The sequence below is a fragment of the Brugia malayi genome (assembly GCF_000002995.4).
Source record: "Brugia malayi strain FR3 genome assembly, contig: Bm_v4_Chr1_scaffold_001, whole genome shotgun sequence".
Classification (NCBI taxonomy): domain Eukaryota; kingdom Metazoa; phylum Nematoda; class Chromadorea; order Rhabditida; family Onchocercidae; genus Brugia; species Brugia malayi.
In genome coordinates this window covers 13,255,605-13,399,783 of record NW_025062475.1, presented here as the reverse complement: position 1 = coordinate 13,399,783, position 144,179 = coordinate 13,255,605, and the positions used below count along the sequence as shown (strand labels likewise).

The following is a 144,179-nucleotide window of genomic DNA, read 5'->3' as shown; positions in this document are numbered from 1 at the left end:
TCAAATCATTGCTTTTTATAAATTATAATTTTATTCAAATAAGTCATAAAATGCAGTTTGGTCATTTACTCAAAACCACAAATATTTTAATAGGCTTAATTGAATTTATTGATGAAGATATTAAGCATTTTTTTTTAAATTAATTATTCCGTCTAGTTAAAATATCTAATTTAAATCTAAAAAAAAATTTAGGAAAAAAAGTTAATCGAAAAAAGTTAAAATTTCATGCAAATTCTCAAATATTTTTTTTTAAATAATATTTTTGTAAACAAGATCCAAAATTTATTAAATAAAATTTCAAACCAATTAAGTTTCTCAATTTGAATGCTTAACCTTAATATCTAGGAATTGTCAAATATTATTTTTTTTTTTTCAACCCATCCTAATTATTATCACTTTTTTGAAAACTTTTAATTTTACAATCATTAATTTTAGGATCAGTTAAAAACGATGGAAAAAAAAAAAAAGTTGCAAATTTTGTTAGTAAAGAAAAGAGTGAAATATCAAATAGAAATATTTAATACTTAAAATTAAATTTCATTTTGCTAACAAATAAAGTGCAAAATTGTTTGGCGCAAAAATATTTTGCTATCCTTCAATAAAATGGTTCAAATTTTTTGAATGATTTATAACAAACAGTTTGTAAAACTAAAATACTTCCGTTAATATCGTCTAAAAATATATACATTAATCTATCATATATACCAGTATTAATTTAAATTTGATAAATTTGCAAAATCCATTTGCGCCAAAATTATAGCAATAAATTCAAGCAAATCAATAAAACTAATAAAAGCTAATACTTTAGAGAGAGAGAGAGAGAGAGAGGAAAAAAAAAAGTGCAACTGGTACTAAGTAGTGAGATTTTATATTTTCTTTTTTTTTTTTTTTTTTTTTTGTTGTACGAAACATTTTGCGCCATTTGGAAAATTTAAAGAGAAAAGAAAGTTATAAATCACAAAATGCTTTGCTTTACTTTTAAACGATCTCTTTCAATTGTCATTCATTTAGTTAACTAATCATTTTAGTTTGAAATTATTCCATTATAATTGATAATAGCATCCATTACAAATATAAAAGTTAGACAATAAAAAAAAAAAAAAATTTTTTTTTTCATTGAAAAAAAAAAAAGTGAAAAATGTTTCTTTCTTGTCTTTCTGTTTTTTTTTTTGAAACTTTGTTATCTTTGTTTTAAAAAAAAAAAAAAATGATTATATAAATACTTTTGTTACTAATTTTCCTATTCCATTCATTTCTTCCTTTTTCTCTCTGACCCTCCCTCCCTCTCTCTCTCTCATCACATTTACACATTTTTATTTTTTCGTTTTTTGTTGACTATATAAATAGTTATATTATTAGACTATGTTAAATTTTATTTTTCATTTGAAAATTAAAAAATTTGATTGTTTTATTTTATTTATTAATTTAAATTATTATTTGAATTTTTTCCTTAATTAATAATATTGCCATCTGTGCTTAATTTCTTGATTAAATGTGTATTATTATTTATTGTTTTTTTCTTGTTTTTATTTATTATTTTAATTAAAATTTCAAGTATCTGAAAAAAAAAAAACAAAAACAAAAACGAGATGGGAAATTTTTGATAAGTGGTAATTCAGAATTTAAGTACCATTGAATATTTCAAAATGAATATCAAAATTAAAAAATTACTGATGAGAAAAAAAAAAGAAAGAAATTTTGTTGACAAATTAAAGTAATATTATTGGCAAAAAAAACAAAAGAAATTGAAATAAATGAAATAATTGAAAGAAAATTAATGAAAAATGTCATAATAACAAGAAATATAAATAATCGAATTTCTTTATTTAAATTAAAATTTATTTATCAAAACTGAAATGCAATTTTGATTTAATTTTGACTTTTGCAACATATTTTAATTTGAATTTAATTTATTAAATTTAGTAAAATTGATATAAAAATATCCTAAAAATTAAAATTAATTGCATTTTTACAGCAAAAATTTTAATTTACATTCGATGGAATCACTATGTTATGTATGCATTTTAAACTTTAAACTAAAAATTATCCGTAAAAATGGTGGATGGTTTTTTTTTTTTTTTTATTTTTTTTTTTGAGCGCTTTTGTCATAAAATGCTAATATATTATTGGCACTATGTTATAAAGCCATTGAAATGTACACATTATCATTTGGTTTAGAATATAATTTTAAAAAATGCATCGGTGAGCAATTTAAATAAAAATAGTGAAGTATTAAAAAAAAAAAAAAAAACGAGACAAATGCGCTTTTGTGCCATATTTAAGCAAATGAACGATATGTTAAATTAATTAATAATATCTCGGATAACTGACTTCACTCTCTCTCTCTCTTTTTAAATTATTAAATGCGCATTTATTTAAAATCCTATTTAGAACCTAAAAAAAAAACAATATTTCAAATTTTAACTTTTTTTTACTTAATAATCATTTTTGTTATCATACAGAATTATTAAAATAATTTCTTCTATGCTTCAGTTCTCATTTTATTCATTCTTATTTTCCAAAATCTAATTTTTGCATACTTTACTTCAAAATAATTAAATTTGTTACAACGATTTTTAAACATTATTTGAAACTTCTTAAAACTTCAAAGTTATGCTATTTATTAAGTTAAAATTTCTTTCAACAAATAAATGAAATATGCCAAATAGTATGCAAATATCTTTTTGAAATAATTTTCCGCTAAATTAATTTAATTAATTTATATGATTGATCGTTTCTATCACTTGTAACTAATGCAAATTTTTTATTTACTGATTTAATTTGAAAATAATTTAATAGTAAATAAAATTGATGCAAAAAAACAATAATAATTGTTTGATTGAAAATTAAAAAAAACACTGATTGAAATTAGAAAATATTTTTAAAATATTTTTATTAATTTTCTTTTTTATTTGATCAAATACCGCCTACTTATACAATCAGTCATCAAATGAAGCAATGCGATAAAATGAATGACCAATGGTGCCTATTTGACGAGAAACTCTCATTTATTTCCATTTTTTTCTTTTTTTTTTTTTTTTTTAAAAACAAATTGCTTATTTGTGCTTTTCAGTTTTTGATATATTTTACTGTTGCACTATTTATCATTTATCAGTTTTGTTTATCAGTGTATAACTTTGATAACTGTTATTGAATAATTTCGTTTTACAAATTTGTTTCATTTCATTTCATTATTTGATAATTTATTTAATTTTATTCCATAATTAAATATTCTTTATATTTATTTACAATATATTTATTAATTATTATTAAATTAATATTATTTCTAATTATCATAAATAATTTAAACCTAAATTCACACTTTCAAATTATTAAATTGAACTTACTTTCAACATTTCATTTTTTTATTTCATAATGCATTTAATTTTATTTCACAATTAAATACTCCAATTAATAATATTATTTCTAATTATTATAAATAATTTTATAATTAAATCTAAACTCACACTTTTTGAAATTATTAAATTGAACTTAATTATTAAAAATTATAATAAATTATTAAAAATTTCAATTTTTCAATTATTAAAAATTATAATGAATGTTTTAATTTAAAATATAATTTATAATTTAATTAAAAATTATAAAATCATTAATTCTGACAAAAATAAAATGTAAAATAAAATTTTTGTTGTAATAAACTAAATAGAAAAAATTTCTTTATTTTATCTCTCTGAATAACACTTTAATAATAATCGGATGTTTTTTTTTTTTTCTTTCATTTTTCTTTTTTTTGTTTTTTTATTTTTATTTTTTTTGATCTTATTGGTGGAACATTGTACCGTTTTCTAATAAACTAACCAAAATGCACAATTTATAATTTAAAATTATTTGTACATATTTGTCTTTTATGTTTATTTTTGTTAAAAGCTAATTTCAAGTTAAAATTAATTTTCGAAAATGTGATATTTTTTGAAAAAAAAAGAGAGAAATTGGTGGAATAATATTTGTAATGAGAGTTTTTTTTTTTTTTTCTTTCTTTTTTCTTCGTTTTCATTTTATCGGAAAATTTCTTAATGCTATTATTGTCCTTTCTCTTATTTTTATTTTCTTTTTTTTTTAAAGAAAAGACAGGTGCGGCAGCATAAAAAGCATAAAAGAAATGGAAAAGTTATTTAATATATTTTACCGCAATGGAAAAACTAATTTTGTCGCACATTTAAAAATAAAAAAAAAAAAAAAACTGTCATTATTTATAGCAGCTGGTTACTGTTTACAAATAAACAGTGGCAACAACAACAACAACACAACAGCGGCGACGACAAAACAACGATAACAAAAGCAGCGACAACGACAACAACAACAACAACAACAACGATAACAACAGCAGCGACAACGAAAACAACAACCGCAATAATAACAACAATAATAATATTAACAACAACAATAACTACTACTAATACTACTACTATTACTGCTACTGCTACTATATTATTGTTACCACAATTATTGTATAATAATAATAAGCACAAATGTAGCTTACGATATTTACTAATTAATATAAAGTAAATTATTTTAACTAACTGTAAAGAAATATTTACTAATTTTATCTCAATTAAAAGAAGAGTGTATGCTTTTTCTAAAAGAAATATTCTGTTTTTGAAATTTGTAAAAAAAAAAAAAAATGAATGAAGAAGAGAAATTGAATGATAGTTTATTGTTGGAGGAAATTCAACGCTGTCCTGGAAAATATTTCACACAATATCTTTATGGTATTTTTACTTTCATTTTCATTTCATTTTATAAAAAAAAAAAAAAAAAACTAACTTAACTAAAGTTTTTTTTTTTTTTCTTTGTTGAAATAAAGAGTTATTTCAAAATATTGGAAATATATTTTAAAATTTTTAATAAAATATATGAAATCAAGCAAAAAAATAATTTCAAAAAAAAATTTTTTTTACTTTTTTCATTTACTTATTTCAATGAAAAAGAAAAACTTTGGTTAAAATAATAATCTTTAATTAAAATAATAGTAATAATAATTTGGATTTGAATATTTATTCTAAATTAATTTTTTTAAAGAGAAATTATACATTTATTAAAATTAAATAAAAAAAAATTGAGCATTCATTAATTTATGGTATACTTTTAATCTTATAATATTTATGGTTTTTAGTGTTTTAATTTTTTTAAATTAGTGAGGAAAAAATTTTTTATTACGAATTTTATAATCATTTTATTATCATTGATAATTGATCAGTTTATCAAAGGTACTTTTTTAAGAATTTGTTCTATGAATGATCCCTAGATTTGAATACTGTTAAACAGTTCCAACTGATTATTTTAAAATAAAAAATTTATAAACCCCAAAACACTATTTGGTTCATTAAAAAATTCGTAAAATAAAAAAATAATGAATAAAAAAACAGAATATTTAATTAATTAATAAAAAAACAGAATATTTAATTAATTAATAAAAAATATTAAAAAATTTATTGCTAATTCATAAAAAAATAGAATTTTTCCTGATCATTTAATTAAAAAACAAAATTTTTAATTATTTAGTAAAAAAAAAAATTACTAAAAAAGATATTAATAATCAATTAAAAAGAAAACAAAATGCTTATTGATTATTTATTTATTTATTTATTGTTTATGTGTTTATTTCTTTCTTATTAATTTTTTTTTTTTTTTCATTTTTTTAGGTATATAATTAGTAAATTCTGTTATTTTGATATTTTTGTTAATAGGAAGAAATGTTTTTCCTTTTTCTTTTTTTTATATCTAATAATTTACATTTACAAAATAATTATACCAAACTATTAAGTTTACAAAAAAAAAAAAAAAAAAAAAAAGAAAGTAAAGAAAAGTAAGAAAGGAAATAAAATGTAAAATTGTACATAACAAATTATCTCTTCAACAAATGTAAAACATAAAAAAAAAAAAGAAAAATGAATTTTTTTTTAAATATAATTTGTTGGCAGTTTGTTAAACAATCATTTGTAAACTTTTTTTTTCTTTTTTTCACATTTAATATTTATCAAATAAATTAAGGATGTAAAGTACAATAGTTTAAAATGTGTTATTCATTCATTTTATATAATTTAAAAAAATATATATATATATTTGCATACTGAAATATTCGTATTTTTGTGATAAAAGATTAATTAATTATGATCAAATAGCGAGTTATTGATAAACTTTATCAAATTTCAACAAATTTGATTTATTAATTTAAATATTTAGAAGTAAATACACATTTTTAAAAAATAAAAATTCATTGTTTATTTTCAAAGGTACACTGATTAACCTACAATTGAATTTTTAACATAATTTCTTGTAATTTCATTGTCCATTGCCTTTTTTTTTTTTTTTTTTTTTTGTATCATAGCATTTTAAAAATTAATCAAATGCGTTAAAATAAAAAAGAATAAAATTTTGTCACAAAAATTTCTCATTGTTACAGTATAATATTAAATTATTATATTAGTTATTTAAATTATTATATTAGTTATCAGTGATAAAATTTCTCGTAAAAATTGATAAAAAATCAATTTCAGATAGAAATGAATCATTAAGTAATAATTAGCGTTTTTAAAAATGAAAATTAATTAAACATTTAGCTGATTGCTTCAATTGCATTATCTAATTCATTTGATAAATTTATTTTTTTTTTTGAATTAGTAAATGAAAATTTAAAATAAACTAAAATTATTGATATATATATATATATATATTTTGCAGAATTTTCTTATTTTTCTATGATTTGTTTCAAAAATTTTTTATTTATAAATTATTAAATATTTTTATTTATTTACTTTTTTCCTTTTGTATAATGAAAATATTTTGATTTTAGGAACTGATACAGTTGGAATAGTTGATTTATTAAATCGATTAATTCAAAGTAAAAATGGTTTTGAACTTGCAATCGAATGCCTTTCATGTTGGCAGGTTTGATTTCATTTCAGTTTGATTTCATTTCAGTTTGATTTTATTTCAGTTTGATTTCATTTCAGTTTGATTTTATTTCAGTTTGATTTTATTTCAGTTTGATTTCATTTCAGTTTGATTTCATTTCAGTTTGATTTTATTTCAGTTTGATTTCATTTCAGTTTGATTTCATTTCAGTTTGATTTCATTTCAGTTTGATTTCATTTCAGTTTGATTTTATTTCAGTTTGATTTCATTTCAGTTTGATTTCATTTCAGTTTGATTTTATTTCAGTTTGTTTTCATTTCAGTTTGATTTTATTTCAGTTTGATTTCATTTCAGTTTGATTTCATTTCAGTTTGATTTCATTTCAGTTTGATTTTATTTCAGTTTGTTTTCATTTCAGTTTGATTTTATTTCAGTTTGATTTCATTTCAGTTTGATTTCATTTCAGTTTGATTTTATTTCAGTTTGATTTTATTTCAGTTTGATTTTATTTCAGTTTGATTTCATTTCAGTTTGATTTTATTTCAGTTTGATTTCATTTCAGTTTGATTTTATTTCAGTTTGATTTCATTTCAGTTTGATTTTATTTCAGTTTGATTTCATTTCAGTTTGATTTCATTTCAGTTTGATTTTCATTTCAGTTTGATTTTATTTCAGTTTGATTTCATTTCATTTCAGTTTGTTTTCATTTCAGTTTGATTTTATTTCAGTTTGATTTTATTTCAGTTTGATTTTATTTCAGTTTGTTTTCATTTCAGTTTGATTTTATTTCAGTTTGATTTCATTTCAGTTTGATTTCATTTCAGTTTGATTTCATTTCAGTTTGATTTCATTTCAGTTTGATTTTATTTCAGTTTGATTTTATTTCAGTTTGTTTTCATTTCAGTTTGATTTTATTTCAGTTTGATTTCATTTCAGTTTGATTTTATTTCAGTTTGATTTCATTTCAGTTTGATTTTATTTCAGTTTGATTTCATTTCAGTTTGATTTCATTTCAGTTTGATTTCATTTCAGTTTGATTTTATTTCAGTTTGTTTTCATTTCAGTTTGATTTCATTTCAGTTTGATTTTATTTCAGTTTGATTTCATTTCAGTTTGTTTTCATTTCAGTTTGATTTTATTTCAGTTTGATTTTATTTCAGTTTGTTTTCATTTCAGTTTGATTTTATTTCAGTTTGATTTCATTTCAGTTTGATTTTATTTCAGTTTGATTTCATTTCAGTTTGATTTTATTTCAGTTTGTTTTCATTTCAGTTTGATTTTATTTCAGTTTGATTTCATTTCAGTTTGATTTTATTTCAGTTTGATTTCATTTCAGTTTGATTTTATTTCAGTTTGATTTCATTTCAGTTTGATTTTATTTCAGTTTGATTTCATTTCAGTTTGATTTTATTTCAGTTTGATTTCATTTCAGTTTGATTTTATTTCAGTTTGATTTCATCTCAGTTTGATTTTATTTCAGTTTGGTTATCTAAATTCTAGCAAATATTTAGCATTCTAGTGGTAAAGCATTTTACTTTAATTATTAAAAACAATCATTTAATTTAAAAAACAAAAAGATGAAAAATCATTCAAAATTCTCATTGATGATAAATTCAAATAAATAAATCAAAATGCGATAATAAACATTATTGATAGCTTATCAAACATAATTAAAGTATAAGATTATCAATTTATCATTTTTAACATATTTTCTCAAAAATTTCAAAAAAAAAAAAAAAAAAAAAATTGAAAGCAATTGAATTTTAGCTTTGTTAGCTTTTCTAAAACGCACAATTTCTTCTACATTTTTATATTTAGTTAAAAAAAAAAAAACAGCAAAATGTTACAAAAATTTTAATTTCACAAAACAAAACTAAATTTACATATATTTTTTTTTGTTTCTTTCAGCAAATTTGAACTTAAATATTATCACAAAATTCGATTAAAATCATTGATCATAAATTCTAGGAAATATTTAGGATTTAATTGGTGCAAATTATTGTTTGGAACCAATTTCAAGTGAACTTCAACAAACTGAAAGAGCACAGATCATATGCATATGCTTAAAATTTCTCAATCGTTTGTTGGATTATTCACCAAATGCTATAACTCGAATAAGAATTGATCATGAATTAAAAGGTAATTATTAAATTTTTTTAATAAATAATTAATTTTTAATTTTTAAGTTAATCTTGTTTATTTTGATTAAATTAATAAAATTAAATTAAATTAAATAATTCATATGCGATGAATTCTTTTCAATCTTTTTTTTTTTTTTTTTTTCGTCTTCTTCACTTTTTTCAAAATTTTGAATGAAATTTTAATGATTAATAATTGATGATAATTTGTTTGATAATTATTGATCATAAAGTCGTTTAAATCATACATTTCTTCAAATTAGAATTGAAAACAATATTATAGTAATAATTATTACTCAATTTTTTTTATATAATTCTTTTTTATAACTCTTAATGAAGTACTAAGTTAAAGTTAAACATTGGTAGATGCAAAGTGCAAATTAATTAATAAAATGTTTTTCTTTTCTTTTTTTTTTTTTTGAAATAAATGATAATAAAGTATATGGTAGGCATAAATGAACGGAATTAATTTTTATGTTAAAATATATTTAATTTTATTCAGTTAATTAGCTACAGTATTTAATTAATTAGTTAATTAAATTCGATTTCATCATTTAATTAGTTAATTAATTAATTAATTAGTTAATTAAATTCGATTTCATCATTTAATTAGTTAATTAATTAATTAAATTCAACCTGCTAACCTTATAATTTTTATAAACTACTTAAATTGAACAGTTAATTAATATAATTAATCGAATAAAGAATAGTTTCATTTTAATTATGAAATTATCATCGAAGAAAATTCATCAAAGGAATTTTTTTATCAAATCAATTATCACATAAATAATGATAAGCAATCACTAAAAATGCTGCTTTCAATTATCATAACTTATCCTTCTAATATCCTTTTAAATTCAAAAAAAAAAAAAAAACACTAATTATTACTTAATTCGTAATTTTTAATTGTAACTTGCAGACTTGCTAAAGTAGTAATTCACGTAGGATTCACGTAAAATTTATCGCCTCTATTTGTATTTGCTTATTTTTTATAGTAATAAAATTTGAAAAATGATCCGTTAAACTGCTGGCGTTATTATTTTAATCCAAAAGATTATACTTGAGAAATGAAATATGAAAATTATTCGAAATATAAAACCAATAAATTAATAAATGCGGTCAAGAGTGCATTTCAATCATTCATCAATTGTTGAAAATTTAACAAATCGTTTTCAATTCTTGTTGAATTCTTCCATCTAATTGCTACTATTTCAATAAAAGTTATAAATTCATTCTTCAAATTTATATTAATTCAATGTCAATTTCAATTGATCTTAAGAAAATTTCTATTATACAACAATAATAATAATATATGCTTAATTTGAATAAAACTAATTTGAAAAATAAAAATTTTTTAAATTATAAACGTTGATAAAATGAATATTTGCATGATTGTTATCATTTCCGGAATGATACATTTTAAAATTCGAAACTTTAAACTAACTTTACAACATTCACTTTAACAAGAAAAAAAGAACAAAAATTCAAGTAAATATTTTAGGTATAAAATTAAAAAAAAAAAAATGGAATAATTAATTTTAAAATTTCAACTTTTTAATGAACTAATTTTTATCGTACAACAGAATGTAGAAAAATATTAACAAAATTAAAAAATTTGTTAATGAATTGAAGCAAATTCATATTAACATCAAATATTTCATTTTGTTTTGCTTAAAAATTAAAATTTTAAAAATCAAATTTTTAAAACAAAAAAAAAAAAAAAAATTAAAAGATTTAGTGATTTGTTAGAATGTACTAATAACTAATCATTTTAATTAAAATTTTAATGTTTGTTTACAAAAAAAAAAAAAAAACTTTTGAATGCTTGAAAATTTCTAAATATTTGTCAATTTTATTTAATTTTAATGTCATAAAATGCAATATATTTTAATGTTAGTTTCCCACATTTTTTTTTTCTTTCTTTTTTTCAATTGATCTTTCCGCCATATGAAAAGCTTTCATTCAAATTTTACACCTAAATTCTTTTTCACTTAGTCATCAATCCTCATTAATACTTGCTAAGAACGCCAAAAAAAAAATATTATTTCCTTTTTTTTTTTCTTTTGTTGAATCAATATTGATAATTATTATTTATCATATCATTGATTTCAATTTTGAAAACTTTTTTTTTCTCTCTCTCTCTCTCTCTCTGAAAATTTCATTTTTCTATTGTGAATAGGTAAAAATTGCGCTTATAATCATTCACTTTTAATGTTTGAAAGAAATTTTAAAACATTTTGAAAAGCTTTTTACACAAATTAACTTTTAAATAAGGTTTAGAAATGCTAATCTTCTTTATCACTGATGAAAAATTAAGCTATTCTTATCAGTATTGTTAACAGAACATTTCATTGAGTTAATGATTTGTTAATTAAATTGAACTGAAGCGGAAATGACTCAGTACAAATGGAATTTTGCCTTATGCATTTTTGATTCATTTTTTTTTTTTTTTTTTCATAATTGATAAATTTGCTTTTGATTTTATTGTTCAACTTCATATCTCAATATTTTTTATTATAAATTTCAATTTTTTAAAAATACTCTCAAATGAAATATTATCGTTTCGGTGATTTTTTCAAATGAATTTAACAAAATTCTTTTAAATTCGTTCACTTTTAATACTCATTGTAGATATCTTTAATAAATACCTAATTAAAACCTAATTAAATGAATTATTATATTTTTTAAAATTGACCAATTTTAAATTTTATTCTATGATTGCACTAATATTTTTTATTTCAATTAGACGCACATTTGAAATTTGTTAAATTAAAAAAAAAAAAAAACAAAAAGCAAAAAGAAAGAAAAAGACGAAGAAATGCTATATTGAAATGAAAGAAAGTTACTAATTTCAATAAAAGAAATTTAATTTTGGCAATCAAATGCTGTACACATACTTTTTTTTTTGATAATTTAATATTTAAATTTTATGAAATATATTTTAGAGCCGTGAAATAGGTACGTTACGTCAACATGAACGTGTAGAAAAAATGATTAAGTTTGCATTCACTTCTAATATTATTTGCTTTTCTTTTTTTTTTGGAATTCTTAATTTTTACATTGGAAATTCTTCATAATTTTGCACTTATCATTTCACGTATTATACGTGTTAATTTATTTCATAAACTAGTTTAATATCCTAAAATGATTCAAATTTTTTGTAAAATTTAAAAAAAATTAAATTTATCATTTGAATTTAATTATTATAAAATTATTGGAAAAAAGAAGCAAATTAATTCAGAAATAAATTATTTTTTGGTTAAGTGAAATTAAAAATATTCATTTTCAAATTAGATTTTTTTAGACGAAGGAATTTATTTATCAACAAAAATGCTATTAAGCAAATTTTTGAATTTATTTTCATTTTTAACAATGAAAAAAGCTTATAATCTCTTAATGTATAAACAAGCGCAAAATGTCAGCGCTTTGTTTATTGGAAAGAATAAGCGATAGTAATTAGTAGGAACTTTTTTTTTTTTTTTTTTTTTTTGATTAAAAAATTTAGAAAATTTGCATTTTCTTTTTTTTTTTGAGAAGAAATTGTCAAAGAATTTAAATCATTTCAAACAAAAAAAAAAAAAAAAAAATAGAATTTCTATAATTTATGATTTATAATATTTATCACAAAAATTATCAAAACAACTAATCATTTCATATTATTATTCCATTTTATTTCCTCGTTTAATTTTTTTTTTTTCATTTCGTTTATTGAAAATTCGAATTTAATATTTCAAAAAAAAACTTAATTCTGATGTATTTTACTTCAGACAATTCCGCCATTCCATTTTAAAAGCGCTATTGGTATAATACATCACTTTGATACTTTACTTTCAGTGCTTTATTTTTCCTCTACTTATAAAAAATTTAATTAACTTTTACTCATTGATTTTCTACTTCTGTTATACTTAAATTAATTTTACTTTCATGTTACCACGTTTTTTTACACGTTTTTTTCACACGTGGCAGCGTATATATTCCATTCTTTATGTTTTGTCTGTTTCTAGTGATAAGTTAATTCCAATTCAAAATTTTAATTTTTTCTTCCTTTCTATTTTTACTCAAATTATTTAAATCTAAATCAATGGTACTTCATTTAATTTCATTTTTTTTTTGAAATGAAATAAAATATTTGACGGAAATTTTTTTTTTGTTAAAAAAACTTTTTTGTACGTATTGCATTAAATGTTGCATTTTGTTAGTGACATTTTCTTTTTTCTTTTTGCTTTTCTCTTTTTGAAAACATTAAAATGAATATTTGATGTACTTTACGTACACGTACGCTGCAAAATATTTATGTTATCGAGAATTGATTATCATTAATAATTTTAACGAAATAATTTTTATTTGAAATGTACAATAAAATTTTAGCTTTTATTATCAGTGATTATTATAACTGATAACTCTTGTGATAATCTTTTTGTTTTTGTTTTTTCCTTTGTATGTTTATTTTAAAATGCATAAAGTAATTTGGTGAATCTCAGATGAAATTCGTAATAAATTCTTTCAATCAAAATTTATTATACAATTATACTAATTAAAAATAATTAAAATTATAAATAAGCCATAGCTAACTAAATTATATTGTATTATTTTATAACTTTGATAAAATTACAAGAAATAAATCTCAACAAAAAAAAAATTACACATTTTTTTATTGGAAATTATTCAGAAAAGATAAAATTAATAATTATTATTTTTAAAATAAAAATTACAAAAATTAATTATTATTTTTTGCAGAAACAATTTTTCCATCTAAAATTTTCTGACCGATAAAATTTTGCGCTACTTGCAAAAAGCAAATTTTATTAATTAGAATTTTTATTTTTATTTGTTTTGTAATTTAAAATAATCTGAGCATTTTATTTACTTTATAATATAGATAGGTATGACCTTGGAATTGTAAATGATAATCTTCTTATATGAAAGTATCATGATATATGGATATAATTATTTATGCATTCTAATTTGAATAATTTCAGAATTGAATGTCAGCGAACGTGTCAACCAAATAAGGTATAATATTCTTTTACCTGTCCTTTCTCTCCCTTTTTTTTTTTTTTTCATAATTATCATTTATTCTTCTACTTTTTTTTCCCTTTAATTTCTATCTTTGATATAACCTTTCCTTTTTTTCTTTTTCTGATTTCATTTTAATTTCAGGTGAGAAAAGTTTGAAATGCTTCTAACTATTAATTTTGCTATATTTGCTATATTTAGATTTTTTTTTTTTAACGAATTAATGAATGAAATAAATTGTTTGTTTTTCTGTAAAAGTAAGTAACTTCAAATTGACTTGGTAATTTTATTTTTTTTTTTTTTTTTTAAAAAAAAAACATCTTTAATAATAATTTTGAAATTATCTTATTGCATTTTTCTCAAATTAATTAAAATATCTGGAAAGAAAATAGATGAGAAAAAATTTAATTATTATAAATGCTAGTTGAAATTAAATGAAATTAACTTAATTGCTATTTTTCAAACATATAAGATAGTCTCTTTTTTTTCTTTCTTAATTAAAAGTAATAACTTTTTTTTTCTCCCACAAATTTTACATTTTGAAAATTTTTAAAAGATATTTTATTCCATTTATAATCACTTTGTCGCCATTTTCAACAATGTAAATTCGAAGCGCTAATGTCGCATTCAATTCTAATCATTACTCTCTTTATATGTATTTTTATTTCATTTTTTTTCCTTCCATCTCAGTGCCAAATTCATTCGTCGTTTTTAATCTCTCAAACTATGATACTATTTTTTCTCAAAAATAAATCAATCATAAATTTTATGTTTTCCTAAGAGCACTCAATCTGTTGCTGTAAACAATAAATAACTTGATGGTACTACTATAGTTAGTAATTAAAATTAATAATATGCATTTCCGGTTTTAGCATTTCCTGAATTACCCTTTTCCTTTTCCATTATTGTCAACCAATCTATTTGATAAACAATAAACTTTTATGCTATTTTTCTATCAATTTAAATTAATTTAAATTTTATCAATTTAAATTAATTAATTTACAAACACGAAAGAAGAAAAAAATAATAATTTTCTTAAATAATTTTGATTTGTTTAACAGAAAATATTTTCATTTCTTAAAATATACTATTTATTACTTTGCTTCTTTCCAGCGAATGATGCATGCATGTCTTGATTAAATTCAAACTTATTTAAATTTCACTTTTTGCAGATAGTGATTAACAAAATTTTAATTTCACTTCGCGCTGCTTTATTAATCATTCACCTTAATTAATTTTAGTAATTTTAATTATCAGAAGTTGTCGGTTATTTAAACGAAATGTTTCGATGAATGCTATTTAAGCCTTCTGCAAATGTTACTTTTCAATTTAATCATTTTTAATTTTTCAATAAAAAGAAATATTTGCACATTTGATTCATAAATAATTAGTTATATTGACATCAATTTTATTAATTTTTTTTTTCTAAAACTATTTGATTAGTAAAATTTAATTTTTATGAATAATTTTACTCATTTTTTCAAAGTATTACAAAGTACAAAGTAATACTTTGAAAGATAATCGTAGTTTTTCAGCTAATCGATTGATCTATCTTTCAATATGTACACATTTCATATTATTCATACTTTTCACAAAACCCAATCAAAGCATTCATAAAATATTTGTTTGTCACTTATTTAAAAGTGATAAGCGTGAAAGCTAATCGACAAATATTTGTGCATACATTTCGCTTTATGATTTGTTGACTTTACTGATATCATTTTGATCACTTTGACAGACCAACTCTTACATTAAATTTATTTTTATAATATCATAATTAGTGAAAATTGAAAGGAAATTTTAAAAAAATGCTAGAAAATTTTGCTAAAATTGAAGAAAAATTTTTTTATTGAAAAAATGCCCGAAAATTTTACTAAATTTATCAAAATTATCAAAAAAAAAAAATTCATCCAATTTGTTAATATTCTTATTTTTCCTTAAAACATTGATTATTTTAATTAATTACTTTAAAATATAATTGTTATTTCTTCATTTTTTTTCCAGATTAGCTCATTTTCATTTTATTGCTAAAAAAATTTTACTAAATTTATCAAAATTACCTTTGGAAAACGATAACATTCATTGCTAAAAATATTTGATTGGTTGAAAGATAGCTAAAGAACTTAGTGTTAAATCGATACTGATAACAATGTTAATGCAAAATGATTAGATTTATTCTATGACTAATCATTTGTGTCACCCTTTTGTCAACTATGCTAACAAAACAACAATTACTTTAACATTTCATCTTTTTTTTAAAAAAAAAAAATCAGTACGGCTTATAAGAGATAACTCATTTTGCCCTTTACTACAAAAATATATATTAAAAATAATTTTATTTTATGTTATAAAGATTTTTGTTAAAAATTTATTAAATTTTCCAAAAACAAATGAAAAATTATTATAAATTTACATAAAATCTTTTTATTTTTAATTTGCAAAAAAAAAAAAAAAAAAAAAAAAAACAAAAAAAATTCATTTAATTAATTTGCATTGAGAAATTAATTAGCTAATATTCGTTTGTTTATTCGTTCTTTTTTTTTTCTTTAAGATTTATTTTTTTTTTAAAAAAAAAGAAAGTGGAAATGTGACATTTATAATAATTATAAATATGCATAAAATTACAGGTAACTATAATTAGTCTAATTATATTAGCTAAAATATAATTAAAATCTTTGGCTATAAAATGAGAAAATAGTAAATTTATAAAATTTTGATAAATAAATATATTAGTGTGATAAATTATAAAATTTGATAAATAAATATATTAGTGTGATAAATTATAAAATTTGATAAATAAATATATTAGTGTGATAAATTATAATTTTGATAAATAAATATATTAGTGTGATAAATTTATAAAATTTTGATAAATAAATATATTAGTGTGATAAATTTATAATTTTGATAAATAATATATTAGTGTGATAAATTTATAAATTTGATAAATAAATATATTAGTGTGATAAATTTATAAAATTTTGATAAATAAATATATTAGTGTGATTTGATAGATAGATTTTTCTTACTATACAATTTGGATGATTTCATATAAAAATGAACAGTTGACATTGTCTGACAAAATTGATGACATCTATTATTCATGTCAAAAATGCTCTGTCTAATTCTCATCTGTCATAGCATTTAATCCCTCATCTGTCAAAGTATTAATGATTTAAACTTGTCACTTCATCACTATTCAGACACAAAGAAACGTTTTATTAATAAATACAAATGACACTTTTCTTTTTTTTTTTTTTAAATTTATATTTTATCTCAGTTGTATTTTTTATGAGCAATTTTTATAATTTGAAATGAAAATTTAAAAAAAAAAAAAAAAAAAAAGACCTATTTAATATTTTTATGAACGATTTATAATTTGAAATAAATGTAGTATCATATATCAAATGCAATATTAATATAATTGAAATGATTTGAATATTAAACAAAATTAGCAACTAATTATTGAATTTCAAAAATTTAAACTATTTAAAAAATTTGTTTATTAGGAATACAGTTGTTAATACAGCGTTTACAACATCTAATTCAATGCAAAAAAAAGAAAGAAAAGAAAGAAATAGAAAAGCATGAAATCATTTTGTATAAAATAGCAACAAAATTTTGCTCAAAAATTTCAATCAAGGCCAAAATTTGAAGAGAAGGAAGTGAAATTTCAATTTGTTTGTGCAATAAATTGAAATCTGAAAGCAAGCGTGAAGGATATTTATTTCATATGACACAATTTAGTGAACAGCAGGAGGTGAGGAAAAATGTTAGAATATTAAATTTAAAACTGGCATAATAAATTTTTGATCTGTTCATTTTTTTTTTTTTTCCCCCCCCCCCTCCCTCTGCAAACAATCAATTAATAAAATAAACTATATAAATTAAGATATGATTTGTTATCATAATTTATTTGATTAAAAAAAGTGATTAAAAAAAAAAAAAAAATTACAAAATTAAATTTTGATCAGAAAAAAAAAAAAACGAAGAAAACAATAAAATTAATTAAAATCAAACATTTTATTAGTATAAATTAATTATTTTATTTATAATGTTAGTTGCATTTATGCTATAATTGAATAAATTATGAATGACATTAATTACACGTAAAATTATTAGCTAAACGTCAAATGCTAACGTAAAAAATTTATTAACGTCATATGTTATAAAGCTATAATCCAATATGCTTACAAATTTGAAATATTAAAATAAAGAGAAGAAATAAATCATTTCATACATTTTTTTTTCTTTTTTTCTTTTTCCCTCTCTCTCTCTCTCTTTCTTTCTTTCTTTTCTCTCACAATTTTTTCATTTTATATTTATGCAAACAAATGATGAAAAAGGAATATAAATGCATTTGAGAGTTATTAGTCATCCTTATAACCTATGCCATTATGCGCTTTTATGTTCGTACAATGACAATGTCAAACTTTTACTATCTTCGAGAATTTCACAAATGCAAATTGTTTGATAATATATTTCTCGAGATCTATATCATATAATTTTATTTAAATGGATGAAAATTTTGTGTTTTAATAATTTTATTAGAAATATTTTAATTATTTAAATTTTTTTTTTTTTTTGTTATAATGCAGCTATTTTATATTATTTAGTTAATTCAAAATATATATTTTATTTCTAAAATTAGCCTAGTTTAGTTCAATTTTTTTTTTTTTTTTCACATATTAATAAGTAACTTTTTTGATTTGAACATTTTTTATGAATTCGATCAAATTATTCAGCTCTTCCCTCTCTCTCTCTCTCTCTCTCTCTCTCTTTCTCACTTTTTAAGCATTGTTAAGCTTTAGTTATGCTTATAGATTGTTGATGATAAACAAAATATTATTTTAAAAATGAAATTATCATATCGAAATTATCTCATAGTTTTTCGATTTTTTTTTTTCTTTTTTATTAGCAATTAGCATTGCATTTTATGATTATTTGCATTTTTTGGTGAGATAATTTTTTCTTTTTTTTAACTGTTTTTTCTTTCAATTTTTTCTTCATTTTTAATTTTTCAATTTTCTTTGTTTTTTTTTCTCGAATTTTGCAATTTATCTTCCTTTTATTTCATCTTATTTCCATCATTTCATTGAAATATTTCATTCATTGTTTTAAATTCTTCCTATTTTCATTTTACACTTTTAAATTCATTCGTTAATTTCATCCCAGTTATTCAATAACAATGTTTTCGTTTAATAAGTAATACAATGGATTAAAAAATGGAATTTATTCAAATTATTTAAAATTATTAAAATTTTGAAAATCAATCATTAAACGAATAAATAATCAACTAATCATTCTTCTGATAAATCGATCATTCATTAAAGATATTGCCAAGTAATTTATCAAAAATTAGAATTAGTAATTTTTAATTTGATTATATTTGAAGTGCTTTCTTTATAATTATACTAACTAATTTTATTGGAAGAGATAAATGCTAGCCAATAAATAATTCGATTCATTGATCCATCATTTGATGAAAGATAATAAAAGGCGCTATTGTCTGATGAATGAATAATTTCTTTTTTTTTTTTTTCATTCTTCTCGTTTTCTTGAATTAATTTTATTTTAATTTACAAATTCTAATATATTCCATTAATCTAATCTAAACATTCACTAAGTTAATCCAACGAGTATAATTTCATTTTCTCATTATTAAAATTAACAAAAATGTCTTAATTAACGATTGATAATTCTCTTTGCCATTACTATTATTATGCTAGGTTAATTTCCATTTGCGCTTTGCGCTATAGTCAAGCAATAAACTGAGTTATATGCTTACTTTAACTTTTAGTTTACACTTTTAATGCTTATGGAAGATGAAATAGAATGAAATGTTTATTAAAATAGTATTATTTCATTTATTATTCTTTCTATTTTGATAGCTTTCATTTCATTTCTTATAATAATAATAATTTAAATTTTCTCAATTCACTTATTTCAATTCATTTATTCGTTTCTTAGCTTTTAAAATGCTATTTTGCATATTGCTTTTCAAATTTATATCACATTCCTATTTTCAGAAGCTAAAAATACCAATCATTCTTTTTTCCTTTTTATATATAATAGCAAAAGTCAAATAACAAAAAAAAAAAAATGCTAATGTGGAATGCTTAGAACATAGGTTTAAGCTTAAAACTGAGAGCTATACAAACTTTTTTCAATCTTCTATTTTTTTTTTTTTTTTATCATTACTTACGTGATTCAGACATGTGTCATACAAAATGTAATATAGTTTTTATCTTATCAATGCTATCAAATAATTTCTTATCAATAAAGAAAAAGTTTACAATTATGTTCCAAAATTGTAACATTTTGATTAAATTTGTTTATAATACTAAAAGAATTGACTGTTTGTAATTCTGTTACAAAATTAATTTTCTAGAAAAAGAAATTAGTGATAAATAAAAATAATTAATTAGAGGGCAGATTTTCAGATTGAAAAAATTTGAAACTTTTGTAAACGAATATTTGAATTACAACGAATGAATTAGGCAGTTAAATGATCAATTTAAATTATGTCATAGGTCATTTCTACAATGGTCAATGTTCTGCCCCTATCCGATGGGCAAACAGTTGTGTCATTAGATCAGAAACTTTTTCTTTTGAATATAAAAAAAAAAAAAAAAAATTTAGCATTCATTTCAGATTTTAATTTAATCAGCGAATTTAAAAAATTAAAAAAAAAAAAAAAAAATTGCATTAGTAACTTGTATTTCATTGCAATTATTCTATATATTAATATATTTTTTTCTCATCAAAGCGATGAAAATTTTGGTATAAAAAATTTTGCTAATTAAAATTTAAAAAAAAGAAAAAAAAAAAACTGAAACTAAAATAGCAAATAATAAGAGTGTGAGATAACGGTAAATTTTATCAGCAATTTTACAAATTTATCATATCAGTAAAACTTCCTACACATTATTAACTACTCATACTTCTCATCTATAAACTTTGCATATATTAGAGTTAATTTAATAATAAAATAAACTTTCTAATCGATTAATCTATTTATTCAAATTCTAAGATTATCAAATCTGAAATAATTAATTGAAATGAGATCAATATGATAATTATTGATTATATTTGATTTTAATTTAGTTAAAATGTATAGAATGACTAGTTCTGAGCTTTGTAAATGATAACTGAAAGATTTTTTTTTTTTTTTTTTTTAAACGAAAAATTAGGTCATACGGTTAAGATGAACGGTGAATTGCGCACAATTTCTAGCAATTCACGGGAAATCAAAAATCATTTCATCCCGAAATGAGCGTTCTGTTCATTTATTTATTTATTTATTTACTTATTTATTTGTTTACTTATTCTCATAAACAAATTTTCATAAAAAAGCAACTCATAACATTTTTATTTACTCATGATAAAGCATGAAATTCATCATTCAAGAGAAATCATAGAAATTATTTGCATTACAATTTTGCTTTAATTTGATTGTTTTTCTCTTACAATGTTACAAAGTATATTTATGCTTTTATATTTAATCATATTAATCATACTATCATTTATTAATTTTATCACTTAAAAACTGCCCAACTATATCAGTGCTACAACAATATGGGAAAAATAAACTTTAGATATGAAAAAAATAAAACAGATAAAATCAATTCGTGGGATAATTTTCGTTAAATTAAAGTGTGAATTAATTAATCTTAAAAAAAAAAACACATATTTATTATTATTACTATTATTATTATTGTTATTATTGCTCTTGTTATTATTATTATCAACTGCTGTTACTGTTATCAATCGCTATTATTTCTATTAATTTTATCATTATTGTTATTATTATTATTATTAATACATATTATTATTAAATTATTATTATCAGTGATTTTATGCTAAATCTGAATAAAATTTAGGAAAGAAAAAGAAGAAGAAAATAATAATAATAATAATAATTTGAAACATTTTTCAGGGCATTGTTGAGCAGTGGAACATTTGGTGAATTTGATCGTGAAATAAGCGAACAAATTGAACACTGGCAATCAGGCCATCATCAAAATGATGATATATGCATAAGAGGTGATTTTTTTTTAAAAAATAAAAACAAAATTTTCACTTTTTTTTTTCTTCATTTAATTTAAAAAATTAATTTTAATTAACAAAAAAATTTTTTTTTCCACTTCAAATGATTGAAATTTAAAAGATTAAAAATAGAAAATTTCATTTTTTTTTTTTTTTCTTTTTGCAGCTCGGTCATCATCATTTGCAGAAGCTGAAGATTCAAATTCATTCACTGAAGAAAGTGAAGAAGACGACGACAACGACAACGACAGCTATCGGATGGCTTCTGTAGAAACGGTTCAATCATCACAAACTTGGAATAATAATGTACTGATATTTTTTTTAATTTAAATTTTTCAATCTTTTCATAAATTATTCAAAAAGAAAAAACAAAAAATAAATTTAATGTATTAAAAAAAAAAAAAAAAAAAAAAAAAAACAATAGCTAATATTAAGCTTTATTAATACATTTGCAATTAAAAAAAAATTTGATAAATTGTTTAAAAATTTTTGAGAAAAATTAAAAAAAAAAAAAAAAATAAAGAAACCAGTTATGAAATTTTGAACTCTATATATACATATTTTGATAGAAGATGAAGAGTAGCTTAGAATTAAATTAACAAATTTAATCCAAATGTGAAATTGTTTGTGTAAAAGAAAATAAATTTCATTAACTAGTAAATAATGGAAAATTCCATTTAAAAAGTTTGTGAATTAAAATATTACTAAAAATATTCCACTGATACATATAAAATTTCAATTTAAAATGATTCAATTTAAAGAGTTATATAATATTAAAGGATGTTGTGAAAATAAAAATTATTTGATGCTATCTCATGCATTAATTTGTTCTTTAAATTTAAACATTTTTAGTTACTGCATTTAACCGTTTATCATTTTATCATTAAATTTCCATTAAAATTTTATCAATTTCTGATGATAAATTGATATTCATATTTTTTTTTTCATTTACTAGAATTAACTAATTTAATTTTTTCAAATCAAATCCTCCCTTTTTTTTTTTTCATTTCTCATTCATTTAAATGTTTTGTCAGATAGAATTTTCAATTTTATTTCACAAATTTAAAATAAAATAATCCTCAGATAAAATTACAATATTCCAGTATTCCTGATCCAGTATTTATAATAATACTAAACTATCATTTTTTTTTTTTGTCTCAACAATATTATTAAATTTTTTTTTTTTGCATTTATTAAAATTAAATTTTAGACATTGGATGATTCATGCTACAAGGATAATGCACTTGTACAATTGATAAATTTATTAAAGAATAAAACCGATTCAGTAAATGCTAATAATGTTGAGCAATTAGTTGAAGCATTGTTACTTAAATGTAATCCGGTAAATTATTTTATTCTTATTTAAAAAAAAATTTTTTTTTTTTGAATTTTTTTTAAAATGAATTATTAATTTAACATTGAAATATTTTTAATTAAATATTGTTTTAATAATTAATCATTGAAATATTTTTTTTAATTTAATTATTTATTGCTATTATGTCATTTTTTTTTTTTTTTTTTTTGAAATACTTTTAATTTAACATTGTTTCATTGTTATTTTTAAATAAAACAATTATAATTTTGATTTTTTTGTTTTAAAATTTTATTACACTTTTTATTTATTTTTTTTTTTTTAAAAGAATGATGCTGAAATGATAATGGAAATGACAATTGGAGGAAAGATTAATGACAAAAAGGATGAAATTATTGAAGGTAAATGGTAAAGTATTATTTGTAGATTCAATATTGTTGCAATTTTTTTTTTTCTTTTGTCTTGTTTTAATTTTTTAAGAAATTGAAATCACAATTTTTTTTTTTTTTAATTAAAAAATAAATTGATAAAATAGTTTAATAGACGAGATTGTAAGATTTTACTGGTGAGCAAATGTATTCAATTTAAATATGAATGTATCAAATGATCGATTAATAATTAATCATTGAAATTTAAATAATCATTGAAAATTTTTTGAGATTTGGATATGATTAAACCATTATTTTTTCTTGTCGAATAGTTGAGAGAAATACGGAAGAATATTCCGGTTTAAAAAAAAAAAAAAAGCTTGAAAATTTTATGTCACATTGAATCGTTGCGTTTTTTCACTTTTTTTAATTTGTTTATTTTGAAAAAAAAAAAAAGAGAGAAGTAGTATTTTTAAGAATTATTATCCTAAAATTGAATAATTTTATTCATTTGTTGGAAATTTTACAGTAATTTTTGGAAATTATAAATAAATGAAATAATTTAATCTTTTCAATTCAGTTCCATAAGAATTTTATTTAGTTTAACTTCTCATTTACAAATTTAAATTTTATAAAATTTCACTTTTTTTTTCTTTTTTTTTTTTTGCAGCAACATCTATACTTGGTACAACGCTACCAAACGTACTTTCATCAACTTCACCAGCACTACCACCAGCACCACCACCACCGCCACCGCCACCACCACCACCGCCACCACCGCCACCACCACCGCCACCACTGCCACTATCATCAGAAAACACTGGTGGACTGTCACCTCCTTTACCATTTCAACTAAATGCTAAAGGTAGCAAATTGTTACCAAAGAAAAAATTGGATATACCGAAAGCATTAAAACCGAAAGCTATGCCTAAAGCTGGTTCACAAATGAAACAAATTCAATGGACTAAAATACCCGTTGAAAAGGCTAATTTTACAATTTCAAAATGAAAACTAAAATTTTACAACATTGGAAGAATTAATAAAAGGATCTCTTTTTTTTTTTTTTTTTTCAAGACTTTTTCTTTTTAATGAGTGCAAAATTTTTTTAGTTTCGAATTTTTTCTTAATTATTCTAATTTACAGATGTTTTAAACTAAAAAAATTCTATCCACCAATTTTTAATTTTTATTTAAATAGAAGTTTAATTTAAAAAAAGGTTTGCCTAGAGAAATAATAGAAGGAAGATGAAAAAGAGTTTCGTCAAATTATGTAATTTGATAATTTAAAGTATCCAATATCTCTCTATTTTTTTTTTTCAATTAGTAAAATTTGAAAATATTTTAGGTAATTGGCGATGGTATGCAAAAAATTCATAACGTTTGGATGTCTTCTGCACGACTCTCTGAAAATGGTATCATTTCGATGTAAATTCGATGTAAACTTTTATTAAATTAAATTTCTGAAAAATTCAGCCTAAGTTTATAATTTTATTTCACTATAATTAAGATGAAACAATTAAAAAAATTAAAAAAAATTTACTTTATATGAAGAAAAAGAAGAAAAGAATTTTCTACGACAAAAAGTGAAAATGTGAAATTTGCTAATTTGGTTGGATAACTTTCTGTTCATAATTATCTTTCTATAATATTCCTACAATTTCAAAATTTCAATTGTTTAGTTTTTTTTTTTTCCGATAAAATTAAAAAAAAAAAAAAAGAAAAAAAGGTTTTCTATTATCAATTTGATTGGTTATTTTTTATTTTATTCTAATTTTTACATAAAATCTTTTTTCTTTTTTTAAAAAAAAAAATTAGAGTTATTTCATTTAAAAAAAAAAATGATTTCAAAGTTTTTTCATTCTAACTTTTTTTTTTTTTTCAATTTTCAGAATTACATCTTAATTTCGATGAATTAGAATCAATGTTTAGTTGTACTGCTGTTAGAACATGCACTGATACATTAAACGTAGAACGACGTAATACACGGAAGAATGCCGTAATTACTTTATTATCACATAAACGAAGTTTTAATGTGAGCATTTTCCTAAAACAATTTAAAGAAGGTAATTTAGCTTTTTAATTTCTCCTTTTTTTTTTTTTTTTTTTTCCTTTTCTTAAATTAATTATTTTTTTTTTTATTTTTGAAATATTTTTTATGATAATTTAAAATTAAAATAAGATAGGATGTTAAAAGAAGGTAATTTAGCTTTTTAATTTCTCCTTTTTTTTTTTTTTTTTCCTTTTTTTAAACTAATTATTTTTTTTTTTATTTTTGAAATATTTTTTATGATAATTTAAAATTAAAATAAGATAGGATGTTAATTTTAAGGTATATTTCAAATTATCGAAAATGTTCGAAATGGAAATGGTGAATTTTTTGGTCTTGAACGATTAAATAATCTTCATGCTATTTTACCTGATAATGAAGAGGTAAATATTTTCAAGTTTTTTATTTTTTTATAAAATTGCATTTTTTTTTTCAAAAATTGTTTAATAATAAGTGATATCAGCTAAGGCATACAATTTTTGTAAAATTTTAAAAAAAAAAAAAAAAAAGTAACTTATGTTTTTGCCTTAATGTAAAGTTAAACAAAGAATTATAGTTGAATTTGAAATAGAATTGATAATTTTATTCGTTGCTACGACATATTTTTTTTTTTTTCCTAAAATAAAATTTAAATGTAAATTTAAATGAAATTATTACAGATTGAAATTTTACGAGGATTTAGTGGTGATGAATCACAGCTTGGTATTGCCGAACAATTCTTTTTAAATCTATTAACTGTATCAGACTATAGGCTTATCTTAGATTGTATGATTTTAAAAGAGGAATTGAATATTGCTTTCGAAACTTTGCTACCTCATATTGATACTGTAATTAACAGTTGCATAGGTTTGTTTTTGTTTAGTTTAATTAATGCAAATATAAATTAATAATTAAGTAATGCATTAGGATTTGAAAGATAAATTAATTTTAGATAATTAAATAAATAAAGAGAAATTGTGAAAAATTTTCTAATTATATTTGAAGTGTTTAGTAGAAGAAATATTTTTAAATTTTTTTTATTTTTAATTAATTTCTTCGATTATTAAATGTATTAGTTAGTTAGTTGTTTGAGTAAGTGTTAAAGATATAAAATGCATGCAAAAATGCATGCTACCTTCATTAAAATGCAAATTATGATAAATAATTTTTAAATATAATTTTTTTTTTTTTTTTTTTTTTTTGTAATTTCAGAAATTAAAGAAAGCAAAGCATTGCCAAAAATTTTTTGTATGCTTGTACAAATTGGTAATTTTTTAAATGCAAATGCAACATTTGGAAATGCTGCCGGATTTAAATTGAATTCGCTTTGGAGAATTTTGGATGTAAAAGGAACGCAAAAAAGTATTACACTTCTACATTTCATTGCAATGGTTAGATTTTACTTTCAACCGGAACCGGAAATTATAAAATGAAATAATAATATATGCAATTCATGACAGATATATTTATCATTTAAAAATTAAATTAAATAATATAACTCCTTTTTTCTTCTTGTAGAAATTCAGTTATTTTAAAATATCATATAAAATTGGATAAAAATTTAAAATTGTTGAATAATTTAAATAATTCGAAGAGATAATTTTTTTTTTTTTGCATCGGCGTTATAAAAAATATTTTTTCCTATTTCGAATATAATTTAACAGTTACTTCTGTTACTTTTGAATTACTTTAAATTTAACTTATCAGTTAGTTATTTTTTTTTTTTTTTCTAGCAAGATCGTGAATGCACAGAAAAATTACTGAATGAGCTGTTAACAGTACCAATAGCTGCAAGGTAATATTATTAATTTTTAATAATAAAATTATTATTTAAAAAAAAAAAACGATTTAAAATAATTTTATATATTTGTAAAAAGCAAAAAAATTGTTCAAATTACATTTTTAAATTTTGTTATTAATTATATGTTTGCTTATTGAACTGTGTTTGTATTAAATTAAATTTTACATTTTAATTATTTGTAATTTCATTAAATTGCACTGAACAATAAAACATTTTGTTCATTGACATTAGAATCAGATATAAATAAATTTTAAAAACACTTTTTAGATTATCATTGGAATCAATTCGAAATGATGTTCGAACAATTCGTGATAAACTGATTAATATAAGCATTGAAGTAAGAAAACGAACTGATAACCATTTTTTTGAAAATATCAACCAGCATTTTATGGTATGTTTCAATTTCTGTCTCTTTTTTATTAGCAATTAAAAAAAAAATTTTTTTTTTTTAAATTTTATTATTCATTGCATTATTTGTTCATTTATTACATTTGATAATTGAAGTAAAAATTTTGTTAAAAATTTCGAATTTTGAATCGAATAAATTTTTATTACCCTAATTGTTTGCATTGCATTAAGCATTTGAGGAAATATTTTTTCAAAATTTATCTACAAATCATATATTTGAATTATTTTATTAAATCATTTCATTTATTACATTTTTCTATCCATGCAAATGTAAAAACATTATATTATTAGACATAACTCTAATATAGTTTAAAGGAAAAAAAAAAAGATTAAATTAGTTAAACTTAAGTCAAAAAAAAAAGAAAATTGTGAAGAGTTAAATAAATTTAAAATTTCAAGAATTCACAACAACATATGGAAAATATGCAAGAGCAATTAGAGCAAATGGATCAATTAATTTCCTATTTGGCAGTATATTTTTGTGAAGATGAAAAACATTTCAAAATTGAGGAATGCTTTAAAATATTATCAACATTCATCTGTAGACTACGTGATGCGCTAAATGTATGATATTATCATTTTTATTTTAATAATAATAATAACAATTATATTTACTTTTAATAATTAGTAATTTTCTATATTTCATTTAACTTATTCTTATGTAAAAAAAAAAAAAGAAAAATCTAGCAAAATATTGTATAGGGAATGTTTTTAATTCTATTTGCAAATATTTTACTCAAATTTGAATTTGATTGAAAAACAAAACTTGCTTAATTAATTTGTCAATTTTATTTTTCTTTTCGTTTTTTTTTTTAATTTCACAAAAAGTTTCGCTAACAAAAATAATAATTATCTTCGGAATTCCTGTATATTTAGAAATGAATAAATTAATGAATGTTTTTGATTATGTATCAAATTAGATTTCTTATATTTTCATTTATTAAAATAGAAAATAAATTAATAAATTCAACTTTTAAATTGCTATATTTTTGCATATTTTTCATTCAGGATAATGAAAAACGCACAAAACGATTGAAGCGTTTGGATGAAAAAACAAATATGGAAAAAATGATGCCGAATAATTCCTCAGAGTTTAATTTACTAAAGAAGATAAACAATAACAATAATGATACTGATAATGATAACAACAATAATAGAACATTGGAAGAACTTCTGGAAAGCAAGTAAGCTTGAAATTTTATTATGATAAAAATTTTTAGGCAAGTTAAGTAATACTAAGGTATTCGTAATGTATTTGATTTGATATATTTACTTTTAAATATTTGCGCTAATACATTTTAAATTTTACAAAACTGATACAATTCTATCATTTTTTTTTTTAATCGAGTAGTGGCGCAAATGTTTAAGTAAATGTATAACGATGGGAAATGATTGTGTTAATTCATTTTTTCTTTTTTTTTTCTTTGTTACCTATGAAATACTATCATCAATTTTTGAGCAATAATGTTTAAAGAAGTAAAAAATAAAAAAATAGAAAATTTGACAGTTTAAAAAAAAAAAAAAAAAAACATACATTACTAATTTTTCATATATTTGATTTAGTACTCATTCGAATATTCGTCACTCTCGACCTCGTTTAAATATTAATCCAACAAATATGCTAGTGAAATTATCAAATGATGATGAGAAGAAAGATCGTAAAATTATTCATCGAACAGTTCGTAAGCTAAAGGATGATATACCTGATGAGGTAAGAGCATTTATATTTTAGTATGAATTTTTATCAATGATAATTTTATTTATTAATGAAACAAAATTGATACAATTTTATCATTTTTTTAATTCAATTTTTAATTACTCACTTACTGCTATTATATATTCTTTCGTTTTTTTTTTCTTCTGCTAATAATTTTGTGATAAATTAGAGCGATATGTCACCAATTTTGAAATTACGAAAACAATCACGAAATAAAAGTGATGCATATTTGATAAGACATAGTCAAAATTTGGATGAATTTTTGGAAGTAGCTGAAAGAGTGGAAAAAGAAGCTGTAAAACAACATGTTGAGGTGAGAATTATTATCATTATCATTATCATTATCATTTTCTTCATTCAGAAATCACTTTTTTTCTTTTTTTTTTTTCGTTAATTCTTTTTCGAATTTAAACTTTTATTTAAATTTGAGAATTAATAATTTATTTTTTTAGTACAACAAAGAAATGCCTGATGAATTAATTGAAATGACACCTACATTTTCAACTTCTACAGGTTATAAAATATTTTATTCGTTTAATGTCAAATCGGTTCTAAAAAAAAAAAATTTTTTTAATGAAATTATTTAACTACAATAATTATTACAATAATAATAAGCACAGGTTTTCTTTTTTTTTTTTTTTTTCTAAGCTTTTTCTAATGACTTTTTGTTCTTTGTAACTTACTGATTATCATAAAATTTATCTGTTACATTAAGTAAAATATTTGTCTAAGTTATTAATAGCAAAATATCAATAATTTATCGCATAAAATTGTTACTTTAACCGTACTACTACTAAAATTTTAATAATATTAAAACATTGAAGTATTTTTAAACTTTAATCATTAAAATATTTTACTCATTGCAATATTATAAATTCTTCTTTCTTTCAGAAGATTCATCATCAACAATGATAAAAGTTGAAAGAATGCCATCAAATAATATTAATTTAGAAGAAATAACATCAATCAATAATAATTCAATAAATAATATAAAAAATAATGATAAAATTACAACAATACTTTATTCAATGGATAAAATGAAACAACGAGTTGCAATGGAAAAAACTACCGAAATTCCATTATCAAAGACAATTCGTAATGTACGAACAATGAAATCAATTCAAACTTCCAATGAACAATCACGAAATTCGTTATCATATCGAAATAAATTATCAACAATTCCATCATCACATAAATCGATGTCACAACAACAACAACAACAACAACAACAACAACAACAGCAGGAACAACAACAATCATCTAATAACAACAAATCAACATCCATTTTTGCTACACAATTTAATTCAACAAATCAAAAAATTGAAATGCTGGATGAGATATGTTGTAATGAATCAAAAAATCTTATCAATTCGAAATCATCAATACAATCTGGCAAATTATTCAACACTACTACCACTACTACTGCTAATACTACAAATACTAATACTAATACTACTACTGCTAGTACCAACAAAGAAACTATGATAAAACGACGTAATGAAAAAATGTTAACAAATAAAAGTGAAATAATCTCAACAAAAACTAACAAAGGTATATCAACTCGAAAGTTAAATTCTGGTAATACAACTACGAATAATTTATCAAATGTTATGGCTACAAAAAATTCAACAACAATACGTATGCCAAAGAAATCAATGATTACTTCTACAACTACAGATACTGAGATACCGTGTACGTCAAATTTATCAACAACGGAAAATTCACGTACTACTAATACATTTCATCCATTAAGTAATCAAAATGAGCAAAATATTGATTCACAAACATTTTGGCGGAAAAATCATCGAACAACGTATGCTAAATCAAATTTAGTAACAATAAAAGGTGCATTACAATCAAATGATAATAATTCACATTCTACTATTTCACCAAATAATGATCCATCATCATCATCATCATTATCATCAACATCAAAATTAGGTCACGTTATAACACGTCCAAAATCAGCTCCACAACGAACAATAATTGGTGGTGCAACATCATTATCACGTGTAGTACCACCACGTTCATCACCTTCCACAACACGACGACCTGTAAAAGGAATAAATAAATCTGGTCAACAAGTGTCAACTTCAACACCTACGACAACAACCGGTAGTTCGCATAATAATAGAACAATGAAACGTACCGATTCCTGTAGCACTGCTTCAAGACCTTTGTTAATTAAAACTGGTACTGTATCAAAACCAAGGTGGAAATAATGTAATAATAAAATATAAATATTGAAGAAAGATAAATGTATTTAAGAAGTAAAACAAAGTCTTATACAATCTTTCACCTTATTCTAGTTCAATAATTTTAATGATTTTTGTATTATTTTTTATCATATCAATTCTATAATCATTAATTAATCAATTAATTAACGATTATTTTATTATCATCAGTCAATACGATGATGATGTCCTCTTATTCATGATGATTATCATTGATAAATTGAAATGAATTGCTGCTCAATTTGATTAATATTTCTTTCATCTTATTGAAGTTAACTTATTTATCTTTTCAGTGCTTGTTATTTAATTAGTCCTTCGAATTATTAGTGGAAAAGAAAGAAAAAACAACAAAATCTTTGTCCACTAAGAACCGAAATTTCCATTTTGTTGTCCACCTTGCTCTGTCCATTTTGTTGTCCATCTTATTCTGTGATAGGAATATTGGAGGAGATAGGTGGACAATGATTAATGTCCATCGATAATTATCATTGATTTTATTCCTCATTCACTCAATTTATTATTACGTGTTTTGAGCAAAGCGATATTTTAGCGATAATTATACTACGTTAACTTTCTATTTTTGCATTTACTCATTTATTTACTAATTTTTGAATAAAATTTTATCATTTCATTACTGTCACATAAATATTAGTTTTTTTTTTTTTAATTTCATATTACTCATTTATTGAATTTGAAATTAATTTCACATAAACAAACATTTTATAACTTTTTTTTTTTTTTTTTATAATCTGAAAACAAACATTTTTTAAATCTGAATCTGAATATGGAATTAATTTCATATAAACAAACGTTTTACAAGTAAGCAAATACAAAGTAAAGAAAATAATAATAATACCTATTGTTCCTATATCGGTCAAAAATATTTTTGATGAATGTGAGAATGAATATGTGATCTATGATCATAGTGATGAATGATTTGAAAAATAAATTTTCAAACAGATCAAATTTCTCTCACAATTTCTCGCATATTTTACTAAATGTGGCATTTTTCACAAGTAAAATTATTTCAATTTCTGATCAAAATTTCATCTGTTTTACGTCATTTTCACCAAGGAAAAGAATTTTGTAAGTTAAAATAATTCCTATTTGCTACTCATAAATCATTAGGAACGATTGATTGTGTCATTTCCGGTATGTTCATAAATCATCAAAATTATTGGTATTATATTTTTTGTAAGAATGGATGGAATCTTTTTTGCATTTGCAAAAGAGAAGCCTCAAAAAAAAAAAAAAAAAAAAAAAAATAAAAAATAAACGTTTTCGAGTGATGCATAAAGAAATAAGAGTTAAATTTTTAAATTTATAACTTTTCACGCATAAAACTCACGCCATTAAATTTAATACAGTGAAAAGTAGTAAACGAGATCATAACAATCATTTTTTATCTATCATAACATTAAGTTTACTCTTACTTTGATATTAACGGAATAACTCTTATTCATAAACATGGATAAATTATTCTTGCTTTAATCTGTTCTTCGTGGATTAGTTTAAATGTCTTAAGTTTTCTGACAAATAGTAATGAAAAAATTAACGCATGGACAAAAAAGTGAACAAACATAGGTATATATCTGACATCAAAATGACCACTAAATATTTTAAATTCTGAAATAAAATGTGAAATCCATCATGAACTAAAGCACCCAACTAATTGAAATTTGCTATAACTTTCATTCTGCTCGATAGCGCCAACCAATTTTGATCTTTTTTGTAGAACGGATTTTTCATATATCAAATTGCAAATTCTCTTGTCCATGTAACAACATTTCTACTCCTTTTCATAAAAAAATCACTGCTATTTTCTAGCTGCACCATGGGACTACTATACTGAAATTCAAATCTCTCAGACAGTGCACAGCGAGAAACACGAGATACAATAAGAATGACATTTACAGCGCGTCACGAACTGTGTTAAACTTGTCTTAATCGTGTCATGAGTTATCATTACGTCTCATTATGCAATTTTGTACAACGTTTCACATTTATGATTTTTTGATTGTAACCTATTAGTCGATGCGATGCTTACACTATCACGAACCATCTTTTAATGACACTCCATATCACGATCTTTCTAATGTTCAAGCCTCACAATATTTATGCTATGTACAGCATGCAGCAACTACTACACTAAAATCAATACATCTGACAAATCAATTTTTTTTTTTTAATGACAATAATTCTTCAGTCGAATTACTGACGTCATTTATATTGCAACTTCAACAAAAAGGATTTTATTCCGAAAACTGAAAATAGCATTATAAACATAACAAAAGCTTTATACGGATTCTTGTACGGGAGGTTCGTAGTCATCCGGTCTTTCTATTTTTTCACCTTCAGCACTCGTAAATGTACTAACATCTGTGTGCATTTCCATAAGGCGTCCAATTTCAAATTTCGGTTTTTTCAATATTTTTACTTTCCTAATGCATACATCTTGCAACGGATAGATGTAAGAACACGCCTTTTCGATATCTTTGCCAATCGAATCCGGAACTAGTTTATGGCATACATCCTTTAGATCACTTCCTTGTACCTAAATAATTAATATTCCAGCACAATGAAAAGAAATATGCCCCTAAGGTAAGTACCCAGTCAGTTCCAAGATTTCATTGGGATTATTATAAATATTCCATTCAGGATATACCAAAAAAATAGTTGTCGCATGACAAAGAGTGTTCTGACATCAAACAATGCTCACCTCCTTCTGCATGTATTCCACCATTTTAGCACGAATTTGTCTAATTTTTGATGACTTCGCATAACTTGTTTTCTTCAGCTGCCTCGCATTCTTCTTTGTGAAGCCAATGCAGAAAAGCCGTAATAAATAACCATCGGATGTCTTGACTGCGACATTAGCTTCAATGAGAGTCTGAAATATGACAAATCAAAATTTCCCTGCTTACATTAAAATACCCTAGCTAAAATGAAAACGCTGCACATAATAGAAAATCCGAACCAAATATGCATTACGAGAAAAAATAAACTACGCTATCTTAATATTTAAAAAACTGATTTTATGAGGAATTTATTAACAAAACATCACTTACATGCCATTTCTTGACAATGGAACAAAGTTTGTCACGTGTAAGCCGCATGCCATGAAAATTGGTTAAGCAAGTTCGACCCTGAACATCTTCACATATCAAACGCATCTTTCGAAATTCTGACTCAGCATTGTTTAGATCGCCAAGTGACACTTCGTAGACACGTCCTTTTAAACCTTCGCTTGCAATTTCTGTAATATTTTGCTAATAATTCATGCAAAAAACTTGAATAAAATCTTTCCTAAGTTCCTTTTTTCCCTCGTACAACAGGAAATCAAACTGAAAACACTCAGCGGAAAGCGCTACAGGGAATTCACAACAAGTTATGCAAGGCTTAATTAACAACACCAATTTTTTCTAAAAGTGAAATATGTGGAAAACACAATGCGTTAAAACCAACTCATAACAATAGTTGTCATCACGGCTGGTCAAGTTAAAAGATGAATAAACAAAAAAAAAATTTTTTTTTGAGAGTCAGTCAGGAACAGAAAAAATCTTACTTTAATGAAGTAGACGTTATCAGGAAATGGTAATAGGGAACGATCCGTTTTCATTACTACCAAAATTCTAAGAGGATGAAAGCCATATAAGATGAAGCAACTCAAAAATACATCACTTTCTCTACATTTTCTAGAAAACTAACAAGTTCCCGTTCTTTTCACCTAATTCGTATAGAAAAGCGCCATCACTGATATCAGACTTACTTGTTCCTTGCGTACGATTCACCAACGTCTTTCCGATATGTTGCACGTTGAACATTGATGGTGCTTTAATATCATACCATTCCTTACGTGTGAATGGATCAACAACCTTCTTCTTCGCGCCTTTTTTACCCATCTTTTTGTTTTTTCCAACCGCCATTTTTAAGCTTGCTTCTAAATGCTTTCAACAAGCTCGCCAAAAAAAAACCTAAAGTAATATGAAGAAAAGCTTGCTTTCGGATGCTAAACAAGGAACCACATAAAACAGATGGTGTGAAAATATTTGTAACTACCAAAGTCAGTTGAACCTGCAATAACTAGCATATAATTTTGTCTTTGTAACCTAGTGTAACCTATATAAAATTCCTATCTAATCTCCATTACAAACGGTTTCATTTTTGTACCGATAACATAACAATATGTTCTACCACCCTAACATAACGGTATGTAACCTAACTTCTACCGTCTTCACACGGCGAAGTGATCAAACTTTCCTTATTTTCTTAATACTAGAACTTATAATCATTATCGCTCACATCTCCTAACTTTCATCTTAAAGTAATTTAAATGCCCATCCCAGAACCATCATTTGTAACACTGTTACTACTACCATTTATATAGTTTTGTTGAAACCTGGAAAACCTCTAAATCTAACAGATAATATAGGAATTCCTTTACTGCCGCAAACGCACGCAGTAGTACTATTAGCCCCACGTGAACTAAATGCAACAATACCACCACTCTCACGTAAATCACGTACACCACGCCCCACCTAGCCCACTTCCGACACGGTGCAAAAATGCCTAAATTCCACGCTGACCAGAATATATCGAACCATATCTCTGGATAACCCAACCACATGAGACGATATGAAATTGCCTACTTATACTTATGTGGTACGGGCCGCAAAATGATCGGCGTCCATGATTGGAATATATTTTCCGGTTGTTTGCCGTCTGTATCGGGTTAGGTTGCTTTCCTGCTTTTATTTCAGGTTTGAGATTTGCAGGTATGTGTGTGTGTGTGTGTGTGTGTACTACGACAAAGGTATTTTTTTTTAATTTGCAGTATTTGTGATGAAGCTAAGATGCCACCATGTAAGAAATTACAATGCATTAGAAGTAAATTATTTGAGTACGGACTTTATGACGTAGTTTTAGCAATACAAATGTTTTGTATTAATAAGGTTGACGGTCTTGAAATTTTAAGTGTAAATTATTTATTATAACTTGAGGCAATATGATTTAGTGTATTTAAAGTGTTTAAAGTTGAAAAGTTTTATTTTACATTTTGATAGGTCATAATCAGATGTATTGTGTGTTAAATGAAAATTTTCTGCTTATTTCTATTCATTTATATGAAAAGATTACTGTCATGAAAGACTTGCTATATGTGAATTATCAGACCAATTTATGTTTTATTTTGTAAGAAAACTTAGAAAATTAAACTGAACAAACAGTATCTAATGATATGGTAATTGTATAATAATCATATAAAATCACTTATTCACAATACTACAATCCAAATGGATTAATTCACAGTACTCTAACTTATGCAAGCGTTGAATACAGTTGAATGTGTTTCTTGCTTGGAAGTGTATTAAAGATGTGTTTTCTTTGTTTCCCTACGTCCAAAATTATTTTATGAATTATATATAGTGTTCCATAAGTTAGAGTATTGTGAAAAACTGTATAAGCTACATCCAAATGCGCGGACCCAAAAAATTTTGTGTGCATCGCGGTTCATTAAAATGCTAAAAATTCATTGTTATTAATAATGATATTCTGTACTGTTTTTGCGTTTGCTGAGGTCCTATTGTGTTGCGCTTTATTAGTGTCTACCAGTAAAATTTGCTTAAAATTTGCAGAAAATATTTTTTAAAGAAAAAAAAAAAAGATTGATGGGTCACTTCAAGTTGTGGGAATGAAATCTCAAATCTCATAATGCTACAATCACTTGTCCAAAGTATACACATTTATTTGTTTTTTCTAATGTTTATGTTTAATTTCAGGAGTTCATGTTGCATAAAAATTCTTCTGGTGGTCCTGAAAAGTGTGTGTGTAGTGATGCACAAAATGATAATTATAACGTGTACCGATATACTCGTGAAGAAATGCTGAATATGAGGGATGCACCATTAAGTCGAGTGCGTCCTCAATACTTGTCTACCGAATTTGATAAGTTAGTTCTTTTTTTTTTTTTCATGTCTGGAATGGTTTAGAATTCCTTTTTTGTTTAGATTTGGCTTGAAAATTTGTCTGTTCAATTCAGTTTATTTGAGTTATTCATTAATAGATGTAGTCATCTTACATAGAAATATTTTGTCGTTAATACACTTTATCGCTTGTATTGTTAAGTAAATTATCGCAAGTAATGAAAATTATCACTTGAAGTTACGAACAATATATTCATGAGCTATATAGTTATTGGAGTTAGTAATATTCTATTAAACTTGTAAATTGCTGTTGCCGGATTCATATTAAAGTTATAAATAGTCACTTTTAGAACTTATTGTATAAGTTTTCTTAATTGGATATTGAAAAGTTAATCAGTCGTAAAATATCTTATAAATATTTCCTTACGAAAAATACTTCTGACTTGCCAATACTTATGCATTTTCAGCGATGAGGGGAAGTTTGAACCGGAAAAGTGGCTGGAATATCGTTGGATTTGTGAGGGAGTGGAAAATCGCCCAAATATAAATATAAAAAGAAAAGAGAAACTGAAGGTTGAAGCACTAGAAGGCGATACAACCGTTCTTTCTCCGCAGAGGCGAGGTTTTTCGTCCGGATGTCGTGCTGCGTCACCGATGAAGAATGGTAATATTTTTTCAGTAGGTATAGAAGCTATATTTGTTGTTGCAGAATTAATATCTTTGTATTAGTTTTTGAGTTCTCTAGATAAGACTGTTGTTACTTGGGAGATCAAAGTCCTGTTTCTCTATAGGTCTGTTAGGCATTGTTGGTAGTAGTGGTGCTATATTATTATGAACAGTAAATGTTCTCTATAAGAGAGAAAAAGTGTAGTGTATTATTTTCCTTGTTGCATTCTAATGTTCCACTAAGACCATCACTTTACTCATATCTTTATAAAATCGATCCAATTTTTGAAAACATTTTTTATCATTCAACAGTTTTTGTCGTGTTTCGAGGTTGCCACTTTCTGAGAATCTTTTCAAAAGGCCTTATAAGCTTCGTTAACAGAAAAAAAAAGAATAATACTGATAATTAGTGCTTATTAGAAGCAGAAACGGAAAGACTCGGTGCAACTAAGGCTAGTTGGCGAAGTGGTGCTGGTTTTCAGTTGAAGAATTCTGGAACGGAGTACAAGGCATCATTTGTAAGTTTGGCCATTTCCTGCGTTATGATCTTTACGAGAATTTCTGAATGCTCTTTCACTAACCGAAATAATTTTAAAATTCTAAGCATATCTTTTCTCACCAATTTTACGTTCTAATGTTTGACGATCTTTTTAGTAGCTTATTAGAATAACATGTCTACGAAACTAAATAACATGCGTACAAAACGAATTTTAGCACAAAAACGCTGGAAGCAGTGAATCCTCATTTGTAAGGACCCGCCAACAAAATGGTAGCTTGACGAGTAGTGCTGGTAACTGGCGTTCGGGCGAAACATCATTTAAACCAAATTATCAGAAAGAAAGCAGTCAAAGCCAGGTTATACAATTTTATTTTATTTTAACGCAGCGCGAGTGACTTTCGTTTCTGGTGATTTTCTTTTTTTTTTCGCATGGTTCTTATAACGATGTTATATATGACAAGAATTTCGTACACTACTGAATTAATGGACTTTTTTTTTTAACAACTAATTGATAAACAATTTTCTAGATGCCTTCTGTGATTATTTCAATTATTTACGTATTGCTTTAAAATCGAATGTCGGAAATGTATTTTTATTGTTGATTATCTAAAAAATATTCTAGAGAGGCAAGTCTGCAGAAATGGCAGACGAAAGAATGCCGGAGTGGCTCAATGATGGTCCAACATCGATGCATGATATGATTGAACTGCGTGGTTTTGATGACGACAGTAAGATTAAACGTAAGTCGAACTTTACTGTTGTGTCTTATTTTAATCCGTGTAAAATCTTAACAGGAATTTCAATGTGCTTCAGTTAGTGAACTTGCCTGCGAATTTAATCTTTTTTGTGCAGTAGATTGGTAATAGTTGTGATTTTTTGGTTGGTAGACCAACTTCATCCTGTTATCAGGACAGTGATAACGATATGTCAACAAATCTTAGTTTGTCTTTTGAATTCGCAATAATTTGCTAGAGCAATTTTCTGATTATGTTAATTGTTTACACATAGTTGATTTCGAAATCGAATGCTAGTGGTTGAGAATAATAATTCACTGAATAATGTTCAACATTCGGTATCATCTAGAAGAGAATACCATGTGTTAATTAAATGGTTTTGAGATAATTCAATTCAACCAATAAAATTTCATCGCTTTTTAATTTTTTATGAAATTAAATCCATTTCTCATTTATTACAGGTGATTTTTCTCATAGACCGAAGAGACAATCAGTAAGGATGGAACAACAAAGTGAAGTTTCTGGTACAAGTGAGTTGAACGAAAGTTTGACTGATGAGAAGACTGATTCAACAGATTGGAGGCTATCTTCCCAGATTGGTAGTAGTGGTTTAGGTCGATCCCCAAATGGTAAATCGACTTCATCGCGTATTCAAAACAGTGACGATAATATATCAACAAATCTTGGTTTGTCTTTTGCAATGGCTGAGGACAGTAATTCAATGACGCCAGTACCTTTGCTAAATGGTAGCTTGCCAAATTCTGATGCTGAATTTGCTGCAATTATGGGTATTCTCGGTGATGCGGATTTAGATTCACTAAAAGAGGTAAGAATGTCTCTTGATTCTGTTAAGATATAGTTGCATTCTGCTGTGTTGGTTGATATATTATTGTGCTCTCTTTTTTTACTTTGGATTAAATTTTCACATTTTTTTTTTTTTTTTTTTTGTAGACATTTCGGTATTACTATCTTCGATAGATACTAGTTCCTTCATTCTTAAGTCATTAAATTCTATAATTGTCTTCTTACCAGCTTATTTGTTTTTTATGTGAAACCAGTTCCTTCAAACTAACTAAAACTACATTATTGTCAAAACTCCTTGCATTTTATCGGTAAATAATTTCACTTCAGAACGAGCTTAAATCACCAGCAGCGAAAGAACCAACCGGTAGCAGATTGTCACGTTTCTTCGCTACAACTAAATCTGAAGATTCCGGTAATTATTAAATTAATGATATAGAAATATTTTCAAGAATTTACGAATATGTTTTTTTATTTTCTTTCCACCTTATTCATGATGAATTTTATTTTCAGATAATTCATGCACTAGTAGAAACGAACCTTTGCAGCAGAGGCATGTTGTCCCTTCTTCGTCCTCCATTTCTGACTCTTCACAAACTCCAGCATCGATTTCTGTTCTCAATAAGATATTTTCAAGTACCTGTCAACGACCTTTTCACTCGCAATTTCTTCCTGAACCGGTTTGCTAATTTTTGTACACTTTTCATTTTTAAGTAGTCAAATTCGATTGAATTCTGTAGTGCGATTTTACCGATTACTAATATTTCATTTTTCAGCACGTAGCGCCATCAGTACAAGGAATTTTGAGAGTTGAAGATTTAGAACGTAATTTCCAGAAGGAATCAGCTCCTGGAAATCCATCTACTCTTTCTGTTGGTGCTGATAGTTATGGAAACGTAATAAATAGCGAACAGCTCCCATCCAATTCTCGACAATCATATATAAGCCAGGTTCGTTTACCTTCATTCACATGGATTTTTATTGCTTACTGAATGTCTTGGTAGATGAAATGAACTTTGTTGTCTTAAGATGTAAGGATGTACAGAGCTACTGCGATTTCTATGTTTTGTGGCGATGGCAGAAATGTTGTATTGATTTGAACCAATTTTTGCAGAACTACTTAGAAGTTAGGAATTTCCAGTTTTATGTTCATATTAGTTCTTCATGGCTTATTTGCCAGTGTTGAGTATACTTGACTTTTTTTTTGAACAATGACAGACGATAAAAGGAAATCCGCTTGGTGATCCGTATCAACAAGCTCATCTTATGAACAAACTAAATAAATTCGCGCGCTTGCAAAATGGAACTACGGATGACGTGTCATGCATGACGGAAGACAATTTGACATTTCCGTCCAAAATTTCCGTGGCTCCAACACATCATCTGAATTCGCAAGCACCGTCTCATTCTGTGGTACCTCCAATTTTCTCTGATGTTACATTTCAAGCAGCTTTTCTTCGTTCGCAATATGAGAAGGCAGCCGCTTTGCATGCACTTGCTGCTAATCAACGGTCAGCGCTTGTTTCAAGTGCACAAACAGTCGATAATACTATTTTGAGGTTAATAATAGTTTTAATTCATATTATTAGTAGAAATTTCCTTGCTATCAAATAGATAAGATCTGATATTTTAAATTTTGGTGGCATTTACTGAATGTGTCCTACAATTGCTTCACTAACTGGTGTATGTAGTAATCTTTGCTATTATTTTATTGTATAATTGGCATTTTGATTCAGAAATTATTGCAATGATTTAGTTTAGAAATTATGGAATAGATATAGCATCTGTTGTGTTTAGCTTATCTTTTATGCTCTGCATTTTATATTCACTTTGTAGGCAGGCTTTGACGAATATAATAGGAAATGGTGCAGTACCACAATCGACACAAACACGGCCAGTAACTGCCATCGCTCCAACTCCACGGACTTCTACAACAGGAGTGCTTCCGAATTCCTTTATGCCAACGTCAGTGATGCGACAGATGACCAAAAACAGTAATACGTCGATGACCACTGAAGAAAAGCTTCGTCATTCTAACATACCCATATGTTCTACACAGTATAATGCTGTCAAACAAAATATTGTTCCGGATCATTTCAACGTACCTCATAAACGTTAGTTTTCAAAACTTTTTTAACTGAGTGAAGATTATTAATGAAATTGCATCATAAATTTAATGCAGTGCATATTTTGCACACAGAACTATGAGCTTCAAATATTGTCTTATTTGATCAAACTTTTGGTATTATATTAAATTCCAATAAATTACTGAAATTTGTATATTTTTGGTAACCTACTGGAAATTCTTAATTTTTATTACTATTAGGCCTCCTAATTCTGCCTTATTGGTAGATTTAGGTCATTTTGTAATTTGAAGAACATTCATCGATTTTTAGTTGTTGGTGATGCTGTTGTTAATAACATGGCTTCAAAAAGTGCAGCTAACTTGATGACAAGACTTGCTGTACAGCAGCAGTATGCTCAAGTGCTTGCAGCAATGCAAAATGGTTTATCATTGAATAATTGGCAGTCGAATGCGCAAATGACTGCTTCAGTGCGAGCACAAGCACTAGCAGCTCATGCGGAGCATCAACGACAGTATGCGCTAGCAGCGATGCGTGGTGATTTGAATCAAGCACAACTGATTCGTGCACGTTTCTTATCACAACAAGCAGCAGCTTTTGCAGCTTTGCCTAATGTTCCAGTAGCGCCTCATCCACACCATGTTTGTCTTTTTTTCTTTTTGAAAATTTTTTTTATTTTGTATTGGAATATTTCTTTCACTAGCAAATGACATGCATTTTTACTACCATTTATAGGAAGATATTTTTTATGCCTACAGCCAGATTATTAGCCATTTTTTTACTGTTATTTTTCTTTTTAATAGTTATTATTTTCCAGCTTTTTTAGTTACTTATTAGAAGTAAACTATGATTCATAAGTATCATTAAAAAACTTTGTAAAAATAACTTGGACACATTTTTTAGTTGTAGTTTTTTCTCTTTTAGGTGGGAGCCCCGTTAACTATGCAACCGGTAGTGACAACAGCACCAATTCCGATGCCACAAAACACTCAAGCTCCTCCATCCTTAACACAGTATAAATATCAGAATCCGCTAGAGAAGTTGCTTCAGTCGGCAGGTGTACCAGCTAACAGAGGTTTACAGCCACCAAATAAGGAGTCTCGTCAAGGTATGTCGAAAACTAATTGAAGTTAGCGTACGATGTTTCTTTCCATGCCGTAAAAAAATGGTAAAAAAATAATTAAAAACAGATGATATTGCTTACTGACATGCTTGTGAGCGGTAAGCAAAAAAGCATTGCCTGAATTTTTTGTTTTCTTTGAGAAGTCTTTTCATTTTAAAATTAACCACTTGCTAATGTCTGGCTTCATATGCATTCATTAAACATTCTAACTTCAATGGATTATAGGTTTTTATGAATTATGGTTTGAGTAACTAAATTTTTCTGGCTGGCATTATTAAATGGTATTAAACAGGTTCATCACTGCAAGCGACAACAGCAGCAAATGATCTTCCGTCCATAATATCGCGTCTCCCTCCAACTGCTAATTGTATTAGTGTCGAAGAGCTTGAGAAACAGTTTGCAGCAAATTGAGCAAGCGAATAATCGATATCTCAAAATGTATTTTTTGTTAATATTTTAAAACATTCGCTCACAACTAGTGCTTAATGATGTTTCTTTGCAATAATTTATTTTTTTCTTTAACTGATCGTTCCTCCTTTGTGCATAAGAATGTGTATTTGAAAGCTGTTATAAAATGGTGTACACGCATACACGTTGTATTCATATTTATATATATATATATATATTTTTTTTTTTATATATAATCGTGTTTTTGTCACTTTTTCATTTTTTTTTTCCCCTTTGTACGACTTGTTCATTTATTTAATCAAATTTTTCTACACTTTTTTTTTAAGTCCAAATTCTGTAGCGTTTTATTTAAAATTTTATTAACGATTGTGTACGGTGATTTTTGTCTTTTGTTCCGTTTTCACTACATTCAATGTTTTATAATCACGACTGCATCGCTTCTATTTCTCTTTTTTTTTTTTTTATTTTGATTTTTTTTTTTTTTCAACTTTATTTTTACGACTTGTTTTTAAGAGTTTGTATGTTGTTTGGCTGTGGTTGTATTTCGAGAATTTCTCTTTCGCAAAAGTACTGCATTTAATAATTTGAATAGGATTTGTAAGAATTTGAGCTTGGAGATTATTCTCTTCAGAGTTCTAGTTTACTGATCTGATTTTAGAATTTTTTTGAGAGGGAAAAATAAACTGAAGGCAGTTCTTATTTCACTGTAGTCGTTATGTCTTGCGTTATTCCTGCTCTTTCTGCTCTCCTCTTCTTTGTCTCTTTCTAACTTATCATTTCAGAATAATCATTGAAGGGAATATTACAGTTTCAAGCACTTTTGTTTATACAAAAATATAGGTGTTATTACTTCATTTCTTCGTTGGAATGTTTTCGAAAATTCCACTTCATTTCACTGATTTCCAGAAATACCATGTGGGCTTGTATTTTGTATAAATTATAATCAAGGTTGAGACACACATCTTATCCGCTTACTATTTTATTTTTCATATACTATTTGCACAGCTTTATAAGTTTGCAGCCAGTTTTCTCAGTTACGCCTTTGTGTTTCGTCTTAGGAATGATTCGTAATTGTGCTACATTGTGAAATCACTACGTGTGACTCTCAGCAGTAGTGTTGATAGTAATTGTAATGTGTTCAATTTCATATTATTTATCCCATCGAAGTATTTGAAGAAATACTCGTACTTCTGAATCATAATCACATGCAAATTATAATTCATTTCACTTTTCGGCACAAGATCGCTTCCAATTTTGTTATACTATATTTTCATTAAGTAGAAAAGTGAAATTCTTCCCACATCCAGCCATAGTTCTGCTGTACTATGTTTTATACCTCAAAGATTCTTTTCTTTTTTAATGTTCTAATGAAATATCTAACGAACAAAAACTTTTCCTTTTACTGTCAGCACCTTTCACTCATTTGTGTTCTTTTTGTATTATATATCACATCTAAATAAACACATTCACTTACTGAAAACCGGTATCTGAACATTACTAGAATATGTTTGAATCATCGTGATTTATATTAAAAAACTTTGGATGCTCTTCTATAACAATCGCAAACGAACTGCGCCTGTATTCAGAGAAGGAACCGTATGATATATGTTTTATCAATCACCCGAAATGCACTGTTTTGTTGATGAGTTTTCAGTGAAATGGTCCGGAATATTGAAGCTAGCTGCTGAGGAAACACTGCGCATAAGACATTAAATTATAGATTATGGATGTTTAAATTTTAACCCGTTTCGAAAATATAGCATGCGAAAGATGAAACAACAAACGGCGTAACAACTTAGATTACATACACATTGACATTTTGAAGCAGATACAAATGTTTTTGTAACATCCAGCTTATCGATCTTGGTAGAATTGGACAACGTCCAAAAGTTTTACGAAAAGACACTCTAGTAGATTGAGACAATAACATCTCATTGTTGAGAATTATGTACTAATAGTGAACAAATTACTGGTAACTTAATTAGGTCAAAACTTTACAGTAACTTCAAAACAATATTGACACTGTCAATAATACCTGAAATTGCTGAGGCAAAACATCACTGACTGAGAATTGTACGAATTTCTAATAGTCCCATTAACTACGATATTAATTCTGTTTGTCTTACCATAAAATTCTATGTTTCTATACGCAAAAAAAAAAAAAAAAAAAAATGGAACAGCAACAAACTTAAACATATTTGAAACATTTCTGATGATTACTTGGCAGACGTGTCTTGAACAGTACCGAATCCACTCGAAGTTGAGTAAAAAGTAGTGGATTATATCCATAAACTTTTGTAAAAAATTGGATACATTCATGCCGCTGTAGATAGTGTGCAGTCCGTTTATAAAGACTTGTTTTACAAGCTGGGCAACTGAAAAGTGTAATAAGTTTTTGGAAGGAATTTTCACTGCTTCTTAATGATTTTTTTTCCTGAAATTTAATTTGTCCTTACATGTATCGATAACATTGAATAAGCAAAGTAGATCGATTGAAATAGTTTGAAGGCTAATGAATATCACAGAAGCGATTAATTCTGTGTTATCATCCTATAGCGAAGAGCTATGTCTAGACTTAATATGATTTAAAATCTCAATTTTCTAAATCTCTAGTGGATTTATATTTAAAGGCAAGATAATGCAATCATAAATGGAGCCCGATAACCTGATGTATCCCATCAGAGGGCTTGAACCACCGCATCATTTAATAATTAACTTCCGGCTAGAATAGTTAACCTTAATGTTTCAAACACTTTATTTCAGTTGCGGCTTAAATAAAAAAAAAAAAGGCAATAACCGCAATGTCCATTTGCTGGTCGTTTTAATAGGTGGTTCACGCGTTAGATGAGCAACAAAAAAATTCATTGCCAAATCTTCACAGTTCATAAATTCATCCACTTTATCCCTTATTACCTGTGGCATACCATATGTATAAGCATATAAATAAGCCTGAAAAGTTGATCATTTTTCTGAAAATTATATAACTGGAAAATGAAACATCTTGACAAAATAGAAATTAAAAGTTGTCAAAAATCTAAAAAAACCAAGTCTTCAGGAAGGCATTCGTCGAGGAACCGAAGAACAATTTTATATGTTTGAAAAAATCGATGAGACAATAAGGCTGTGTTGTCTTGCATACTAATTGAATCAAATCGTTTCTATTATGATTATACCTTATGAATAAATGCAGCTCCTGTTAATATCATACTGAATTGACATGTGTGATTGCTGTCATATAAAATTTCATTTCCTTGTTGAGAATGACGTCGAGCTGGGAAGCCAACAATTTTCGTTCTTTGTTCACGCCACACTCTAAAAAAATAACCGAAATCTTACAATTAATTCATTTTGCAAAGAGATGACTATCTCAATTAGCGATAGGTTTGACTTAAATATTGTGCTATGCATAATCTCACAATAGACTTTTTATTTCTGTCCGAAAGTACCTTATTTCTACCCAAAAAAAGTTTGTTATGGCACGATGCGAATTCAAACTATACAATTTGTTGTCCACAAACAATTAGTAGCAGTAGTAATCAGATATAATTTACCCATGCATGAATTTACCCATAATGGTTAGAAACTCCTCAGGCTACATAATTGATGCTTTAATGCGAACATATGCAGAAGTAATGGATCAATAACCAATCCACAATTTCAAAATTCAATCAAATTAGACAAAAAAATTGTAAAATAGACCTGAATGCAAAAATAATTTCATGTTGCCTGAGATCAATATCATCATCCAATGAAAGCACTGCTTCCGTCTTAATCTTCAAAAGACAATCCCGTTTAAAGTGCATTCCAGTACATATTAATATTCAGAAATCAAACTGTTAACGGCTTTTCCAAATTGCTTTATCTCAGTGCTATCTTTAGATATACATTAAAAAAATAATAGTAAATATAGTCAAAAAATTTTAGTTCAAAAAAAAATTTTTTTGAAGATTGAAGGCACCACAACCGAATATTTCAACATATCTGCGAATGTTTAATTGATATCACCAACACAGGCATATAACTTAACAAATTTGCTCTATATTTCCAATTTGTTTCACGCTTCTGTATTCACCTGAATATTATGATTTACTAAAAAAACAAACATTTCACCTGTTCATATGGTAAAAAGCGGTTATTCAATGAATTCACAGTCGAGTTAATGAAAATGACGGGAACGTGTAGTCGTGGCCAGTTACGTTCAAGTGGTGGCTCACGTCCATTCCAAATTACCAATACCTGACATATGTTATTAATGCAACTGAGGATTATAGAGAAATATTTTCAATTGCTTAAATTCACATCAGTCTCATTTATCATAATTACTTTATAAGTATTGCTTGATATCGTCGTTCCATGCGATCTAATTCACAAACTGATAAAAGTTTGCTGGGTGACATGAGGAGAGTAAGCCCTGTGCTGTTTGATAATGTAACGTTACTTTGCTTGCAACGAACCCCGGAGGTCAACCGATGGCCATCCTAGGCTCAACCGTTTATGGTCTCTTGGCCCAAACGCCATCCAGGTTGGATATCCGAGTACACCCTAGCTACGGGTGGAGCTCTCTCAGTCTCAAGGTTCAGGGACTTTCGCTCACAGTCGTTACTTCATTATGAATGAATTCGGTCATCGATGAAACCGGTGCGTCACTGCGAGTGTTACACTTCCCATCACCCATTGTGTCAATCTTCACTTCCCTACACAATCAAAGTCATTTTCTGTGCTGCTCAATTTCAACCGATTCTATGCTCGTTAGAGAAGCAGAGAAAAATCCTCCACTGCCTTTGCATTTTGTATATGCAATGAGCGAGTTTTCTATATGATAAGTGATAAATTTGAAAAAGAGTAAACAAAAACTAAATATTTAAAGATTTAGTAAATGAAATGTAGAAAAAAGTAAATAAAATAAATGTAAATGGATGAAATAAAAATGTTTGCTGACTTTATTTAAATATGGCATATTGTTGAGCCTTTCCAGTGCAGAAGCCAATACAGCATCTCGTTGATATGTCAAAAGTACTACTGGAAAAGCAGAAACATATCATAAATGAAATCAGAAAGTTAGGATTACTAATTCTGAAATCAATATTATAGAAAATACCGATGTTTGTTTGGAGTCCAACAGAGTAAAACTACTGCAGGAAACGCAAACCACACATATTCTCCGGTTATTAGCTCCCGAGAGAATCTCATCATTATTAATCAGTTTTTCGTTTAATTTAATTATACTTTTTATTCAAGTATTCGAACCTAACAAATCAATATAATATGTTTAATATATATAATCTGGGATTTTTTTTTAATATGCTATACATCAAGCACCTAGTTACCTTCCAGATTAAGTTTCTTTTTGAACACATTATTTACAAACATTAGGCATTTACCTGTAAACTGCTCACGTGGTCTATTACCGCCAAGAGAATTCGAAAAAGTTGCGCCACTAGCTGGTGGAGCAATCGGGCGAAAACCCCATTCAAGACCTTCGCCATATTCAAACTGAGATGGAAATGGTGGTTCATTAATTATATATTCCAGTGATCTTCCTGCTACGCGACCAAAGCTATTCCACCAGTAATATGAATACTAAAAAATTGAATGTGTTATGAAATAATTATCACATAATTCTGTATGAAAAAACGTTTATATTTTGTTTTGTTTTGTTTTTTTTAAGGCAATAACGTCAGTCAATACACTGTCATTATTGCTATCACTATTATCATTATCTACATCAATATTAACAATTCTATCATAGTTATAAATACTGTCAATTATGATACATCAATAATAACATTGCAATATCATAGCCGTCGCTCTACAACTTAAGAAACATGGATACTGAAAATCATGTACCATTTGAAAAGATGTGAAATTATGCGTATAGGGAAAAGATATATGTGGAGCTTCACGTGGCCCTGCAATAACAATTAAATTTGTATAAATATAACGAGTGTATCTATTAGTTATTTAGAGTCATAAAGATATTATCCATTGCCGCAAAAATTTAAGAAGATTCGTTCACGAATTAAAATGATAAACTACACGTGCTCAATTTTAACTTCTTATTCCGGTAAGCTGAAAATTCTTCATTAATAGTTAAATGAAGTTTATAGAGGAAGAAAAATGAAGAATTAGAGAGGATATTTATTAATGACAGAAATTTTAAACGGAGAAACAATAAAGTACCTAAATATTCTTCATCTACCGGTTTCACTAGAACTAAATGTGGAGCAGTGAACTGTTGATTACCAAACAATGGATTAGCTTGTGTAGCAATCGCTTGTTCACCAGGTACGCCAATACGGAATCTTAATGCTGCTATTAATGTTTCAGCAACCACTGCAAAAATTATTTCATAACATAAAATAAAAATTTCAGAAATTTTTCTCAAAAAAAGAAAAACAAACTGTTTTCCCCGAAAAAAAGAAATGCTAATCATTAAAGCTATAACTTACTGCTAATCATTAAAGCTATAACTTATTTTGTATCCTGAAAATGTAGCTCTAATTTCTCACTTTTTACTTATTTATTTATTCCTATTCTTCTTATGCACGATTAATTCACTGCTCATTTATTTCACCGCTATGTTATATATTGATTTTATGAAAATAACCTTTTTTATCAATGAGATAATTTTCCAGCAAAAATCGTCCTTGACGCCTCATTTCCAAAATATCAGCTGGTGCAAAGGAGCGTAAAATAAAATGCAATTCAGGTAATCGTTGCAATGGTAAAGTGTATACAGCTCGTCGCCAATCTAACAACTCCATAAAAGGCAAAGGTGGCAGTAATGTGGTTATCACCGGTATAGCTCCACATTGAAGAGCGGCGAGTATCTGATCATGGAATACAGTTGTAGGACTTTGTCCAGTTTGGAAAAGTATAACAGCGAACACCGATTCGGAGTAAACATTATCTAAACAAATCATATTACTACTTCATTTACATTTGTGCAATGTAAGCGAAGTTAAGATGAAAACATTTATGCTTACAGTAAACTATTTCCTAAACCAAATGGTCGTAATTACTACATTAATATTTCGTCGCTACCTATGCACTACATAATTTCAAAAACCTACAAGCACACCACATACAAAATACATTGAAATTATAAAAGCAAATTAGAATAATTCCAACTTTGTTCTTTCATCGTACTCAAAATTTCGAAAGTTCATTTCAAACTTGAACTAGCTGCAATGATTAATACTAATATTTCGACAATTATTGTAACTAATCAGAACTATCGACCATTTAGTGTGAATTCCGTCTACTGCGTTATTTCTAATTATTATATAGTAAAAGAATTGAGTACATACTTCTTGAAGTACAATTTTCCCGGCAGTTGATGTCCAGAAATACCTGATCGCCAACAGACTCCGCTGAACTTGCCAATAATTCCAGCTGTTCCTTCACATTTGATGAAATTTCTTCCGATATTGTACTAACACATGCTAATAGATACTGAAGAGTGATCAAATTAATTTTTCGCATGATTCTGTTTTTCGAATAACTTGCAGAAATCAATAACAATATTTAATAGATGAAAACATTGTTTCAATATCTTTAGAAAAAAATAGGTTAAGAAAGGAAAGAAGTATGCTATGCTAATAACTAATGGGTATAGTCTACCGAATGTTATTTAAAAAATATGAATGGCATGTAAAGAGAAAGGCAGTCCAAAACAGCACTGCTATCACCGACAATTGCACCTCGAAGGCGTATAACAGTACGACACTTTGTAGCAAATCCGAATGATCTTGGTAACAAAATGAACTATTAAACTTACTTTTCTTGCTAAAGGCAACAAAGGAGATAATTGTTTCCAGTGATTTTTGTCATGATTAGGAACTCTTACATTCAGAGATATATCGAAATTGTCTTTGAACATCCTAAAACACTTCTGAGGATAGAACTTTTTTGAAATCAGACTCGTTATTTATGATGCTTACAAGATTACTAGCTTTTACTTTTTTATTGATTGTGGTGCATCCAAATCTGTCAAATTTAAGCGCTTTCATTTGATTTTACTTTTCCCGAGAGAAAATATATCTTCTATTGTTATAGAATGGAAAAGTGAATCGGGATATTACCCAAATCATACCTGTAGTCGTACAGTGCAGAAACAATAACTGAATTCGAATAATATGAGAGCGAATTGACACCAACATTTAGAAGGACATGATTCTGACCATTATTCCAGTATTTCAAATCTTTTACATCATTCGTGTTATCCACAAACGCAAACAAAATACATGCATCATTCGGTCGACTGGTTACTATACGAAACTGGCTGGAAAAAAAATTAATTAAAAATCTGTTCGGTTGAAAATAATATCAGTACCGTCTGATTATTTAGTACACTGTAACCTTACTGATAATGTAGTTATCACACCACGAAATACTAAAAAAAATTCAACAATTTCAGTCGCAAATTAAATCGATTTAGTTTTAGAGCTTAGTCACTATTACCTTCATTTTTGTACATTTTTTATTTAAGTTGTAATTTTCTTTGCTGAATAATCAATTAATCCAGCTCATTATTTAAAAAAAAAAAAAAAACGCCAAACTATCCGTAACAAAATAACCCCACCTGAACAAATTGTAATAACTCACAGCATGTTCCGACGCATTCTCCCCAGGTTTGTAAATGTAAATATCAAAATTTCCAGCTATTGAGCACTTGCTTAAAGAAACTTTTTTAGACTTTGCGGACAAGAAATAAAAATGAAAAAAGGTATTTTAGTAAAATCAAAAGAATTATGGATCCCATCTAAAAAAGACTAGAATTCTTGAAACTTGAAAAGAGTGATGGCTGAAAATAGCAAAAGAGAAATTTTAATATATTAATCTTATTTTTCACTTCAAGAACTTTATGCACTTAAAATAATTGACATGGTAAGGATGATAAATTACATTTTAGAGAGGCAAAAGTTAAAGATACAAAAAGCGAAAAATTAGCAAAATCAACATATCAGAAGTGGATAAAAGAATACGTAAGAATAAAAAATAAGAAATAAATTTAAAAAAAAAAAGAAGTGCGCAAAAAAAACCAAAACAAAGTTAGTTTAATTAAACAGTCAAAAAAAAAAAAAAAAAAGAAAAAAATCAGAAAATGAAGATTGGACAACCTGAAATCGAAGACTGCTTCAAACGAAGCTATACTCGGACTCGTCATTGTTACTTTGTCTTTATAACCATTACTAAAGGTAACAGCGGGTGCAGCAGGAAGATACAGTGGCACACGATTTTTAGCAATCAATTCTCGACGGTATAATTCCATATCTTCGATATCCAGTAGTAGAATTTTCAATTCATTTCCTGCAAATAAAAACATAATAACATGAAAAAAACGGAATCCAGAAGTGAGAATTAGAACTTCTTTATTGAGCACGAATACATACTGCTCAATACGCTATCAGTCCAGAAATGTATGTGATAAAGTTGTTATCACGGAAAAACATGTGTGTTATTATGATGGTTTTAATTTACGTTCATTTTTGGAATTTCTGTTCTGTTAGAAATCCGAAACATTACATACTTGCATCAGCCATTTGTTTCGTAATTATTTCATGTTCCAAATTAACATTTTTCAGCTGATGAGCAGCTTCAAGCAAATCTCGTCTTACTGATGCCAGAATTCGTTTGGTTTCCTGGAAGTTTGAATCGATCCGTAGATTATTCCATGGATGTTTCTCCGAGCTTTTTCCTCTTCTAAAAAAACAAAAGTCATTTACAAAATAACTACAAAAGAAAGGGTAAGAAGGCAACGACGATTAAGATTACGGCTATCGAGATAGCTACAAGTTAGTATTACTGTTCATCAGAAATTTTTTTGCTATATTAGCAGTTGTCAGAAATTTAATTGTTTGTTTAATAAATTCCCAGTGGTTGAAATAATCAACTGCAAAAAATTTTTCACTAATTTATTTGATAGCTTTGAAATAACAAACCTTCAACAAATATGAGTTATTCTTGTTGTTTATCTAGTACATTTAAATTAACACATCCTTGCTAAGAAATTTCAATTTTATTAGTTTGATTTGATTTCGCCTAACCCATTTTATCCAATAAGTTAAATCACATTAAACTGAAAACTCGAACATGCAAATAAACTTAAACTATAATTTTCAATCAAAATTTAACTTAAACAATATTCATATTTATGACTATAAGCCATATCAATCTTGGGCAACATCTTACTTCTTTCTTTTTCAACCTTAATTAAGGATTAGTAAAGAACGGAAATGATATCATAACAAACCGAAATGTGATCGATCCATGGAGCAATGGCTGCGGGAAGAGTTCGTTGAACAGAAAACTGGGCAAAATAAAGGCGATAGATATAAGACATAAAAAGATAAGGAAACATGCGGGTAATATAGTAGACAGAGTCTTGAATAACCGGAAAACAGGTACACTACCTAACCATCTTATTGATAAGGATGACAATTCCAGTTGACGCCTAATTCCCTCAAGCCGATATTGCTCAAACACCCTCATCCGGATGACATTCCAGCACCATAACACTCTTAACCCATATCAAACCTACCCAGCATGCAATAGTGCTGTCTCTGATCTTCTTCAACCATGCGTGGGTAACTTTCATAGGTGACTATCTCAGTGCTAATTTTACCTATAAATTAAGTCTCATTAATTAATTGGTCACTAATAATGAACTTTCCACTCATACTCGCAGGTAATTATTCCAGGCTAACTTTACCTACAAATTAAGTCTCATTAGTTAATTAGTGTTACTAATACTAAACTTTCCATTAAAATTAATCCTTAAGTTCTTTTTTTACAGTATAGGCAATTGTTTTTTTTTTTTTTTTTTTTTATAAAAACGATAAATTCAATAGAGGAATTGCACAAGTCAATGATATGCTAATAATTCAAATCTAAGAAACCGTTCTGGTCGCTATTGCGGATTATTCAGTAAAGTGAAGTCATAACTGAAATGAAATAAGGATTAATTAAATTTTAAATGAGATTTTTTTAAACAAAAAAAAAAGAAAAGTAAAATAAATTTATTGAGAATAATAAATTTTTGAGATCAGTTATTTAATAGTTACAATAATTATGCGTGAATCCGAAGTAGTAAGTCGCGTAAGTTAACGTATAAAGAAAATATGGACGCGTGGAATGTCAATCGTGCAGAAAGCAAATTCGTGCAATAATGATGATAATTAATTAGTAACAGTAGCTGATAATATAATAAAGTTTTTAATTAATAATTAATAACAGTAGCTGTAACAATAATAGCAATAATAAAAGTTGGAGAAAAGTGTAAGTTCTCCAAACAAAACCACAACTTTAACAATGATCGAATATTATTTCCCACATGCTGGAATACAGACACAAACAAAAATCAACAATAAATAGAAGGATGGGGCAGAAATGCTTCATACATTAAGTGGTTCTATTCTCCATCAACCCTAAAAGAATACTGAAAAAGAGAAAGAGAGGAAAAAGCTCCTTTTTGTATAGAAGAGTGCTCACATAGATTACTTAGTTATACTGATTACTTAACAGTCTATATGGATCAATGTCAGAGCTCTCATAAGTCATAACTCTCTCTCTAAGGATCAAACGAATGAATCTTTGATGTATTTGCGTATTTGCACTTAACCCTTTTCCTATGATATATATTTCTATCGTATTATTATGATTATTTTTTGCTTAATTAATGAACTTTGAACTAATTATTGATTATTTCAGATTGCTTTGAAGTCGAAGCTTTGAAGAATGCTCGCTGCAAATGAAGAAGTCCCGGCAGTACCGGGAATATTTGACGTTCTCCGCTATTTGGAGAACGAACCTGTAATGCTAAATGCATTACAGGAATTTATGAATATGAGGCAACAGGTAATTATCCCATTTTTCATTTCATTTATTTATTTATTTATTTCTCACAAATTGATTAATCCCTTTCATTTATTCGTTTTTACTTGGTGTTAGTACTTTATTGTGCTAGAGAAAAATTATAAGAAATGTTATTAAATTCATGCTACGAGTACTGGAAATAATGATAAAATAATCATCATTGTATGTTTTTTCAGCGTGATAGCCTGCTGAATGCTCGCTTGACCGAGGTAGAAGGAAGGCTGGCTGAGTATGAAGGGCGAAATGCCCAACAAGAAATGGGAGAAGAGCAGGATGAGGAAGAAGTGGATAAGAGGTCGGCACCTCAGGAGCCGGAATTTAATATTGAAGACGCAGAGTGGGCACCTCTGCCGGAAAATGACGATGAAGCGATTGGCTAGCGGAAGCAGAGCGTGCCCCTCTGCCAGATAGCGAAGGCAGGGAAGAAAGCCCTGAGGTGCCGGTGGCACCGGTGGAGGCAAGTGGTGTTGAGGAACTGGAGGAGGAAATTCGAGAGATCATCCTGTAAGCTTTAATGTATTGAAAAGAAATTAAAGCAAAATTAATTTTGCAAGTCACACAAAATGGATAAATCAGGTTAAATTAAAATTTGTTTTAGAAGACTTTCTAACATTTTGAAATACTTATTTTTAACTTTCTAACATTTTGAAATACTTATTTTTAATGCATTATCGAAATTAATTGAATGCTACAATTGTAATGCTTTGCTACAATTGATGATAAACTGATATTGAAATGATGAATTTCAAATTTTTTTAGCACAAATCAAGCGGGAAAATAATGATATCCCATACATTTCTAATACAAATTGAAATTCCTTTTCAATTGTAGCTTTACAACTTTACAAAATATTCTTGAAAAAATTTCATATCACTTCCAGTTGATTTTATCAATGATTTTGGTAAAGGAATGAATTTCCAAACGTCGGGATGGTAGCGAAATTGAAATTTCATTTGATTTAGAAAATTTTATAGAGCAAACTTGATTAGCATTTTGCTTGACAATTGATATGGTCTTCTATTTACCAGCAAATGTCATGGAAGGTTTTAATTTGTTTAATTAATAATATTAGGAGAGGTGTTTGATTGCAGGGAGATTGTCTTGGATGTAAATGTAAATGCGTGAGATAACAGAAATATAATCCAATTTCTTTATTAGCAGAAGTAATAGGACAAAACGTTGATAGAGAACAATTGAAATTGGAATCGTCGGTCCTTGGCGATAATTTACACATATACTAAATCTTTTAACAAGATTTAACAAGGGTGATCCTTATATAGCAATTGTCTTACACTATATGTGTTAAAATGTCGGAGTGGTTTATAATTAGACATTTTTGTACAAAGGATGATAGTAAGTAACTTTAAAAATAGATTTAAAAGTGGATATCACAATGAATTGAATGGATATTACGAAAGAGAGTACAATAGTTTGTCCAGACATTATGACAAGTGGCTACTATGAGTTGCAATAGACATTACATGATAGATGCTCACAGTATATGAATTGATATAAGATCAAAAGTCAATTAAACCATTACGATGAATTGTAAAAGATATCAATGGATTGCTATATTAAGCATTGTTAACATTTATTTAGTGTTTCGCGATGTTAAAATCTGCAACAGCAAAACTTCTTTCTTCAATATTCTTGCAAATTATTTGAAATATTAGTTTGAAATGATAAAATGATACTGAAATAGTGAAATTAAAAAATTTCTTAGCACGAGTCAAGAAGAAATCAATGAAAGACAATGCATTTCTAGCACAAAAATAAATTTCCGCATTAATTTTTTTTTTTTTTTTTTTTTGTTTTTTATTCATTTTCAATTAAATTCATCAATGAATTTGGTTGAAATGACAAATTTTAAAATGTTGGATGGTTAACAATACTGAAATTTTATTCACTTATAAAATATTCTTGAATTTATTTAGCATTTTGTTTAACAGATGATGTGAACATTTTCCATCAAAAATTTCTTACAATATTATCATAGATTGCATGAAATTGATTGATGAAAAATAGGTATGACTGAAGGTGACGAAAACAAAAACAAAAACAAAAACAGTGGACGAAAATTGTAAATGTAGGTAATACTGTGAAACAAAAAAATAAAGGTAAAATTATAGGGTATGTAATTAATAAAAGTAATTAGTAGCAACTGATTGTTTCTCCAAATAACTTTGGGTTTTTTTTTTAATTTTTGCTATTTAACTTTTTATCGTTTCTTAAAAAAGTAAATTTTGCTCATAGTTGCTAAACTACTAAAGTTTTTTATTCTATAGGACAAAATTTTACTTATTTGTCAGTTACAGTTGTAGTCAGAATTTTCTAATGCATCTAGCAGTTGTAGTTAGCATTTTTCTTATGCAATAACCTCAATGAGCAGATGGTATATTTCTAAAGTCATTTTCAGCTGCCAATAATGTATTTCATAATATCTTTTAACTTAAGTTAAATTTAATTATTATAAATGAGAAATGAAATTTACATTAGATAGCTTAGCTAAATACCGATACCAATTATTAAGTCAATTTTAATTTATCATAGTTATACATCGCTTTCATTGCAATAAATTTCCTAAATCTATAGAACAAAAAAAAAAAAAAAAAATATTTCATTGGGAATAAACTAGAAATTTGAACTAAAAAAACAACAAATATGCTTTCTTTTAACTAACATTGAATAATTACACTTTTAAACTTTCGGTCTGATTTCATTTTCATATGTGATTAATACAAATTCCATAAATAAATCCTACTTGTAAAAACTGATTAAATAAAATTTATTTTATTGTTGAAAATTTGTGTATTAGCAACAGTGGTGATTGGATGCAATTGGTATATTATTGAGATTTTAATTGATTATTACCCGAAATGCTAAAACAGAAATACTGGTAAAAGGTAAAATACAAAATTAAACGAATCAATTTATTTAGAAAGCGTTTTTCCCAATGTTAGTAGTTTTTATTAATTTATTAGCGTTATTACTTATTATGGCCTGCTATGACATTGTAATTGAAGAAATGAACAAGGAATAGAGAAAAAACGATGTTTGAATTTGACAAAAAAAAGGAAATTATTAAAATTTATAATCACCAATGAAACTGAAAAAGAAACAGTAATAATTAATGTAAATTTTCCTTTTTTTTTTATGCCATCCATAGAAATTTTATTATACTTTGACCATTGGTTAGAAAAAAATAATAAAATATAAGTCGGCGTGATGATAAAATTTGTATCTCATAATCCATTTCATCTAGTAGCTACTGCTTTCTGATTGTTATGCTAATTGTTAATATTATGCTTAATGAAATTTTTAATAACTTTACTGAGTGATAAATAACCTTAATATTGCTAACAACTTCAGTAATGTCCTAATAAAATGCTATAAACTACTTTATGTGATATTGGCAAGGTGCAATAATTATCGCTGCCATTACCTCAATTACATTATTCTAAGTGCTGTTAATATGATAATGATAAGATGATCTGACAGCTGTGACACAAATTATACTAAATTTAGTGTAATATTGCGTGGCGCATTTGTATAACTTTGTTATGCATTGCTTTGACATATTTAACTTGCCAAATGATAAGAATAATAATTTTCAGCAAAATGAACAGCACTTATTATTCTAACAGCAGTAATTTTATCAATAGTTCAAATGTGCCTTTGTGTGAAGGCTTAGGCATTTTCTGCCGTAAGTTTATAGATTACAATTAAACTTTATCAGCCATTTGAGCAATTCTTAAATACAAATATTCAAAAGTTTTGTCTAAAATTTTCTCATGGAATTTCGAGAAATTCATGTTACCTTCCGAGAAGAATGAAATAATTTAGGAAAAACTATTAGACAAATTTTCACGAAAGCATTGTTTATTGTTTTTTTTTTTTTTTTTTTCATATATATGTATACTATTTTTATTAAATAAATGCAATATTATGCTAAGCTACACATTTTGATGTCATAAATTAATATAAAGAGAGAAGAAATTGTTAATAAATAGATTGCCGTAAACAAAATCACGACACGTTTGTTTAGCATATTTATACAACAGACGCCACGTGATAGCATATTTTACAACAGTTGGTAATATTATTATTATTCCTTTCATATTGTATTTAATATTTACGAAAGTGACGGATGGATTTTTCAAATATTTCACACTGAATTTAATGTTTGTTTGCGTAACATCGGCTATTGCTGCTCTCATAACTGATGCAATTAATATTACAAAACTATTTATTTCTATTACAGAAAGCAAATTACATTTGTAAGTTTCGCTTTCAATTCATTTCGATTCATTTTCAATCCATTTCGATTCATTTTCAATTCATTTAGATTGTCACAAGTGTCTCTTTAGTTTCAGTTTGTAATCCTAAATCTTGCAATTTGATGATTTAATAAAATAGTCATTGCTTTTTTAGATCAGATATTCAAAAATGGTCTCGATTTTATGTTAGGTTGGGAAGCATTTGGTTTCATGTTTTAACGCTGTATGCAGTCATAATTTGCTACTTACCCTACGTGAAACCCTTTTTTTATTCAAAGAAATTTTCCAATAGGTAAGTATTTTTCATTATTCTTCAATTCTTTTACTTTTACTCCTTTGGAAATTCATTCTTTCACTTCTTTTGATGGAAAATTTTTGTTTTACTTTTTTTGTTAGAAAATTACTCATTTATTTCTTTTAATGGGAAATTTCACAATCTCAAAATGTTAAAATAAAACTTTGATTTGAAGAGTAATATGGAAGCTATTTCATTTTCTGTTCTTTTTTCCGCACAAATTTTTATTTGGTTTTTCCTACTGAAATGTATTTTCTGGATTTGAACGGAAGTTATTGACCGTTTATTCTTCTTCCTCTATTTTCAGGAGTCAAAAACCATACTACGTTGCATTACATATTTCAGCCCTTATTTGGAGTACTTCTGTAACTTATCTATTTACAGAATTCAAATATCGTATACCTTATTTTCTAACACATATCACATTGTTTATTTCATTATTCTTTGCTGCTCTAATAGTAAGATTTTATGAATTCTGAAATCCATAGAATGAGTTATATAGTATTTCCGGCATCAATTATGATTAATTAGTGTAGGATGCAATTTTCCAGGTAATTGCAGATAATTTCATTTCAATTATCACATACTTCTCCAAACTCAATGATAACTTTAAATGAAATTATCAATGATCTCTGCAACAATAATCATTTCGTTATTTCAGGGATTGCTTAAAATAAATAAGTATAAACCACTCGGTGTTGACTCTATTCGAGTTGCAAAAGCGCAGCAGAAGCGTTTATATTCATTCATTTTATATAGTTATTCGATTGAATTCATCACTTTGCCTATGTTTAGTAAATTTTTATTATTTTTCTACAATAATAACATTTCCAATTGTTTACTAATAGTGAAAACTTATGATAACATTTGATGCATTTACAGACACTCTTTCATCTCTCTTTAAATTACTCAATCGAAAATCAAAACATATAATCAGTTAATGTACTTTGAAGCTTTTTAGCATCTTTTATTTTATCAATTTTTTTACTCAAAAGTGACATTAATATATGTGTATTTTAGTTAACGCATGCGCACATGCTTTCTGTATATTTGCCGGTTGCGAAAGCAATTTTCTTGCTAGTTATTTCAAAATGATACTTAATTTAATTATTTATTACTTTTATGAGGTAATTAATTAAGGAATCATTGCTTTCCATATCATTGATTATCTTTTATCATTCCCAGTTATTCCTTTTTCTTTCAGTGTCACATAATTTTAGATGCGATCGATCGCTATTATCACCATTACGATTCTTGCTCTTGAGCCATATCGCCGTGCAACTTTTTCATTGTTTAGTAAAAGAACACTGACTTCGGAAGTGATATCAATTCAAACGCTGAAAACAACACGAAGTCAAATTCAGCTAAAATAATAGCAAATTATTACTTCTGGCTTTTTTGAATAATATTTAATTATCAAAACATTAATTTTTTCATGTAACATTCTTTTTGAAGTGTATTTATTTTTGTTAGCTACTCGATGGCGTAAAAACCAAAAATAAATTTACCATTTGTTACTTGCAAGTTTACTATCTATGATCAACAAAATTTGATATTTGAACAATGTGTTCTAATCAACATAGAAAAGGATGGTATAATCAAATTAGGAATTGTATGATAAACCGTATGAAAACGTGCTAAAAAAGAACCTAAAAATTTTCGGAAAATCGTTTTTTTTTTTTTTTTTTTTTTTTTTTTTCAGAATTGAAAAAATTTAGATTCCTCTTCTTTCTTCTTTTTTAGCATTAATTATACATAGAAATCAATTTGCATGCTGTATGCATTTCATATTTTCAGTAATTCATAAAAACAAAACAAAAAATTTTGACATGAATTTGTACACTTCATAATCAAATGTCCATCAATCAAATTATTCAAAACAGTGAAAATCGTGTCAACTGGGCGATATTGAATGCTTAAATTAGTGAATAAAATTCATTTTTATATTAATAATTTGTTAGATTAAATTGCTATTTGGAAATGATTAAATCATAACAATCGTTTACAATTTTATACAATCTAATTAACACTTCACATTAACACCCTGCAACATTTATTGGTTAGTAAACAAAAAATTTTATAAAGATGAGGAAAAATCATGCAATGAAGACGAATAATATCAAGGAAACATGAAATGAGCTTAAAATACTTTTTTCTTTTATGATTATATCAACATTTCTGGAATTCACACTTTTATTAACTTCATTGATTTAAATAACTAAAAGTAATGTTTGCTGGAAGATTTCTTTCATAGATTGAAAATCAAAATTCATTTTTGTGATAAAAATAAAGAATGACCAAATATTATCAATTATTTATAATTTCATCACTTTATCATAACTTCAAAGCAATATTTGTAAAACAAATTATCAAAATTATCATAATTGTCAAATAACTTCAAAATATATTCAATAATGTTAATGAATTAAAGTTTTATGACTTTATTTTATGAAATAAAACTTTCAATTAAATTCATTGACTAAATAATAAGAAATAAGATTAACTAAAATTTTAGTGCACAAATTAATGCACTTATAGACCTCTATGAGTAACAGCATCACTATGAAACAAAGCAAAAAAAAAAAATCTTTGCAACAATTAAAAAATTAAAATTAAAAATTATAATTATTGTTTTAATTTAAATTTAACATAAACAATTATTTTACTGCTTAAATAATGGAAAGTGATGTTAATCGGATGAATTTAATTAATTTCAATGCATAAAATAATGACCAAAAATATTTTTTAACTAAATTAAAATTCAAAATAAGAAATATTATTCTTTTTATCTTTTAATTTAAAACCTTGTAATTGAAGATACATTGACAGATCATGCCTGATGAGATGTAATGTAACGGAAAATTTGAAATGAGTTCAAAATAAATTTATGACATTATTAGCAGTAAACAAAGTCATATCATAGTCATATTAATTATCTGAATAATAAAAATTCCCAGAAGTTAGCCAGAAGAATTTAAATGATTTTCGATTCAGTATTTAATAAGTAAAACTAACTTTTCTGTTAAAATTAAATTCAAAATTAAAACTGCATGTGCTGGAATGTAGTTTTGACAACTAAGATAAATATATATATATATATATATATATAAAAGTCCATTTTGCGATAAGAAGATTAAACTAAAGAATAAGTAATTATAATTATTTTTAATTTAATTCCAACATTGAAATTAACTTTACGTATTAATCATGAAATTGGAGTATATCACTTTTTATTGATTAATTAATGAATTCGATTAAACTATGATTTCTGTAATGAATAAATTGAATAAATTCACAAGATTAAAATTCATTTGTGTCATAAATTTATTTGGACTTCTTTGAAATTTTTTTTAATAAATGATCCTAAAATCTGCTTGCATTCTGCCTACCTATTTTTAAAATTATGATGTAATATTCTTGAGAACATTATCTTGCAACAATATAAAATTATGAAAAGATAGTAATAACTGCTATTAATTTCAATTTAATATTAACATAAAAATTAATTTTAATTGTTAAAAATTGTTTAAATTCATTCAATTATCTGTATAATATTACAATAAGTGTTATCATGTGCGTAAGTCATATACTACTACTATTATTATTATTATTATTATTATTATTATTATTATTATTATTATTTAGATGTATAGGTAAGTCATGTATTACTGTTATTATTTAGATTACTGAAAAACTATGGTTTTTATTTGTAAAGTGAAGAATCTATTGATAGATACTTTTTTAAAATCTTGTGGATAAGATAATAGGCTAATAGAAGGAAACTGACTCAAATGTCATTTTTCCTGAACATATAGATAAAGGATATGGAATGTAAAAGTAAGATCACTAATTCACTAATTAGATGAAAAAAAGTTCCCATGATTTCCATGATTTTTAATCTAAAAATTATTTCAAATAAATATGAACTAATAATTCATTTATCATTTAATCTCTTTATCATCGAACAAAACAACGTACCAACAATTATGTACGATGCAAATGATTAAATTAGCCATAGAAATAATCGTAAATATATGATAACAGAACAAAATCTAACAGTCTACTTAATCCAAATGAAAATTAACGAAATTTTGAGCAGCTACGAAAGGATTATAAAAACTTCATTAAGTTTATATAGAAATTGATAATTGATTGATAAGAAATTGATAAATTGATAATTGATAACCTTCAACAATTACCTCATACCAGAAGAAAATATCATGCAGAATAATATAAAATGGGAATATCGACCAATTTCTAAAGATTTTATGCAAGCTACTTATGTAGAAACCAAACTGTTAAATTTTCGATACTCATCTAAACGGTTATGGATAAAATTAGCAAATTTTACTGCTTGCTGAAAACAACATTTTTCGTATCCAAAAATAGTACCTTAATTCTGGTAGATTAATATGCATTGGTAAAATGAAAAACTGAATTCTTCCTACATTTTAATTATGCTTTTTGCAATTACGGTTTTCTCTTATAGCTAATAGTTAGTTGATCAGTGATGAAAAGGAACAAGATGGTAGCTTCTGTAGTAGTAATGCAGATGCAACGTGGCGCAAATGACGTAAATCCTGAAATTCTATGTTGCACTAATTATTTTTACTATTGATATTTTTTGTCTTGTTCTCAGTTCTCAGTTCTCAGTTCTCAGTACTTAAATAATATCCAATAATCTTAAGAGCACTTGTCGCTTAGTGACTAATAGTCGAATGATGTCAAAAGTTTCCCCCCCAGCAATTCTGTTCTGATATGTACATTTCATATGATTTAAATTTTAAGATGCAAATGCAGCAAAAAGTTTACTTAAAGAAATGCATATATAGCAGAGAGATATAAAATGAAGACAATCTCTAAACTGAACAAAATGAAGACAAAACTATTTAAAGATATTCAAGAAATCAAATACTTAAAATATTATTTTAAATATTTAAGTAATCGAATATTACCTTAATTGTGTGATAAAGAATAACTATTGCAGTCATATAAATGGCATATCTGTCTACCAATACACTATCACTCGACAAAATTGTGACGCGAGGAAAACGATTGGCAGAGATGTAGAAATTGCGATAGATAGTGTAAATGTTAAGAAAGAGAATAATTTTTCTGAAGTAATTGTGAAATGATCCACTTACTGCATGCAGTAAGAGTAACTGAAAATGAAAGTTGGAGGATGCGCAAGTGAGATCATACTTCACAGAATCATTTCTGTAGTGTGTATTTCTTCGCTTTTAGCGAAAATGCGACGGAGCGCAGCTGCGATGATGTGGCATGGCGTCATCTCCTGAGCGGGAAAGAGTGTTTTGCCTTTATTGGGCATTACACTTGATGACTGCATGGAGAACCTTGAGGTTTTCCGGAAGGAGTTGACGTGTGCTGAGCGGTCATGCTAAAAAGTCGCACTAAGGATTAGGATGAGTCATACTACCTTTAAATGAAAATGCACTATAGCTAATTAGAAATAGTGAAACGAACTGTTAAATTGCAATATTCAACTCGTTGTAATTAATAGTGTCAACCTAAAACGATAGTTCTCTATTTGAAGAGAAATTTTCTGATCAGAGTTTCTATCTCTACTATTAAAGATTTGTATTGTGTCTAATATCAACATAGCTAATATGCACCACCATTTATTTGTAATGGAGATAATAATCGATAACATTTGAAACGAATAATTTGTCACACTCTATGCAAGATGATTTCACTAATCTATATTTTGATATAAAAGATCGTGTGAACAGTTTGAGCAAAATTAAATTTAACAAGAAAATAAATTTGTTTTGAACTTAATTGACTAATTTTTTTCATGTGGTTTAATGAGATACAGTATTAAAATTTATCGATGTCATTAATAATAATAATAATAATAATTGCCTTCATCATTATTTTTCATCATTTTATCTCTGTTACACAGAAAAGTTTTACAGATATTTTTTTCTTTATCAACGCCTAAAAATAACCAAAATTAAGTTTATTTTTTTCGTTCAAATTGTAAAAGGCAGTGTGAACAGTTTGATTTTTGTAACGATCCATGCTTATCAAATAATTATATGAAACAAATTTTAATAACAAAATTAAACTGAAAGTAATTTTTAATTTGTTACTGATGAATTTAATTTCCTCACATTATTAGCACCTAAAATTAATCAAATTTAAATTGAACACTTTGCGCAAAATGAAAAAAAGATAACTGTTCGTTTTCACAATGATTAATAATTAAACTAATAATCTGAAGCTAAAATTAAAATCTAGCAATGCAGTTTTCATAAATCAACAAAAATTCCATTAGATTCTCACTTTGCAACATAAAAAATGTTGGAATTAAAAATAATTCATTAAAAAAAGAGAAAGTGAAAAATACTTATCTGCTCCGTTCCTCTTATAAATTCCTGTAATGCATTGAGCACTACGGGTTAATTCTCCAAATAGCGGAGAATATCCAGCATATCCCGCAAAAACAGACCTTGTTCTCTCGCAATTGACATATTATTCAAAGCAATCTGAAATAATCAATAATTAGTTCAAAGTTCATTAATTAAGCAAAAAATAATCATAATAATACGATAGAAATATATATCATAGGAAAAGGGTTAAGTGCAAATACGCAAATACATCAAAGATTCATTCGTTTGATCCTTAGAGAGAGAGTTATGACTTATGAGAGCTCTGACATTGATCCATATAGACTGTTAAGTAATCAGTATAACTAAGTAATCTATGTGAGCACTCTTCTATACAAAAAGGAGCTTTTTCCTCTCTTTCTCTTTTTCAGTATTCTTTTAGGGTTGATGGAGAATAGAACCACTTAATGTATGAAGCATTTCTGCCCCATCCTTTTATTTATTGTTGATTTTTGTTTGTGTCTGTATTCCAGCATGTGGGAAATAATATTCGATCATTGTTAAAGTTGTGGTTTTGTTCTGAGAACTTACACTTTTCTCCAACTTTTATTATTGCTATTATTATTACAGCTACTGTTATTAATTATTTATCATCATTATTGCACGAATTTGCTTTCTGCACGATTGACACGCGTCCATATTTTCTTTATACGTTAACTTACGCGACTTACTACTTCGGATTCCACGCATAATTATTGCAACTATTAAATAACTGATCTCAAAAATTTATTATTCTCAATGAATTTATTTTGCTTTTCCTTCTTAGTTAAGCAGGAGGACTGAATACCATCTAAGCTTTTTTTTTTTCCTTCTTGTACAATGAATCATTGAATATTTATTTACAATAATTTATGAATTATTCAACAGGAACTAAAATTCATTAGTATCAATAAACTATTTTTGGACTTATTTGAACTTATTTTTCTTAAGATTACATTTTCATCAGATATAATCAGTCCACATTCCTATGAATCTATCAAAATTTCACTTTACAATAACTTTGAAATGATAAAATTTAAAAATTCGTGAATACAATATTTTTAATGTTGATATATGCTGTCGCCTTAAACAAAGCGATTTCCCAAAAAATAAAATAACACATAAGTGTCACATTTCAGCCTGTCACTGCAAACAACAAGTATGTTTGTCAAACAAGCAAAAAAGATTTGGAAGTGTTACCCAAACTTCTCTTCAATCTTAACATGAAAAAGATGTCAGTAATAAACATGTTACTAATTAGTGATAATCAGAGAGATAAAGGAAAAATATTTTATATACTTTCGTGCACTTTCAATGCATGCTGAAAGCTGACTGCATGATGCACTCTCATCTTGCACTTATTCATGCATTTTCAGTTTTGTCAATACATTTTCTATTGCAAATTATATTGAGTTATACAGGAGATGAAGAATTGATTGCTGCTATTTGAAGAATTTGAAATTATCAACTCATTTTGTTGATCTGATTTCTTTGTTTTATTAATACCAAGAGATTATTTATTATTTCGAACAAAATGAATGTAAGAATTAATTTGATAATTTAAAATTGACAGGCATTTCTGTTGGTGTTGCCTTGAGAAATGGAAGTATGTTCATTCCATTAATTCAAAAACTATTCACTGCAAAAAAAAGTTTGGCTAAAATACTTCCATTTGTAAATATTTCCATTTGCTTAGTTCATTTTATTCTCGAAGCAAAGTGTTTGACAGGAAATCACAACGCTCTGTCAATGTTTGTTGAATTTAATTGTTGTGAATGAAAATAGCAATGATTATTTATTAATGAGTGTCCTTATAAAATTAAATAGAAAATGATTTAAAATTGAAAAATTGAATTAAAATCGATGCATTGACATCTACAATAAATTTAGATTAAATAAACAAATTACAAAATTTAATCAGTTAAATTTTAATGCAACACAAGCAATAATCGTTCCTTGTTTCCAAAAAGTATGCTAATATAGTACACAGAAACAACAAAGTCTGTGAATTATGAGACATTAACTTGAGGAAAACAACAATTCTCCACCTATGATAAAGCTATCACCATTAATCTATAATGAAGATAACACCGATATTTCATCCATAATTCCACCAATTTGATTTTAAATATCAAATTGTAAAAATGCTCCGACTTAAAATGCAGCATAGCTTGCTGTTGCGCTTGATGTTTTCAATGTAGCAAATCCAGTGGCAGCAAGATGAAAGTTGGTGGAATTTCAAAAAAACAGGACATAAAAAAAAATTAGTAAAAAAAAAAAATGTTAGTAAATTATAACAGAAGTCAACACATCAAATGCACTTGCAAAATTTTATAAATCTAAATAAAAATTCACTAATACTGAATGAAGTTTACATAATAAAAGTCGATCAATATCTTTGTCTATTGCTACTTAGTAATACGTTAGTGAAGATTTGAATAAAATTTACTTTAATGCTGCTTGATGATCAAATTTTCTTTATATTCCTCGTCACAACCTTTATTATTTATCTTCATTAATATTGAATTTTCTATTCACTTCAATTTAAAAAAAAAAAAAAAAAACATTTATTGCACTGCAATTTAAAAAAGAATGCTTCTAGGTTTTGCAATTTAAATAGTGAAATTGACGGGTCGAAATAATATTGGTTAGACCTCGACAGAGCAAATTAATAAAATTACTTCACTGTAAAGTATTTTAGAGATTGATATCTCAATAAAATCACTCGAATTTCCATTCATTGTATCATAATTGCTGCACTCACATTCAACAATCTGTCCACTGTTGACATCAATGATGTCCCTATAAAATCATCCGTCCATTTAGAGTGGAGCAAAACATGTGTTAAAGACAAACAGAACTTTCAAATTATGATAAACCTACAATATATCTGAGATATGAAATGCAAAAAAGCTTGGATGTTCTTATTTATTTTATCGAAGGTGACGATAATTCATTGACTGTGTTCCTTCATCGCTTTTATTGATTGGTTGAAATTGATCTAATGGATGATATCCTAGCAATCAGAATGATGGTAAACAACATGGACAGAGTAAATAAACAATGAACTATATTCTATGATAATTTTCTTTCATTTATTTTCTTAATTTAAGGTATCCTTCTCACAAGATTTCAAGTTTTTCAATGAATTCACTGTTATTACAAATTTCTGGTAATTTGTTTAAATAGTGTGCAAGAAAAAGAAGAAAAGAGAACGATTTCTACACAAATTTTATAAAGATCACAGAAATCCATCTAACCAACAAATAAGTCATACAATACGAAATCCATATGACAGGTGTTATCAAGATTTACAAATGCATTTAGAAATATCCAAGTCAGTTTCCCAAGAACCGAATTCAGGACAACTTCTGAGGATGTTTTTCTCGATAAATCTTTTCATTACTCCCATTCCTGCTAACAAAAACTATGCAAAAAATTATTACAGCTATTCAGCACAATTTGAATCGACATAAAAACAGTTATTTCTTTAATTATTTACCCAAAAGTTTGCAATTTCAAATTTGTTAGCATAGAATTACTTTAAAATGCGCCAGTTCTTTTAATGTTATTATTTCCTTATTCCTGTAAATAATTTCTAATATTACTTTGCACACCAAAACTACTCGTTAACTTTTTGAGAATATAAACCCAAAAGTTTGCGATTTCAGAGTTGTTAGCATAGAATTGCTTTAAAATGCGTCATTCGTCGCTGCATAACAAAATTCGATTCATATGCCTTCTGTGACGTACAGAGATTATTTTCAAGCCCATCGTTGAATAAGCGACATTTCATGGTCGCAATAAAAAATAAAACTCATTGATGAGACAAAATGCCTTTTTTATTTATAGCTTATCTACATTGGACATCGCTAACTGGCATCCATAAGAGAAAACACGCTTGGTTCACCTAACATTTCGGAAAATTGTGCATTGGAGAAAAGTTGTGACGGAGTACGTGAAAAATTGCTTAGAAGCTGCGGACATATATGCGTGACTCATTACGTGAACTTGACGTGCAATCAAAAAAAAAAAATTGTTGAGTTTTTACAAAATATTTAAAGCATAGAAAAATTAAACAACTTACAACAATGAATTCTCGTAATGACCGACCAAGAATCAGTGAATATTTTTAATCAGATTACTTGCAATTGCATCTGTTTGAATGACATCGAAAGAGTTTCAGTTTTAGCTGCGTCATCGGTTACTTTTGCCTTCCAGATCGAACGACTGTTTAAATCGCTTCACGCATAATTTCATATAAAGTCTGATTGATTTGAATGTTCGGTTTGTCTGGAACAAGTTCGGATTTTATTGATTCGTTTTTACAAATGTTCACAATAAGATACTAAATAATTATGAGGAGATTGAGAAAGACGAAATAAACCTAAGAACTTAGCTCCTAAGTTTTCTGGAAATTTTAATTCTTTAAAATGATACTAACAGAAATCAAAAAGTCAAACTAATTAAATAAAGATAATACGACAAGTGGCTATATTTCAACTTTTAATATTACCGTTACTAATATAAATTGATCCAACTTGACAAAAAGTAGAAAAATAGAAATAAAGAAGAAAAATATGAACGGGCAGAAAGTATTCAAAGAATATTAACAAATGTTAGTAGTAAAAATAATATTACTAAGGATAACGATAATAATGAAGATTCAAAAAATATAAGCACCTTGAATATAAAATAAGCAAAATGGAAATGAATAGGGAAACGTGAAAAGAGAGAGTATGCGGAAGTTACACGAAGGTTAATTAGTGCATCTCACGTCGATATTGATTAGTGCGTCACTTTTGCGGATCGTTGACGTGTTTAAGTCAACTCATTACGTTCACCTTCTTTATGGATTACTGACATATTCAAATTAATCAATGTGCCTCTTCTGAAACTAACATAACTTACTAATTAGACGAAAAAAAGTTTCCATGATTTTTAATCTAAAAATTATTTTAAATAAATATGAACTATTAATTTGATTTATCATTTAATCTCTTTATCATCGATGCAAACAACATACCAACAATTACGTACGATACAAACATTTAAAATAAAATTATAAATACATGATAAGAGAACAAAATCTCAGAAATCACTAACATTTATTTAATCCAAATAAAAATGAATGAAATTTTGAAGAGCTAGTAAAGATTCATAAAATTCTATTAATATTAGAAACTGTTGGTAACCTTCAATAATCACCTCATAGAAGAGGAAAAAATTTTTGCATAAATGGCAATATATTATGGTAAATTCTCAATTTATTTTATGCAAAAATGACTAAAATAATATGAAATATTAAAAAAAAAAAAAATGATTTATCATGTAAATTATTTCTAAATTCTTGAATGAAAGATATAATATGTCATTGCAGAGAATCTTGAACTTTTTTTTTTTTATAAGATCAAGAGATATTTGCATGAACAAAAAGAAAAAAATAAAAATCAGCGCAAGATCAAAATTTAAATTACTATCAAATATAATTCAAACTTTTTTTTTTTTTTTTTTTTTTTAAGAAAAAGTGAAAATATTTACTCAGCACTTATATTTAACTATTAAAATGCTAACTTCATTTATAAATTAAATCTTATTAATTAATTAGTTTGCTAATATTGGATTTTTTATTCCACCTTTTTGCATTGAATAAATGTGAATGCGTATATGATCTAATGCATCTTTCATGTAAAATGAAACTATCCAGACTTTTCGGCTTTCAATCCATTAGTATTGTTTTCGGAAGAGAAAATAGAGAATTGAAGAAAAGAAGAACCATTTTTTCTAGGCTCATTTAAATTTAGTCAAGAATGAACAGGCCTTAAATTACTAATATTGATTCCGGCCTTAAATTACTTATATTGATTCTAATTAGACTATCATCCTGAGATAGAGCAAAAGCAAAAAAAGAAAAAATGAAGAGGAGAAGGAATATGTGAATAACATATTAGTATCTTGCTACTTTCAATGATTACTTTTAGTAATTCAATTCAACCACTTACTTCCATTCACTAAACTTTTTAATAGTTCCGATTTTCTGTCTTTTGGAATTCAGCCATTTAAATTGTATATAATTTCATATTGCACTTTTTTCATGTGTATTTTTAATCAGAATTAAAATAGATTAATTGATTTGCACTGATTAACTGATTACTTCAAAATTATTATCACAAGAAAAAAAAAAACTCATTCATTTAAGTATCAATTATAAAAGACAATTATTTTGAAATATTTGTTGTAAAAAATTTTTCAAAATTATTAACCTCATTTGATTCATATGAAACAATAATGATAACATATATTGAGAAATGGAAATTTAATTAAAATATTTGGAAAATTTGCTTTAATTTAACTAATTAGCTAATTAGAATAAACAAATGCGGCAAATATTTTTCAAAAAAAAAATAAACTTATTAATAGAAATAAATTATTCTTTACGTTACAGTATGAAAAATATATTTTGATTAAATTAATGATAACTAATAAATAATAAAAATATTTTTGCTTAAAAAAAAAAAAGAAGGAAAGATGGCTTTATCAATAATTGTGATTAGATTTTGAATGTATAATAATAATTTTATATGTAATCATAATCATATAAATTATAAAATGAAATAAAATAATCAATTTAGCTCTCTCTCCCTCTCTCTCTCTCTTATTACCTCATTTACATATTAATCGTAAAATTCAACCAAATAATTTTCATCCTTTTGCTCATTATTTTACATACAACTCTAAAAATTGTATCTTACACACCAAAACTTTTATATCATTTGTCAACAAGATGAAACTTTGAAGCTTATATCATCTTATACTTGTCAACATGCTAATTAGTCTAAAATATCAACAATTAATCATCAATTTTTTTTTCCCAATTCTTAAAAATGTTTAAAAATTCATTGTCACACTTTTTTTTTCCGCCTGGTTTTTTTTTTTTTTTTTTTTTTCCCCATGGGATAACATTGCACCAATTGTTAATAATTATCAGTTTGAATTAGTATTCTCTCACTTATACAAATTATTTCAATAAAATTACACTTATTTTTAAATCCTATAAATTGAGAAATATTTGGTCATACACACATGCATGAATGTGTATGTGTGTGTGTGTGTGTGTGTATGTGTGTGTGTGTGTATGTGGATATAGGTATATTTGTATTATACATATATATGTATGAGCTTTGTTGAAGAAAGCTAAACGCTAAATGCACTTCATTAAAAGCAATTCAGGCCTAGCTCTAAACAGGAAATGCATGAAAGCATGTCTATAAGGGCCTGAATTCTGCTAGCAAAGTAAAGTAAAGTAAAGTAAAGTAAAAGAGTGTTTCTAAGGAATGCGATCGAATCGATATGCCAATGCGAGCAGTAATTTCCCGAACTCCGAATGCACCGCAATCTTTTCAATTTCTTTCTCACCGTTTTTATTAATACTTCATTTCATTGACTTTCACTCCTTTTTTCTTTCTTTTCTATCTTTTCACGTTTTTTTTTTTTTTAATTTCATTCCAATAATTTATTTTATATTCTACAAATGGCATTCATTAAAACATACACACATACAAACATACACACATACAAATAGGTAGGTAAAGTATTATTAATCTCTATGAAATGATATATTACTTGTTTTGTTCTCCTTACTAAATATTGCTTAATTTACCTTTTTTTTAATTTATTTCATATTCTGCAGGTGGCATCCATTAAAACATACACACATACACACACACACACACACACATACACACATAGACATACATGTACAAGAAGCATACATGCCTTCAGGATATTATAAGTAAGTAAAGTATTATTTATCTCTATCAATTGATATATTACTTGTTTTTGTTCTGTTTAACAAATGTTATTTAATTTTTTTTTGTTTTTTTTTTTGTTTTTTTTTAGTTTTTGTTCTTTGAATATTTTATTGCATATTTTTCAGAAATTATACTAAGATATATGAGTGAATTGTAGTAATTAGCGATATTTATTATTATGCATTTCGGATTGATAAATAAAAAAAAAAAAAGATTTTTTGATTTCATTTTTTTTTTTTTTGATGTCAATGTTCAGTAATGATCATTTTTTTTTTTTTTTTTTTGATTTATTTTCCATTTTTATGATTAAATTTAATTTGACCAATGTAATCCATTTTAAATATTTTTAAATAATGATAGTTTTTTTTTTTTTTTTTTTTTTTTTTTTTTAATATCTTTTACAATTGATCAATGTTATTTGTAAAATAATAATTACACTTTTTGATCATTTATCATTTATGATAATCTTCTAATTATTCATATATTTTGCATTGTATTAGATATTTTTTAATAATTTTTCTAAAATTTTATTAAACTAAAAATTCATCCAATTTCATAGCATTCATTTATATTTCTTTCTCTCTTTTGTGTTACTTTTTTGTTTTTTATTTTTTTAAACAACAAATGAATGATAGATCTAATGTTTGATGATATCAGTGATTAGTTTGTGATGAAATTATTTAACTGATAGCAATTCATCATTTCAAATTTTGTTATCAGTATATAAATATTAGCTAAGAAAATGTCAACTTCATTATAATATCATCATCAGTCTTAATCAATAATTTAATTTAATTGTTCATCAATGAATGAAGATGATTAAAAAGTTGATAATACCTAACTTTTTCAAATCTACAAATGATTATCAGTAAAAGATAAAAGAAGAAAGAGAGAGAGAGAGAGAAAGAGAGAGAGGAAGGAAGAGAGAAGAAAATTGCTTTTTTTTTTAAAAATTTAAAATTTTTGCATTTAAACATTATTAAATGCACTTCTCTCTTTAAATAATAAATCAATCTATTTCAATCGAATCTAGCATAATTTTCAAATATAAAAAATGGTAAATGCAAAATTTTGTCTCATTATTAGCATATTATAATTCTAGAAAATAAAAAAATTGAAATGTTTACAAAGATTTATCAATTAAGAAATAATTTTAATTTTACAAGAGAATAATCTAATTAACAATTAATACAACAAATTTCTCTATCAGTTTTTCTGTAAATAAATTTTACCAGTTTTTTTTTTTTTTCTTTCATTTTTTTTTTCTGATAGAATTCTTATAGCTTTTGTTAATTACAAAATTTACAGTAAGAAAATATTAAATTTTATAGATTTAATATTTTCAACTTTAAAATAACTTATTTAGTTCTTTATTTCCTCTCTCTAAATGCACAGCAATTAATATTTCATCTGAAATTATCCAATGCACTTGTAATTCCTCAATAAGCTATTTTATCCTAAATTTAAAAAAAAAAAAAAAAGAAATTAAGCTTTGCAGACAGAAAAAAAAAAAAAAACTTTAAATTACATATGAATTTACTAAAGTTTATCAAATCTGTGTGAAATGAAATAAGCGCTTTTATTGAAAATGTAACTTCATAAATTGCAATATTTGAACATTTAATTATTTCAATTGTTGGAAATTTATTCAATCATTTTAAAATGAAAAAAATGAAACGAAAAAAAAAAATGAAAAAAAAAAAAAAGAAAATAAAAACGATATTCTCAAAAAAAAAAAATGTTTTTTTTAATCATAACTAAATATACAATATGCCATTTTGCTGAAAATATTTCAGCCAATCAAAATTTGAATTTGAATTTGAATTGAATTATCTTGAATCAGTTGTAAATTTAATATCATTTATGTTTATGTAAAATGTATAAAATGTAATTTTCCATAAAATTCTTTGTTCACATTTAGCATTCTTTTTTTTTCTTTTTTTTTTTGGGCGCATTTTTTTTTTTTTATTACATCTCAAAATTGAAAATTTCAAGTAACAGTAAGAAAAAATAAATAAATAAATAAAAATATTATTGAATTGAAGGAAAAATTTTGTTTGCTTACTTACATTTTCATCCTTTTTCCTTCTTCTTTTTTTTTTTTTCTTTCTTTTTTTTTTTCACTTAATTTGATATTTTGGTTGTGACTTCAAAAATACTGATTGACATTTTAAAAATGATTTCAGTTCTATTTTATTCGTTTGGTTCATTGCTTTCCTCTCTTCTTTTACTCCTATCCTCTTCAATTCATTCATTAACACTTGGCGCTATTGACATAATTTCATCTTATCGAATTATCGAATTATCGAATTTTCTTTTTTCTTATTTGCTATCCTATCATGCTATCAATTTATTGCATAAATTATCATCTAAAGCTAACAAAAACAGTATAGTGACAGTGATATTAAAAGTAATTTAATTATTGCTATCCTCTTTTTTTTTTTGTTGTTGTTGTTGTTGTTTTTCAAGTGAAATGGAAAATAAACTTTCGAGAACTTTTCGAGAATTTTGTTCATCAAACAGTGCACTTCAAAAATATGCATTAATCTTATTATTACTATTTCAATTTCAAGCCAACAACCATATAATTAGCAATTTTATTTATATCCTTAAATTTCCAATAATATATATTTAATTTGGGCACAGAGAGAAATTAATTTCTAAGACTGCTATATTTATAAGTTTATTATTTTTATTATATTATCCTAATTAATTATTTTTCTCCATCTATTCTAATTATTTTCACATTTTTCCGAGTTTTTATTCGATCGTATATAGTAATATTATTGAGTGCATTGATCATTTCAGCCATAATTTTAATATTTGAAAATTAGATATTAAAAATTTGATGTAAAATTATTAAGTATAATATTTTAAAGTTTAAAAAATTATTCTTGATTAGTGATAATGATTTTTCTTTACTTTATCAGATTACAAAATTTAAAACAATCTAATAAATTAATCATCTAGTTGAGGAAACTTCTTCCTTATCACATTTATCACCGAATTGATAGCATTCGCAGAAAGACTTTTTCTCAATATCTATACGTTTCCGTTTAAAATGTAAAAAATTTTTATTGCAAAATATTTTATAGAAAGAATTAATTCAAGTACACTTAGATCATCATTTCATTATACGTGATATTACGTGATATGCACTTCATCGTACGTGATATTTCCTCCATGAGCAAATTTTGGTAATTTTTTTGAAATTAATGATAATTTGTATCATTATCTCTTTAATTAATATATGATTAGCGCCACATATTACTAAATATGTTCACGGAGTTTTTCACGTGATATACGTACTTCGTACATTTTTTTTTCGTGTGATTTTCACGTAACAAACGTAAGATTCCATATGATTTGCTTGTCATATCAAAAGCAAAGATATACGTATTTTATTGTTTAGAAGTAAAATTATATGTTTATATAATTTTTGATGACATCATTTATTATTTGTAAAATTTCGTAGTATTTTCTTCAAAAAAAAAAAAAATAAATAATTTTACGCTTAAAATGTTTATTATTAAATTCATTTTAGAAAAAAGAAAAAAAAAGGAATGAAAATATTAATGAATCATATGCTAATTTATATAAATTAAGGAAATGAAATTTTGAGTAATTTTTTCATTTTGTCTTCTAAGACTATTACTTATCGTCGATTTTATTTTAAGAATTCGTTGACATGAATAAATGATAAAGCTTTTATTATAATTGAACTTTTCATTTCGTCTCCCTCTTTTTTTTTTTTAAAAAAAAAATATTGTCTAATTAACTGTAAAAAGTTAGAATTTATATGAAAAAATATCTATCACTTAGCTATGAATTGAAATAAAATCTACAGTAATTTGTATTTATCGATTAGATTGAAAATAATTTTTTGTTTTTGTTAATTGTTGAATTCCTTTTCTTTTATTTGCATAATAATTTCTCGTTAATGTTCAAATAAAATTGATACTTATTGGATAAAAGAATTGAAGAAAAAGCCTAGAATTGTCACATAGATATATGTAAATATGAGCCAAGTGAAATGGCATTCGAGAAACAGGTGACATCATATCAATCATTCTTAGCTATTACATTTCGATATATTTTTGTTAATAACAAAAACATATGTTATATTAAAATGAGATATAATTTTACTGAAAAAAAAAAAAAATAAATAAATAAATTCATCTACCTGTTATATTTTCATCTTCATCCAGGTAAATAATTCTTGTTAATAACAAAAACATATGTTATATTAAAATGAGGTATAAATTTACTAAAAAGACAAATTAATTTACTTATTTTCATAAAATTAGCTTTTCTAGTAGCATAAATTAATTTCCTGTATGATTAATTTAGATGTGTAAATTAAATATTTTCATCCAGGTAAATAATGTGATAAGCTTCAATATATTTTACTAATAGAAATAAGCATTACACACTTTACCTTTCTTCTTGATAGGTATAACTTTTTTTTAATTACTTATCTTACTTCTATTTCTTTATTAAAAAAAAATGCTAACTGATATTCGAAATATGAAATATACAATCAGTGCAATTAAAAAAAAAGAGGAAAAAAGGCATAAGTTAAAGAAATTACTTATCTTACTTTTATTTACTTATCTTTACTTATCTTACTTATCATTACAAAAATATTTCATTGCTAGAAAATTATGTTAAATAATTTAATTATAACTAATAAAAATAAATCTTATTGAGTGTTTATATCAAAATTTAAATTTTCCATTATTCAATGAATGATTTTAATTAAAAAAAAAAAAAAAAAAAAGAAGTTAAGCTAATGATAGCATTGAAATTCACTGTTTTTGAATTGACAGAATTAATTGGCATTTTTCAATTCTAAAAAAATGTTTGAAAAAGGTAAAATAGAAAAGAAATAAAAAACGCATATATGTATATTTGCTAAGAAAAAGTATGTATATTAATGCTATGACAAATGACATACGTCATTTGCAGTTTATCAATATTGAAAAATTGAAAAAAAAAAAAATTGAAAAGCTAAATTATAAAAGCATAAAAATTACTGAAGCAATTTTTTTCATCTATTCCTAATAATATTATCGTTGAAAAAAAAAAAAAATATTTTTTTTTTTTTTTTTTTCAAAATTTATTTTAATATGTTAGCATTTTATTAATTCTATTATAAGCTAAAAAAAATTTTTGAATTTGTTATTTCTTTTATCCAATAACGAATTTTTGTTTCTTTTTTTTTCTACCTTTTTGTCCTTTTTTTTTTTTTTTTTTAATATGAAATTTATATGTTGCAATTAGAATATATTTTAATAATTTTCTTTTATTATGAATGTATTTTAATAATTTTCTTTTTTTTTTAAAATATTTTAATAATTTTTTCATTTTAGTTCTTTTCATATCAAATAAATTTCTTCGTTTTGCAGATAATAGTTAATTTGTTAACTTTTAACTTAAAATTTTTATCATACACAATTGAAAATTCTTTAAAAGTACATTAATCTGTTGAAATTGATAAAAAATATTTTGAGAATAAAAAATAATCCATTTTATCAATAATACTTTTACATAGTAAATTAAAATAACACTTTATGAATTCTCCGATTTGCAGCAATATTATCATCCGTGACAGAGAAGAAATACATATGATAGTTTATATGATATGATAATGCAAGCTGATAATATGATATGATAAAGAAAACAGATAATATGATATGATAATTCGATTCAGATATGTTATTGAATATGTAAGAATATGTTAACGTAACTAAATGATATAAAAGAATGTTTACATTACATTTTTCCTTTTTTTTTTTTTTTGAATGCTACATTTAAGCTAATAATAGTTTATTTTATTTTTCAGCTTACAAATCAGTTATTAGATTGGTTAAATAAAATAGTTTTATTCAACAATTTTCATTTTCATACAAATATAAATGTTGCAAAAATATTAGAAAACAATAATTTATGGAAGTAATTGAACTAATTCAGTGAAAGATAGACTTTCTTAATGAATGATAAGCTTTTCCAGTGAATGATAAGCTTTCTAGTAAATGATAAGCTTTTTCAGTAAATAATAAACTTTTTGAGTGAATCATGAGCTTTTCCAGTAAATCATAAGCTTTTCCAGTGAAAGATAGACTTTTTTAATGAATGATAAGCTTTTCCAGTGAATGATAAGCTTTCTAGTAAATGATAAGCTTTTTCAGTAAATAATAAACTTTTCGAGTGAATCATAAGCTTTTCCAGTGAATGATAGGCTTTTCCAGTAATTGATAAGCTTTTCTAGTAAATGATAAGCTTTTTCAGTAAATGATAAACTTTTTGAGTGAATTATAAGCTTTTCCAGTGAATGATAAGCTTTTCCAGTAATTGATAAGCTTTTTCCAGTAAATGATAAGCTTTTCCAGTAAAAGATAGATTTTTTTAGTGAATGATAAGCTTTTCAGTAAATAATAAGCTTTTCCAGTAAAAGATAGACTTTCCTAATGAATGATAAGCTTTTCCAGTAAATAATAAGCTTTTTGAGTGAATCATAAGCTTTTTCCAGTGAATGATAAGCTTTTCCGGCAAGTGATAAATGATAAGTGGAAAGATGTAAAAATCACAAAATAATAGAGGAAATATATCAAATTTAGGACATTTCTGGAAGACTTACTTACTTACCTATTTGCATATTTACTTCCTATGTGATTTATCAGTTTTTCATTTGAAAATGAAGCACAAATGATGTTATTTCGTTTATTTTAATACAAATTTATTGTGTGTATATAAATTTTAAAAATTTCAAATGAAATAATTATTCGCAGTGAAAGTATAAATTGATCAGAATGAATTCTACTCGTTTTCTTCTTTTCTCTCTCTCCCTCTCTCTCTGTCTCTCTCTCTGTCTCTTTCTATTATTTTTTGCTATATTTGAATAATTGGTTATCGTTTGTTCGGAGATTGTTGTTCTTTTTTTTTTTTTTTTTTTTTTGATAAATATTCATAAATTTGAAGCTCCCTAAAATTGCATGATAATAGAAAGAGAGGGAGGTGGAGAGGGAGAAACGAGGGAGAAGAAGAGAGAGAGAGAGAGAGAGGGAGAAAAGAGAGAGAAGGTGAAGGATAAAATTAAGTTGAAAATTCTGAAGACTGAAAGTCATTCTATTTTTGCTCATATTTCTTTTTTGTTTACTTCAAATGGACAATTTTGATATTTTCTTTCTTCTCACTCTCTCCCTTTTTTTTTTTTTTTTTTTCTTTCAGATTTTACAGAGAAAAATAATTTCAAATGATTATTTCACACTGTTCATTTGCTTATATTTTTATTAATTATAAAATTGAATATTTAAAATTTTAATTTTTTTCTAAATGAAAGTTATCAATGATAACACTGATAATATGTACGATTGCTTAATTCAAATCAATTAAGCTATCAGTATGTGATTGCAAACATTTGTGATAATAAAAACATAAATCTCATAATTTTTTCATTTTTTTTTTTTTTTTTTTTGTCGGCAATACTTTTCTTTTTGAAGGTAAAAATGCTTAGCTATTAATTAACTAATTAAACTAATTCGCTTAATTCATTAATTTGTTTAAATCAACTGATTTACTTAATTTTATGATATTTTGAACTATTGCAAAACTTTGCTTTCGTTATTCTTCCAGTAATATATTTCAGTCACTTAAATTGAATTATTTACATACAGAAATTAAGTTAATACTAAATTTTAATATGAATTTGTTTACTGATAAAATTATGAAATTAATAAAATATACTTTTTATTGCTTTGATTTGCAAAATTTACAAATTCTTTTTTTTTTTTTTTTGAAAACTATTGAAATCTCTTATCATTATTTTCTTTTTTTTTTTTTATATTATTTTACTAGCCTTTGTCATCCTTTCTTTTTATTAATGTGAAACTTAGAGTTACCGTAATTAATTCATTGAATCTTTGCAGGTCAATGATATCATTTTATTGTCTAATCAAATTAATTTTAATTAAATCAGTAATATTTCTCGAAAAAATTTCAATAAAATGAGTGTTTTTAGTTGTTGCATTTTACGTAATTTCATTTAATTATAAATTTCAATAAGTCTTTTTTTTTTTGGCATTCAACGTATAACTGATAATTTTTGCATTATAGTTTTTATTATCACTGATAAAATTTTTCATTATTTATGATGAAACTTCTAGATTATTTTGATTTACTGTTTAAAATTAAATATTTCATTATTTATATGAAATTAAATTATTTGCTAATCTTTTTATTGTAGTATTTCTTTTTCTTTTTTCCTATTTTTATCACAATTTTTCTTATTAATTTGTCTAATCATTCCGTTTTACACTTATTTTTTAATTTTTTTAGTACCGTTTAATTAGGTTATTTTAATATTATTCAATTTAAATTTATTGATTATTTAACATCATTTCATTTTCATTTTTACTTCTTTTTTACTTCCATTTTATGGAGATAATCACGCATACTAAGTCTAATTAATTTGAACTTTTTTTTTTTCGTTCCTTTTTTTAATAAATTTAGAAATGCTATATCACTAAATAATGTATAACATCGATTTGATTTTAATTTTCAAAATGGTTATGATAGTAAAATAAAGATTTCTATCAATTTAATAATTGCATATGTGAAGTAAAAGGCAATATATCGCTTAATTTATTCTTTATTTATTTACTAATTTATTTATTCGATTATTTATTTATTTGTTTGTTTATTTATCTGTTTATTTATTTATTTGTTCGTTTATTTATCTGTTTACTTATTTATTTGTTTATTTCTTGTTTCATCGAGATTTAAACATAGTACAGAATTAATCAATGTATTTAATATTAGATAGTAAAACTATTAAATGCTATAAATAATTTAAAAAAAAAAACAAATCATAGGATGCTTTATTCAACTTCAATTATCGTTGCATTCATCGGTGTGCGTCCTTTCGTTTTTTTTTTTTTTTCAGAAATTGTCCCCATACATATGGGTGACAAATTTTCCTCTATCCTTCCAAATTTCTCTCATTTCAATTATGACATCAATTTTTAGTTTCAAAATTTGAATACCTTTATATAAAGAGAGAGAGGGAGAGGGAGAGAGAGAAAGAGAGAGAGATTGAATGTATTTGTATCATATAAAGATTTGTTTTTTTTTTTTTTTTTCTCACTTATCATTATCATTTGTAATCGTTCAAAATTTTTCAATTAATAAGTAAATTCTTTAGTTTTCGTTTTTTTTTTTTTTTTTTTTTTTCGTAATGTTCTTTTTTTTTTTTTTTTTTTTTTTTTTGTTTTCTATTTTTGAGTTAAAAAAGTTAAAAGTAATATTGTTTTGAAAAAATTCCTTATAAGATAATTAATTGCTAATAATAGAAAAAAAAAAAACAAAAAACATTGCATCTATTAAAGCAATAATATCACTCGAAATAAATCTTTGAATAAATTATTTTGAATTATTGATTTCTTTCCTTCTATTTTTCTTCTATATTTTTTTTGCTTCTTCCTTTTAAATGCAAATATTAGTTGTAGAGGAGGAATGTGAGATGAAAGAATAAACATTCGTTAAAAGTATTCTTATGTCAAAAAATTGAGCAAAAAATTCATTCAAACAATTATTGTTTTAGATGAAATGAAAAAAAGAAAAAAGAAAAGAAAAGAAAAGAAAAGAAAATGAAATGAAATTTCATTTGTAAATGCAATAAACGATAAAATTTTGAAGTGGAAGTGAAAGTATTTTCTTTTTCTCATTCATATAAATTTCAATAAAAAAAAAAAAAAATAATTTTTTTTTTTTTTTTCTCTCTAAAAGTTATTATTTTTCAGTTCAAATTATAGCAAATGTATTTGTGATGAAAATTTTATTCAAACGCTAATACTGATATTAGCAACAATAAATTCTAGCGTACGTGTTATGCGCTTAAATAATAAAATAGTACGAGCAATTGAAAATGGCCGATCTGGAAGCTGTCCTTGCCGATGTAAGCTATTTGATGGCTATGGAAAAGTCCAGAAGTCAACCAGCTGCTCGTGCATCCAAAAAGATTGTTCTACCAGATCCAAGGTATTTACTTAAATTTATTTTTTATTTTTTTTTTTTAAATGAATTTTAGCACTAAATAAATTTAGCATTTATGAATATTATTGTCATAACAATTCATTTATTTTGACAAAGAAAATTTTGCAAATTTTAAAGATTTTAAGCTTTTAAATTTTCTAAAGTTTTGTTAACTTTATTTATTTATTTTTTTTTTTTCGTTAATTTTTATGCTTACAGCGTTCGAAGTATTATGCAAAAATATTTGGAGAAAACGGGTGAAATTAAATTTGAACGAATATTCAGTCAACGTTTAGGCTTTTTATTGCTAAAAGATTTTGCGGATAATATTTGTGAAACAGCTTGCCCACAAATCAAATTTTATGAAGCTGTAAGCTTAATTACACTTTTTTTTTTCTTTTCTTCTATAAGTTTCACATTTCAATTTGAATATATATGTTCGTTTAATTATGAAAAGATTTTTTTTCACTTCTACTTTCAAATTAATGGATTCAAATAATATTTTAATTATTGTAATAATTAATCATACTCTATTTTCAAAATGATAATTTGAAATAGTTTGTTAAATTTATTCAATTAATTTTAATCACTAAAAAAGTTAACTTCTTTAGATGTTTACTCTTTGAAAGTGTAGCATTATTTATTGTTGAAAATGTAAACAATAAAATTTATATTATAATTTTTTCCTTTTTTGAATTATAAATTATAGAATTATTTAACTTTGGCTAAAATAATTAATTATTAAATAATAATTAATTATTAAAGAAAAAAAAAATTTGTAAATTAATTTTGTTTTGTTTAGATAAAAGAATATGAGAAAATGGGAACACCGGAAGAGCGTTTAATAAAAGCTCGCGAAATTTACGATCATAATATTATGGTTGAAATGCTTGCCCATTCACATGTAAGAATATTTTAAATGAAATTTAAACAAATCAACTTTTTATGAAATGTTTCATTTTTTTTAATCAAAAAAGAAAACTCATTACTTACTCGAAAATAATTTCTTTAATTTCAAATTAAATTTGCTTAAAACAATTAAACGTAATTAATTTTTTTGGAAATATTTTATTAATTTTATTTTCATTTATTACAGAATTATTCAAAAAGCTCTTTGCAACATGTACAGAGAAATTTAATGAAAAATAACGTACAACCGGATCTCTTTCAGGTAATTATTGATAAATAGGTAAGAGAAAATGTAAAGAAATTTCATTAATTTTAATTAATTTGTTAAGTGATAAGGATTTACCTGAAATATATTATGCATTTATTATACAATATTAAATGCACTGATAAGGTTAAATAGTAATATTACTGATAAGTTTTAACAAATTTATCTTTTTACTTTGTTCATTCATCGAATAAATTCAAATAAACTTGTTAACTTTTTCGTGGGTTTTATTAAAATAAAATGCATTTTATAGTATAAAATATAATAATTTCAGCCGTATGTGTTAGAAATATGCGAGCAATTAAAAGGTGACATTTTCCAAAAATTTTTAGAAAGGTAAGCAATAATTTCTAATAAATTAAAATTTTTTCAACTTTGACATTTAGTGCATTACGTTCGACAAATTTATTTCTTTTTTTTTTCTCCACAAAAACTTATACAATTGATAAAATAATATCACTGATAATGATTTGGATGTATTTTTTATTGCAATATTACCTATAGAATACTCTGATAAGAAAAAAAAAGCCAATGTAAAGTTTTATCGATAATTTTTAATTTTATTGAATAAATAGAGAAACAATTTTTTAATTTAAAAAATTTGTTAAATTAAGGAAACGATAGGCTAATTGTAGATTAGATTATATCGTATTATATTGTATAATTTGGTGATAAAATTACCCAAAAAATTGGAATGCTTTTTTTTTTTTTTTTTTTGGTAGATTAATTTAAATTTAATAATTTATAAATTTATTGCAATTATATTATACTTATACGAGAATAATTATTAACTAAAAATGAAATGAAATAACATTTGAAATTTTTTTCATTTTTTTTTTTTTTTTCAATTTGTCTAAGTAATAAACTACGAATAGATTAGCCATAATCATCATTCATCCATGTTTCTTTTCTTTTATATCCTAGGCCTAAAGTAAACCAAAAAAAAAAATAGCCTAGGAAGCCAAAGTACTTTGTTTGATTGCTAGCTTAAATGCTAAGATTAAATAAGACAAATGATGATGTATTATCTGTTACAATAATATTTGCTAATTATTCATAACAAAACGAAATTTAAATTTTTAACATTAAAATTTCAATTTTATAATTCATCATTTTTAATTTTATTAATTTTCTGATTTTTTTTGTTTTTTGTTTTTTTTTTTTTTTTCATTAATATTTTCAGTGATAAATTTACGCGATTTTGCCAATGGAAAAATTTAGAGCTAAATATGCAATTAACAGTAAACGATTTTTCGGTACATCGAATAATTGGACGTGGCGGCTTTGGTGAGGTATATGGATGTCGTAAAGCGGACACAGGCAAAATGTAATTTTGTTTTTTATTATTATTATTATTATTATAAATGCATCTATGGAGTAATTATTTATTTGAAAATTTTATTTTACATAAATGCATTAAATTCTATTTCATAGCTTAATTTAATTTCATTTTCATTCAAAAAGAAAAAAAAAAAATTGTTAGCTTATTTTTTCTATATATTCCATTATTTTTATTAATTTTATTTTTCTTATTTATAAAATTGAAATTATTTTCAATGCAATAAATCTGTTTATTACAAAAATTGAATGAAATAAAAGAAAAAAAAAAAAAAAGAAACGGACAATTTAAAACGTTAAATTTAATTAATTTCAAATTAATGGCTAAAACATTAATGTTTTGCTAAACAGCTGCGCTTTTTATTTTTATTTTCATTTTTATTTTTATTTTTTTTTTTTTAGAAAAATGGTTAGTTGAATTAATTAATCGTTTTAAATAAAAAACAAAAAACTTAATGTTATTTGTTTCTTTTTTTTTTTTTTAAATTTATTTATAATATTTGATACTGTGATATTTGTTATTTAAGTAAGTAAATTATATATGTGATAATTTAATAAATTCATTGTATTTTGCACTGTTATTAGTAACTTTTTTAATAATTTTAACTTTTCATTTTTTTTATTTTTTTATTTTTCATTTTTTTTATTTTTACAGGTATGCAATGAAATGTTTGGATAAGAAAAGAATTAAAATGAAACAAGGTGAAACGCTTGCACTTAATGAACGCATTATGCTTAGTCTTGTTAGCACTGGAGTAAGCTTTTTATACTTTTTTTTTTTTTTTTGTTTTTTGTTTTTTGTTTTTTTTTTTTAAATCTAGAAAAAAGAAAACTAAGATAATGATAGAATAGCAAAGAAATTTTGCATATCTTTAAGAATTTTATTAATCATATTTTAAAAATACTAAAAATAGCTTTGTTAAATGATTAATTTATTTAAAATGAAAATAAAAATTGTTTTGAAAAAGCAAGAAATGATGAATAATTTGTAGTACGAAATTAAATTTTTCTTTTTTTTTCCTTGAAAAGATAACGTAAAAATGAAGAAAGAGAAGAATGAATATTCAAATATGTATGAAATAAACTTAAATCTATTAAAAATAAAACATTTTAAAAATTATGTCATATGAGTTTTCTTCAAAAAACTTCAACATTTCCTGAGAGAAAATGACGAGAATAATGAAATTGATTGAAATTAAAAAATGAAAAATTTCTAATAATAATAATATTATCTGCTTTCCTTCTCTTTTTTTTTTTTTTTAATTTTGATTATTTGCAGAATTTGAATAATAAAATTTATTCATTCATCATATTTTGTTCAAATTCTATTGATAGAAATACAACTGTACGAAATATTCAAAAAGTGAAATGAAAAGCAAAAAATGCTTTTTTTATTTGATTACTTATTTAAGCTTACTTTATTTGAAATTTTACTTACTTTACTCAAATTTTTCCTTCATGAAAAAATATTCCAAACTTTTTCCATGTTCGGTTTTTTTTTTTTTTTTTTTAATACTTGAATTGCATCTATTTGATTAATTATTAATTGGAATAGAAAATAGTCTTTCCAACTCCTTTTTTTTTTTCTGATTAGAACTTTCAAATAAATAAGTGATAATTTTCATATTTCATATCATCGCATTAAAATATTACCTAAAAATATTGTTTAAAATATTACCTAAAAATATTACCTGAAAAAATTACCTTTAGGAAGATTGTCCATTCATTGTTTGTATGACATATGCATTTCAAACACCTGATAAGCTATGCTTTATACTTGATCTCATGAATGGTGGTGATCTGCATTATCACCTTAGTCAACATGGTATCTTTTCAGGTAAGCCAAACTTACCTTTACTTCTTATTTCAGTAAGTAAGTACTTTTCATTCTGATTGTATATGAAGAGAAATAATTTTGAATACTAATCTAATTTTGTTTGAATATTTTATCTGATCATAAAGCATTTATTTCAAACTTTTTATTAGACCAATTAAATAACATTTTTCTTTTGCTATAGCGTTAAATTTAGATTAAAAAATAATTATTTTTACTAATGTAATCATTTGATCGTTTTTTATTTAAATACATATTTATTAATATAAATGCATGTTTACTAGGTGTAATAATTAAATTCTGATTATTTATATTATTTACATTAATGATATTAATATCATATTAATTTTTAAAAAATCTTAATTATTATATATATATACTACTTATATTAATGATATTATTACTATATTATTTATTAAAAAATCTTGTTTATTATATATATTATTTATATTAATGTTATTATTACTATATTAGTTATTAAAGAATTTTTAAATCTAAATTATTATATATACATTAATGATTTTATTATATTAATTCTTTAAAAAAAAAAATAAAATATTATTAAAAATTTTAATATCGTTCTTTATTTTTTTCTTCTCTCTTTGTTTGATATGAAAATGATATTTTCTTTCTTTTTTTTTTTTTAGAAAATGAAATGTTATTTTATGCGGCAGAAGTAATCCTTGGCCTGGAACATATGCATAATCGTACCGTAGTTTATCGAGATTTAAAACCAGCTAACATTTTATTGGATGAAAACGGACACGTACGTATTTCTGATCTTGGCCTAGCATGTGATTTTTCAAAGAAGAAGCCACATGCCAGCGTGTAAGTATTTTTGCTATAAAAAGTAAAAAAACAACAGAAAAACAAAAATAACTAATTAAAAAAAAAAAAAACAAAAACAAAAATAATAAAAACAATTTACTTGAAAAACCAATAAAATTTGAAAAAAAAAAAAAATTGAAAAACTAATGCAAAAACAAATAAAGCAGGCGATAACAATAACAAAAACAAATTTAAAAATGGTTCAAAAAAAAATAATAATAATAAAATTTAAAAGAATCAAAATAAAAATGAATCATAAAATATTTGAAACTTACTATAACAATCTCTAGTAAACAATAACCAATATAAAGAAATAACACAAAAAAAAACCAAAAAAAAAAATCTATGATTAAACTAAAATTGAAGTATTACAATTCCAAATAAGAATGATGATGATAATTCTAATGAGTACTGCTGGTAATAATTAAATATTCAACTTGCATAAATTACAAACTTTCAGAAATTAAACTGATGATACAGGTGTGATTATTAATTAGTTAAATATGAATATGATATGAAATTTTGTTATCATTTGATAAAGGTAAATGTTTTTTTGCAGTGGAACTCATGGATATATGGCACCGGAAGTGCTTGCAAAAGGTGTCGCATATGATTCATCAGCTGATTGGTTCTCATTTGGCTGTATGTTGTATAAACTTCTCAAAGGACATAGTCCATTTCGTCAACATAAAACTAAAGCAGGTATTAAGGTAATAGGTGTAATTAATTTAAACTTAAAATTATTTAAAATATTGAATGTCAATTTCAGCATTTCATCTTGGTATGCTAATTTTAGATAATTAATTATGAGTCGATAGGTTTTATACTTTTCAAAAAGTTTCAAATAAGCTTTTTGACTCATTGGATAAAGACAGGTAAACGATGAGAGATTATGCAGTAATTAATTATTTAAATTTATTCATACTGAATGTCAACTTCAATATTTCATTTTTTTGTCTTAGAGAGTTGATGAACTTTTTTAAAAAGTTTCAGATAAGGTTTTTAACTCATTGGAAAAAGACAGGTAAATGATAAAAGATTGATAAATGATTTATTAATTAGTATTATTATCATTGCATGAATCATTTAGGTAATTGATGATTGTGTTAGATTGACAGATATTAAATGATGAAATTATTTTAAGTCAAATTTTTGTCAAACATTTGTTGAAAAAAAAAAAAAAAAAACTAAAAATTTTTAGATAATGATTTTTTGAAATATTATATAAAAGTTTTGCAGAACAGTGATATGGAAAAAATAGCAATAAATCATGACATTGATCTTCCGGATGCTGGTTTCTCACCGGAATGTCAAGATTTAATAGAAGGCTTACTGAAATATAGTGTTCCGGATAGACTTGGATGTCATGGAAGAGGGTTTGTAATACGGAAAAATTCATTTAAAAAAAAAAAAAAAAAACGATAGCTTTAAAAGAGAATTTTATAAAAATGAAAGGCTTATTGAAAGGCAAAAACTATGTCAGTGAATATAAAAAAAAATTAATAGTAATAATATTTAGCAATTTTATCAAATATATTATGGAATATATTCTTTTTTTTTTAAAAAAAATTTTTAAACATTAATTTTTTTTATAATACTTCAATTTATAATTTAAAAAGAAAAAATATTTCAAATATATATTTGCTAAAAAAAAAAAAAAAAAAAAAAAAAAAATGAAAATAAAAATAATCACAAACTATAAGATAAACAGTTAAATATTTTGAGACAAATTTGAATCAAAAAATTTCTTCACTACCTATTTGAATATAATTTTTTTAAGTGTGATAGTTCACTCTCGATATATAGAATGCTAATTTAATTGACATTTTAGTCCGGAAGAAGTAAAAGAGCATCCATTTTTTGCTTCCATTGATTGGCAAACGGTATATTTAAGACGAATGCCACCACCAATTATACCACCACGAGGTGAGGTTAATGCAGCTGATGCATTTGACATTGGTAATTTTGATGATGACGAAGTGAAAGGTATTAAAGTAAGTAAGGTTTTCATTAAAAATTTTTTTCTTTTTTAAATTTTCTTAAAGTTTTTTTTTTTGAGTTTAAGGTAATAGCTGTAATGGATGAAAAGTTGATTTTTTGAAATAATTTCAAAAAGTAGAATAGCTTAAATAACCAAAAAAAAAAAATTCAAATAAATTGATTCATATTAAATTTGACCATAGCAAATTAAATTAAACGCATAATCCTTTAGCATTAATTGCATTGCTATCCTTCCTGAAATTTTAAGTAATTAAAGATTTCATCGCGTCTGTTAACCGATTTAAAAATAAATAGCGACATTGCTTTAAAATAAATAGATATTCAAAAATAGAAAATTGAAATAATTATAAGATAAATAGATATAATAACTAGATATGAAATAAATAGATGTTATAAAATAAATATAAAATAAATAGATGCACCTGAATTTTTCGTTAGATTAGAAATATATACATTTCCACTTGGTTATTCTATCACTAAAATATATTTTACACTAAATAATCATAATTTATATTATTTTCATAATAATTTTTATATTATTTATTATATTATATCGAGAGTGATTTTTTCTTTAATATTTCAACTTAAATATTTTAGCTATAATTTCGTTCATTTAAAAATTCTTAATTTTGAAAATGGATAATGTCAAGAAAATATTGTTTTTTTAGCTAACCGAAACTGATAGTAAATTGTATAAAGATTTCAATATAACAATTTCGGAACGATGGCAAAATGAAATAGCAGATACAATTTTTGAAGTGGTAAATCAAGATGCTGATAAAGCTGAGAGCAAAAAACGAGCTAAACAACGAGCTAAACTTGGTAGTGATGAAAAAGGTAATAAATTAAAACATTAGTAATTAATTAACTAATGAAAAGATTTCAAATTATTAATTTATAATTATTTCATTTATAGATTCGGATGTAATCATACATGGTTATATTAAAAAACTTGGTGGACCATTTACATCTGCATGGCAAACTCGTTATGGTAAACTTTATCCAAGTCGTCTTGAACTTTACCCTGAATCACTTACTGGTAAACCAGAGGTAAATTTTTCAAAAATTCTCTCTCTCTCTCTCTCTCTCAAATGATTTAATTACATCTGTATTATTTCTAATTGCAAACGTACAGAATTTGATTATAAATTCCATTATAGAAATGTTACGTTATTTCAGTTAATTTTTTTTTTTTTGAACGAAACAGATTCCTTGTAAAGCTTTTTTTTTTTTTTATTACACAATCAAATTTTAAAAATGATTTAAAATTTTCTCGGCTTCTATCATTGATTTACCATCTCAATTCATTGAAGAAGTTAAGTACTTTTATTATTATTATTATTATTATTATTATTATTATTCTTATTATTATTATTATTATTGTTATTATTATTATTATTACTTTTGCTACTCAAATAACTATTTTAGCTAGTATTTATGGATCAAATTGAGGATGTCGCTATTGATTTACATAATGTCAAAGGAGAGCATTCCATAATTGTAAAATTAAAAGAAGGTTTTAAAGAGACAAAACTGATTTTCACCAATCAGGTTTGCTTATGTATCACTCATTTTATCTTCTCTTGTAGATTGTAGCTTTTCTTTTTAGAGAAAAACTGAAAATAACTTTAATTATTTTTCTGAAAGTCCAAAAAATACTGTAACTTCAACATTGTTTGATTGTAGAGTGACTAAACTATCATATAGTACAAATTGAAAATTTGCAAAATTTTAATTTTAATTTTTTTTTTATTTTCTTCTTCAAGAGTAATAATTTCAGGATGAGATATCATTAGCTGAATGGCATACTTCATTAAGGACTGCTCATCGAGTATCGTCCGAATTATTACAACGAATGGGTCGTAAAGCAATTAAAATATATGGCGTAAATCATGATCCAATGCTTGATGATAATGAACGTTTAGCTTCCGTTACGAAAGCTCTTCTAAATCGTACACCTTCTCTTGATTCCGGAATTTAATCTAATAATTATTTTAGCAATAATTATAGTAGAAAAAAAAAAAAAAAAAAATGCTTTTCACTTGCAAAATTCTATTTCACATTTTTCAATGGCACTAGAATGAAACAAATTTTAATGACAAACAAAATACCTTTAAAGCACAAAAATTATTTCAACAATAAGAAAGAATATGGGAAATGTGATATTATTCATTTAAAAAGAAAAAATGAAAAGAGTATTCGATAAATGGTTTTCTTTAATAAAAAGAGAAATGAAATTAAAATAGTTGCTGAATGAAATTTGTATTTTTTTCTTTCATTTTATGCTGGCTAATTTATTTGTTAGATTTCCTATTCTCAGGCATTATTTGTGCATAAATGAAAAATATAGAAAATAATGCATTATTCGAAATTATTGAATAAATTATCAAATAAAAAAAAAATTTTTTGGTAAAGAAAAAAGTACCAAAATCGATGCCACTTAAAGAAATTTTGTAACTCAGTTCATTTTAGCACCTTTTATTGTCTAGTAAGTCTATGATATTAAAAAAATCCCAAAATTATAAGACAAAGATATCATGATCTGCACCTCTTAGTTATGCCTAAGCATAAATATCAGTCTTTGTATACTTTTACTTACTTTGGAGCAAATATTTTGTCCTGTTCGTTGATTTTGTTGTTTCAAGAAAAAAAATTTTTTTGTTCTAATATTACTGTGATAGATAGTATTTTATAAGATAATATTTAGTTGTCAAAAAATTTTATCAAGTTGTCCTACCACTTTGCAACTCTTTTACACTTGTATTTTGTAACTACTATTCTAAAATAAACTATACAAAATCTAATTATTAATTTTTTAATCTTTGCTCTGGGCATATACCATTCTACTTACAATAACTTTTGTAATAACTTACAATATCATTTCATGCGAAATCCTTTCATTCTGTACTGTGATTAAGGCAAATAAAGCATACACTGCTTAAAATTGTATTTAAAATCTATTTTCCCTTGGCTCTTTGAATTAATTTCTTTGTTATCAACTAATTCTCCTCAATTTCAATCTCATATTGACATTTTCCTATCCTTACTTCAGAACAAAAGTTGCACGGAGGAAAAACATAAAGCCCAAGCGTTTTGGCTAAATAATCCTAATGGCTTGAAATAGCAATAGGAAAAGAGAAAATATATGCGCTAATGCTAATGGACCATTAGATTGTTTGTCGATGAAGTAACAGCCTTATAATCTTGATGTATTTTAAGCGTGAAAAAAAATTATAAAATCTAGTCACAAAAGAATTGAGAAATGAAGCAAATAATGAATGATCACTGCAGTGATGTTGAATAATACTAATGGCATGTCATTTAGATCGTTATGTAAGAGTTATACGAATAAAATAAGCTCAAATATTTATTAAATATCATCTGTTTGTAAGTGAAAAACATTCAAGTATAATATACCTCTGAAAATATTTGCATAGTATATAGTTCATAAGTGTTCGAAAACTGTTGCATATTGATATGGGTGAAATAAAACGTTCATCAATATTCATAAAGAAATTTGAAAAAAAAATTACGAAATGGAACAAAAATCTCTAATCATTATTCACTCCTTACTTTTCTCAAAAAATTTTAGGGTATAACTAAATTCTCTCTTTGTTCTTAAAATCAAATAATGAACAATAAAAAAAAAGAAATATTATAAGGTCTACACCACCCTAATGATGCATGAATTCAAATAAAACTGTAGATAATAGGATGATATTACTGATTTTGTTCATCGTCTTCATCAGCTACTTCTTCGTCATCATCTTCCAGATCATCAATTTCTTGCAATAAAGTGCTTCCAGAAATAACATTTGGTACTGAACGCATTTGAGCAAATACAGACTAAAATAAGTTCAAGAAGGGTAACAGATGTGTTTTAAATCTTTTTTTAAAATATTCCCATGTATTTAGTGGAAGAAGTATCATTTACCGTTATGTGAAAGCTAAGTGATTACCTGCGCACTGATACGTGATTCTAGTCTCGAAAGTAAAATTTCATCAATTGCATCTGTACAAGGAATTGCCCATGCTGGTTCATCCCATCGCAATGGTACCGTTGGGAAATGCATAGGATACATAAATGCCATATTTTTCCTCGAATTAGAGATGCATTGAAACAGGGATAGAAAATAGATAATGCAGATCTAAAATGACAAAGTCAATAAGTTATAATTTGTGGACAGTATTACTTTCATTTCAAACATGCACCTTTGTTTTACATAACTCATTTTAGTAAAAAAAATGTACGTATTGAGCTTCATATAACAAAGATTGTAACAGGCTAATAAAGTGTTGAAATTCATTTATTTCGGAGTTTTGATGATTACAAACTAATATCGAAAATGACATACTATATTAATAGAAAAAAATCATTATTAATAAAAAATAAATTGAAAAAAGAGACATAAGTGACAGATATAAATATGCGAAAGTAAGAGGCAATGAAAAATAATGCACAATCTGACACACTACATGTAACAAAAATATTTAAACCACAGAGCTCTTTTCTTAGCGACAACAAAAATTCATATTAGAAAATATAAACAAAGGGTAACAAATTACATAAAAATTCACATACAGTATAGCAAAATGTAAAGATTATCTCAATAAAACAGCCCATGAGCATATCTATCCGTATCTGAGATATTTCAATCTCACGGATGAAATTAAAAATTTGAGCAATTACAATGATGCCAATTCGTCCTTGTAATCGGTTGGCTCTTCGCCTTCGGCTAACAATTTTCCCACAACAGGATATTTGTCTATAATACATGAAATTAGCCTTGTCAATTGGAGGGAAACTGAACCTTTACTAAGAATAAATCGATATGAACAATAAATAAATCATTTCTCATTTATCAATCATTTCATTGCTAACTGAAAAATATAATTTAATCCGTCTAAACTTATCTCGAGTTTATATTTCTTTAATGTCTTGAAAATTACGATCTGTAAACAAATATGACAATCAGATAGTAGCTATAAAACCTACAGCTAAACGATTCCATCCATTCTCTAGCTGTATTAAGATCCAAATCTGAAATATCACTTAAGTCATCTGGAATATCTTTGACCAATGTCAAGTCCATTTTTGCCAAAGCTCGTGTAGCATCATGACCTGCCAATTTACCATATGCACCTTCAGGACCATAAAATATACTCCCTTTCGTTACGTCAAATACCTACAAAATCTTTAGTTGCCGAAACCACAATTTTCAGTCATTTTGTGTAATATGACATTACGAGCTGAGTTAGAGAAGAGATCAGAATCTTCCATTTTAGATACCGTCATACACAGTATTTCTTAGAAGCTACATTTGCTCTTCAATAATCCATTTTATCATTTCTTTTCTTCTTTTTATTTTTGTAAAATAAATAGATTTCTAATATGTCTATTCGAGAAATTAATTGAATTGTTTCGCTTGATTTGTGCGATTATGCCTAAACTTACTTAAAAAAACTATGTATAAAAAATTATGTTTCAGAATTTTACACGAAATTAAATGTTAGTTACCTTTCCACAAACAGCCATAAGAATACGTTCATTTTGTATGCCATCAAAGTGTAACAATTGTTCCACTGTAAAATCTCTCTTTTGCATTGGTGGAAGAGAATTTAATGTCTCTTCCACATCCGAATGTTTCTCTTTTGTTGGCTTCTTCAAGAATACCACACAAATCACATAAATAACAAACACGAAAATCACCAAATCCCATCCACCTAATTCTGTCACATCTCCAAGAGTTAACATATTTCCTTGCTAAATATATCAGTTCTCGTTTTAACGCAGCACAACTATGCAACAAGTTCATCCAATTTTTTTTTTTCTTTATTTTTATATAACATTGATTTAATAGATATGTTTTTTTTTTTTAAATTGAAAATTTAATTTACATTGCAGAAATTTCCACATTTTATTATCACTACTATTAATTATCTTTGTCTAGACAATCATCATTGATTGTGTTAGAAAGGGAAGGGTGTATTTGTTAGCGAAATGGATAAATAATATAACCAACATTTTAATTATTTTTATTGTTTTTAATAGTTTGAAATAATTACTGCATGGTATTAAAAATGAATGTAAAAGATAACTTTTGTAAGTAAGTTGATATTTTTCTACATCAATCGATTGTGTAAGTTTTGAAATTTTGCCATTTTAAAATTGTCATTTTCTTTTTGTGTTTTCATGGTAATTGTTACCATCTGCTATTTATTTCAATTAAATAATTGATTATAAAAATTATTTTTCCTATTTTTTTTTTTATTATAAAGATTTTAATTTAATGAAGAAAATGTTTTTTTCTTTTTTTTTTGTCCGATAATTTAATCATTTCTTTCAACTAATAAATTATTTGTAAGAATAATTAGATGATTAATATGCATTTTGCAAAAAATTAAAAATAAATTGAATGTTTCAATGATAATGGAAAAGTTTGAAATTAATTCGAAATGCTTTTGATTGTATAAACATTTAAAAAAATTTTCATATTTTTGTTAAAATATATTAAAGAGAGAGAGAGAGAGAGAGGGAGGGAAAAAGAGACAGAAAGAGAAAAAGAAAGTGAATTCAGCATTGTTTGAAATGATTTTTCTTTCTTTTAACATAAATTAAATTAAAAATGTTAACCATTTGTTGTCAGAGAAATTTTGCATAAATTTATCAAATGTGTATTATTATGTAGCAATATAATTGAATTTTGCTTTATCATTAATGTAATTAGCATGGCATTCAATCAGCATCGAGCATTTTTAATTATTTTAAATTCGATTGAACAGTTTTGTTTGAGATAAGAGAGGAAATATATATCCACGGAGATCAGTGATATGATAAATGTTGATGTGAAAAAAAAAAAAAAAATGAAAACTTCAGATTACAATTTCAACAAGCAATTATTTCTGCAAAATAATTATTAGCAACAATTAGAAATAAAATAAATGAGAACAGCAAAAAAAAAAAAAAAAAGAAACATGGGGAAGTGGGATAGAAAAATTTTTATTGTTACTAATGTAAATTTTAGCCATTTATTTGAGATTCTAATTGTTACTAATTGTTGTTGCTATTGTTGTTGTTGTTGTTGTTGTTGTTGTTATTGTTATTGTTGTTGCTATTATTGTTTTTGTTTGTTGTTTATGATAATGCAGCTACAATAGCAGTAATTTCTTCTGCTAAACAAACAAAAACCATCTTATACTGTTCGCAAGTTTCCACCATGCATGGACGTTGATCACGTAAATGTTCCAATGAACCTGCTACGTTCAATTCTTTCACACCTGTTAAAAAAGTAAACACTTTTTTTTTGAAATCTTTTTTTTTTTGAAGTGAAATTTAATCTAAGATAAATTTAAAATTTTTTTTTTTATTTATTATACTATATTTTGAATAGCATATAATGACATTTCCAATAAAATAGTAATCTATGAATTTGCATGGTTATTTTTAATTTTAATGAAACCAATTTTGCATTTTAAAGGTTAGCGCATTAACATAACGTATAAATTTTACTAACATGTGATTTATTATTGATATTGTTTATTATTATTTATTATTAATTGTTATTATTAATAATGTTTATTATTATTTATTATTAATTGTTATTATTAATAATGTTTATTATTATTATTACTGTTTATTATTAATTATTATTATTGTTGTTATTATTATTATTGTTACTATTATTATTAATTATTATTATTGTTATTATTATTATCATTATTATCATTATTTCTATTACTATTATTATTATTATATGTTTGAGTAACAGTGGCTGGATGATAAATAAAAAATAAGATTAATTGTTTGAACGATTTCGGCGCTATTAAAATAAAAATGAATAAATAAATAAAATATATATATATATATATATTCCTGATTTGCATATTAAACTAAAAGTATACCTCTGCTAACTCGATTCAGTATCATATCAAGCAAACAGAATGTACCAGTTCGTCCGGTTCCATCTGTACAATGTACAACAATTGGAGCTGCTCGTCCGCGATATGATTTATTGATTTTTCTGCAAAATTATCATAAAATTTTTGTTTTATTTTTTAAAATTATATCTCAACATGACAAACTTTTTTTACGTATAATTAAATTAAATTTATCTTATATTATAATAATAATAATAATAATTCATTAATAATATCAAAGTTTAGCATTTATGACAGGTATCATTTGATGTAAAATCAATATATCAGTATTAATTCGAGAGGTTAAAATAATTCAATAATACAATGGAAAAATGAAATTTTATTTTTATTTTTAATTTTTTTTTTTTTTTTTTTTTTGTTGATTAAATTTTCTGTTAGGAAAAAAAAAGAAAATAATAGGAAAAAATAGGACAAAAAAAAAAAAAGAAAATAATTTTGTGATCAATGGAATGTATACGTATGGAAACGTAAGGAAAGGTGGTGGATTAGTTGGAACAAACGACGCTTCACGTCCATCACTTTTGTGACTATGCAATTATTCGAGAACAAAATTGCTAATCCACAAAAATGATCGACGAGCGGAAACGTCTCATCAACCGGAATGAGTGCAACAGACAATCGGTCATTATTTTGTCAACATAGAAATGTCACAACAGGAATGTTTGTCTGTTTGTGTCTTTACGATTTTTTTTTTTTTTTTTTTTCTTTTCCTCCTATTAAATTGCAATATTAAAATGATAAAAAATGAACTCTATATAGTGTCAATTTGAAATGTTATCCGGAAAAGGTAATCGGAATGATTCATTTATTTGTAGGGATTTTTAAAGAAAATATCAATTGAAAATATTTTTATTGATTGCAGTATAAGTAATCGTTAAAATTAGGTCGCCAAATTTTTAATATTATAAAAATATATTTTAATATATATTATATATATTAAAATATACTTTAATATATTTAAAAAATATATTTTTTTTCTAATATTATATTTACACAGTCTAAAGTAGATACTGAAATTGCTATATATATATATATTTTTTTTTTCCTATGAATTAAGTTATACTATTATTAAAAAGTAACCTGCGAAAATCGAGTAAAGCTTTTGCACTCGGTGGTACTCCATTTTTAGGCCATGTCAAGAAATGAAATTGTGTTACTGTCCGAGTTTCGTTTGTTTTCAAATTTTTTAAATAAAATGATCGTACTAAATAGTCCTCACTCCAAATATGTTCTGATACCAAATGAATCTGAAAAAAAAAAAAAAAATGATTTAAAATTAATTAATAATTTTTTGCAAACAAATGCAATTTTTCAAAAGTTTATTAAGTAAGTAATAATATTTGCATATGTTTGTATATTTATTTAAAAGATCATAAATGATCATTGCACAATGAAAATTTAAACTGTATTGAATAAAAATTAAATTTGAGTTTATTATTGTAAACGTTGAAATTTGCAATGTTTTTTTTATCAATAACTAAATATGATGCAAATGCTTCGCAATTTAATTTTATTTAATTTTATTGTTGTGATTACAATTAAGATATCATTGCAAAATTGTACAAATATTAAATAAATATGAAAAAATTTTATATGTATATGAAATGAAATACTTTTATATTAATTAATAATTTTTTTAGTTTCTTAAAAATATTGTTTTTTGCATAATTTTTCTTTTCTTATTATCATAATTTGTTCCATTTCTATTTGCATTTTTTTTTTTTTTTTTAATAATTTCGTCCCATTTGCATTTTATTTATTTTTTTATTTAAACAAATTAACAATTATCATAATTTATTCGATTTGTATTTTATTTGTCTTTGAATAAATTTTAAATAATAAAACTAACTTCAAAAGATCCATACACTTGTGAACCACTTTCAGGCCAATATTTGAGGCATTGACCTTCTTGCTGATCTTCATTATTTGCTAAGTTCACAATTAATACCGTAGCCTAGAATTTAAAAAAAAAAAAAATTCATATCTTCAGATATTATATAATAAAATTTTTAACATTTAATATGTTAAAATAAACTTATGTGAAAAAAGAAAAGAATGAAATTAAAGTTAACATTTAATTGATTAAATGATTAATGTATTAAAAGTTAAACATATTAAATCAACGTAAAATAAAATTTAAATGGTTGAATTAGTATGAAGTAAAAATTTATAAATAAAAAATAATTTTTTAGCTGATCCATCTTATATGTTTGTATTTCTTCTATTTTCTAAGATTTTTTCTTTTTTTTTTTTTTTTTTCATTTTGTTAACTTTTATATAACTGTAATTTTTGAAGAAATATTTTCTGTTAACATTGAATTTTCATTTTGATATTACATTCTATTGCATTTTTTCAAATCAATTTTATTTGTTAAAATTATTTTTGCCTTTTTATAGTTGCTTATTTTGAATTTATATTATTAATTAAAAGAGATATAACTTGTAAAATTTGATTGATATTAGCAGGCTTAAAATCTTTTCTGATGTATTACCTATCCACCAATTCTTTTCTTTTTTTTTTATCAAGTAGTTAATTTTAATGAATGATAAGAAGAAAGGTATTTAAAATTAAAACTTTTAAGTTTTTTTAAAACTAAAAGTTCTTAAATTCAAAATTAAAAGTTTTAATGCTATCATTCAGTCATTGAAGCAATAAAATTCAGTATAACTATGATATAATAATATCAAGTGATAAGATCGACATTTATCATCATTTGTAGTTATTGCAGCAGGATAATGATAATGATAAGCTGATAAACGAGGAAAGTTGTAGTGGGAATTACTTCAAAATACACATATAATGAAGAAAAAAAAAAAAAAAAAAGATTAGCTGTATAAATCAAATAAATTAATGATTAATTTTAAAAATAATCATCAAACATGACTAACTTGTTCCCAAATCATTTGCCAAAAATCGGTTATGGTTTCCGGAAGTGGTGATTGTGTAGCAATATAATTGGCTTGTTTCGGATCACAATCATGAATTGCAGATGCATTGATAAAATCGGAATCATTTACGGTGCTACGAATACTAACCAATGTATCATCATCTACAAACATATTATTTAAATGATATTTTTTTAAATTAAATGAAATTTTTTTTTTTTTTTTTAAATGAAACTAATTTTTCAAATGTATTAGAAATGATATATTGATAAGTATTGAGAAAAATGTTGTTAATCATTAAATTCTTTTCTTCTTTTTATGTAGAAAGAAAGTGAAGTATATTCATAGATTATAAAAATGATCAATGTGATAAAATTTTAGAAATATTTCAAATGGTTTTTCTTTTTTTTTTTTTTTCATTCAAACTATCATTTTGCATTTTACAATCAAATATATTTCATTTTTTTATATGAAAAAAAAAAAAAGAAAATTTAATGATTAATAGTTTTTCTAATGCATAACAATGTGTCACTTTTAACATAACAAAATTAATTTTACTTATTAGAAATGTTAGCTGATGAAAGCTTAAAATTTAATTCATTTATTTTTCTTTTTACTTTCATTGTTTTTCATCTTATTTGAAAAGGAATAATTATTAGCATAACCGCTAGCAAAATCTAATTTAATCAAATATTATTTGTAGTAACTTTCCCGGAATGTTTAGAATCGATGTAAAATAGCTATCATTCAGGAATAATAATAATAATAATAATTTTGAAAGAGTTTTGATACACTGTATAATATTAATTTTAATTAATTTAATATCACATGAAATTTGGAGCAGAAAAATATATCTCATTGCATAATAATCGATATTTTCTTAGCTTTAGTTTCACATCTTAAAAAGATGTCCAATTTAGATTTAATGAGAGATGAGAGAGAGAGGGAGAGAGAGAGAGAGAGAGAGAGGTATATTTAAGTGATGGCAAAATTGCTAATGTAAAAAAGGAAATGCTTCAAAAGCATTTGTCATTGTCAAATGTTTTAAGCTTTATACATTTCATAATGCATTAAAACTCTCTCTCTCTCTCTCTCTCTCTCTTCTCTCTATGTGAACAAAAATAAAATTAAATTAACGATGAAAAGCTTACATGGAAGATAAGATAGATTTCGATTTTTGTTAATATTTTTTTCTTCTCGAGCAATTGATGATATTCCATTTGCATTTGCATATTCGTTCAATGTTTTCCATTGTTCTTCAATTTTTGATGTATCATTCAAATAGTCACGAAGGAATGACTGAAATTTTAAAATTTGAAATAAGTATAGAAGTAATGGATGTAAAGAAGAAATTTTCTTTCTGATGTTAATATGAAATGCATAAAAATGAAAAAATGCAAAAATTTTTTACAAAAAAAAAATGATTGCTAAAAGATAGAGAAGTAATAATGATAATAATAATAATAATAATAATAATAATAATAATAATAATAATAATAATAATAATAAATTACTCTATTATTCAATGTTAAATTCCGGTAAAAAAAAAAAAAAAGAAAGAAAAAAAAATTATTATTTTGCTCATAGAATATATGTTGAAAGGAAATTTAAATTAGAAAAGTTGATGAAAAAAATTTATGTTTGAGAAAATAATTAATGTAAAAATTTTAACTATTAATTAAAATAATTAAGGAATTAAATACTAAATGCAAAATATTACTTACCAAAATGACATGACCGGTTGATATATCAAGATTGGATTGACTAATCGGTTCATCAACCCTTAACAATTTAAAATTTTGAACTTCTATTTTATAATTTTTGAAACAGATTTTTCATATCCTATTTTTTTTTTTTTCATTTATTTATTTTCTTGTTTAAAAAATGAAATTATCAGCTAAATAAGCGTACCAGGTTGTTGTACCGGAACGATTAGTATGAATATCAGTGATGCCTGTTGATTCATGTGAAGTCATCTGATATCGGCATAAATCCTGATAAGCAAGTAATGTCTTATCATTATATTTATCACATTCAAATTCTGAAATATTCGATTTACGGATCTTCTTACGATGTTCCCTGATTTGATGAACTGCCATTACCGTCACCAGAAGTATCAGTGTAAATGCGCTTACAGCAAGTATTGGTATAAAAAAATGATCTCGAGTTTCACTTTCAACCGGTACCGCTTCCTGAAAAGATATTTCAGCGATATTGCTTCAGGAGTCAATAATAAATGAATATATAAGCAAATTAATTCATTCATTCATTAATTAAATGATTAGTTAATTAAATAATAATAATAATTGAAAAATTAAATGAAGAAATAACTAATAATTGCAAAAATAAATAAACAAATTAGTTAATTAATTAATTAATTGATGTCTCTTTAACTTCTCTAAGATGCCAGAAAAGACTTTTTTTTCTTTACTTTTTTTATCAAAGTATATAACTTACTCTTCCACTTCCGATACCGGTTTCATCGACGTGTACGCCAGAAACTGTTTGAATATCTTTTCGTCGTTTATCTATAATAGTACAGAAAATTTCATCTAACAAAATTTAAATTTTGATTTTTATCATTTATCTATAATAACAGTAAGAAAAAAAAATTTCATCCAACAAAAGTTTAAATTTTGAAAATTTTTCCAATTTTGTAATATAAATTTTTTTTTAAAAAAAAAATTTAACTTACAAACATCTTCTGCGATACCTCCCACCGAATCTAAATGTTTTTCATTTTGCGAAGATCTTTGAGCTGATCGACCAGCACGAAATGATAACTGATCACCGTCCAATCTGTAACAAATTTTCATAGTGTCGTAGATAAGAGTAAAGATTGGATATGTTAAGATGATATGATTAGATATCAGTGATAATCATAACTGATCTATTGACTAACTTAGAAGTACATCTTATTATCATTGATTAGTTTCAAGCTTCTATCAGTATGTTTTAATTAGCATAATTCAATTATTACTAATTCTATATAATCTTTAAATTAAATTTGCTATATAAGATTAATTAATAATTATTTATTTATGAAATTAACAAATAATTAATTAAAAAAAAAAAAAAAAAAAAAAGGAATTTCAAAGAAAAAAAATGATAATTAAACGTACAAAAAATCATCAAAAATAAGTTGATTTGGTTTTGCAATTGATAAATCCAAATAGTTGATAAGATGATACAATTTATCATTATTCAAATCTTTAGCAACTTTTAAATATACTCGATTACCGTTTACTTTCTGATATGATGGCATTCCTTTTACTATTTTATGCTCTATTTTTTCCAAGCCTAAAAAAAAAAAAAATGATTAAATTTTAATTTAAAATATGAATGTTCTGAGCAAAAAAAAAAAAAAAACGAAAAAACGAAAAAACAAAATCATACAAAATAAATTATTATAAACAATAACTGAATTTAGTTTTAATTAAATTGAAATGCGACATTTGTCGATTACTATTTATCTTTCAATAAAATGATATTTTGCACTTTAATACTAAAACTTTGTTAACGAATGAATTTCATTTAGTTGTTGAAAAAAAAAAAAAAAAAAAGTTACATTGAACAATTTTCATTTTATTGAAGTAATATGAAAAGTGCAAATAGTGTGCTACATTCAATGATTGAGCAATTTGATGAATTTAAATTTAAATGATTAAAAATTTAGACGAAAAAAAAAAAAAAAAACAAAGTATTAATTGCTTTGTTACCGTGAATGATTCATTGTTTCACATTTTACATTTCATTGTCACACCCTTAACCACAATTTTGTCAACTGTAGGGTTAATATTAGTAAAGATTTTCATTCGTTTTTTTTTTTTTTGTTTTTTTAATTTTTTAAAAATGTAATTAACCTGTATTTTGATTACCAAGATGCTCGATATCTTTTTTTAAAACAGGTGCATGATAGCCAACAAAATTTAACGATTCTTCTTCCTCTTCTTCACCAGAATTTGGAAATGCTATAAGTAATTATACTAATTTAAATTTCATTTTAATGAATTTGAATTACTATCATTGTATTATTTTGTTTTTTATTATTTCTTTTAATTTGCGACTAATTTTGAATTGTGATTATTTAAGCAAAAAAAAAAAAACAAAAAATCTTTTTTTTTTTATTTATTTTAAAGACCATTGATTAATTTTTATGAATATTAGAGTGAAATTTTTTCTTTTGGCTAATTTTGATTACATTTAAAATTTGCAATTAAAGCAATTATACCAGATGGCATGAAAGCTTCTACCGCTAGCATATTTCCATCATTATCAATTAATTTTTCTTCAGTGTCCTTCCATATTTTTGCTTTGAAATTATTATTGTCATCAAATAATTGTCTTTTGGGAATTGAATTGAAATTATTTTCGTTATTATCCTCATCATCACTCGTCACATCACCTATAAAATCTAAAAAACACCTGTAAAATCTGAAAGATAAAATATAAAATTTGCTAGCAAAATTTTCTCATTAACTTTCTTAAATTTTATTATAAAAATTAACTTCCATGCAGTAAATAAGTAATTGCTGTATAGAATTAATTTTTTTGTAAACAACAAATGATGTAATTTTATTTAAAATTTAAAAATTTAATTGAAATTTGCTAGATGTTTTCTCTATGCATTAATTCTTATTAACGATACCCATTTGTTGTTGTTGTTGTTGTTGATAATGTTGTTGTTGTTGTTGTTGTTGCTGGATGAAATTATTCAACAATTCCTTATTTGAGTTGACACTTTGAATATCTGTGACATCATTGGCAAGTGCCATTTTTATTGACTAAAATAGTTTAATTTCATTTTTAGCATCAAAATTAATTTTGAAAAGCAAATTCAATTTTTTTTTTTTTTATTATCCTAAACATTATAACAATATAATCTTAAAGAAATGAAATTATAGATTCGCAAATCTGTAAACTAAACAAAATTTTATATCGAAAAAATCATCTCAAATACAATTTTTATCAATTTTAATGCTTCAAGGAAATGAAGCTGATAATTTCCTTAATGTTTCCTTGTTGCATCAATAATTTCAATTGTTATTTCATAAATTTCAAAAAAAAAAAAAAAAAATGGAAAAAATGATTTCATAAAAATTTTTCAAGCATATGAAATAAGCTATTTCATTCATTATCATATATTTCTTTAAATTTTTCATGTGGTCAAGAAAAAAAAAAAAAAAAAGATAATTTTGTATTTTTAAACTTTAAACAAAATTTTATTTAAAAAAAAAGCAATTTTTTTTTAAAGTAAAAAAAATTGTTAGTTTTTCAAAAAAAAAAAAATTTAAAAAACAAAAGAAAATGAAGAATATACATATATAATATATAATGTGTTATATATTAAATTATTAAATCAATTTTAAAATGATATCAAATTTAAATAAAAATAATATTACTATTATTATTAAAAGGATTGATTTCTGATGTTTTCCATTATAAATTATAATCAATATTTAACAGAAAACAACATGTTTACTGAATTAATTTATTATTGAATAAATATTTGTTATATCCCTGTCATTGGATTTCTATTCTAATATAATATACTATGCAATGCATATTAAATTATTAAATCAATTTGTCAAATTTAAATAAAACGAAATATTATTATCAATGTGTAAAAGCTTTTTCAAAAAAAAAAAAAGCCAAAATAAATGTTCAAAAATCAAAAATAAATACAAAGTTCTTAATTACTGATTATTTTATTATTAATTTGCATTATTGCTACATTTTTGATTAAATGAAAAATTCAATAAATTACAATCAAAAAAAAAAAAAAAATGAAATGAAATGATATTTTAATTTGATTGCTACAGTTAAACTAAAAAATTTACAAACAAAACATAAAAAAAAAAAATTAAATTATTAAATTAAATTAAAAAAAAAATTTTAATAAATATTCCATTTTCATTATTTCACTATCATTTAGTTAATTCCAATGTTAAAAATTTTTTCTTCTTTGCATATTTTAATAAATTTATTCAAATAAATAGAATCGAGAAGAAAAAAAAAAAAAAAGAGAGAGAGAGAGAGAGAGAAAGAGAAAGAGAAAAAGAAAATAAAAAAGGTAAAATTAACCTGTAACATTTGCCAAATATTTTCCGGATTAGCAACATTACAAAAATTTCGATCGTATCTGAGTTGAAGCATTAAAACCACTTTGAAATATGCAATAAGACATTGTGCTCGAGCATCTTCCAGCATATAACCATTTTCATTAAGTTGCTTTAATTGATTGCTTAATACTTTTTTCAAAATATAATCAATCGGATTTAAAACAATCAATGCAACATGTTCTGTTGTTGATGCACATTCACCAAATAAACCATCTAAAAATTTAACAAAATTTTTTTTTTTTGAAATTTAAATTCAATTCTGAATTAATTACACATTTCACCAAATCATCTATTTCAAAAAAGAATCAAAAAAATATGTATATATATTCTTCTTTTTTTTTTTTATTTTCAATAATATTTATAATAAAAAAGAAAATTTTTTTTTTGAAATTTAACACCAATTTTAAATTATTATAATTCATTTTGATTTTATCAATTATTTAATTAGAAAATAAATGAAATAGTAAAAGTTGGCTAATAGGTGCTAGCATTTTAATATTATCTAAATTATTATAATTCATTTTGATTTTATCAATTATTTAATTAGAAAATAAATGAAATAGTAAAAGTTGGCTAATAGGTGCTAACATTTTAATATTATCATTGAATTATATATGCATAAATTATATTTTTTATAAATAAAAAAAAAAATTTTTTTTTTTAAATATTAAATGATGAATAAATGTACATAATGTGTACAAATTACCTCTTTTTCCTTTACTTTTTTCACCTGTTAATATGTAAAATTAATAAGTAAAATTTGAATAAAAATTAAAATTACGGTGGTTGCTAAAATAAATTAAAAGATCAAAGTTTTCGCTCTTTTATTTTCCTTTTTTTTTTTAAATTTTTTTTTTTTTTAAATGATAATTGTATAGCAATAATATCTTTTCTTTTTTTTTTTTTAATTTTAATTTATGTAAATAATTTTTGCATAAATTTTTCAATAAATTGTATTAAAAAATTTGTTTTGCGTTAATGTATGACATTTTATCATACATATACTTTTATTAATCTTTGATTTGTTGTTATTTATTTATTTACTTATTGTTATTTACTACTATTTATAGATATTATTATTAATAATATATTTATTATTATTAGCTTTGTTCTTTCTATCATTTTCTAATGATTTGCCAAATCTGAAGCTAAATATAATGTTAAATGATAGTTTAATAATTGTATAATTAGCATTTTGAATTTTTTTTTTTTTTTTAAATTTGTTTTTGTAGAAGACAACAAGAAAATATTTCAAAAATTGTTAATTAATTTTTATATTAAATATGAAAAGAAAATATAAGAAATTAAATATTCCATGAATAATCGTTGATATATTAATGAAATTGGATAAATTTTCTAATTCACTTACCTGTACTTGTAAGAAAAATGTAATATGCACTAAAATACCTGTCCCATCTTTTTTTTTAGTAAAATATTACAGAAAAAAAAGAAGGAACAAAGTTGATGAATGAATTTAAAACAATGTTATTCACACAAAAATTGTTGCTTCTTTAAAATTTGATACTTCTTTTTTTTAAAAATTAAAATCAATTTTAAATTTTATCACTGTCTGATTTTTTTTTTTGCTTTAAATTTATCACAGATGAAAATTTTAATTTTATCACTTAAAATTTTATCACAGATAAAATGAAAAAATGATTAGTAATTGATAAAGAAATGTTTTCAAAAATATTTTAATTTGATAAATTTTGTTTTCATCAATATAATAATACAAAAATTTTTAATCTTTTGCGCTTTTATCAATTAATACATGAATTAAAAAAATTAATTGAATGAATTAAATTAAATTAGATTAAATTAAAGAATCAATATTAGATTACATTTTTAATGAAAATATTAAATTCAATCTTAAGATTCTATGAAATTATGATTTAAAATTTAAAATAAATTGAGCAAATAAATCAAAAACATAATTGTACGCATCTGTTTACCAATGAAATTAAAGTTTTTTTTTTTTTTTCATTTAATTTTTTTCTTTTATAAATTTAAAAAAAAAAAAAAAAAAGAAATAACAAACCTTGCACACAAACTTCGTCTTCTTCACATATCTCACCATACAAAATGCAACCTAAAAAAGAAAATTGATTATTTATTAAAGAAATTATGAAATTAATTAATTAATTAACTAATTAAAGTTAAAATGATTATTAATAGTTTAATTAAGAATTAAATTGGAAATAATTGATATTACGCATTTTTGTCCTTTTTTCATTTCTCTTAACTATAGATACTATATTAAATTTATCAAATTATGCAATCAACAAGAAATACTTTTTAAAATTTTGCAATTTGACAATTTTGCTGAATTGAAAAAGCTCATTTTGCGCTTAAATAATAATTAATTCTTTCATTATTGGCCAATAAAAGACTATCATTCATTTTATTTCCTCTTACTAAGCTACTAAAATTACTTTTACGTTTGCATCGATTATAAAAAAAAAAAAAAAAAATAGAAAATAGCAAAAATTATTATCAACAAAATTAGATTTAACAAAAACATTTATAATATAATCAAAACTGTTTTAATTCATTTCGAATAAATTTATTGCTATCTTAATATTAACAAAAACTTTTAGCATTTAAAATAATCTACAATTCGACAAAACAAAATTCATTTTTAATTAAATTTTAAACTGGAAAGAAAAACAGAAGAATGTTTAAAAGAAGGCGAAAGAAGAAAAAAAGATAAACTAAATTTAGTCATATTAGAAAAAGAGTATAATTTTTCCATTAGTGCAATTTCCAGTTTCCTTTTTTTTTTTTTTTTTTTTTTTTGCATCATACTTATTTATTTCATTTAAAAAAAAAAAAAAAGTCACCAAAAATAATTAGTATTTTAGTTCTTTGCATGATTACGAAAAAGAGAGAAATCATTAATTCTGCGTCAAATATTTTGTAAGAGAATTTAATTAGAGAGCTATTGAATATAAATATTTTGTGATGCTTTGCTAATAAGATGTTAGCTTCAATCTTCAAATCATTTTTATAATTTTTTTTTTTTTTTTTTTTTTTTTTTTAAAAAAAAAAGAGAGCAAATGAGGAGATAAAATGAAATGAAATGAAATGAAAAAAAAAGTAATGCATCTATTCAATAATTAACAATCGAAATGATTAAATACTAACAGTTTAGTACTTATATATTAAATTTATTTGTTTATATGTATTACTATATGATTTACTTATTAGTATTACTTTGAAATAAAAGTTAAATGTAATTTGAAAATTGATTATAAAAACAAAATTAAATATTAAAAGAATTATAATAGTAATTTTTTTTTTTAAGCCTTATTAACTTGTTCAAAATTTTAGTTTTATTATGAATTCCAATTTATGTATGCTAATTTTGCCTTCTTTTCTTCTTCTTATTATTTACCTTCAATTTTTTTTTTTTTTTTTTGGAATTGGAAAATGAGATTAGCTTAGAGATTTATTCATATTAGTAATTAGGGATTGATTTGTAATGAAATAAACATTTAAAAATTATAATTAAACTAGATGATAGCTTAGAATTATCGTATAAATTAAAATGTCACATCAAAAGCAATAATTTTTGTTTCTCATATCTCTCGCCTTAAATAATAATAATAATAAATAAATAAATAAATAAATAAATAATAATAATAATAATAATAATAGTAATAAATAATAATAATAATAATAATAATAATAGTAATAAAGTGGAAATGAAAATTTTTCTGTCAAACAAAGTCGAAAACATTTTGCATTCACATTTGTGTTTGTATTTCTTGAAGTTTTGACTTCAAAATTTTTGAAGTCAATAATTATTTATGTATTTATTTATTTTTAGTAGCAGTTTTGATTTATTTTATGAATGAAATTCGAATGCATAAATATAATTACTTTTTTTTTGAATTAAATATTATTAACTAATTTAGAAATTTTAGCTATTATTATATTATAGTTTTTGAAAGTGTTAGAAAAAAAAAAAGTAAACTTTTTTTAAATGAAATCAGAAATGAAAGAGAATAGTGCAAAAAAAAAAAAAAAAGCTCCTTTTAAATATATTTATTCATTTCTTTACTTACTTACAATATCATTCAGAAATGAAAATTGAAAATTTCTCAAATAAGTTTAAAAGCATTTCTTAATTATGTTAGAAAAAATGTGGGAGAGAGAGAGAGAGAGAAGAAGAAGAAGAAGTAAAAATTTTTGAAGCAATTTATTTAATATAACTAATTTTAATCTGGTTTATAAAGTACATCAGCATAAAAAAGGAATGAACTGAAGCTTATTAAAATCAAAAATGAACACTGTAAAGATAGAAAGATAAACAATAATGTTTTTTTTTTTAAAAAAAAAAATAATATAGATCATTTCATGATTAATTACAAAAATAAAACTTAAAATTTTTTTTTCAATAAAATTATCTAAAAAATATTTATGATATTTGATGATCGGAGTAGAATTTATTTAGAAAAAACAATCAAAATTTCAGTTTTTTTTTTTTATAAAACTTAGGATTGTATTTTTTTAATGTTTAATTGTAGAAATAAATAATATGAATTAATAATCATATTAATCAGTAATTAATCATTAAGCTATATAAATAAGTTACAGTTCTGTCGCATATAATTAATATTTAACAAATTTAACTCTTAATTTAATAGCTTCAATTACTAGATACTAAATAAAATTCATTTTTAATTGTTTAGATAATATAACCATTTACATCAATAATTTCTATCTCTTAAAATAATCAAATCCTAATCTAAATTAATTTAAAAATTTATATTTGTATGCATTTTAATGATATCATCATTTTATTTAGCAGTAGTAATAATAAGTAGTAACATCATATCATTTTTTCATTTATTAATATTTTATTTAAAAAAAAAAAAAAAATTTATTATCAATTATACGATGACTATTTATTGAGTATGTAAATGAAAATGTTTCTAATAATAGAATGATGCATCATATATTATATTTTATTTTTCATAATCTCATTTTAGACTTTCTGAAATATAATTCCAGGAAGTCATCTTATTTGAATAATTTATTGAAAAAATGAAAATACAATTCTGAATAACTAATGAGTTTAGCAGCAATCATTTCTACTTGCTTTCCAAATAGCACCTATTTAATCTGAAAGGAAATAAATAAATAATAATAACTATTCCAGTACTACTAATCATTCTTTATATTGCATTTCATATTTTCTCTCTCAACAATTTTTATAGCTTGTTTATCATTTTATAGTCAAAATGATGAAAGAAATGAATATGTAATATATACATATATTTGTTAATGCAAATGACAATTCATTCATTTAAAATGTACCATTATGGATTTCTTTATATATAACTTTTTTTTTTTTTTTTACCTCTCTCTCTCCCTCTTTCTCTCTCTCTCTTTTTCTTTTCCCCTTTCTTGTTTCCTTTTTGTCTATCTTAAGAAACACTTAAATGCTTTCTTATATAGCATTAATGTGTCACCTAGCAACCATTAACAACTTTTTTTCTTTTAAAAATAAATTCGTCATTTCGAAACTTCAAAAAATAATTCATAAAATAAGTGCAGTATAAAAAAAAAAAAAAAAAAAAAAGAAAAATCAATATTCTAGCGCTACATATAAATGAAATGAAAGAAAAAATAAAAAGTAAGTAATATACCATATGTATAAAAAAATTATAAAATTAATTTATAATATCAAAATTTAACTTTTTTACTTATAACAATTTATAATCTTTTTTTTTTTTTTCATTTCAAAAAGAAAAAAAAAAATTGTAACAAAATTTTTCTATATTTTAGTAAAAAAAAAAAAAAAAAAAAAAACGAATTAAATTAAATTAAATCTTTGAAAAGTATTATTTTTTTTAGAAAAATTTAAAAAAATTTTAAATATTGCGAAAAATTTGTTTAAAAGTATATTGTAAAAATGAATGAAATAAAAGAATTTATAAGCGTTTTGTTGAGTGTTCCTATAATTTTAGCTCAATTATTTTTCATTTAGTAATTAAAAAAAAAAAAAAGTGTAAAATTTGTATTATATTGGCGAATATAGTAGTATTAGCATTGCAATACAGTTTATAACTTTTGAATTTTAATTTTAATTTAGCTCAAACCATTTATGTAATTGCAAATAAGAATTTATGAAGAAAAAAAAAATTTTGTTTATTTTATTCCGTTTTTTTTTTTTTTTTTTTTATTCTGAAATTACTAGCATTTCTTAATCCATCCGTAATGATTGTTACTTTTTATTTTGTTTAATTTCAACATCTATTTGATTCATATATTAATGGATAAGTGATATCAATCTAATATATCAGTAATAAGTCTTATCAATTCGATATATCAGTAATTAAATTTGACATCATTCAAATTCTAACACTTAAGCATACGTTGATTGTGAATGCACATGACGTCAAATGAGAAAATAATAAATCAGAAAAGCTGTGTAGCAAATAATTATTATTGATAAATGAATTTGCATATATTTTAATTATTAATTAAATTCTATAATTCTTATTTTGTTTCAATATTTAATAAATTTTTCATTTTTCTTTTTTTATCTGAAAAGATCTTAGTTTTACAAAATGCTAATAGAAGTATGTGAAAAAGATATGCAAACATGATGTAATTAAACGGAAATTGAAGGAGAGAGAGAGAGAGGGAGAGAGGGAGAGAGAGAGGGAATAAAAAGAGGATGGGATTCTATTTTTTCAATTAAAACACAACTCTCAATCCTACTAAAATCGATTTTAAATTGAATATAATAGAAACAAACCTTAAAAGATTGAAAGGAATAAAGACTGAATGTCATATACATACATACCATATTATATTCCTGTTTGAATTATTATAAAATTCAAAAAAAAAAAAAAAAGCTCACAAATTGAAATTTTTTTCTCTTATTTATTTATTTATTTATTTTTTTTTGAAAACAATGTAGTGAAAATAAGTGTAGTTTAGGTTCATTGAATTATATTTTCTATAATTCAATTCCTGTAAAGTAAATTTCAATTTTTATTCAACTTTTTAGATTATCTAATTCAACTCGATTTATTTATTTATTCCTATACCAGTAAAAACTGATGATCAAAGATAAACTTTTCACATCTATATGAACTTATTCGAAATGATTTCTTTTTTTTTTTCTTTTTTTTTTTTTTTTTTGTATGAAAATATAAAAATGAGATGAAAGTAATTTAAGTGAAATAAATTAGAGAATTGTTGAAAAGCTTTTTGGCTGCTAATCTATTAAGGAAATATTAAAATTTCAGAGGGATTTGTTTCATTTGTTTTCTATTGATTGATTTATTAAAATTTTTCAATATTTTCAATAATATCAGATTACCATAACCTTGTTGTTTCTGTGTGTTCACAATAATTCATAAGTAATATTTATTAAATCACAATGCTTGTTTGTTTGTTTGTTTTTTTGTTTTTTTTTTTCCTTTTTCAAGTCGTTTTCACTTTTATTTATTTATTATCAAAAAATTTTCACTATATTTCATCTTTTCATCAAATATTTTCTCAATTCATATCATTTATTTACACAAAAAAAAAAAAAAAAAAATCACTCCTTTAAAAATAAAATTAATTAATTTATTATTTAAATAATTATTTCTAAAAAACAAAAAAAAAAGAAGAAACATTAATAACCTACCGTTAGCTGATTTGGTATTAACAGTACCAGCTAAGAGAAAGAAAATGATAATAGTAACAGGATGGATAATTTGTTGAATTAAAATGAAAAATGTTTTTGAAGCAGCACCGGAAATTGGCCGATCTGCTAACATACCGTCGTCAACCGCTTGTCGCCATTTGCAAACCTTTCTCAACTAACACAATGTCGCCGTTTCGTTTTTGGGGTGGAGAAGATATCACAGCAAGCCTATCATTCTTGCTAACATAACAACTAAAGCTACTCTAGATGCATGCAATGCATGCATGCATGCATATATACATACATATATATATGCATTTTGTGTTGTTATAGCTTTTTTGCACTATTTAGAATCTGGCTATGTTTAATTTTGGGCTAAAGTCTTCATAGTAGACAACGAGAAAAGAGCAAAAAAAAAAAAAAAAAAAAAAAAAAAAGAGAAAAAAAAAAAAAAAAAAAAACTTTTCATCTCTCTTCAATATTCTTCATTGCCTTATCTTTTTATTATCAAACAAAACCTTTTTCATTCTCAGTTATAGGCACTTGGCTCATTTCTTTCTTATTGATTACAACCCTAGCATCAAACACTTTAGGCTATATACAATTGGCAGTATTTTGTTTATTTGTATGTATGTATATGTATGTGTGTGTATGTGTGTGTGTGTGTGCATGTGTGCATGTGTGCATGTGCACAAATTGAGAAAGTAGATCCGATGAAATAGGTAGATATCACACATACACATACATACACACACCCACATACACAAAGGCTTAATAACTGATATGAAATGACATTTCATGACAGATAAATGAAAGTAATGCTAGGTGAGCATTATTCTAATAAAAATACCATTTAGCTTATATTAATAAATGTGATTGCACATAAAAATATATAACACGCATTCATGCATGCAGCGTAAACTTGAAGCGCTACTAATTAACTTTATGTATTTTATCTATCCATTAAATTTCAATTTACTTTTTTTTTCTTCTTTTTTTTGCTGGAGACTATAAACGAGCATAAATATTTGGATAATTTCAACAGTGATGCAATATCATTTATCCGATATGAAATGAAAATTAGAATAAGAAATGAATAAATGAATAATGAATCGATAGATGATAAAATAGAGTTATATTATTCAGAAATAGGTATAGTTTTTAAACGATCAAAAAATCTCAGTCAATTCTCTTCGCAAAAGATCACAAAAATTCTTCAGTTCTCAGAAAATTTCTTGTAATTAAGCTTTTTCTTTTAAAATTAAATTTCAAATTCCTTTTGTTATTCTTTTTTTTTTTCGAAATCTCCTAACATTATTATTGTAAATGTTCCATTTTCTTTTTAGTGAATGTTTCAGTATAAAATAGCGGTATTGTTAGTTTTGTGGAGATAAATTAAAGGATAATTTTAGATCTATTTTACCGACTTACACAAGTTTAGAAGAATATCACTGGGAATAAATATGAAAATATGACAAAAATGATGATAATTTTGAATTTCACATAGAAAATAGAGAAAGAGCTTAACATCTCTCCAATTTCATCTTCAAGCCAAAATATTCTCCCCACCAACCCTAATATTCAGTATCAAAACTTTTCATTTACGTCTGGGAACTAGTATTTGCACTGTGTCCCGCTGCATGCAGTCTAGACAGCCCATTAAATCCGGCAAAACCGGGTGTCATATCTCGCTTTGCTACGATGATTTGTGCTGTGTTTTGAATTAGGTGGATCATAGCGAAAAATTCTGTCTCATTGCTGATTTATTGACAATTCTAAGCTTAGATTTTTTTTTTTTTTCATCTTTTTTAATCTAAAATTATTTGGACTGATTTATTTGAGTTGTAATAGAGAAGTCTGAACTATAATAAGCAGTGTTTTAGTTGAAAACTAGATAAGAAACAGCTGATGTAATAAAAAGTGATTAATATGACATGCTCTCTTTGACAAAATATCTAATAATTTGTTTTTGACCCTTGTTATGCTAATATTTAAAGATGTATCATTTCATTGAGCAGTCATTGTGATTCATTTCAGTTTTCCTTCCGCACATTACTTTACGAAATTATTTTCTATTTTTATACTAGTTTAGTTGAGCTATGGACTAGACAATAAATTTTATACTGAGAACATTTTATGAAATGCTCATTTCAACGTAGAGGTAAAATGATTGGGAATAATTCATTTTTTTTAAGAAGTATGGAATGTTTCGTAGAATTACTGGATGCACTAGAAGAAGAAAAAATGGCGATTGTCGGTCTGAAAGATCAACAATCCAGCAGCAGATCTCATGGGAATAAGACTTGTTGTAAGCAAGCACGCTATTTAAGGTAATTCTATGAAGATATTTTGATCAGTTTTTTTGATTACGTAAATAATAGTAAAAGAAGTAAAGTTATTTTGATAGTGAGATAATTATTCAGAGATCTTCGCATGAAACTCTTGCAGTTTTTATCAGCAATGATTTTTGTGGTTAAGTGTTCATGAAGACTGTTCATGAGTTTATATTTTCCTCTTATTTTCCAGTTGAGAATTTTTGGTCTTTACTGTTCAACTATTATGGCTTTTTATGGACAGAAAAAAATGGTGAAGTTGGAAATAAACTGAAGAGCAAGAGAGGAGCTGTAATAAATTAACTTTAAGAGGGATCATTTCCATTATAGTATGGCATTAAAATATTACTAGTGGCATGCATAGCCATTTTCTTTTTTTTCTTTTGTGAGATATTTGAAGTGACTTGATTTTGTGCGAATAACTATCATTATATGTCTGCTGTGACTAATTAGCGGACATATTGCCTTTTTAATATTTTTATCATAATTTAGAATTGTTGAAGGACGACGATTGAACAGATATAAGGAAAGGCGTCGACGTCGTGAAAATCAAACAAAAAATCCGATTCTTAAAGAACTTAGTTTCATTTTACAAATTTATATCGATTTCGGATTTACATACCGTATGAGTGACAAAGAAATAAGTAAATTGGTTCGGCAAATGGGTCGTGTATGGGGACTCCAAAAGAAGTTCGTCTTTTTTTTTTGTATGCTGTAAATGGCACCCTAGATAGTTTTGTTAGTTTAAATCGATTACTGTTTGTCTATTAAAGTTGTTGACTAAGGTTTGGTATAATCACGATTTATAGCTTGAGATATGACACTTCTTTCCATGTTAGATTATGTTTTGATAGATTTCCTAGTGCAATGAACTTTCCTTTATACTCACAGCAGTAAATTATGAGATAAAGGAAGTATAATTTGTGTAAGTCAATTCACATCGTAGATTATGTATGTATTATGCTTATAAACGTGTGCTAAAATGCAATTAGTAATGTGAAGCAATTATCTATAAGTCGATTCAATTGTTAAATTTATGAGACTCATAATAGCAGATAGTTTCACTCAATCGATAGATTTGCAGGAGTCCTGGTTTGCAGGTTACACTTCTTTCGCCAGATGAACGCTTTTTGTATGAGGGACGTCAGAAAATGTCTGGTTTCGATCGTTTCAAATGGATTATTTCGGATAAAAGTATAGATGAGGTAAGATCTATATTATGTTTCTAGTTTGTCGAATTGCAGAATTTCGATTCCTAGTCATTGAATAAACTTGTAAAGCTGCAATTAGTTGCTTAGCTTGAGTTGAACTGCAGTGTATTTTTCTAGAAATGAATTTACAATTTTATGATTTCTCTAATTTAGAAGTAGCACTCAGTAATCATTCAACCGTATCATCGCATTGTAATATCATATAGGAAGTACTTTTTTACTTCTGTTGGACCATTTATATGCGTCACATGTCGTGTTCACATTGTTTGGCTATAGCATCTTCATTATAAGTGGAAATTGCAGTTTATTACGAAATGCCCTATGGTGTATTTGAGTCCAGATTCGCAACTTGATGCGTTGCTAGATGTGAGACCTGACGAAATATATATTATTGGTGGTCTTGTGGATGAAACTGGAGTTGGATCGTTGTCATATGATAGAGCAGGTGTCTTTCCATCTTTTGCTTTATAATGGGCATTAATTAAATTACTTTGAGCAGTTCTAAAATTGACTTTATATATAGATAATAGTAGTGTAACTAAAGAGATTAAGATGTAATTAAAGAAATCGCAATAGATACTTTAGCGAAAAAAATGAATTTAAATTCAAAACAAAGTAAAAGATTTTTATAAATTGTTCTGCAGAAGAATTAGGCTTGGATGCTCGACGATTACCAATACAAGAATTTCTTCATCGAAGTGACAGTGGAACATTCAATGTGATGCTTACAATTAATCAAGTTGTTGAAATCCTTGTACGTTACGTCTACTCAAAAAACTGGACTGATGCACTTTCAGTTGTACCTAAAAGAATAGGCTATGAAAGTACAAAATTACCGATTTAATTCACTCTTTTCAATAATTTAATGTGTTTTTTAGAGGTAGTTTTTGAATTATATGTATTTTGTTTTAGAAAATTTACAAACGCTGTATAGTATAGGAAGATATATTTAAAAAGTGAAACAAATTTGTTTATTGTTAATTCACTTTCGTTTTTTAGTTTTGATAAGTACTTTTCATGCTGATAGTTTGTAGTTATTGGTTATTATTACTATTATTCATGTTTTTGTGAAATTAATCTGAAATACAAGTTTATTTCTATTACGGCGTAATGGTTCATTTTCCATCAAATGGTTTTTTTTTTTTCTTTTCTTTTCTTTTCTTTTTTGCTGTTTAAGATTCTTTGTTTCGTTTCTTCGCGGGGAATTTGCTGTATGTGTTAGGTTTTTCTCATAATGCACCTTTTTATATATTTAGGAAGGACATAGTAAGACTATACAGTGGTACATAATATGGACCAGAAAGATGACTTTTTTGGCATTCGTGAAGCCACGGAAACATCCCTTCCACGACATATGGAAGCTGCAATTATGTTACGGTCAAGGACAATGGGGAAAAATCGTCGTGAAGCTTCCAATAAACAAAATGTTGTTTCAGACCAGAGGTCGGCTGATTTTCAATCAAACTTTTGCTCAAATACTTTTCAAATCCATTTTATTTGGAACTGAAACATGAAATGATCAGAGATTCACGTAACTCAAATATGGCAATTGATACCTCTGGCACTGATTACATCGATTCGTTGTATTTCGGTGCTTTTGAGAATACTGAGATTGGTAAAGAAGAAAATAGCAAAGCTGATAATGCTACATCTGATGCATCTGGTATCGACTATGTTGATATGCTGTATTTCGGTGATTTCTTAAACAATCGATCTACACTGGACGTGAATAAAAGGCAAATATTTAATTGTGAGAGTCGACAAAAATGATACGTATTGTCTAAAAGGGCTCAAAAAAATGAAACTGAGACGGAAATGCTTGGACATTATTGGCTTATCTGCGACAAAATCTTCAAAAAAAAAAAAAAGTGCAGCTTTTCTGGAATTGATTACATCAGTTTCCAGTGATTATATTAAAGCCGAAAACAATGTATTCTATTATTATTATATTGAAAACAAATGTTCATTTCGATTTACATTATTACTGACATGTAATTTTATATGATTCAACTTCTCTAAGGTTGAATTTTATAAAGGATATGTTAACGACTATTTCAGAATGCAAGATCTGACTGCTACAAAATTGTCTGTATGAAATCAAAATTGATTATTGAGCAAAACTTTATTGATTTCCTTTTTGTCTATGAAGGAAATATCATTAAATTAAAAGGCGACGTCTTGCTAAATTGAGTGGCTCGTCTTGATTAACTCTTTTGAATTTGGATCTTGACATCAAAGACATTGTCTCTTTTTTCCTCCTAAATTAATGATTCAAGTCTCGACAGATGCTTTTACGCGCTTCAGATTCCTCTGAAGTGTCGTAATTTTACAAACTTCCTTAAAAATATGTTTCTTTTTTTTTTATTTCACATGATCTTTTTTTTTTCTTTTAGATTAGCTGAGCAACATCCAGATGGATCATCAAATGATTTTGTAGAAGATTCCAACGAGGACGGTGACAATGACGGTGACAGGATTGTCCAATCAGTTGTAAGTTTTTATCAATAGAACTACTTTGTTAAATTGTTATTGCAACAATATATTATTGCAAATGATTTTTAAAGTTTTCAATTTTCAGAAAAATAAAAAAAAGGTGCTAACAAATTGGATCATTTATAATTTTGTGTGGTTGATCATTTTCATTTAACTAATTTTGTGTGGTTGTTCATTTTCATTTAACTTTTTATGGAAAATCATCCTTTAAACATTTGCGAGATCAAATTATTAGATAGCTTTCTAGATATTTCTTCTTTTTTTCTGAAGAAAATTTGAATAAAAAGTGTACTATAGGAAGCATTGGATTTAAAGACATACAATGATATGGGTATCAAGAAAATATGGGAAGAAATTGAACCGGTGTGGAAAATGAACAACGATGACCTAGTTAATATAATGACTAATCGGATTATTTATGAAGACGGTTTGATCTAATTTATTACTACATATAATTGTTTATCTGATTATAATATATTAATTTTTTTATATCTTTTCAAATCTAAAGCTGTTTTAAATATTCACTGCTTTTTTTTTCAAAAAATATTTTTGATTTTTGCATGTTTTCAGAGGAACTTATTGCATTCAATAAGCCATATCAAGTAGCTTGTTCAAATGCACCCAGCAATCAAGCTGAATTATTACGCATTCTTCCTCAACTTTCTTCTCGTATAACACCACATATGAATTGCTTGCGAATTGTAAAATCCATCGGGAAATCTGTTACTGGAGTGACATTGTTTGCAAAGTTAGTTTGTTTTCTTTTTCTGTTTTTTTTTTTCTTTTTTTTTTTTTTTGATTTCAATAGATTTGAATAAAAATATCTTTTTCAATTTTCTTAATATAAAAGGAATTATTTTCTGATCATATAACTGCTTTATTTCTTTCACCTTCTTTTGATTTTTAATTATTCCCTTCCTTGTGTCTTTCAAATATGAGTAATATAATATGTTTATTAATTTAATATCAGAATTGAAAAATTAGGGTCAGAAAGAAAAGTGTTTTTAAGTACTAGGAAGTACTGACCAGGAATTTCTGAATTTTTTCGTTCTTTTACAGGAATCAAAATGTTCAGGAAAAAATAAAAACTTTGTACGAAAATGGATTAATAGAGCAGTGTTACCGTGTTATTACAAATATGGCACCCGCACATCAAGAAGCTACTATTAACATTCCTCTTGTCAAATGTAGGAGAAAAAATAACAATTACGTGGTTGATTTTATTTTTATTTTTTTGTTTTTGATTATTATTTTTTTATTTTGCACTGTTAGCAAGAAATATAGACTGAACCATTTGCCTATTCAATCGATCAGTGCTATTATAATTGTTATAATAGATGGAATTGGATGACAGCGAAATTGTTTTATTTTGAAAGGTTTTCTCGAATTGGTTGAAGATAATTTCTACGATGCATAAAAAATATGATGGATTTATATTTTTTAAAAAAATTTTTGAAGTGGCTAGATCTTAAAGTGCAATTTGTAATGTAAAATTTGAATTATTTAATGAATTTCTTGACTGATTTAGATGTTACCATTGAGTGCAAACAGTAGCAATGAAATTACTCCATTTTTGGAAGCAAGTACATATTATCGTGTTCTCAGACATGATCCCAAAAATCATACTAGTTATATGGAGTGTGTCGTCAATTGTGGTACTTTTTTTATCTGTAAATGAATTTCTAAAATTAAATATATATTAAGTTGTTGGTATATTTTTTGGATTGTTACAGTTCAGTTCTTGAAATGTTTTATTCAAGTGGTTTATGTATAACAAGTTTCTTTCCAATATTTTGGTAATTAAAAAAGATGTGTTAATTTTTTTTTTTTGTAACACAGTTTGAAAATTATTTATTTGTTTTCTATATAGTTATTTTCAAATGCTATTAAAACATTAAAAAGCAAAAATTTTAGACGTTCCGGAGCAAATACGCGCTCATCTTGGTATTGGTATTGCATGTCCCATTATTGGTGATATCAAATATAATTATAGTCGTCGAGAAGCAGGACGAGGTATTCCACCACGATTATCCGATAGTGCATTGCGAGATTTAAATATTGCTGGTAATTCAATTTTTCTTTAAGATATCTTTATCGCTGTCATTCACTTTTATTGATAAAGTGTGTGCAAATTTGTGCTTTTTTTTTTTTTTTTTCAGAATTTAGGAAATTTTTACTTTTGTGATAATTTCATTATTTACACATAGCATAGTTAGATAAATAAACATTCAGTTAAATAAATAAATATTAATTCTGAATTAATAGATTATGTACATATTACGATTACGAGAGTACATTCGATTTTCTTCTGAATTTCTAAATTTTATATTTCATTCCTGAATTTCTTGAAAAGATTGTTTTTTCAGTAATCATATTTTCAGGTAATTCATTTCGTCGACTACCAATGTACATACATTTGAAAGAAGTGATAATTCCACTGTCAAAACAAAGCTCAAACAAAATTCATATTTGTGCTCCTATACCGTCTTTTTTCACATATACTTTAAGAAAATTACGATTGTTGAAAAAATAAAATTTATAAACGATATATGTTGTATACTTCTTCTATTTGTAGCATATAACATGGAACTCCATATTGTGCATGTTTTTTTTTTTTCAAAATTAAAAAAAAATTGAAAAATATGAAATCTTTGAAGAGGATTAATTCAACTGTATTTTCTAGATTTTATTATTAGTTTTGGTTAAGCTTTTTTTTGATTTTTATGACCTTATTCAGGAATTACAAATTGTTGCTGGTTAAAGGTTTTATTGGAGAGCAAAGTTTTTAAATGTAAATTATGTGTTTTAATGATAAGAAACTTCCTGAAAAAAAACTATCAAATTTCTAGTAGTTTCAATTATTATTTTACAGTACTCACAAGATCAGCAATTTTGTGAAGTTTACTAACTATTCAACATGTTAGTCAGATAATTTTATTCTATCCAAATAAGTTTTATAATTTTAAGCTAAGTATGTTCAATGAAGTTTAAAATTGGTAATACTTTATTACTTGACTTACGTATGCCGGAGCAGATCTGCTATGCTAAATTGGATGATGAATTACCAGGGAGTAAATCTGTTTTAAAATGGAAAACATCAACTTATTTTTTGTCATCATTACTTTATGCAATTCAGACTGAATATGTAAAACAAGCTTTATTGAATATTCTGAGGAGAAATTACAATATTACAGTTGATAAGGTAAGTTTTCTATTTATTAAATCTAAATTGTGGTACAATAAGAAATGACTAAGATTATTATACATTTCATTTTTTTTCATACATTATTTCAAATTCATAATGTTTTTTCCTTTCAGAGATTTTATCATCTAATAATCATTAGTTAGTTGTTAAAGATGTTGCTCTGATATTGTGAGGTTTTTTTTTTTCTTTTTAAATGTAAATTTAACTATATGTGATTACAAAATTTGATGTTATCAGGGAGTCTTCTAAATAACTTTAGACAGATTTGTACTTCTCAATAGGTGATTTCCTGTAAGAATTAGCTTTACATTTTGAATTTCACTAGAAAAAACTTAATAAATGAATAATAAATTAATCATTTCTATTTAGAATGTATACTTGCTAATTCATTTCAATGAACCATTGATTAGTGAAATTGATTATAAATGGTAAGCATAATTTTGATTTTTGATTAGCTTTTTTGTTCATTTTTTTTTTTTTCTTTTAAATAATTTCATGGATAAAATTGAGATCATTTAATGTGATAAAAGGCAGTTTCTTTTATTAATTATTAATATGAAAGAATAAGTAAATGCTTTAAATATGATATAGAAAAATTGGTATAAAATAGGTATCAAAATGAATGCATAAAAAAGACTTAGAAATATGGGCGCAGAGATAAAAGAATTTTTTGACACTTTACTGTCATTATTTTAGGAACTACAGAATTTGCTCAATTTGTATTAGAGGTTTAGAGCTAGAGAAGTCGTTATGGATTTTGTCTACTTTTGGTGGTGCTGTATCAGCTATGGGTGATTATTATAAGCATTTCGTAAGTTAATCTTTCTTTTTGAATTTGTTTAACTCAATAAATGAAAAATTCTACTTCATCTTCGAAACAATTAAAGCAGTACGAAATTTCCTTAACGAAAGTGTTTATACTATTTCTTTTTGCAAATAATTTAGGAATAAAATGTTTTATTAATTTATTTTTTTATTTTTTTCTAGAAATTGCTACTTTGCATCTAGTTTTTATAGGCTAAAAAAGCAGAACTTATTTCCTACAATCAACTACAACTTGCTATTAGTATTGGTGATCCGGTTCTAATTTCACGCTGTAAATTATATATTTCGATCAGTTTAATGCAAACAAAAAAATATCGTGCAGCTGCGAAAATTATTCGGTAATCTTATTTTTAATTAATTATTCATAGAGGATTACGAATTGCTTAAGCATTATTAAATGAAGCAATTAGACATTTGAGACATGCAATAAAGTTAAGTATTGAAAGATTAGATCTCTTCATTAATCCGATAAGTGATATATTGGTTTAGTTACTTTGCGTTTATGTTGAGATTAATCTATCTGATTAATACGTCTCATCTTGATTACTTCATTTTGCACTAAATGTTGTCATTTATTATTCCTCAATGTCAATCAATTTGCTTTTAATTTGTTTATTGAAAATATTATTATTTATTCTTCTTTTCTAATTTATACCTTTTCAGATTTTTAGGGCACATATTTTGCATGTTTTAAGTGTCTCCTTTTTTTTTTTTTTCTTTTAAATTTGCATATTTTAAATGCCTCAGTTCTATCATTTTCATTTTGCGATTTTGAAAAGATTTTTTGAAATAGAATTAAATTATTTTCAGCCGACAATATAGCATTGCAAAAGCGTTAAAAAATCAATTTCTATTTCATTGCTGTGAAGGAGTATGGATGAAATTGCGTGGTATAATCGAAAACTCTAGACAGATAACCTAAAACATTGCATTACTTTGAACGAGTTATTCAACAAACATTAGTAATTCAAAAATTTGAAGAGTTTTTTTATCTTTAATTTCATGTAATTAATTGTTAACTGTTTTGTTTTAAACAATTTACGATTCTGTTGTGATTGTTTTTCATAAAATTGTACAAAATTTGTTAAATGTTTTCATATTATCTGAAGTCATTATTTATCCTGACTGTTTTCCTATTTCTAAATCAAAACTTTGCCCATTTTAATGGAAGATTTGATTACTTTCACAATTTTGTTCCATATATTCATAAAAATTTACGGTTTAAATATTGATAGAAAGCAAATTTTTAATGAAAATGACATCAGAAGATAATAGTAATGTTCTTAATATGCTAGTTGAAAAGTGAAATTAAATATATTTCATGGTTTATTTGTATTTGAACTTCTTTGTGACTATACCTTCCTTCATCTTTTATAATGTCTAGAATTTAATAAAACTTTTATTGAAAATTTCAATTATAGAGAAAATATTGCATGTGTCATTTATCTTACCATGAAAGCACAGTGTTCTATATTTTTTTTAAGCTAATATACATTAAATTTTGTGTTAATTTTAGATGTTATTTTAAAAATCGCAAAACTTTTCAATTAATATTTTAAGCAATAAGTAACCACTAATAGATTCTATTAATTTCATTATCAGTGAAGCATAATCAATTTCTGCTTTGTATTTTATATTCTATAAAAGCATGCAATCAAATGACTAATGCCAAATGAGGCTTATATGATATCTTAAAAATTCAACCATAAAGTTTTTTATACTGTCAATTGGAATTTGAAATTTTAAATTAAAGTTTGAAGTGGGAAAAGTATGTCACATCCAGTTGGTGTTAAAAATGCTAAATTGATGTTATTTTAAGTAATTTCAATATTTTACAAATGCTTGGATTTTTTTTTTTTTTTGTCTTATCCAGAGATTCTTGAAATAAAAAATGCATGAAAAAATTTAGAGGATTTTTTTTTTAAAAATTAAAAAGGATGATTTGCAGTATTTTATATAGCTAATTATCTCTGATTCCGTTTGTTAACAATGATTTGTAGCTTTTGAATTAGATAAAATATCATTAAACCAAATTCATATAAGATTTGATGCTTAATTGTGTAAACAACTGTAATAAATAATGTAACAATTATTTCAATACTGATTAGATTATCAAATTTTTTTTTTTTTTATTTTGCAAACCATTTGCGCTGCTTCAGCGGAGAAAGGAAGAGGAAAATATTCTGATTAAGAGAGAGTAAATAGAATTGAAAGTATTAAAGTTATAAATTTAAAATAATATCATAAATGATGTGATGCATCAAATGATGGATAGCATAAGTTAGGCAAATTTTTCACAGCAATTAACTTCAAAAGCAATTTCCATTCAATAAATTTTGCAAAATTTGTTCTAACGAATCGGATTTCTGTTATTTTCACTTTACTTTGTAATTTAGTATTTTTTTTAAAAAAAAAAGAAAGGAAATAAAAATCATAAGTTAAAATTTTCTAAAGTGAATACTACAATTTTATTTTTTGCTAAAAAAGTAAGATTTATTTATTTTATTTATTATTTTCATATTTACATTCGTACTACAATTATTTAAATTGTATGTGAAAACTGAATGATAGAGAGATTTCTGAATCAAAATTCAATTTTACATTAACTGTCAATTCCTCTCATGAAATCATAAAAGTAATATGAACAGGAGAAGATAATTAGATCAAATAAGCTTTTTTATTTATTTGTATTTGAAAAGATCATAAGAGCCGACAACTACCATAGTAATTGGCAGTAATCATTACATTTACATTTTTTGATTTTAAATTAAAGTCTATAAAAGCATAAATATCACTAATTGATAAATATTAGTGTTTGTTTGTTTTTTTTTTTTTTTTTCTTCTGAATCATATAGTAAAAAAAATTTGAAAAAATTTTTTTTTTCCTACAACAGAATGTTATGGTATTTTTTCCTACAGCAATTAAGCTTATCAGTGTTATCTATAACGCCGAATTATCAGCAAATGCCAGAAAATGAAAGAAATAACTTAGACAAAGAATTGGTAACATTACAACAGGTTTGTCAAACATTTATAAATTAAATCTTTACTATTTCTTACATTTTTTATATCACTATCAATTACTAATTTAATGATGAATTGATATCGATGATAATGATAACAGTGATTTATCTTTTTGATTAAATTAGTATAATTAAGAAGAGATCAACAAAGATAATAATTTATCATATGAAATCATATCACAATTAATAGTAATTTAAAAATAGTAATAATTATAGCAAAATTATTGCAGATGTAATTATACAATATTATAACAATGTCCTTTTTTTTTTTTTTTTTTTTTTGTAAATTATTGAATTAATTAATTAAACTTATATATTTATTTAGTACATGCATCATTTATATAAGCGATTAGAGCATTTGTTGACAATAACAAATGATATGCAATTGAAAATTTCAAAGCTTCAAGAAAGATTATCAGGTATGAATGCTATAGTTTTATATTTAACAAAAAAATTTCATAGATAAAATGAGATGAATGTGATTTAAAAAGAAAAAAAAAAAAGAAAGAAAGAAAGAAGAAATTATTTAGATGAACAACAAATGAACATAAAGAAAGCAATTGAAATGATTGGCAGAAAGGTAGAAAAAGGTGAAACAGGTAAACAGGGAAACAAAGGTGAGAAAGGTTTACAGGTAAGTATTATTATCTTATCTATTAATTAAATTCTCATGTCTATTTCATTTAGAAATGATTATGTGCTGTTTCAGTTTCAATTTGGTATAAGTGCAATTTTTTGAAGTCAAATAACAATATCTTATTTTTATCTTTTTTTGTTGTTTTTTTTTTTTTTTTTTTTTTTTTTTTTGTGGTTTAAAATTAATTTTTTTTTCTTTCTGAGAGAAGGAAATAAGAAGAATAAATTTGAACTTTTTAAATAAGATTTAGCAGCAAAAAAAAAAAAAAAAAAAAAAAGCTTTACTAGTTAAGTGAACAAATCGATTACTTCAATAACTTTAGGGTAGTCTTGGATTGAAAGGTAATCCTGGTTTACCAGGTATAGCAGGAAAACCTGGTACAAAAGGTATGGAAGGATTACCAGGACTAGTTGGTCATGATGGTATTCCTGGCTCAAAAGGTGAACAAGGAAATCCAGGAATTCAAGGAAAACCAGGTAAAAAAAAAACTATTTGGTACCTATGTTTTTTAAAGAGAATAAAAGAAGTAATAACTCGTATTTTTACTTCTAACCGAAAAAAAAACAGGTCGAATATATATTTATTAAGGAAAAGAAAGACTTTGTAAACAAAATTGTTTTTTAAGGAAATTTAAAAAAAATCTATTAAGATTTTACTTCCGCAAATAATCACTTTGAGAGATTGATTTAAAGTTAAATGAAAAATGATCTATTAAAAACACAAATTTGATATTTGGTTTCAAATATATTTAAGGATTGACTGGATTGCCAGGAGCAAAAGGAAAATCAGGATTGAATGGTTTACCCGGACAACCGGGACGAATTGGTGAACCTGGACTATCCGGATTGCCGGGCTTACAAGGTATAAAAATGTAATTTGAGAAAGCTGAAAAATTTACGTTTTAGGAAAGTATCCTTAAAGTAGTAAACAAACATTTGCAATGATTTGTTGTTAATTTGAATTTTTAGCTGAACATTTTATATGTATAGATTTAATTTAAGAAATTTTGATTTAAAAAATAATGAGTCTGAGAAAAAGTTTGTAATTAAAAGAGATTTCAGGTCCTTCTGGACCAATTGGACCGCTAGGTTTACGAGGATTACCTGGACAAAAAGGTGATATTGGTATGCAAGGATATCCTGGTGCGAAAGGAAACTCAGGACAAGATGGTCTTCCTGGTTTGCCAGTTGAGTAATTCTTTTATAATATCATCCGCTAGGAAGATAAAATTAAAACTTTTTATATTGCATTTAAAGTTTATTTAAATTTAAATTTTAATCGTTCTAAAAATTTCCTCATTAATTAAAACATTTCTAAACAAATATTAGTATTTTTGTACTCATATTTTGGCATTAGAGAAAAAATTTAGAAACATAAATTAATCTTCAAATAAATATAATTTTAATTTTAATTGCAATGAATAATATATTATCTACAATTTCACATTTATTTGATGCATTTTTTTTATTTAATTAAAACATTAAATATAATAATTATTACAGAATTTTTGTGTTTAATTTCTTCCGAATAATTTAGAATGATATTTGAGAAATGCATTTATTCGTGTTTTCGCTCTTTCAATTTTTATTTTAATATAGAAAAATTTACAGGTTGGCTAGTTGACGATCGAGGTTATTGCATTCTATCACTTGGTACCTGTCCACCATCGTTTACCGAGGTGACAACATATGATCGAATTCTTGAAACTTATCATTTTGGTGATTATTCATTAGTGATGCACAAAGGAAAACAGGTGATATGGCATGAACTTAAGGTACATGCATGTTGCAAATAAATTATTTTACTTTTAAAATAATTCAAATCTAATTGATCATTAAAAAATGCTCAACTAATTCTTGCTCTCTTTTCAAAAATTTATAAAGTTATTTTACTTGTATGTGATTTTGTTTTTGTTTAATTTATATAGTTATTTTTTTCTACTTTTTCTACCTTTTAAATTTATAAAATTATTCTACTTGTGTGTGACATTTTTTTCTCGACAACTGATAATGCATGTTAAATGTCAAAAATGATTCCATCTTTATGTCATATGCATGTCTCATTTTTTTAGGCATTATCATATCATATCATATCTGTCAATTAATTATCTTTTTCATATGTCAATCATAAGAATTTCTCTTTAAAAAAATACAATGTTAAAATTTTAATTATTTTTGCTGCAAAAGACATCCAATTTTTTTAGCACAAATGAAAGCAGAATTATTGCAGCTGCAACTTTGTATATTGCATTTAAAGTTTATTTAAATATCAAATAGCATTAGCTATCCTTTAAATTTCATAAAAATTTCTTTATTAACATTAATTAATCTTAAACAGTTAGTAATTTTTGCATCCAAAAATCTGTTGAAAAATTAGAACTGAAATATCAAATATGTTTTATGATTTGTATTTAATTTTTTTATTTTAGTTGTATTTTCAATTAATTATTTAGCAAAAAGTATTTCAAAGTAATATCATGAATTAGAATAAAAAAAAAAAAGAAGTAAATAAATAGATATTAAAATGCTTAAGAAAGGTTGATTAAACAACTGATAAATAGTTTATTAGTATATTAATTTGGAACTTCAATTTTTAATTTTTTTTTTTGTAACAGTTTTTTTTTTTTTTGAAATTTTCTTCTAAAATTTTTTAAAAGTAAAGACTTATGGAGGAGATAGAGATAGGATGAATAATGTGAGCAGAAGATTTAAAGAGTAAAAACTAAATAACAAAACAATCCTTCAAACAGGTGTTTGCTGATTGCGTTTTATTCTTATCCATTTATTTTAATCTATCTTATTTATCCAAGTAGTGAAGGAATTCGCAATTCTTATAAACTTCATAGTATTTTTTTTTTTTCAAAACTTGTTTCAATGTAATAAAATTATAGCTAATTTTTAGATTGTGTAAGTTTAATAATATCTTATTGATATCAAATTGTTATCTATTCAAATATACAATTAAGAAACAAATATACATCAGTAGAGATGTAGTATTTCAGATATTTATAAAAATATAAAAATATCAAATGGAAATTTTATTTATTACGAGAATTTTTAGATTTCTATTAAAAAGAAAAAAAAAAAAACTAAACATAATTCATAAATTAATAATTGAAATGTTAGCTGAGAAAATCAATTAGGATTTTTTCCGAAAAATTGCAGAACTATCGTTTAATGTTTTATTAGTTTAATTCAAAAATAAAATTTCTTGCCTGTAAAATCAAACAATAAAATCAATGCATGCATTTCAAGCAGTTTAAAATTTATCGAAATTAAAATGAAATAACATTACGTAATGAATGTGTGATGGATCACATACAAATTAATAGTTTAATTTATGCGTGGATGAAATGTTTGTAAAAAATTATTACTTAACTGAATAAGTTGGGTGCTTTTTTTGTATTTTAGAAAAAATGAATTCGAAAATATTTGTTATAATCTATGGAATTGTATATTTGGTGAAAGAAGTGGTAATGGAGTTGGATACATCCATGGAGTATAATAATATAGTTAAACAAGTCAATATGCAAAGTACTATCATCAATAATTTGCAAAGAGTATGCAGTATTGTAGTATTAATGAACATTATCAAAATAATAATAGTAATAATAATAATGGAATATTATTATCATTATTATTACTATTATTATTATTACCATCATTGTTATTGTCATTATTATTATTATTATTATTATTATTATTATTATTATTGTTATTATTATTATTATTGTTATTATTATTAATATTATTATTATTAATAATATTATTATTATCATTATCGCTATTATTGTTACTTTACTATTAATTTGTAGTAATAATAAGTAGTGATAATAAAAAAGGCAATATTAGTAATTTTCGAGAGAGAAGAAAGATATTTCCCTAAAAATGGAAAGTGTTGAATCAGGTAAAAGTCAGATCAGGTAAGGTATTATTCTTGGAAGAGATATAGTTAATCTTTTATCTTTTAAGTGTTTGTCTTTTATTGTTTGATTTTTTGCAAAGTTATTTGAAATGAATTCATTGCAGCGTTTGGATAAATTGCTGGAAAAGCAAAGTATGCAAGATGAAATTGTATATCAGAATCAAGGTAAAGATAGAAGTATACGTATAAGTAATACTAGATGACAATTAAAATCTTACAGTTATGATAATTTTGAAATATATTTTCATACAGTTTCATATACATTTTTACCATGAATAATAAATTAAATGTTTGATTTTTTTTTTTCTTTTTTTATAAGGAAAAACCAATTGTAAATGCAAAGCAGGACCAAGAGGAGCACCAGGAGCTGCAGGACCACAAGGTGCACCAGGACCAGAAGGACCATCAGGACCACAAGGACCACCAGGACCAGTAGGACAGCAAGGACCACCAGGTATCATCCAGAAAAAGCATAAATAATTCTACTTTACTTCGTAATCCTGTTATGTTGCATAATACCTGATACATTCCTGATATATTCTTGTATGCAAATCTTGAAGTATAAACCGGTTTTCAGTGATACCGGATGATGATGATACATGCTTGGTACTAGTGGGTAAATGTCCTGCTGGATTCATGTCGAATACAAAATACGAAGAAGTGTTGCAACTCTTACGAATGATAACTGATATATCAATTCATGTATGCTGTAAAAATTTGATTTGATTGTTTTGTGATGTAGAAGAATACTTGTCGAAATTCACTGTAATTTAAAAATGATAAATTTGATTGAAAATATTTGAAGTTTCATACTCCGAACTACTATCAATATTACAAATTTATAATTCAAATAATTAAATTTTGCGAGAATTTTTAAAGATTTATTGTTGGGGAAGTTTTTTTTTTGATTGTTATTTGAAGTTAATCAGATGAATATGTTTATAAATGAGGGAACTGCTGTCATAAATTTTAAAAAAGTGAGAGATTCTGTCACCATAAATTAAAAAAAAAAAAAATGTTACACAAATTAGGAAATTTTGTTCCCTAATTTGTCAATCAATATTATTTAACATTAATTAAGTACTAGTCTATAACGATAATGTTGTAATAATTCCGCAACGTTTTGTAAGTTGTACTTAATATTAATCTATATTAAATCGAATTGGAATTTGTTAATACTGAAAAACTACCCGAACAATGGTGTAAGTAAATCCCTGTGTAATAAGTATTCTCTTACAATAAGTAATAAGTTGACAAGCAATAAAGGAGGTCAACTGAATAAAAAAGCTGATAATCTTGTAAATTACCTACCAAATGTAACTTACAATGAGTGGAAAGAGAGATTAGTTAAATAAAAAAGCTAACAACTTTGTAAACAATTAAATTTCAACAATTAATTGGAAGCAATTTTCAATAGTTATTCTTTTGTTAACAAATTATAACATTTTAAACCACGCAAATAATCTACAATTGGAAGATAAATATTGGATAATCTACAATTAGAAGATAAATATTGGATAAATTAATTTCTTACTTGTGATATAAAATTGAAATATTTGTCTAATTCTAATAAAACAATCGTTAGTCTTATGGACTTAAAATTTATTTCCAAATCGTACCAATTTTTTTTTTTTTTTTTCAACAACTAAAACCTGTCAGTTTCATTCATCTAACCCAAAAAAAGATATCATAGAATGATAATTCTAAAATGGATTAGATAAAAATGTCAATTATTTGAATAATTAATATTTGATCTAGCATTATCGGATTATAATAGTAGTGAATAACAATTCTTTTACCTTCAATTGTAATTTCTATTACTGATAACTAGTTAAGACCGCGTGATATGAGAGAAGTCGAAGGTTTTCCCCTTTTTTTTTCACAGGATAATTTAAGAGAAGTCGAGAGTCGAGAGTCTTTTAAAGAGTTGTATAACGGAAGTTTCAAAAATGAATTTTCCAGGCTATTCTTTCCTACCAATGCTCCCAACTCTACATCACAACTTGTCCTCATGCATAAATATTGTCATAATAATTTAACCACATCATTGCTCAAATTCAGATACATCAATGTGCGCATATGTCGTTATCCTTGCTCAAATCGACATATATCAGTATGCGCATATGTCGTTATCCTTGCTCAAATCGACATATATCAGTATGCGCATATGTCGTTATCCTTGCTCAAATCGACATATATCAGTATGCGCATATGTCGTTATCCTTGCTCAAATCGACATATATCAGTATGCGCATATGTCGTTATCCTTTCTCAAATTGACATACATTAATGTGCGCATATGTCGTCTTCGTGTATGTTTGTATGTTAGTAGTGCAATGTATTTCATTATTTCATGCACTCATTCATACTCTTTCAATCGTTCATTGGTCGATGATAATGCGCATTTTGTCCATTGTACTTTTCTCTAAGTTTAAATTAGCGCAAAGAAATTGCCTGAGGTTAAGGTAACACGTAAGCTTGGAAGATTTACCCATTCATTTGGTTCTTCCCGATGGGTGTGTTCCTGAACTGTGCGGAATTATTGATTGCGGGTAGAATGGAGATATGGGCAAGAATTCATTTATATCCATTGATCATTTATTTTCTCATTCTCCACTGTAAACATTGTTCCATTGTAGAATTGGAGACATTCTAGAAAAATTATTTTCAAGAATTAAAAAAAAATTTTTTGCTTTTGTTGGAAATTTGTATTTTAAAAATTAAAATTTGAATAAGATTAGTTGGAATTTCTGTATTTGACTAATTTTTTTTTTGGATAAATTTGATCAGTATATATCAAAAATATAAATGAAATAATTCGTTTTATAATGGAAATTGAATGTGATATTCTGAGATATATAACGTGAAAAGTGATAAATAGTAAAAAGTAAGTAAAGTATGGAAATGAAAGGTTTACTTTTTAGATTTGCTTTTTACGTGAATCAAATTTTTGCATATTTGCACATTTATTTTTAAGTGAAAATTTTCTTTTTTGAGTTTTTGCTTTTGGAAGAATAAATGAATGAGAACGCATATATCACGTTCATGGAGCTAATTTGAAATGCTTTCCGATGATTTGCATGAGAAGTTGCAGAATATCAAATGTGAAGAAGATTTACCGAATGCTATTATAGTCACCAATGTACCATCTGAGGTTTCTTTTTCTTTTCTTTATTATCTGCTTTAAATTTGAAATTTCTATCATTTTTTTTTTTTTTTTTTAAATATTTCCTCTTTTTTTTTTTTAACGTCAAAATAATTGATTGGAAGATTGTTTGGAAAAAATGAATGATAGACGAAGGAAAGTATTAGCCAACTAATGAAAGTTTCTAGAACTAATAACATACACTGATCAGATTTGTTTAATAATAGGTCAAAATTGTTTAATCATTTGATAATGTTGTTTATACTCTAATAAGAATGCATGTCTGTATGTTTGGTATTAATTTACTGTCTTTATTACTGTTTTATATGGCAATCATTCATTGATTTTCATCCTTTGTATGTCACAAGATAATAGTTGATTATTGATAACTCGAAAATACTTTTTCAGGTATTTTCGATTGATCAACAGAAAGCCAATTTTTCGAATCTATTCACGCAGATTGAATCTGGCTGTCACTTCGATTTTCTGCGAAGTTTTCGACGGGTTCGGATTACTTTCGAAAAGCCGGAAAGTGCAACGGCTGCAAAGTTGCTTACGCAACATTTATCATTCAATGGAACCATTTTAAAATCATTTTTCGCTCAGGTATAAATTTTGTTTGATTCTTCAATGAACCATTAGATGCTACATTATATTATATTTCCTTTTAATTACATAATAAGACAAACAGCAATAAAGACTTGTTAAAAATAAATCAGTCATCGAAACCTTTTGTTTAGTTAAATTAACCTCTAGTTTTTTGCCTTCTAGCTTCTAGCTTACACTACAGGGAAATATCTGCTTAACTTTTAAAAATATTAGTAAAGTTGTTACTCCTAAATTTCTATGACAGATGTTCAGTCAGTTAACTTTTTTTGAAGATTTGTTTCCGTTTTTCATTCTTTGTAATAAAGCACTTAATACCTTTTATAGTTACAGCCTTCAAATTCTGACAAATTTTGCATACATTAGTTTAGCAAACATTGATATAATCCATGAATCAATTTGCGAATTTTTGGTATCTATTTGAATTTTTACAGAGAATTCGATTGCGGGATGCAGGTGATGACGGGTTATTGAAATTGCCACCGCTGGAAAAACAGTTCTTGATCTCACCACCAGCTTCACCACCAGTTGGTTGGGAACAAAGTCAAGAGATGGCCCCGGTTGTGTGCAATTTTGATTTGATGGCAAAACTTGCTGCGCTTACTGTTGATGACACGTTCGAGGCTCGTCTTTTTTTCCTTTTATTGATTTCTATTACCAGTGATTAATCCATCCAAAAATTTGAATTCAGAATGTAAAAATTAATGAAATTATTTTTAGGTGTATGAAGGTGACGAACATAAACCGAAAATTGTGATACATCCAGCGAACGAGGAAGGAAGCAATTTTATGCCTGCTCAGTCGATGATGCCGAAAACCCCGCGACCACCAAACACACCTCGATCTGTACGGAAAGAATACACCTGAATCGGTTCCACTTAATATATTTATTGTAAATTTAATATTTATATTTATTATGTGACAATAGATTAACAACAAATACAGATGACAAATCACGTTTCAAAATATTTCCACTTTTGCATCTCCGAGGACATTAATTTTCAATGGAAGATATATTTTCTGGCTTTGTATGCTAACTTTGTATGCTGAATAGAACTTCCGAGATACTCATACTTTCAGCATACTAAAAATCAATTATTGAATCTAATTTTCCTACAGAGACTCGGATAACCTAGGTTGTCGGCTTTTTTTTTTTTGAGATAAGAGAATATGTTACACATCAGTACTCTCCATTCATTGTTCTCTCTCACTTCTAAGATGCAGAAATGTATTTAAGATTAATTTCTTTGCACAAAAAAAATAAACAAAACAATTTATAAAGCAAGTAGCAATATAAGCGCGATCAATATTAGAGTACTTTTTACAATCTAATTTTAATCTGGGAAATAAAAAAAGGAAGGGATTTTATTTATTTTTAGCAAATTCCGTTTGATTCACTGAGCTAAGAATATATTTTAATAAAATAATACTAATGACAGAAACAGTTTGAACAAAATGATAGCTAACACTTTATTGGAATTTTTATTTTTAATCTGTATGAAAAATTAGCAGTGTTTTTTCGCTATCTATTATGTAAGTGTGATGTTACTGGTGAGATGAAGGATATGTTGCACTTATAAATAAAATATGGGATTCAATTAAAAGTTCCATCATGCTATTATCCGTAAGCATTTTTTAAAAAAATAAAAAGTGAATTATTCTTATTCCTCTCTCTTTCTCTCTCGCTAATATAATTTCTATCATGCACAAAAAATTTAAGTGGAATAGATAGAAGGAGACTTGGAATAGTTTATAGTATATGTAACACGTAAATATTGAATGAAATTCTTAATAATCAATTCCCAGCTTGTTCGATTCTTACTATAAAGATTAAGATAAATAGCTGTTAATATTAGCAAACTACCCCATAAATATTGCATAACATATGGTTTTGAAAAAAACAGGAATGATAGAGTAATTGTAACTGCTTTTCGAATAGTTGTTACAGTAACAGCAGTAAGTGCTCCTTGGGTACGTACTAAGCTTAGTACTGCATTAAGACCAAGATAGCCAGATATGGAAAATAGTGTAACGTAACCATAAGTTTGTAATGGATGCTGAAAAATTCAATACTAATATTTGTTATGTTAAGGAGAATCATCCTAAAAAAAATTATGAAAAAAAAAAAAGGCATACGAACGGTCATTACATTTACTGTATTTTAACCAAAATAAAAAAATACTATACTGTACTAGCTTTTACTCCAGAAAAGTTTATATTTTCATGTGTGCTTATCTAAATTCATTAAATATGTCCATCAAAAAATGTGATGTTAGTAATATTATATATTTATATGTAAATTATATATTATTATTTTATAATTCTCAAATATTGTAACGAATATATGAAATATGTTCTGCTCGTTGGCAACTTTTAAGTTGGACTAACATTTTATCACTAATAGTGTCTTAAAAAAAAATAAGCTAAGGCTTATCAGATTCTATTTTTGAGAAAAAAATGATGTCAATGCATTTACACCATCATATAAAATATGATGCAAATTTAACTTTTTAAAAATAGCATGACATTTCTCATTTCAAATTTAGAAATGAAATGAAAAGATGCTAGAAAAAAAAAATAATAATAATAACCGTAAAGAAGAAGTAAAACCCGTCCAAAAAATTGCCATAAATCATTAATCCCAGCATAATATAGATAAATCCAATAGAATACGAATACAGAATCTGAAAAAAATCAATCTAATTTTGAAATTTCTTCCAGATCCCATATTTTAAAAGATATCTCAATGGTTATGAAGTAATGAGAGAAATTTTTTAATACAAACTACCATAGACTTATACTTTTCTAATTTATCATCCATTCAGAGTTTAACTTACAAATTTGCTTAATGACAATGCTTACTGTTAGCATATCAGCATGTTTCATTATAGCTGAATTATATTTTGAATCAAGCATCAATTTTATCCATAGCATTGTGGTAGGAACAGTGATTGAATAGTCATGTTTGAAATGTTAAGTTTATTGATGATCCGAAATGAACAGTACATGACATTACCTTTCCGGTTTTGTTTTGAACTTTCGGAATAATATTTTTCAATGTTTTAACATTGCTCAAGAGACTATGTCTATTTTTATGAGAAATAATAAATTGCAAGCAAAATTAAAGACTAACTAACCATTTCATTATTACTAGCTTTATAAGTATGCAATGATTTCTCTTGAATATTACCAATTATGGCATCAAAAAGTAAAGCAATTGAAATCATCGTATATCCAAAAGGATTAAACATTGGAGATACGACACTATCACCTAAGATAAAAATAATAAGACCAAAGCTCATCATACATGCTGCTGTAAAATCGATGCATGAGTATTGCTTCCCTGGAAAAACAACTTTTATATATACTTAATCACAAGGTAATATTCACTTTTGTCATTCATAAATCAATTTGTTATTATTAACATTCTTATATATGTGTATTTAACAAAAAAAAAAAAAAAAAACCAAATCAACCAATTCATCTAAAAATTTAAATTCAAAAAAGGTTTTACCTTGAATAATAATTCCACCAATTAAAACAGGTATCAATTTGCAACATTTGAAAATTACTTGTGTCGGATAGTTTAAATAACCAACTGCTACATTCGAGAAACCCATCGTACCAACCGTAAATGTTGCTATTTGTAAGTAAATATATATGGGAATTTTTCTTCTTCTGAAACAGTTATATTCTAATTAATTGTTTCTATGCTTTTTTTTTTTTTTTTTTTTCTTCTTTATTTAATACTTATAACGTAATGTTTTATATTTAAAACTGTTTTCTCTGAAAATTATGCAAACATAAAAATATTAGATGCTATTTAGTTTTTAATAAAAAAAAAAAAAGTAGCATGTATAACCTCAAACATACAAGAAAAAAAAATGAAATTTTAATTAAACTGGAAATTCATTTTTTGCTTTCTCTAAGCTCTTTCTAATTCTGACTAAAGTTTTATAAAATAAGTTCATCAGGAATGATCTCTAATGTAATTCTTTCTTGAAATAATCATTAAATAGAGCATAAATAAGAGAAATATCATAGTTTACCGTTCATTTATTACAGCGCAATAAATACTTTCCAATTGCGCCATTATGGAATAGATCAAAAATTGAATCAATGTTAAATGCCATCCATATAATTCCATACCATCCACTTTAAACATTAATTCCTAAAAAAAAAAAAAAAAAATATGGATGTTGAAAGATTTTTTCAATAAATTCAAGAATACGAAAGATTTAGATAACAAACCTGAAGAAAACCATAGATTATATAAAAAACGAATACCGCACAACAAAGTATAATAAATTGTAATCTTTTTGATCTGAAATAAGCATATTATTGTTTTCTACTAATAAAATAATTGAAAAATGGAAATAGAAAGAAAAAAAAAAAAGAGCACTCATTTAATCAAAAAATAATATTAATTTCTAACAATAACCTAAAAGTGATGACAGTTCCAAGTAGAGTAATTTCTTCTGCATTTGATACCAATGCTTCTGGCTGAGAAATATCACTGATAGTAAAAGGTAGCAATTGTCGTGATGTCATGGAATAAATCGATGAATGCATCCAAAAAAGCTCATTCACTACAAATCAAACATGAAAATTATATTATTTCAATTAGTTTGAAGAATTGAAATTCAAAACATAAAAACTCAAAAAGGAAATTGCACTTAATTATAAGTTTTTTCTTTTTTTAACAATAATTTTAAAAAAATGGAAAGTTATTTCTAGTTTTTGCTATTCCTACTTCTTTCTCTATTATCTTTTCTTTTTTTTTTTTTGAAAGTATAAAACTGAACATCAATAAATCATAGCAAGAATCAAAATCATAAAGGAAATTATTAGGAAGAGTAAGATGATGGATGATCTCAATTTGATAGGTAATACAATTCAAAGATTTTAAACGATATCTTATGTTACAATTTTTGCTAAAACTTAGTGGAAAACAACTTAACTTTTCATTAAACGTAAAATTTTCTTTCATCTATGAAATTCAACAGTATTTATAGGAGGAATCAAAAAATCATAAATTAAATCACTGAGAATTATCAGAAAAATATTTGAATCATTTTATTAACTATTTGTACAAAATATGAAAAACATTTAGAGATGATCAAAATAAATTTATAGAATAGAAAAAGCTCAAATATACTAGTCCCATTTAAAACAAAAACAAAAAGTTTAAAAAGAAAAAGCAAAATTTTAAATTTAACAAATTACTAAAAAGTCAAAAAACAGGAAACAGAAAGAACAATAGATTGTACTTTCATCTAATAAAAGACTGAAGGATGACAAAAATGTTTTTGAATTAAAAATTCTATCTTTATTTTAGATATACTATTGGCTTTTTATTCTGATTCATCATTTTTTTCCTCACTTGAAATTTGTTCTTTTGATAAATTCAACAAATTATAGAAGAAAACTAATCCAATGAACAGAAATGAAAAAAATATTAAATATGTATTTATTCATTTATATCGATTACAATAAAATAGTAGCATTGAAGAATAAAATAATATTAAAGTAATCAACTTAGCAACATTTTATTCTTCCACCATTCTTTATTTTATTCGTATGATCAGTAAAGTGCCATCTACAGCGCTTAAAAAGCAGCTAAAAAATAATACTTATTATATGCAAATATTTTCGGAACAGGTAGAAATTTATACTTCTAATTATGACAAATTAGCAATATGCCATTTGTAATTTATGCATTAATATAAAATTACAGAGATTAGTAAAAGTAAAATAATGATAATAAAACGATAATAATAATTACAATTACAGCAATGATTACAATAATGGGCAAATAAAAATTTTTTTTTTTTTTAAGTATAATATGAAAGACAACTTATTCTAGCTAATTTTATCTATAACTGAAGAAAACGATCTAGAATTTAGTCCGATCTCGTTTCTTTATATATATATATATATATATATATATATATATATATATATATATATATATATCCTAAAGTAGGATGCTAATAGGTGAACTTACAATACAGATATTTTAGATGAAAACATCTGCATGAAGGATTAGATCGCTTTTTCAGGAAACAATTGAAATACGAAAACAATATGAAATACAGTTATTAATCTTAATTAGTTTCTTCCAATATAATCTATCTCTGTATT

The 144,179-nt window shown here is 24.8% G+C and overlaps 16 protein-coding genes, 2 non-coding genes and 1 further gene across 25 annotated transcripts; 12 read left to right on the top strand and 7 right to left on the bottom strand.

Annotated features, from left to right (window-relative positions):
- Positions 1-4,642: 4,642 nt before the first annotated feature.
- Positions 4,643-31,932, top strand: Bma-exc-6 (Uncharacterized protein; the record flags this gene model as incomplete). Its single annotated transcript, XM_043077767.1, has 22 exons — positions 4,643-4,730; positions 6,815-6,909; positions 8,856-9,015; positions 13,994-14,027; positions 21,970-22,076; positions 22,246-22,385; positions 23,290-23,421; positions 23,720-23,792; positions 24,430-24,743; positions 25,104-25,170; positions 25,648-25,821; positions 26,088-26,188; positions 26,465-26,651; positions 26,997-27,175; positions 27,518-27,579; positions 27,853-27,976; positions 28,393-28,557; positions 29,002-29,177; positions 29,557-29,704; positions 29,880-30,023; positions 30,163-30,223; positions 30,602-31,932. 22 exons carry the CDS (start codon positions 4,643-4,645, stop codon positions 31,930-31,932), a joined length of 4,062 nt encoding a protein of 1,353 aa, XP_042933701.1.
- A 2,308-nt stretch (positions 31,933-34,240) lies between these two features.
- Bma-rps-1 (40S ribosomal protein S3a, putative) lies at positions 34,241-35,870 on the bottom strand (the record flags this gene model as incomplete). The annotated part of the gene is made up of 4 exons (XM_001896856.2): positions 34,241-34,498; positions 34,664-34,834; positions 35,013-35,200; positions 35,714-35,870. The coding sequence occupies 4 exons, from the start codon at positions 35,868-35,870 to the stop codon at positions 34,241-34,243; spliced, it is 774 nt and encodes a 257-aa protein (XP_001896891.1).
- A 1,857-nt stretch (positions 35,871-37,727) lies between these two features.
- On the top strand, positions 37,728-44,183 carry Bma-ifet-1 (Uncharacterized protein; the record flags this gene model as incomplete). 3 transcript variants are annotated; one of them, XM_043077765.1, is made up of 15 exons in its annotated part: positions 37,728-37,891; positions 38,333-38,529; positions 38,952-39,049; positions 39,246-39,386; positions 39,653-39,770; positions 40,226-40,590; positions 40,896-40,980; positions 41,079-41,245; positions 41,342-41,515; positions 41,602-41,691; positions 41,784-42,124; positions 42,402-42,679; positions 42,962-43,290; positions 43,574-43,757; positions 44,065-44,183. In XM_043077765.1, the coding sequence occupies 15 exons, from the start codon at positions 37,728-37,730 to the stop codon at positions 44,181-44,183; spliced, it is 2,850 nt and encodes a 949-aa protein (XP_042933699.1). The 3 variants fall into 3 exon arrangements, with proteins under 3 accessions (XP_042933699.1, XP_042933700.1, XP_001896890.2); XM_043077766.1 differs by lacking the exon at positions 41,602-41,691; XM_001896855.2 differs by lacking the exons at positions 37,728-37,891; positions 38,333-38,529; positions 38,952-39,049; positions 39,246-39,386; positions 41,602-41,691 and having other exon boundaries at positions 39,671-39,770.
- Positions 44,184-46,368: 2,185 nt separating this feature from the next.
- On the bottom strand, positions 46,369-54,674 carry Bm4732 (the record flags this gene model as incomplete). 2 transcript variants are annotated; one of them, XM_043077763.1, is made up of 17 exons in its annotated part: positions 46,369-46,555; positions 46,978-47,129; positions 47,354-47,492; positions 47,880-47,953; positions 48,291-48,416; positions 49,120-49,199; positions 49,562-49,760; positions 50,028-50,089; positions 50,361-50,513; positions 50,788-51,090; positions 51,491-51,635; positions 51,961-52,063; positions 52,276-52,464; positions 52,765-52,857; positions 53,303-53,492; positions 53,713-53,885; positions 54,436-54,674. In XM_043077763.1, the coding sequence occupies 17 exons, from the start codon at positions 54,672-54,674 to the stop codon at positions 46,369-46,371; spliced, it is 2,607 nt and encodes an 868-aa protein (XP_042933697.1). The 2 variants fall into 2 exon arrangements, with proteins under 2 accessions (XP_042933697.1, XP_042933698.1); XM_043077764.1 differs by lacking the exon at positions 54,436-54,674 and having other exon boundaries at positions 53,713-53,725.
- On the top strand, positions 48,572-48,853 carry Bm15605. Its single transcript, XR_006227988.1, has one exon. It is a non-coding gene; the product is annotated as an Unclassified non-coding RNA Bm15605 (non-coding RNA).
- A 1,245-nt stretch (positions 54,675-55,919) lies between the features above and the next one.
- Bm17428 (Uncharacterized protein) lies at positions 55,920-56,437 on the top strand (the record flags this gene model as incomplete). Its single annotated transcript, XM_001896853.2, has 2 exons — positions 55,920-56,039; positions 56,234-56,437. The coding sequence occupies 2 exons, from the start codon at positions 55,920-55,922 to the stop codon at positions 56,435-56,437; spliced, it is 324 nt and encodes a 107-aa protein (XP_001896888.2).
- A 3,238-nt stretch (positions 56,438-59,675) lies between these two features.
- Positions 59,676-61,893, top strand: Bm8938 (Uncharacterized protein; the record flags this gene model as incomplete). Its single annotated transcript, XM_043077762.1, has 6 exons — positions 59,676-59,760; positions 60,103-60,334; positions 60,489-60,626; positions 60,937-61,087; positions 61,291-61,423; positions 61,850-61,893. 6 exons carry the CDS (start codon positions 59,676-59,678, stop codon positions 61,891-61,893), a joined length of 783 nt encoding a protein of 260 aa, XP_042933696.1.
- A 3,928-nt stretch (positions 61,894-65,821) lies between these two features.
- On the bottom strand, positions 65,822-66,023 carry Bm15534. The gene has a single exon (XR_006227925.1). It is a non-coding gene; the product is annotated as a small nuclear RNA Bm15534 (small nuclear RNA).
- An 18,731-nt stretch (positions 66,024-84,754) lies between these two features.
- On the top strand, positions 84,755-94,017 carry Bma-grk-2 (Uncharacterized protein; the record flags this gene model as incomplete). Its single annotated transcript, XM_043077761.1, has 16 exons — positions 84,755-84,867; positions 85,081-85,231; positions 85,664-85,765; positions 85,958-86,032; positions 86,310-86,371; positions 87,219-87,362; positions 88,029-88,128; positions 89,084-89,210; positions 89,855-90,035; positions 90,595-90,745; positions 91,275-91,411; positions 91,867-92,029; positions 92,705-92,873; positions 92,953-93,086; positions 93,465-93,587; positions 93,817-94,017. The coding sequence occupies 16 exons, from the start codon at positions 84,755-84,757 to the stop codon at positions 94,015-94,017; spliced, it is 2,133 nt and encodes a 710-aa protein (XP_042933695.1).
- A 1,739-nt stretch (positions 94,018-95,756) lies between these two features.
- On the bottom strand, positions 95,757-96,127 carry Bm8057 (Uncharacterized protein; the record flags this gene model as incomplete). Its single annotated transcript, XM_001896803.1, has 2 exons — positions 95,757-95,882; positions 95,996-96,127. The coding sequence occupies 2 exons, from the start codon at positions 96,125-96,127 to the stop codon at positions 95,757-95,759; spliced, it is 258 nt and encodes an 85-aa protein (XP_001896838.1).
- Positions 96,128-96,722: 595 nt separating this feature from the next.
- Bma-vem-1 (Cytochrome b5-like Heme/Steroid binding domain containing protein) lies at positions 96,723-97,791 on the bottom strand (the record flags this gene model as incomplete). The annotated part of the gene is made up of 3 exons (XM_001896802.2): positions 96,723-96,802; positions 97,033-97,222; positions 97,555-97,791. 3 exons carry the CDS (start codon positions 97,789-97,791, stop codon positions 96,723-96,725), a joined length of 507 nt encoding a protein of 168 aa, XP_001896837.2.
- A 1,380-nt stretch (positions 97,792-99,171) lies between these two features.
- Bma-ida-1 (Uncharacterized protein) lies at positions 99,172-116,766 on the bottom strand (the record flags this gene model as incomplete). Its single annotated transcript, XM_043077760.1, has 17 exons — positions 99,172-99,314; positions 99,939-100,057; positions 101,055-101,221; positions 101,824-101,928; positions 102,864-103,024; positions 104,012-104,159; positions 104,585-104,642; positions 104,772-105,052; positions 105,318-105,388; positions 105,556-105,659; positions 105,983-106,160; positions 106,724-106,831; positions 107,092-107,274; positions 107,509-107,644; positions 108,945-109,195; positions 111,021-111,071; positions 116,634-116,766. The coding sequence occupies 17 exons, from the start codon at positions 116,764-116,766 to the stop codon at positions 99,172-99,174; spliced, it is 2,397 nt and encodes a 798-aa protein (XP_042933694.1).
- Positions 116,767-117,275: 509 nt separating this feature from the next.
- Bm15579 lies at positions 117,276-117,401 on the top strand. Its single transcript, XR_006227964.1, has one exon. The product of XR_006227964.1 is annotated as a pre-microRNA Bm15579 (primary transcript).
- Positions 117,402-118,799: 1,398 nt separating this feature from the next.
- On the top strand, positions 118,800-125,203 carry Bm10324 (RNA pseudouridylate synthase family protein; the record flags this gene model as incomplete). Of its 3 annotated transcripts, XM_043077757.1 has the most annotated exons (9): positions 121,469-121,620; positions 121,701-121,913; positions 122,571-122,667; positions 122,968-123,097; positions 123,241-123,418; positions 123,730-123,883; positions 124,199-124,325; positions 124,585-124,734; positions 125,052-125,203. In XM_043077757.1, 9 exons carry the CDS (start codon positions 121,469-121,471, stop codon positions 125,201-125,203), a joined length of 1,353 nt encoding a protein of 450 aa, XP_042933691.1. The 3 variants fall into 3 exon arrangements, with proteins under 3 accessions (XP_042933692.1, XP_042933693.1, XP_042933691.1); XM_043077758.1 differs by lacking the exons at positions 121,469-121,620; positions 121,701-121,913; positions 122,571-122,667; ... (4 more) ...; positions 124,585-124,734; positions 125,052-125,203 and adding exons at positions 118,800-118,963; positions 119,459-119,656; positions 120,051-120,171; positions 120,481-120,622; positions 120,822-121,021; XM_043077759.1 differs by lacking the exons at positions 121,469-121,620; positions 121,701-121,913; positions 122,571-122,667; ... (4 more) ...; positions 124,585-124,734; positions 125,052-125,203 and adding exons at positions 118,833-118,963; positions 119,459-119,656; positions 120,051-120,171; positions 120,481-120,622; positions 120,822-121,021.
- Positions 125,204-125,692: 489 nt separating this feature from the next.
- On the top strand, positions 125,693-127,622 carry Bm10323 (Uncharacterized protein; the record flags this gene model as incomplete). The annotated part of the gene is made up of 5 exons (XM_043077756.1): positions 125,693-125,872; positions 126,245-126,303; positions 126,572-126,686; positions 126,893-127,038; positions 127,511-127,622. 5 exons carry the CDS (start codon positions 125,693-125,695, stop codon positions 127,620-127,622), a joined length of 612 nt encoding a protein of 203 aa, XP_042933690.1.
- A 2,642-nt stretch (positions 127,623-130,264) lies between these two features.
- Positions 130,265-132,155, top strand: Bma-mec-5 (collagen alpha 2(IV) chain precursor, putative; the record flags this gene model as incomplete). The annotated part of the gene is made up of 5 exons (XM_001895892.2): positions 130,265-130,357; positions 130,683-130,836; positions 131,114-131,221; positions 131,422-131,538; positions 131,971-132,155. 5 exons carry the CDS (start codon positions 130,265-130,267, stop codon positions 132,153-132,155), a joined length of 657 nt encoding a protein of 218 aa, XP_001895927.2.
- A 1,680-nt stretch (positions 132,156-133,835) lies between these two features.
- Bm10321 (cuticle collagen 2(F), putative) lies at positions 133,836-135,010 on the top strand (the record flags this gene model as incomplete). The annotated part of the gene is made up of 4 exons (XM_001895891.2): positions 133,836-133,919; positions 134,389-134,449; positions 134,604-134,738; positions 134,862-135,010. 4 exons carry the CDS (start codon positions 133,836-133,838, stop codon positions 135,008-135,010), a joined length of 429 nt encoding a protein of 142 aa, XP_001895926.2.
- Positions 135,011-137,345: 2,335 nt separating this feature from the next.
- Positions 137,346-138,902, top strand: Bma-rcan-1 (calcipressin-like protein, putative; the record flags this gene model as incomplete). Its single annotated transcript, XM_043077755.1, has 4 exons — positions 137,346-137,438; positions 137,838-138,035; positions 138,470-138,658; positions 138,756-138,902. The coding sequence occupies 4 exons, from the start codon at positions 137,346-137,348 to the stop codon at positions 138,900-138,902; spliced, it is 627 nt and encodes a 208-aa protein (XP_042933689.1).
- Positions 138,903-139,750: 848 nt separating this feature from the next.
- Positions 139,751-142,586, bottom strand: Bma-pst-2 (Uncharacterized protein; the record flags this gene model as incomplete). 2 transcript variants are annotated; one of them, XM_043077753.1, is made up of 7 exons in its annotated part: positions 139,751-140,092; positions 140,627-140,719; positions 141,173-141,378; positions 141,550-141,713; positions 142,085-142,206; positions 142,287-142,359; positions 142,477-142,586. In XM_043077753.1, 7 exons carry the CDS (start codon positions 142,584-142,586, stop codon positions 139,751-139,753), a joined length of 1,110 nt encoding a protein of 369 aa, XP_042933687.1. The 2 variants fall into 2 exon arrangements, with proteins under 2 accessions (XP_042933687.1, XP_042933688.1); XM_043077754.1 differs by having other exon boundaries at positions 141,173-141,306.
- Between the last annotated feature and the right edge of the window lie 1,593 nt (positions 142,587-144,179).